The 142341-nt window shown below is 39.7% G+C and overlaps 11 protein-coding genes across 14 annotated transcripts; 9 read left to right on the forward strand and 2 right to left on the reverse strand.

Annotated features, from left to right (window-relative positions):
* The first annotated feature begins 19178 nt into the window (after nucleotides 1-19178).
* Nucleotides 19179-46695, forward strand: nptna (neuroplastin a). Of its 3 annotated transcripts, XM_073471257.1 has the most exons (9): nucleotides 19179-19447; nucleotides 25895-26242; nucleotides 28022-28190; nucleotides 28285-28379; nucleotides 29302-29435; nucleotides 30765-31038; nucleotides 32557-32578; nucleotides 34386-34462; nucleotides 34592-35561. In XM_073471257.1, the coding sequence occupies exons 1-8, from the start codon at nucleotides 19360-19362 to the stop codon at nucleotides 34444-34446; spliced, it is 1191 nt and encodes a 396-aa protein (XP_073327358.1). In that variant the 5' UTR covers nucleotides 19179-19359; the 3' UTR covers nucleotides 34447-34462; nucleotides 34592-35561. The 3 variants fall into 3 exon arrangements, with proteins under 3 accessions (XP_073327358.1, XP_073327360.1, XP_073327359.1); XM_073471259.1 differs by lacking the exon at nucleotides 25895-26242; XM_073471258.1 differs by lacking the exons at nucleotides 32557-32578; nucleotides 34386-34462; nucleotides 34592-35561 and adding an exon at nucleotides 46596-46695.
* LOC141000537 (potassium/sodium hyperpolarization-activated cyclic nucleotide-gated channel 4-like) lies at nucleotides 40189-57034 on the forward strand. The gene is made up of 8 exons (XM_073471255.1): nucleotides 40189-40844; nucleotides 46596-47019; nucleotides 48854-49015; nucleotides 50127-50345; nucleotides 51844-51990; nucleotides 52672-52912; nucleotides 54121-54285; nucleotides 55430-57034. The coding sequence occupies exons 1-8, from the start codon at nucleotides 40189-40191 to the stop codon at nucleotides 56986-56988; spliced, it is 3573 nt and encodes a 1190-aa protein (XP_073327356.1). The 3' UTR covers nucleotides 56989-57034.
* A 2503-nt stretch (nucleotides 57035-59537) lies between these two features.
* On the reverse strand, nucleotides 59538-66992 carry pkmb (pyruvate kinase M1/2b). Its single transcript, XM_073471424.1, has 11 exons — nucleotides 66966-66992; nucleotides 65489-65667; nucleotides 65251-65342; nucleotides 63508-63639; nucleotides 63229-63415; nucleotides 62856-63126; nucleotides 62621-62771; nucleotides 62376-62528; nucleotides 61153-61319; nucleotides 60188-60369; nucleotides 59538-60053 (listed from the first exon to the last, which is right to left on the reverse strand). The coding sequence occupies exons 2-11, from the start codon at nucleotides 65637-65639 to the stop codon at nucleotides 59947-59949; spliced, it is 1593 nt and encodes a 530-aa protein (XP_073327525.1). The 5' UTR covers nucleotides 65640-65667; nucleotides 66966-66992; the 3' UTR covers nucleotides 59538-59946.
* A 4514-nt stretch (nucleotides 66993-71506) lies between these two features.
* LOC141000936 (protein mono-ADP-ribosyltransferase PARP6-like) lies at nucleotides 71507-79377 on the forward strand. The gene is made up of 22 exons (XM_073471823.1): nucleotides 71507-71572; nucleotides 72834-72932; nucleotides 73833-73927; nucleotides 74020-74080; nucleotides 74187-74277; nucleotides 74365-74431; nucleotides 74542-74691; nucleotides 74778-74919; nucleotides 75610-75741; nucleotides 76091-76186; nucleotides 76290-76382; nucleotides 76462-76587; nucleotides 76692-76757; nucleotides 76902-76969; nucleotides 77099-77147; nucleotides 77309-77421; nucleotides 77528-77600; nucleotides 78565-78634; nucleotides 78759-78838; nucleotides 78925-78988; nucleotides 79092-79176; nucleotides 79281-79377. The coding sequence occupies exons 1-22, from the start codon at nucleotides 71507-71509 to the stop codon at nucleotides 79375-79377; spliced, it is 1983 nt and encodes a 660-aa protein (XP_073327924.1).
* A 2789-nt stretch (nucleotides 79378-82166) lies between these two features.
* LOC141000937 (ribonuclease P protein subunit p25-like protein) lies at nucleotides 82167-82853 on the forward strand. The gene has a single exon (XM_073471824.1). The coding sequence runs from the start codon at nucleotides 82167-82169 to the stop codon at nucleotides 82851-82853; it is 687 nt and encodes a 228-aa protein (XP_073327925.1).
* Nucleotides 82854-84151: 1298 nt separating this feature from the next.
* Nucleotides 84152-87467, forward strand: cox5aa (cytochrome c oxidase subunit 5Aa). The gene is made up of 5 exons (XM_073472524.1): nucleotides 84152-84300; nucleotides 85200-85316; nucleotides 86578-86699; nucleotides 86824-86941; nucleotides 87034-87467. Exons 1-4 carry the CDS (start codon nucleotides 84228-84230, stop codon nucleotides 86935-86937), a joined length of 426 nt encoding a protein of 141 aa, XP_073328625.1. The 5' UTR covers nucleotides 84152-84227; the 3' UTR covers nucleotides 86938-86941; nucleotides 87034-87467.
* A 2525-nt stretch (nucleotides 87468-89992) lies between these two features.
* On the forward strand, nucleotides 89993-102641 carry LOC141001446 (AT-rich interactive domain-containing protein 3B-like). Its single transcript, XM_073472523.1, has 9 exons — nucleotides 89993-90231; nucleotides 90917-91522; nucleotides 96654-96728; nucleotides 96834-96906; nucleotides 98454-98637; nucleotides 99585-99835; nucleotides 100285-100566; nucleotides 100658-100747; nucleotides 101370-102641. The coding sequence occupies exons 1-9, from the start codon at nucleotides 90205-90207 to the stop codon at nucleotides 101507-101509; spliced, it is 1728 nt and encodes a 575-aa protein (XP_073328624.1). The 5' UTR covers nucleotides 89993-90204; the 3' UTR covers nucleotides 101510-102641.
* A 2386-nt stretch (nucleotides 102642-105027) lies between these two features.
* LOC141000938 (uncharacterized) lies at nucleotides 105028-108912 on the forward strand. The gene is made up of 5 exons (XM_073471825.1): nucleotides 105028-105172; nucleotides 105714-106732; nucleotides 107230-107386; nucleotides 108441-108601; nucleotides 108706-108912. The coding sequence occupies exons 1-5, from the start codon at nucleotides 105028-105030 to the stop codon at nucleotides 108910-108912; spliced, it is 1689 nt and encodes a 562-aa protein (XP_073327926.1).
* Nucleotides 108913-109975: 1063 nt separating this feature from the next.
* LOC141000939 (uncharacterized) lies at nucleotides 109976-116630 on the reverse strand. The gene is given in 23 exon segments (XM_073471826.1): nucleotides 109976-110163; nucleotides 110469-110529; nucleotides 111469-111621; nucleotides 111747-111869; nucleotides 112370-112468; nucleotides 112551-112633; nucleotides 112715-112790; nucleotides 112906-112990; nucleotides 113074-113147; nucleotides 113280-113349; nucleotides 113451-113490; nucleotides 113839-114018; nucleotides 114054-114301; nucleotides 114413-114639; nucleotides 114719-114778; nucleotides 114882-114983; nucleotides 115091-115216; nucleotides 115318-115443; nucleotides 115524-115644; nucleotides 115733-115830; nucleotides 116013-116295; nucleotides 116404-116468; nucleotides 116550-116630. Coding segments are annotated over 23 exon segments (2769 nt in total).
* Nucleotides 116631-117726: 1096 nt separating this feature from the next.
* Nucleotides 117727-121524, forward strand: edc3 (enhancer of mRNA decapping 3 homolog (S. cerevisiae)). Of its 2 annotated transcripts, none has more exons than XM_073472786.1 (7): nucleotides 117727-117906; nucleotides 118116-118281; nucleotides 118369-118595; nucleotides 118681-119019; nucleotides 119105-119258; nucleotides 119980-120197; nucleotides 120313-121524. In XM_073472786.1, the coding sequence occupies exons 2-7, from the start codon at nucleotides 118118-118120 to the stop codon at nucleotides 120645-120647; spliced, it is 1437 nt and encodes a 478-aa protein (XP_073328887.1). In that variant the 5' UTR covers nucleotides 117727-117906; nucleotides 118116-118117; the 3' UTR covers nucleotides 120648-121524. The 2 variants fall into 2 exon arrangements, with proteins under 2 accessions (XP_073328887.1, XP_073328888.1); XM_073472787.1 differs by having other exon boundaries at nucleotides 117798-117886; nucleotides 120313-120747.
* Nucleotides 121525-124174: 2650 nt separating this feature from the next.
* On the forward strand, nucleotides 124175-140666 carry LOC141001535 (tyrosine-protein kinase CSK-like). Its single transcript, XM_073472642.1, has 13 exons — nucleotides 124175-124642; nucleotides 131333-131428; nucleotides 132633-132746; nucleotides 132867-132979; nucleotides 135113-135332; nucleotides 137628-137721; nucleotides 137850-137915; nucleotides 138245-138344; nucleotides 138444-138534; nucleotides 138620-138693; nucleotides 138956-139151; nucleotides 139263-139349; nucleotides 139635-140666. Exons 2-13 carry the CDS (start codon nucleotides 131414-131416, stop codon nucleotides 139818-139820), a joined length of 1356 nt encoding a protein of 451 aa, XP_073328743.1. The 5' UTR covers nucleotides 124175-124642; nucleotides 131333-131413; the 3' UTR covers nucleotides 139821-140666.
* Nucleotides 140667-142341: the final 1675 nt, after the last annotated feature.

Raw genomic sequence — 142341 nt, forward strand, 5'->3', positions numbered from 1 at the left:
ATTTCTGACTCTTGTTCAGTGCATCTGATGAGGTTTTGTTGGCTGGTTCGCACCATTTCTGAGGAGCAGCTTCAGGAACAGTTACAAACTTCCCCGACCAGTTTGTCATTGCACAGACAAGGTAGTTACCATCCATGAAGACCAGGGTGAGCCATATCATTGCAGTGCCACTGCTGATGAGCAGATTTTTACAACACTCTTCTGAACACTCCACACTCTGCCATCTTTGAATTTTTGTCATCAGCAGAAAGGCCAGGAGTGCAGGAACAGCAACAAAACCAGCTGCAAGTAGACCATTCCATGTGGGATTACAAGGACATACAAACTCATATTCCACTAACTTCTCCAAGCCAATAAGGATGAGGCTAGAAACCACATTTGTCGCAAGAGGACTCTTGAGAAATTCCCTCTTCACTTCGGAGAACCAGGCTTTTTTCAGTGACATCTCCATTTCTGCATAAAAGAAAAAATAAATAAGAAAAGTCATATAACATGTGAATTCATGACAATGCAAGGCTCTTTATTGTGTTGTTTAGAAGACACATTTGTGATGGATCGCAGTTAGTGTGAGGCTTGGGTCATAAAGGCACTCTTTAAGCCTCATTGCTGAGCATGGTTAGGGCAGTATATAGCTGGAAATGAATGACATTTCCCAGAACTAAGAAAAGTTTTGGCAAACATAATAAAAACAAACTATTATTAATTATATTTTATTCTACATTCATTATCCTCTGAAACGGATGCTTCAACTGAAAATCAGGCAACAGTTAGCAGAAAGGACAACTCTCTTTGAATAAAACATGCTTATACAATAATCATCAGATGATCAGGTTTCTATAGGAAACTAAAAAAATATTTTCAGCAGTGTCGGTATGTTAGGGAATCTCATCTCTGCTGATGTGTTGAAAACAAAAACAATCATGTGAGGCATTATAATGAGAAACTTTATTGAAATAATGACTTAATATCTCAAAATAATAACTTAATATCTCAAAAAATGACTTACTTTTGCTGAGTAATTACTTTGTATCTCATTTTTTTTACTCATTTTAAGGAAACTATTTATTTTTCCTGAATGTGAGATTTGATCTGATTTGTCTGATTTTGAAGGTTTAGTCTAGTCTGTGAAGAGAAGATATTCTGTGTGGAGACTAAATAGCCCACATCTTATTAATGTAGTTAGGGAGGGACAGGTCTGCTCAGATGATTTATGAACAGCAGCAAACTGATATGAAGCTGATTTACATGAAAATGTATGTAAAATGGAGGTTGATCCGTGAACAGATGGCCTGTGTAGAGTTTTAATGGTGTCATAATTAACAACAACTGAAGACTGTTTACAGACTGATAAATGTGTCTGACAACATTGATATCAATCAAAATGAGAACTAACAGGATGTGAGTGTTTCTGTGACTTCCTGTACTGACTCCAAGCTGCTGGAAAACTGTCTGACTTGATGTCAGCCTCTTGCCTCTGAACCTGCTGCTGCTGCTGCTGCCTGATCTCATCCACTTTCCAGCCGAGGCACAGTTCATTAGGAATGAGCCTATAACTATGTTGTGTATGTTATCTGATCACATCTTGAGTGTGAAATAAAAATAGTTCCTTGACTGAGACATTCTTGATTTGCCATGAAAACTATTTGTTTAAAGCTGTTTTTCTTTTAACTGTGTTACAACCGTACAGTTACAATCAAGACCTACTTGTAACGTCAGAGAGCGTCCACTTTTGATTTAATTCCTCACCACTCGTTTTCGCTTATGAAAAACTTTAAGTGGTTTGTGATGGCAGACACGTAGGTCGTTTGCCTAAAAATATTAGCCGATATATTTAGGCAAAAAAATGTCTGAGTAAAAGAGTGAAAAGTGAAAAACTTAACAATTGTGGCAAATCTCGCCTAAACACAATGTAATACATAATCAAAAGACTTGATAAAACCTGAAACCAATGCACTCAAACTGTCTCCTAGTATGTCTCTGTACAACAAAATCAAAGTTTTACCAACCTTAAAATGACCCTGAGAATCTTGAGAAACATGCTCTTCTTGAGACTGCTTTGAAAAAGTGAAACTCTTTTAGCTATCCATTTCATGAGCGTTTACTTTTGATACTTAACCACTAACCACTAAAGGTAGACTATACCACAGTCACTGTCACGTAAAATGTACTTGTATGTGAACACAGTGAGTGGTTATAACTTAAATATACCAATATAATTGCAATGAACAACAAAGAGCTTCTGTTCTGTGTCAAATCCTTTTTAGGATCACCTCTGCAAAATAAGATGTTACAGTAGATATGTATTTATCATTTTGGTTTGTTGAATTAATGATGTATGAATTGCTTTTCTCATTCTAATAAAACACACTCAAAAATATCTTATCCTGCCATTTTAATGCATCCCAGATAGAGACTACATGGGAAATAGTCGTATTGGCTAAATGTATGCTGACAAAGGCTCTAACTACAACATGATAACTTAGTCTTGCAGGGTGTGTGATAAGACATTTTCTGTTACCATTGTGTTAAAACAACATCAGGAACAGCACAAAAATATATGAGAGGCCGTGTAGGCTAAAATGGCATACTTCACTGGTACTAAGCGCTTGCACATATATGCATATTCTCATGCATATAGGCTTGCACATATATACATAGAATAATCTGTATTTGATCACATATCATATCAGATATTTGATCTGATTTTGCAGGTTTGGCCTAGTCTGTGAACAGAAGATATGCTGTGTGGAGACTAAATAGTCCACATCTTATTAATGTAGTTAGAGAGGGACAGGTCTGCTAAGATTATTTAATTCTAGCAACAAACTGATATGAAGCTGATTTACGTGAAAATGTATGTAAAATGGAGGTTGATCCATGAACAGATGGCCTGTGTAGAGTTTTGATAGTTTCATAATTAACAACAACTGAAGACTGTTTACAGACTGATAAATGTGTCTGATAACATTTATATCAATCAAAATGAGATCTAACAGGATGTGAGTGTTTCTGTGACTTCCTGTACTGACTCCAAGCTGCTGGAAAACTGTCCGACTTGATGTCAGCCTCTTGTCTACAACCCTGCTGCTGCTGCCTGATCTCATCCACTTTCCAGCCGAGGCACAGTTCATTGCGAATGAGCCTTTAACTATGTTGTGTATGTTATCTGATCACATCTTCAATATGAAATAAAAATAGTTCCTTGACTGAGAGATTCTTGATTTGCCATGAAAACCATAGCTCACGCTGTTACAATTAAGACCTACTTGTAACGTCAGAGAGCGTCCACTTTTGATTTAATTCCTCACCACTCGTTTTCTATTTTGAAGAACTTTAAGTGGTTTGTGATGGCAGACACATGTAGGTCGTTTGCCTAAAAATATTAGCCTACATATATAGACAAAGACATATCTGAGTTAAAGAGTAAAAAGTGAAAAACTTAACAATTGTTGCGACTCTCCGCTACACACAATGTAATATAAACCTGAAAGACTTGATAAAACCTGAAACCAATGCACTCAAATTGTCTCCCAGTATGTCTCTATACAACAAAATCAAAGTTTTACCAACCTTAAGATTGACCCTGAGAATCTTGAGAAACGTGCTCTTCTTGGGACTGCTTTGAAAAAGTAAAACTCTTTCATCTATCCATTTTATGAGCGTTTACTTTTGATACTTAACCACTAACCACTAAAGGAAGTCTATAGCACTGTTACTGTCACGTAAAATGTACTTGTATGTGAACACAATGAGTGGTTATAACTTCAATATACCAATACAATTGCAATGAACAACAAAGAGCAACTGTTCTGTGTCAGATCATTTTTAGGATCACCTCTGCAAAATAAGATGTTACAGTAGATATGTATTTATCATTTTGGTTTGTTGAATTAATGATGTATGAATTGCTTTTCTCATTCTAATAAAACACACACAAAAATATCTTATCCTGCCATTTTAATGCATCCTTGATAGAGACTACATGGGAAATAGTCTTATTGGATAAATGTATGCTGACAAAGGCTCTAACTACAACATGACAACTTAGTCTTGCAGGGTGTGTGATAAGACATTTTCTGTCACCACTGTGTTAACCCAACATCAGGAACAGCACAAAACATTTGAGAAGCCGTCAGGCCAAAAGGGCATACTTCACTGGTACTAAGCGCTTGCACATACATGCCTACTCTCATGCATATAGGCTTGCACATACATACATAGAAGAATCTGTATTTGATCACATATCATACAATGTACACAGTGAAATAGTGAAACTGGTACTCTGCATTTAGTTGCAAAGCAAGTTGCCACATCACCAGCTACAAGCTTGTAGGTGACAAAAGATATCTGTGTCATGCAACAGTATGATACATGATACTGTTCGTGTGAGAAACAGATCCAACAATTTAAAAATTGCACTAAAAAGAATTATTGTGTTTTCCATAATAATAGCAGAATATTACAAAACAATGCTATGTAGCCTTTCTGACAGATAACTTGTATTTACCTTTACTTTTCCTTTCATGTCTTATACATGCATTCATGCATACATACATACATACATATCCTCCATGCTGTTGAACTCATTCAATAAGTGAAAGTTCTTTGTAAAAATGGAGAATAGACCAGAATTTTCTTAACAGAGCATAAATTAGGAATGTTTGTGTCGGCTAATATATGACTTATAGGTGTAGATAATGTAAACATGATCTGAATATGATACTTTTAGATATATAGGCTCTCGAGGCTGCACAGAGATCAGCCCATGAAACCACTGGACCAGGCCGTGTTTTGGATAGAATATGTGATCAGACATAAAGGAGCCTGTCATCTGCAGACACAGTCCCACAAAATGTCCTGGTTTGTTTACAAGTCCTTGGATGTCATCGCTGCTTTGTTGACAGTTGTACTTATTATGACATTCACCTGCATTTCCATTGTAAGGTTACTGTGGAGGATGATGTTTGTGGGGAGAAAAGTTAAACATGAATGACATTAAAATAAAATGTTGGTTTTGTGTGTGAAATCTGAGCATTACCAAACATTAAGTCAGCTGTTATCTCTGTGTGTGATGTTGCTAAATTTGACAGCATTTGGAAAAATATTGTATAAATTGTAAAACATATTTCTTTGACATGATTTAAGCTTATAACTCTAACATGCCAACAGTATTTCTAACAACTCAAAAGAAAGAAGATTAAATTTATATATAATTAATGTAAATCAATCTTGGTGTTGTGTTGTGTTGTTATTTGTTATGTTATGTCCGAGTGTTCGGATAGATGCTTTGGCAACATTGTTGTTTAACTTTATGCCAATAAAGCCCCTTTGAATCGAATTGAATTGAATTGTGTCTGTAACAAATACTCAAGTGCAATATGTATTAGTGAGCTAACTCTGATACATTCAACAGTGTTATTGATTTAAAATACATTTTTAGTTCAGGCTTTTTCTACCTCGTTTTGATTTCACATTTTTGTGGGATTTACTAAAAGAGATCACTCATTAAACAAGTGTAAGTTCTCTGTAAAAAAGGCCAGAATTTTCTTTAAAAATCATAAATAAGGAATGTGTTAGCTTATATCTGACTTACAGATGTGGAAAATGTAAACATGATCTGAACATGATGATTAAAATATGTTTTTAAGGTGTAGCATCTGGAACTAATTGTAGATTCCCAGTAAAAACTGAAAGAGATCAAATAATGTATTAATCAGAAACAATTCCTTCAGTTATTAAAGACAAAAAGCAAAGTAACTGTCATTTAAAAATGTTTATTTATTCATGATACAATAAATGCATATATAGAAAGGAAGTACATATTACATATTATTATTATTTCACTTTCTTTGTTTTGATTAGACATTTTAAATCTAAAAAGGATCAAATTATCACATAAAAGATGCACTGAGACTGGTTACAGGAAATGTGGAATATTGTGATACACAAAATGAGAAAAACAAAAAGCATTTGCCACAGAAGTTTAGTCAAGACGTTTGTTTATCTTATATATAAATGTTTTATTAATTTCATCACCTCTTTTTCTCTCTTATTTTACTTTAATATATTTATGAACGTAGATAATTTGGTTCTTGATTTATGAGCTGATGAATTTGATATAAGGTAACATAGACAATGTATATTTGATGTTTCAACACTACGTATCAATGTTCCTTTTTCTATTTACTGATTATTTAATTGTTTTGTATGTTTGGATGGTTCACCACACCTGCCATCATAGAGCTTGTCAACCTATTGGTGTCCCTGATGTATAAATATGCGTGGTTTCCATTTTTCAGATAGTCCTGATGAAGATCCAAATGGGATCAAAACATCTTTATTAAACTTATGTGATGTGCATAAACTCTTCATCAACAGACAATAAGCATTAGCATTACCTTTTCAACTCTTATATTTACAGCCTTGCTTTATTTAGGAACTTGTAAAACCTTGACACGACAAAAAAACCCCAAACAAAATAAGATTGAATTCCTTATATACTTATTAAAATCACAATGAATAGTTCAGGAGCAAACTAGGATTATCAAAATGTATTCCAGTTTTATTTCTTTTATATAATTGTGACTGGGAAAGTCTTTGTTCATAAACTTATGTTAAAAAAAAATCTTTATTAAAGTAAAATATCTCCTGTTGATAGTTTTAATAGCCTCATGTCTCATGTAGTTGTTGTGTTTCTCAATGACTTATTTATTTACAAGATATTTGACATGACACAACAAACCCGTCCCCACTTCCAAGATTTTTACATCATGTGTCCTCCCAGATGAATTAGTTGGAATCAGAAATGTTTTGGGAAAAGAGTCCAGTCACAAATCTCTTGATGCAGATCAAACTATATTTAGTTTTGCCAAAATGACACAGTCGATTTGCTTCTATCAATAAAGCAATGTGATGATGCCAATCAAAGGTTTTTCTAAGCTTTACCCAAGATTTGTACTTTTAGTAAATGATATAATTATATATTTATATATAATTCTATGATCTTCAAAGCCTTGTTGGTGCGTGTGTGTGCATATGTGTGTGTGCGTGTGTGTGTGTGTGTGTGTGTGTGTGTGTGTGTGTGTGTGTGTGTGTGTGTGTGTTACATTTAATGTTACACAGTGCTTCAGTGTCATGGCTTGTTATCCCATTGCAAGATTCTCTCTAGTTTAAATTGTTTCTGTTTTCTTTTTAAACATTTGTGTCCTGGTCGTTTTTTTGCAGACACGGAACAGATGCTGCCTGATCCAGATTCTTTTACAACTCTCTCATAGCTTGACCAGATGATTGATATCCTCCTTCGTCTGGATCTTCTTTCTCTCCGCAGCAACATGAAATTATAGTACACAGCGAATATACAACAGCGAGGACTGTGATGAACACCAATCCAATGCCCTAAACGACAGGTCAAAGAATAAACAAAGAAAAGACAAGTGAAAATAAAACAGCTTATTAAACTGTTGAAGGATGAATCCTACTGACTTTGGTTCCCCCAACTTTTCCCCTGGTGCCCCAAGTGGGTCAAAGTTTTTACCTATCCTGTCAAAGTTTTCAACATCTAATAGACACAGACATTCATGGTTCCAAGACGATAATGACTGGTGATCCTCTGTGTTCCCCTCTAGCTACACCTTGAGGTTGACATTTGTGTTTTTTGTTAACTGTTGCATGCACATTGAGATCTCCTCAGGGTGAATTGTAATTAGTATCTACTGCCATCATCAGGTCAAAATGTGTTTTTGTTTAATATAGTGCTAAATAAATAATGTTAGCATTCTTAAAGGCTAAACTAAGGTGGTGCACATGGTAAAAATTATGCATGCAAATCAAAAGTATGTTAGCATTTTCTCTCTTAGCATGTTAGCATGCTTAGTCTTATCATCTTGTTTGCAGATCAGTTCCTGAAAAATGCCAAACAAAGAATTTTTAGAGACATCACATTTTTCCTTACCTGTGACAAAGTAAACCATTCCTGACTTAGTAAACTCAGTGCATCTGATGAGGTTGTGTTGGCTGGTTTGCACCATTTCCGAGGAGCAGCTTCAGGAACAGTTACATACGTCCCTGACCAGTTTGTCATTGCACAGACAAGGTAGTTACCATCCATGAAGACCAGGGTGAACCATATCATTGTAGCGACACTGCTGATGAGCCCTGACCACACCACATCCTGGCATCCTCGAATGTTTATTATCAGCATAGAGACCAGAAGTGCAGGAAGAACAAAAAAAACGGATGCAAATGGACCATTCCATGTGGGATCACAAGGACATACAAACTCATATTCCACAAACTTCTCCAAGCCAGTAAGGAAGAGGCCAAATAACACATTTGACGCAAGAGGACTCTTGACAAATTCACTCTTCACTTCGGAGAACCAGGCTTTTTTCTGTGACATCTCCAATTCTGCATAAAAGAAAAAATAAATAAGAAAAGTCATATAACATGTGAATTCATGACAATGCAAGGCTCTTTATCGTGTTGTTTAGAAGTAACATTTTTGATGGATCGCAGTTAGGGTGAGGCTTGGGTCATAAAGGCACTCTTTAAGCCTCATTGCTGAGCATGGTTAGGGCAGGATATAGCTGGAAATGAATGACATTTCCCAGAACTAAGAAAAGTTTTGGCAAACATAATAAAAACAAACTATTATTAAGTATATTTGAATCTACATTTATTATCCTCTTAAACAGATGCTTCAACTGAAAATCAGGCAACAGTTAGCAGAAAGGACAACTCTCTTTGAATAAAACATGCTTATACAATAATCATCAGATGATCAGGTATCTATAGGAAACTAAAAACGATTTTCAGCAGGGTTGGTATGTTAGGGAATCTCATCTCTGCTAATGTGTTCAAAACAACAACAAAAACAATCCTGTGAGTCATTATAATGAGAAACTTTATTGAAACAATGACTAAATATCTCAAAATAATAACTTAGTATCTCAAAAAATGACTTACTTTTGCTAAGCAATTACTTTGTATCTTCTCAAAAAGTGTCTAATTTTTATGAGGTACTGGCATTATTTTGAAATACTGAAACATTTTATTATGTGTCTCATAATAATGAACTACAGGATATTTTTTTCACCACCCAGGCAGAAATGGGTTTCCAAAGAATTCAGTTATTGAGCTGCATAATATTTGTTTGTTGTGATGGAAAACACAATAACACATTTCAGCACAATGTTATTGCTCATTGTAATTAGGTGACAGCAGCAGCACCGACTGGTAATGTTTTCCTATATGAGTCTGTGTATCATGATGGTCTGTCGTCTGATCTTACAGCTGATGGGTTTAGATGTTGACTCAACTATATGACATTTTGTGGAAACTATTTATTTTTGCTGAATGAGAGATTTGATCTGATTGGTCTGATTTTTAAAGTTTAGTCTAGTCTGTTAACAGAAGACATGCTGTGTGGCCGGTGTGGAGACTAAATAGCCCACATCTTATTAATGTAGTCAGAGAGGGACAGGTCTGCTCAGATGATTTATGAACAGCAGCAAACTGATATAAAGCTGATTTATGTGAAAATGTATGTAAAATGGAGGTTGATCCATGAACAGATGGCCTGTGCAGAGTTGTAATAGTGTCATAATTAACAACAACTGAAGAATGTTTACAGACTGATAAATGTGTCTGACAACATTTATATCAATCAGAATGAGATCTAATAGGATGTGAGTGTTTCTGTGACTTCCTGTACTGACTCCAAGCTGCTGGAAAACTGTCTGACTTGATGTCAGCCTCTTGCCTCTGAACCTGCTGCTGCTGCTGCTGCTGCCTGATCTCATCCACTTTCCAGTCGAAGCACAGTTCATCTTGAATGAGCCTATAACTATGTTGTGTACGTTATCTGATCACATCTTGAGTAAGAAATAAAAATAGTTCCTTGACTGAGAGATTCTTGATTTGCCATGAAAGCTATTTGTTTAAAGCTGTTTTTCTTTTAACTGTGTTACAACCGTACAGTTAAAATCAAGACTAATTTGTACCATCAGAGAGCGTCCACTTTTGATTTAATTCCTCACCACTTGTTTTCTCTTATGAAAAACTTTAAGTGGTTTGTGATGGCAGACACATGTAGGTCGTTTGCCTAAAAATATTAGCCGATATATTTAGGCAAAAATATGTCTGAGTAAAAGAGTCAAAAGTGTAAAAGAGTCAAAAGTGAAAAGTGAAAAACTTTACAATTGTGGCGACTCTCCCCTACACACAATGTAATATAAATTCGAAAGACTTAATAAAACTTGAAACCAATGCACTCCCAGTATGTCTCTGTACAGCAAGATCAAAGTTTTACCAACCTTAAGATTGACCCTGAGAATCTTGAGAAACGTGCTCCTCTTGAGACTGTTTTGAAGAAGTGAAACTCTTTTAGCTATCCATATCAAAGGTGTTCCCTTTTGATGCTTAATCATTAACCACTAAAGGAAGAATGTATTTTTATGTGAACACAATGAGTGGTTATAACTTCAATATAATTGCAATAAACAACAAAGAGCGACTGTTCCGTGTCAAATCATTTTAGGATCACCTCTGTAAAATAAGATGTTACAGTAGATATGTATTTATCATTTTGGTTTGTTGAATTAATGATGTATGAATTGCTTTTCTCATTCTAATAAAACACACACAAAAATATCTTATCCTGCCATTTTAATGCATGCCTGATAGAGACTACATGGGAAATAGTCATATTGGATAAATTTATGCTGACAAAGGCTCTAACTACAACATGATATCTTAGTCTTGCAGGGTGTGTGATAAGACATTTTCTGTCACCATTGTGTTAACCCAACATCAGGAACAGCACAAAACATTTGGAAATGGCATACATCACTGGTACTAAGCACTTGCACATACATGCATACTCTCATGCATATAGGCTTGCACATATACATAGAAGAATCTGTATTTGATCACATATCATACAATGTACACAGTGGCGGTTCTAGCTTGCATGACGCCCTGGGCGGACCTCTCCTTCAGCGCCACTTTTCCTTTCATGTCTTATTTTTGGTAGCTACTAAGAGTGCTAACCACTGCGCCACCGTGCTATACATACATACATACATACATACATACATATGCATGCATACATACATACATATCCCCCAGCAGTTGTTAGCAAACTGGGTCCACTGGGTCTGAGTCCCCCCATGTGCAACTGGATACTGGACTCTCACTGACAGGTCCCAGTCCATACCTGTGGGAACAACTCCAACACCATCCTGCTGAGCACTGGCTCACCACAGGGCTGCGTGCTGAGCCCACTACTCTTTATCCTGATGACCCAGGATTGTTGTGTGAGGTTCGATACAAATCACATCTTTAAGTATGCAGACAACACAACAGTGGAGAGCCTCATCCGCGACAAAGAGGAGCTGGCGTACAGGGAGGAGGTGAAACATCTGGTGAACTGGTGTAACCGCAACAATCTGGATCTTAATGTCGGCAAAACAAAGAAGATCACAGTCGACTTCAGGAGGAAGCAGGCCACCCACACTCCTCTCTACATAGACTCGTTGCTGTGGAGATCGTCTAGAGACCCAAGTTCCTGGAAGGGGAACATTACCAACAACCTGACCTGGTCCCAGCACACATCTGCTTTGATCATGAAAGTCACCAGCGGCTCCACTTCCTGCAATGGCTCAGAAGAGCACATCTTCCTCCTCCCATCCTCATCACTTTCCACAGGGGCACTGCGGAGAGCATAATGACCAGCTACATCTCCATATGGTATGAGAACGGTAATGCCTCAGACCAGAAGGCCCTGCAGAAGGTGGTGAGGGCTGCCGGTAGGATCACCGGTACTCCTACACTCCCAGCCATTGAGGTGTGTGATTCAATGTCCTTCCTTTAACCATATGAAATAGGCCAATAATATGCAAACAGTATTTTTTAAAATCTGAATATATGGATGGGATGTAAGTGGCCTTAAGTCCTGCCAATGGTAAATACCTAACCCAGTGTTTACTGATACTGTACTGTAAAGTGGATTGGAGCTGTGTTTTTTATCCTAGTGGTCAGGGCCCCTAAAATTTAGTCCCAAGATAAATCTTAGGGGTTGTGAGTTCATTAATAGGACAGAAAACACAAAATAATATATTTCTAACACAAAATTATGTTTATATTTTATACATTTTTATTCTATGGTTTTTGCATTTAAATGTTAACTGTATTCTTGAAGTCCCTGACAAGTATTCAAATAAAATACTCTGGGAGTGAAAAAAAATCTTTCTATGACCTGGTCATCACCTGTAGATATACAGTATATCAATGACGAGAGGTAGAGAGTGTATACAAAGTGTTGAGTTTGCTGTGAAAGCTACTGATCAATCAACAACCTGTTTAGTGTTGTTTTCTCCCATCTTTGTGTCATAAATAATTGGCAGGTTATGAATGTGAAGGTTTCTAAAAAGGATAATGTTATATGCAGTGTAATGTAATGTTAAAAAAACAACAACACTATACCAGGTATGGTTTTTATGGCTCTGTTTTTTTCATTTTTTGGAAAATTGAGTCTTATTTTAGGACAAGGCTGCCGCTGTTATGAAAAATGTACTGCTCTGTTCAGGTTACCCACCTAGATCAACTTAATGTTAATTGCACTCACTTGACACTAGATGGCACCACAGATAAATGTGTTCTGCCTACAACTACTCTGGACTCTTCTGTAGCATTACCATGTGAAGTTTACACAATTTCCTGTAGCAGTGGATTCAGGTAAGTACCAAAAGTGATAAAAAAAGCTCTGATATGTGTGTGCTCATGTAGTAGTATAGTATAGAGTATAGAAAGGTTCATTGTGCTGAAGCAACTGTAACAACAAACTGAAACTGAAAAAAACAAGGTTACAAAGTTGGTGAACCAGCAGTGAAAAGAAAACCCTGTCTGATACAAAATAACAAGATGGGTTGTGTTGTGTTGAGAGGATATTGTGAACTGCAATGAACTGAGAGTTTGATAGATGACATTTGTCACTAATGGTCAGGTCACATAAATCCTATGCATATCTAGCCGCAACACCAGTTTACCATTTTTCGGACTGGATCAGCAGCTTTTCTGTTAAGGTTTTGTTGTCTGGTTTGCACCATGTCTTAGGAGCACCTTCAGCATCAGTCATGAACTCCCCTGACCAGGTTGTCAGTAAAGGTGCATTTTGCCTCATTGCTGAGGATGTAGGCTGAAATTAATAACATTTCCCAGCGCTTGCAAAGGATCTGGCAGAACTGTTTTTTGTGTTAAAAAAATCATATCATTATAATATATTTTAATTTACAGTCAATAAACTGATGCTCAACTGAAAACCAGGCAAAAATAAACAGAAAGGACAATTCTCTTTTGATTAAAGATGAAAATACAGTAACGAACTTCCAGAAATGATCCGATATGGGAATCTAAAAATGCTGTTGATGTTATAGTGACCTGTAATGGCATGTCACCAGTAATTATTTTTAGAAAGTGTCTCAATTTTTTGAGGCACTGACATTATTTTTAGGTTTTTAGTTTTTTTTTCCAATCTTCTATAAGATACAGAAGTTTAGGCTACACAGCAGTTGTTTGTAATACTGTAATGGAAATAACAATTACAGATTGTAGCATAATTAAATTGCTTGATTTATGTAATGTTTTCACTTTGCAAGTCCGTGTGATTGTGTGTGTGAACATGGCAAAATGTTGTACTAGACAACTACTGTAGCAGAGACTAGTGTTTACACATCTGCTCGTCTGTATCACTGTGCACGATGCAGTTACAAATCTTCATTACTTATCACCCACCTAAAATAAAAAATACCTTAATGTTGTACTGAACTAGCTAATTCTTAGGATGGATATTCACCATGCATTTGATCGAACTTAAGTATATGTTCAACGCACTTCATTAACTCAAGTCGAAAGGACAGCAAGTGAGGACACAGCTGGACACAGTCAAGCTGTTCCACACACCACTCAACAATACAGGAAGGGAAAACAGGAGAGGGAGCTCACAGGAAATGTCAAAAGAAAATATATAAAGAAGACAGATGTGATCCCTTGCAGAAAATGCAAGAAAGACAGAAAGCCCCATCACATCATCAGTACTTTGATAACTGGTACCGTGAGGACTGTGAGTCCCATGATGAGTGGAGGGCTGAGCTAGAGAAGCAAAGTTACAGCCCTCCAGCTTCTTAAACCTTTTGCTTGGATGTATTATGTGGTTTGGCTCCACAGTCACAGTTATTGTTTTTCTTGTAACTTTATTACAAATCAACATATGCAAAATACACCACAAATGAAATAACACTGTGAACATGCACTATACACTTAAAGGGGTGAGACAAAGAGATTGGGGTTGGGTCTGTATTGTTGATGGTTGGAGAGCAAAGATACAAACATACAAAAATCAACTAGAGGCTGAAAGGTATGATCTACCACGTAGTAGAGTCGAAAACTCCAGCCCTCCAGGAAAGCCACATCCAGCCTCTGTTGCACCTCTGAAACACACACAGGCAAAAGCAAAACACACCAAGCACAGAAAATCCACACAAAAACTGCAAATCATGACACAGTGTGTATCACTCTCCCTCGTCACCTTCTTTGGGTTCCATTTCTTTTGCAGTGTAGAGTTGCAAATTTATACTTCTAATCCAATACATCTGTGGGAAATGTTCACAGTCTAGTTCTTAAACTAAACAAGCTTTTTAAAAACCCTCTTATTACCTGGAAAATACGTTGTCACAAGTCTGTAAACAGCTTGTTTTTCTTTGTGCATGTGCGTGTGGCCTAATTATATACTTTGGAGCACCTCTAGCAAGTGCAAAGTGACAATTATTAGACGCAGATACACTTTTATTTTGCTGTAAAATCATCAAATGTAAAAAGTGGCTCATCTTACCCTGTTCCCCCCCAGCAGAGGTTTGTTCGGTGTCAAGCACCACCCAGTGGACGATGCCTAGATTTTCATTAAGCTCAAAGCAACCTAAGAAAAGCCTCACAGAGCTATTAGCATGAGTGTAGACCCCTCGTCTTGTTTACAGATCAGTTCTTGACAAATGCTGAACAAACTATTTTAAGAAAAAGATTTTTCCCGACCTAAGACAGAAAAAAACCCAAAACATTGCTGAGTCTTGATCCTTAACAACACAACTATGTTGTTGCATGACCCAATGTTATTGGACACATTTACAACCTAGAGGATGGAGCATGAACAAAATCATGATTTGTTAATTTTTTGTTAATCTCAACTTCTTTAAACAATACAAACATAAAAAAAACAAAAGAAACAAATGTGTGGTCCTGTTATAAACTTTTATTTCAGAGGAATGCAAATTGTGTTGCATATCAATTAATGTATAAAGTGTAACTTAAGTATAACACCATTCCCTAATTGATAGTACTTTCAAAACCCTAAAAAGTGGACAAGTGATGCAGATTTCAGTAAGAGAAAGACCGTCTGTTCTGTCCTGTGTGAAAGATCGAGTGGTTCTTCTGGAGAGTAAGCTGTCGTGTTGCTTGGCGTACACCATTTCAGTTTTGTCAGCAGCTACATGTATGCCTGGCCAGTCTGACTTTGCACAGACCATGTGTTTGGTGTTGTCCAAACTCGTTCATGAGTTTGGACAACACCCTGTACATGGTCACAGTCCCCTGTAGGAGGCCAAGCATCAGCCACAGTGACACATCCTGGCCAGCAGAGGGGGAGCATGTAACAGAGGGATCCAGGAACATAGAGTGTAATCAATAAGTAGCTCATAATGACAACACCAGGTTGGATTTAACCTGAACTGTGATGGTTCGGCTCCACTGACTGATTCTGTGGTCAATTTGGGACAGGAAATTATTAAAAGTTAATATATATAATATAATAACAACATAAAAACATGCTTTACTAGAGTTTTCATGTAGAAACCCCTTATGCATCCATGTGTCAGATCTTCAATCTGGCTCAAATCTGGTTTTAATATGCTTTGTATCTGTATGTTTGTGCATTTAATTTGATATTGACACAAAAAAATGGACTTTTCTTTGACCCAGCAGCATAAGTGAAAACATATTCTGCATTATTAATTTGTGTTAACTGTGTTAAATTCTACCTGCTGATGGCACTCGAGGAAAAGCCAGAATCACTCATGTCTAAGAATGTATCCTTGAGGGACCTTGAATGTCCAAATTCATCCAATAAGTGTAGAGATATTTCACTCTGAACCATAACCATCAACCTCAGGGTGGATTATATATATGGGTTATATTCGCCCTTTTAATGAAATAATTACAGAAACCTCAAAAAGATCTAAACTGTGCATGATTTAAGAAGAATTTCTATTGATATATGTGGTGACAATAAAACATCCTATAGGTAAAAATGTTACACAATCTAAGATTTAATCAAACTTGGAACCGAATCTGCAGTAACTGTCTCCCAATTTGTACAGTAAGATTAAAGAACGTGCTCTTCTTGAGGAATGCTTTGAGAAGGTTTCCTTTCATGACCTTTTGTTAACCTCAAACACTTGTGCTGTCCTGATCAAGTTGTTATATCATCCTGTTTATCCCAATCCCAGTAAAGGAATGTATCAAGGTGAAACAAAACATTAGTTAATCCTGGCATTTTAGTGCACCTGAGAGACTTTATGAGAAATAGTTAGTCGCTGGCAAAGGCTTTAACTATAACACAATGTCTGTGTCTAGTGGAGTGGATGGTAAGACATTCCCTGTAGCCTCTGTGTTTACGTGACATTAGAAACATTTGTGCATCTGCATGGCTGAAAAACCACCAACACAAAACATTTACTGAGACTGTTTAAAGAAGCAAATGAAGACAGTTTACATTTGCAGAGACAACTTACAAATGAATGACTTCTCAATTATTTCTTTCCCTTCCAGTCTCACTGTAAAGATTTTAAAGTAAAGTTTGACTTACTGTTTTCTTACTTTTCCAGAAGATACAAAAGGAAAGAGTCAGAGACTCCCCCCCCCCCCCCAGTTGTATGTGATAATGCCAAATATATGCTAATTTACATTTTATCAGAAACTTCCAATAAATGACTATTTACTACTAGAGTCCTAATGATTACATAAAATAATTTCTAATATTCATACAATATTGTTTTAAACTTTTTCTATTTGGTTAAGGCCCTTATAACTGGCAGAGTCCAGAAGTCCCACATCAATGAGCATATGACCAGTGCCAGACCCGGCCAGGGTCGGGAGGGGGGAAATGAAAGACGAAAAAACAAATGAAGTCGTCAGCACTCTAGATACACTCAGATAAGTAGATAATACTGTTAATAATGCACAGCAGCAGAAAGAAACCAGGCAAGTTTCATCCGTATCCCCTCTTCAGCTTTGAAGGTTGTTATTTTGTGATTTTTTTGGGTCAGCACAGATTAAACTTAGAAGACTTTTGCGTCGAGCTTGCCATTTCTTTTTGTTTGAAAGACATAAAAAGGGCACAAGCTGATGTGGCGGATCACCAGCAGGCAGAAAGCCCTTTCTTGCACATTGGGCCACGCTGATCATCAACATTGGTATATAAACAGAGAATCTTTGTGGGAATCTTGGGTTTTCTTTCTCCAAAGATCAATTCCAGACAGATAAATACATTTTGAAACATCCTATTGTTCCTTACCTGAGAGAGGCAACAGTGACATACATTCAAACCATCAGAGAACAACAGGTTGTGTAACCTGTGGCTTGTTAGTTTAGGCCACTCCATTTAGTTGAGGGACAAGGTTACACTGTGTAGTAGGCGTGAGGTGGCCATTACCCTTCATTAGTTCAAAGAGAAATAGGATTAAAAGTCTACTTAAAGCTTAGGCAGCCTGACAAACGGCTTGACCTACAGCACAGTTTAAAGCCCAGCAGAGGTCTTTTTTTCAGTCCTGGACACCAATGCTTTACAGGGGGATGATTCTGCATCAATACCTGAGAAATACTTGTGTCTGACTGGTTGGCAGGTGTCTGTTAAAACCAGTCAAACATCATTGGTGGATTCTAACTCAGTACTTTTATTCAAGTAATGCACTTCAGTTCAATTTTCAAGAGGAAAGGTTCTCAGAGGAAAATAAGGTTTCTAGCTGTTTGAAGCTAGAAAGGTGGCAGGGTCCGCCACATATAAACAAAGTAAAACATATGAAATTGTGTTGTCCTTTAAAGGTGCACTACGTAATTTTGGGGAAGTAGAGAAAGATCTTCATTGACTGATTTTTTTATGCCTAAACAAATCAAAGAAACAAACAGGGTTCTGCGGACCTTATTTTCCTCTGAGAACAGCTTGTTTAGTCATTTAAGAATTGTATAATTTATAAACAAACTTATCTTAAATCAGAATTTTAATTTTTACAACATTAATGAGGTAAGAATACAAACTCAGAAATATTTATTTTTTCCTTAACTGAATAAATAAGGAAAATAAGGTCCCCAAAACACTGTTTGAGGCTAGAAAGGTGGCAGGGTCCGCCAAATATAAACAAAGTGTGTGTGTTGTCCTTTAAGGTCAGTTTGTTTATTCAGTCATGAAATGAAGAGAGTTTGTTTATTCAGTTTGTTTAGGCAGATAAAAAAAAATCTGTCAATGAAGATCTTTCTCCTTTAATTAAACATAGTGCACCTTTAAATTAGGCCTGTTTAACATCAATATTTGATCTTTATACTATTTTAACCCTGGAATAATCTGGCTACAAACTATCTACACAAGTAGTTGTCCTTGTTAAAAGTCTCTGGGTAAAACCTGGCGCACAAACTAGCAGCGTCCATCTTGTTTATTGTTGACTATAAAACTGATTTCTGCTCCACTTCATGACGGGACGTTGTGAGATCATGGATATATAATACATCCATGCTGCGCATGCTCTATGGGCCCCATAACGCGGAAGTAAACCCGGAAGTCAGAAACTTTTTCGGCGTATGCGCCAGGCAGGCAACTCCGTTGAAATCATGGATGTATTATATAACTTATAATAGATCCATGGTTGAAATCAACGGCCCGCCATTTTCCGGTCCGGTATCCAGTTATATAATACATCCATGTGTGAGATGTGCCGGGCTCGTCTCTTCGCGCCTTACAAGATCTCGCGGGATTTGAGATTACACGGGGTGGTTTAAAAAAAGGTGGTTCCCTCCCTCGCCCCCTCCCTCCCTCCTCCCTCCTCCTCGCTGCACCGGGCTGACAGACGGCAGAGGGCTGCACAGGTAGCGGCAGTGGTGCTGAAGCCTCCCGCTGGTCTACCTAGCGACACTTCCCTCTCTGCGTGACACGACTGGAGAGTGCGGAGGTTGCGGTGCGAGTCCTCCCCGCATCATCATCATACCCCGCTCAGGTCACCTTAGCGCTCGCCTACCGGCATTTTCCATCTCCCGTCTCCGAAGATGATACCTGGCAGAAGAGCTGCAGTCATGTCCTTCTCGGCGGCGATAGTCGGAGCCCTGCTGCTGCAGTCCGTCTCTTCCCAGAACGGTAGGAAATGAAACCAGCTCAGTGAGAAAATGCGGGTTTTTTTTTTGTTTTTTTGAGGAGGGGTATCGCCTGTTTTTCTGCATCGGGGTTTTTTTTTTCTTCTTCTCTAAAATGAATAATTACAAGACGTGTGTTATCAATGAACGCTGTCCATCACGAATATCTCTCCAGCAGCCAAGTCTCGTTAGATAACCCCGATAAGAAACGCGAATTAATCGAATACAGCTCTGTTTCTGCTTCACGAGCGATTTGCACTGAAGGGTCAATCAATCATTAATAGGCTACAGTGTCGGGCTGAAGTGGGCCAAGCGGAGGCCTGCCGACGTCCCTAAAATGTCCTTTTGAAGTGAATACACGAGGACGTTCAGTCAGCAAGGACGAGTCCTGCTCATCCGGCTGGCCGAGGGGGGAGGAGGAGGATAAGGGACATGGTGCCACACTGAAGTTAAAGACTCTGCTGCCAGGCCTGGCTCTGCTCAGGTATGTGAGGATGTGGTGTCCAGCAGCAGCAGCAGCAGCAGCAGCAGCTCCTCTCCTCCTGGCTGAGATGACCCCTCTGCATCAGTCCAGCCTTGTACCAGCACACAACAGGGATGTGATTCAGATGTAGGACCTGCTGGAAGTGCGGCTCTGTAAATAGCATCAGTCCATTTTGCTGCATGCTTCTATTTTTAGAGCAGAGATGCTGCACTGGGAACAGTGGCTTTAATGTCCTCTTGTTAACTCTTTGCTGAGATGTGCTGCACTGCAGAATGGCATTGATTTCTCAGCACGGTGCTTCTTATTCTAGGCGACCCCTCTCCGCTCATAAATCTCATCCCCACCACACAGTTGAGAGCGGTGGAGAACCCGTCTCAGCTGCAAGTGTATGCTGTGAGTGTCCGAGTGCAGCGAGCATTGCAATGCGAGAGTGAGTGAGAATTTATTCAGCCTCGGCCCTCCCTGGAGTTGACCATGTGTAGGAATGCATTACACATCTCCTCCTATACTGCACACCCACTCGTAACATCTCTCCTTCAATCAGCGCTCCAGTGGATGGAGCTCAGAAGGCTGCTCTAATGAAACAGCCTTTTACCTGACACATAACTGGGAAGTGTGATGTCTTCTTATCTTTCTTGCTTGTTTTCAGAGAATATTATCAATATCTAAATCTCAGTAGCTGCAGTTTTTTTTTGGTAAAGGTAAAATGTGTGAAGAAACAGCGTTATATTAAAGCACTGTAGTGCTGCAGAGATGTTCTGGCCTACAAATCTTCTCCGGATGTAAGAAAACGCCTTTCTTTGGTACGGATTAGGGTCGAACGATACGCCTTTTTCAGGGCCGATACCTCTACAGATTATTAGAAATCAAGACTGAAACCTGATATTTGTGACCGATATTCATCTGCAGTAAAAATTATATAATTGGTGCTAAAATTTCAACCAACGATGGAATAAAGCTAAGTACGATCTACTCAAGTACTGTTCTAAAGTACAATTTTGAGGTACTTTACTTGAGTATTTCCATTTTCTGCTACTTGTTGATAGGCTGTTAATTGTGACGTGTAACCAGTCAGACAGTGTTGTGGGTGGGACACTGTGTGAGAAGATGCTGCATCTGAGCCAAAGTAGCACATTTTTGAATTAGTTTATTTTATCGGCAGTCTGACAGAAAAATCACCGATACCGTTAATTGAAAAATGACAGCATATGCTTTTTTCTTCATTTTTAATCGCAGCACACGCAACAAGAAATGCAGATAACCTCAATTGTTACAAAATAAACGGATAAATTTCAGACGCAACGGTGCGACAAATGAAAATGTTTAGTTGCACTTGACATATTTTTGGGTGCAAGTGTGACCATAAGAGTCTCACCCCGGAGCTCATCATGACTTTGAACGTATAAGGTCCTATGTGTGTAATTTGCAGTAGGGCTACAAATATTAATTATTTTCCTTATTGATTAATCCAACGATACTTTTCTTCAACAAAGTGTCTGAAAATAGTCAAAATAAAAGCAGAAACAAGGAGATGTTTGGTTACGTCAACCATTTAAATCACAACTGGTGCAGACTTTTAGTTATGATTTGCATTCAGTGGAGTGTTAAAGACTTTCTTTTCAGCTCAGCTATCTCGGATGCAAAATATCAAAAGTCGGCTTCTAGATGGCTTCAGAGTATCCTAATCTTAGTATTTTCAATTGAAATCATGTTTATATTAATCCAGACAGCTGCTCGTATCTTCTGTAAACATCACTGCTGAAGGCGAATAATGTCACCCAAGGAAAATTTCTGTACTTTCACTTTAAAATCTTTTGATTATTAAAAAGCATTTTTCAGTGTCTAACAATACTGTAATGACACAGAGAAATGTGTACAATATGCTTTCTGTTGCTTGACTTCCCTCATCTCTTGTTGTCTCTGTCGATCAGGACTCACTTCTGTTCTGACAGAATATTCATTTAGCGTCCGATTAGCTGCTCAATATGTGTGGCAACAGTTTTTTTGGTACATTAACTGGGACAGTGGCCAGAATTGCTTCATATTACACTGGTTTAAATGGATTCCCCGAGCAGTACAGAGAAGACATCTGCAAGGAAACGCTCATCACAATTCGAGGCCATGTGTTGTCAGGTTGTGTTGTTTGATTGGAATAATGAATCAGAAATTAGCATCTATTTAAACTCATGGCGTGATAAGGGTTTAAACTGTATGTCATATTAATAATGTTGTCAATTTGCTGACAGGACTTTTAATTGGTCCTGACTGAAGCGTCTCTTTGGTGTGTGATTGGATGGAGGCGCTATATAACCTTAAAATGCTAATTTTCTCCAGATAGAGCTTTTTGTCTTGCTCAATACAGTATGTGCTTCCCAAAAGGCTTTTATATAAACAACACTACAACATGAAGTCACATTTAGAGCTGAAGAGACTAGCAGATTAATTGATTAGTGGGTCAGCAGAAAGGTTATTATTAACTTTGTTTGATAGAGAAATGTAGTTATCAAGTTCAGACTCCAGCTAGGCTCTGGTTTCAGCTACCAGTGTTGAGATTCTTTGCTTTTTTCTGTATTAGATCATCGTAAACAATTTGTTTTTCATTTTTCTGACTGTTGGTCGGTCAAAAACAAGACATTTGATGTCACTTTGGGCTCTGGGAACATGTGACAGACTTGTATCATCATTTTTAAGATCAAATGATCTTGCTCTGTGTCATAGTTTGTTAATTTTACTGATGTGTACGTCCCTGTGGACTTCCTCAAGAGCGTTTCAAACTATTCTCACAACAGTGGTCTTAAATAGACAATGCTCATCCCATTCATTGTGCACAGGTGTGGGTCAATTATTCTGTGGGAGTGTCTCTCATTAATTACCTGTGGCATGTGTGTTCAATCTGTCACATTATACCTCTCTCGAAAGAAAAAGGGCATGAGGCAGAAGACTAAACATGAACAAGTGAAATACCCCAACACATAATCAAGTCCATTTACAGAACTAATAAATGAAAACATTGTTTGTTAAGTCATTCAAAGTTATGTAATTATATGAACAGGTTACCTCTTGAGTGTAAGACCAAACCATTAAAAGATTCAAAATCTTAAAACCTCCCACATATAAACACCTTTTCACACACTAGTCGCCAAGAAAACAAACAAAAGCACAGAGATTCATTCCAACATGGAAAGACAAAATGAACAAGATAAATGTAATGAAAATAAAGGTGTCTACAGACATTTAAACTTTTAAGGAACTGGAAACAAACTGGAAACCAAAAGACTGGCTAAATGAAAGTGTGACTGTTTGCAATGTCTTCGAAGCAAAAATGATGTAAAAAATTAACAAAACAGCATCGTAAGGCAGCAGAAAATATTAGGTTTTTAAACCTGCTTTTACAGCCGGTCAGAGTCAATCCAGAATGGACAGAAAAAGAGATTATCAAAAAATTACAAATATCTTTTGATTTGCACAAAACCTCCTCTTGAATTCATACTCCAAACAGCTAGGGGGGCAGCATATCACCAGCATGCGTTAGCTGGTGTTAGCTAGTTGGCTAGTTGGAGTATATAAGAAAAACATTAATACATTAATAATAATGACAATAATTAACATGTTGCAGCCTTTAAAACTCTAAAAATCACCTCTAAAAATTAAGAATATAAAGTTAACTCTAGATTCGACTCAGGTAAGGAAAAACTCGCCCCCAGAAACTCTTGTAGTGGAGAAACAAAGGGAACGGACGAACCACAGAGGAGACGTCCCACTCTGAGGGAATAAAATCTAATCTAATCTGTACAGATTATAAACACAAAGTGTCCGATACAAGTAGATTATCAACACACAAAGTGTCCGATACAAGTAGATTATCAAATACATGTGTAGAGAGTGGATCCAGGAGGACGACTGAGCGAGCCGAGGCGTCTCCAAGTGATGCCTGAGCCACACGACCTCCTCTCCACCATGCTGACCTGGAAGAGAACGAACCACACAAGATAATCAACAACAAAAATATCATAAAATATACAGATTTTGATTTTTAAAAAGTACAAATTTAAGAAGATTGTAAAACAGGAGTGAGCACTGATCCATGAGGGTACGATGATCCAGATCAGGATGATCTCAAATGAAACTAAACCAGAACAAACTACAGTGCAGCCTGTGGAGCCTGTATAAACACATAACCACATGCTAAAAGTAAACTAACATCAGCTTGACATGAGTGACGTCATTCAGACATGTACGGTACAGCAGCACAGCGCTACTGGATCAGCACTTTCTACGCATCTACACTATCCGAGGTGGCAGGATCCATCTCTCAGCACTTCTGTGCACCGAGGTGTTGCTTTTATCTTCAGTCATATTATTTGCCGGTACTTATATACACTCAGTTGCCAGTTTATTAGATTTGCCTAGCTCAAACTAATGCAGTCTTACAATGAATCCTACATTCATGGAGGTGATAATGTTTCAGAGAGGAGTTGATTCAGCTGTATGATCCTTTTGGAGGATGTTTCTATTATTTTGTTCACTCCATTTGTAGCAAAGAGGGTACAATTCAACAGGACCACAAACTGCAGCCTGTAAAACAAGTGATTATAGCCATCGTGAAGGAAGAATTTACTGGCAGCTGAGTGCATATAGAAATCTATATGTGCCGACTGGTCTTGATGAAGCAGTTGTGGGCTGTACAGCAGGATGATGATGACAAAAAAAAAAAAAAAAGAAGGAAAACACATGATTGTCTGTCCTGCGATGATCCGCCTGGTCTGGTTGGCTGTCTCGTCCTCTTCCTGTTTTGTTGCTGTAGAGTGCTTCTATGGAAACAAAGGGGGTCTTTCACCATGCGCCCACGCATTCCCCTGAGACCCGAGCTGCAGCTTCTATAAATCTCCTCTCAATCTCATGTGCTCTCCACAGTGCCTATAGACTATGCTTATGACTACAGCCCCCCCGTCTTCCTCCTCCTCCTCCTCCTCTCTGCGCAGCAGCCATGATCAATTGTTTCACTTTTATTGCATTCAATACAGACACAGCGATATTTCACTCCAGTTAAATTAACAGCAGTTTGCCCGGTGTCTGTGTTCTTTCCCGAAGCTTTTCAGAGCGCTAATGATGTTTTCATCAAACAGACGAGATGTACTGAAAATGACAAGGTCACTTGGAGGACTTTTCGGATGTGAGCGCCGTGCGAGCCAGACACAAATTTAAATGATATCATTAATTGGACAGAACCAAGTGAGAGCAGCTCTGCAAGGACGTCCCAGCAGAATTGAATTAAGGCTTCCCAGGAATAGCAGCAATAATGGCTTAGGCAGATCTGAGGTCGCTGCTTTCTTTCTGTCTCTATCCAAATATGTTCACATTTTGGTGTTGATTTCAGCGTTTTGTTTCACGATTTTATGTTGGATATTACAGCAAAACATTTTCTGTTTCCACCTTTTCATTTTGGATCATCGCCTGTTTTCTTAGGTCCCATATTCTAGGTGCTGCAGCAATGGGCAGTATGAGAAAAATAAAGTGTATTTTAAACATTAAAGTATGTGAACATTTTTAGTAGACACCCAAAATAAATATAATATGAGACCTTTAAATATCTCAAATATCGCAATATGAGTCGTCAACTTGGGCTCTGGATACATTGTGATGGACATTTTACACTATTTTCAAACATTTTAAAGATCCCAAAATGAATCAATGAATCGAAAAAATGAGTTAATAAATAATTCAATAATGAATTATTGTTAGCTTTTCAGCTGCATATTTGACATTTTCTGCTCTTTTTACTTAAAATCATCTTTGTTTTCATTATTTGTTCATCAGTGTCTTTTTCATTATTGCATGTTATGTTTTTTCTTGATGTTTTTCTTTTTCTGGTTCCATTTTAATTTACCTTGTTATTTTCTTGTCTTGCCATCCTACACCTATTTTCCTTTTTTCTTATGGCGCCCCCTAAACCTCCACCTCCTCCAGCGGGCTTTGTGAAATCACCTCTGTCTGAGACAAAGCTCACGGGCGACACCTTCGAGCTGTACTGTGACGTGGTGGGAAACCCCACCCCAGAAATCCAGTGGTGGTACGCTGAGATCAACCGAGCTGATTCCTTCAGGCAGCTGTGGGACGGCGCCCGTAAGCGTAGAGTCTCCATCGACACGGCCTACGGTTTGAACGCTGTAAGTGTGCTGGGCGTCTCTCGTCTGATGCTGGACGATTCTGGGACCTACGAGTGCAGAGCCAGCAATGACCCGCGACGTAACGACCTGCACCAAAATCCAGCCACCACCTGGATCCGTGCTCAGGCCACTATAACGGTGCTGCAGAGTGAGTGGTCAGTGTAGAAGAAACACCCCCACCGCCCCCCACATTAGCAACCAAATGTAATAGTTCCTGTGTGATTCAGCCTCCCTCAAACCTCTCCAGAGGACCGCTAGCTTCCTCCGTAGGTGCCATACTCCCCTGCAGACTCGAAAAATGGAGAAAAACACCATCCACTAGTCTTTTTCCAGCAGAGTTGAGTAGTATTTTACATGAAGCTCATCCCTCGGTTTTATTGCTTCCTTCAGCCTACACTCTGTAGAGCCTCACCTCCCAGTCTCCATTTCCTCGTTACTTCATTTTTCTTTCCATTAAGCTCTCATTTACTCATTTCCCTGAACTGATTTTAATTATATTCAATTATTGTGATTGTTTAAACTTGTTATATTTCTGTGTTTAATATGTCAAATTTTGTTGACCGTCGATACTTTGACACACAAAATTGTCCATTATTTGGTGAGGTTGATCATAACCATGCGACATTAAACAGTTAAATCTGGCTCTTATGCACGATAACATTTGTTTTTGTTTGCCTACCAGCAGCAAATAATCGTTCCAGAGTTAAAAGCAAAATTTAGCCATTTTAAGATAATTTTATCTCAACAAGTAGTAGTTGGGTTAGACCAGTGTTTGTCAATCCTGGTCCTGGTGTCCCACTCCCCGGTTTTTAGATGTTTCCCTGTTCCAACACATCTGATTCAAATGATCAGTTCGTCATCAGGCAAATGACTGTTTCAGCAGATTGAGAGGCTCACTAATGTCTACATGCACAAACAAGATGTGGATAATCAGGATTAGGCAGAACCCGACGTTCCAATTAGGGTCTTCATGCTTTAAAAGCTAAACCAAGTGAGGATTTTGTAGCTGGTTTAATGTCAACTAGTTACAAATGTATATTATAATTTCTGTGTTTTTTATGGAATTCCTTCAGAGCTATTTAATCCTTAAATTAAAGCCAAGAGAGTTGCTGAACGGACCTTTCTCACCTTCAGTCATCCTAACTGGCTCCCAGCATGAGGGCTTCTTTTATGAAAGGCGACTCTTTTGTGATAAGCTTTGCTGTAAAACCGCAAGTTGAAAATGAGGCCATATTTTTAGCCTTTCTTGAGTTTATTTTAGTATAAAAATTTGGAAAACTTCAAGGTTGGTCCTGCCTGTGATCCACTAGTGTAGCAGAAATATATGCATTTCAGGTGCATCCTGAACAGAAACTCATTCTACAGGTATGTTTCTCCACCTGATGATGTAATGATACAACAGATTTATGTCATGAGTTTTAATAAATTGCACCTTTTTCTGGGCTGTAATATTCATCACTGCATTCATTCAGCTGCAGAAAAATGTAATCTTTCGCTTCCATTCATCGTGAGTTATGCATGTAACAGAAATGTAAGCTCTGCGATTGGATGCTTCTTACTGCAGTGCACCTTGGGAGCTATAGATGACTTCTCGACTTCCATTTTTTATGTGTGCAGGCTTGTACCTTAACTTTTTATTAAAGAACAAGATGTTGTTTGATACAGTTGGTCATCTGATGATTCAACCGAGAGAGTTACATATCCAGATGAGGCTTGGAAGCGCTCCCACTTCAGCTAACAGTGCAGAAAATGACTTCTACTTAAGGAACCTTGGATGCCCGAAATAATTCCTCCCACTTTGCAGCTCTATTCCTGGGTTATATTGTATAAAGTGTGTTTGGCAGAGGTGTCTGTCTGAACCCTTGTTGTTTACATCTTCCAACACAAGCATCACTTCTGTCGTAGCTGATCTGTGCCTCTCTTATAGAGCCGTCAATCAGCTCCTCCGAACACACCACACTTCCTGTGGAAGGAGACGCTTACACACTGCAGTGCAACCTGACCAACGCCCACAATCCCCACCAGGAGAGCTACTGGATGAAGAACGGCGAGGAGATCCCGGAAACGCGCACCCCAAATAGGAACACCGAGTACAGGTAGGAGTGATGTGAGAGGGAGTGTTAGACAGACAGTCAGACAGAGTTAAGCAGTCTGCTGTGGGTTCATGTGAGGTTTGTTTCTGCGCCGCAGGCTGAACAAACCTAGAGGAGACGACGCCGGAGTGTACATGTGTGTCTACACCTTCGAGATGAGTCCTCCAGCCAACGCCACCATCGAAGTTAAATGTAGGTGTTGATTTGCGAGCTACAAGGCATTTCAAGGCCACATTAGAGATGTCACCAATAAAAATGGCCCGAGTGGCCTTGAGCACCAGCCGCCCTGTCATGTGAGGACCTGTGATTTCAAACAGCTCTGCTGGCTGCTCAGGGCCAGCCGGCGCCCTTGACACCTCCATCTAACCAATGCCCGGCTCAGTGGCAGCAGATGGTGTCTTGTTTGTCTGATGGCAAGGGATTATGTCTCAACGGTAAAATCTGGTCAGCCTTTTCTACGTTCACGCGCAACACTATGGAGGCAAATTGGATTTTAAAACAGTTTGCTCTTATTTTATGGGGCATAGAAAAAAAAAACATTTAAAACGAGGCAGATTTATAATCCAGATACACAGAATAATAACAGACATTTTATGTTAGATTGGCTCACTTGTTCCTGATAGAACAAATGTTGTGAATGAAATATATGAGATCAGTTAAACTTCCTCATGTTTTACTCCTTGATCACGGTACAAGATATTTCAGTGGAATCACAGCAACATGGTTTCATTTTTTTATCATTAGTTTTACATTTTTATATTTCTGTACTTGTTCCCATCTTGTTTGCTGCATTATTTACGTCCTGCAGCTGATTTAATGCCAATTATATTTTCTTTTATCTTCCTTACCCCCTTTTTTTTTACTCCTAATTTGTGCATCTAGCTTGAAAAGTGCTCAATAAATAAGAATATATTGTTGTTATCATTATGATGATGATCTGAAATCTATAAAGCAGATGATCATCGCCTGAAGAAAGAATATTGTTGCATTGCATCAGTTTCTACTTGAATAAAAAACGACCAAAAGCCCAATTTAGTGATCCATTTATTATTTTAATGCATTTACATTTACATTTAAAACAGCTGATCTTTCTTGTTTCTTTGTTTTGTTTCAGGTGCTCCTGAGATTACAGGCCACAAGCGCAGTGAGAATAAGAACGAGGGCCAGAATGCTCTTCTCTACTGTAAGTCTGTCGGTTATCCTCACCCCGTCTGGACCTGGCGCAAGTTCGAGAACGGCATTTTCAGGGTATGTCATGTGAATATACAATCTGTGGCCACTTTACTCTGTACACTCATGCAATTTAATTTAACAGATCTGCCAAAAACTCTGCATTCAGGCAGATTATATTATATTGTATTAACTCAACTCTGTTTTTATTATTGATGATCTGAAAAAAACTTGAGCCACTGAGTGCACATTATATTGATATATTTCTATAATTGTAAATGGTTTGCAAAATCCACAGGTGATTTCTAGATCCATTGATGAAGCAAGCTACATTTACTTTACGCCTGAACAAACAAAACTGTATATTAACTGTTAATGTGGTTATTCAAATATCCTGGTTTATGATGACGGATGAAAACATAATTGAGTTAAAATGACTTCAGATGATGCTTTAATAACAAGAAACAACATAAAAAGTCTGATATGTAACTGATTGCTGCAGCATGTAAGCTTTATTTTTCTTGTATCTGCACAAACCACATTTACAAGCTTCCTAAGCGGAGCAGAAACATTGAGGTTAAGAGGTTAAAATCTGGCTAACATGTTTTTCTACACCTACATTCTCCTGTTTGTTCCCAGGATTCTTTGCAGTTTGTTTGTTAAGATACCCATTAGCTTTTGCATAGCTGCTGTTCCTCCCTCACATCCACACAGTTTACATGTGGGCAATACTGAAACACACATTTACAGTAATAATCACAACACAAACGTTTCACGTTGTAATGCAAGTCCAGAATTCAGACCTTTTCCCAGTTCATTATGTGGAACAAATAAAAAAAAAAAGAAAGTTAAAAGTAGAAAAATAAGCTAAAATAGCATAAAAAATGCAGACATACATAATTAAAAGATGTTAAATTTCAAGAAAATCTATGACATAAACTAGGAGTTGGTACAGAATTGAATTAAAATAACAATGAACACATACACTGTAAATATTCAAGCTTATTTATCACGATTTCACCAAATGGAAGGTCATGCATGTATAGTAAATAGTTATTTAACAATAATAATAATAATACACTTTATGTATACAAAGCCTTTCAAAACAAAGTTACAAAGTTCTTTACACGGAACAAATAAGATACCGAATCAACATTACAGTTAAAATCAACTGGCACATAGAAGCAGAGAAAATGAAATAGAAAACCCCACAACAAGAGAAAATAAATTAAAAGGGGTAAAATAAGTAAATAAAACACATATAAAGATAAAATATAGGAACTGGTCCATGAAGTGCTTTATATATTTAAATACTGTATAATGTTTGAAAACCTCATCACGTTAACTAGAATATAATGTCAAACCCTAAAGTTTATTAAGCGCGTTTCTTTTTTTCTCCCTCGGCAGGAAATCGACAACTCAACTGGACGCTTCTTCATCAGCAGCAGAGACAACTACACCGAGCTCCACATCGCCAACCTGGACATCGGGTTAGATCCCGGCGAGTACCAGTGCAACGCCACCAACATGATCGGCAGCCGCGAGGAGAAGTCTGTGCTGAGGGTCCGCAGCCACTTGGCCCCCTTGTGGCCTCTCCTGGGCGTTCTGGCTGAGATCATCATCCTGGTCATCATCATCGTTGTTTATGAGAAGCGTAAGAAGCCAGAGGATTTACAAGACGGTGAGTCACCAGCGGCGGTGCTGAGGATTGTTTTATTATTCCACAGTGTTGTAATATATCAGAGGAAAAAGTTGTTCATTTTGTATCTGAAAAACCGTGTCAGTGTCAGGCACACTTTCTTTTCAAGTGTCCGCTGAAGTTGTTCCTTCGCCAGAGACACCAACAGAGTTACCCGACACTGCGTGGTGCCTGCATTCGATAATTCAGTCTGGTGAGGTCGACCGAACAGGCAGACACAGTTGCAGGAGGTGGCACCTTGTCAGGACAATTTCATGGATTTAATATTCATGAGAAATATGATACTGCAGTGTTGCGGAGGTGGACAGTTTCAATTATTAATGGCTTTCCAGGGACCTTGCGATGTCCCCAAGCTGCTGCGAGCTTCACCACGAGACACTCATTTAGCCACACAACCTGCGTGTGGCATCCTGGTATCGTCTCAGAGTACTGAGTACTTCCAGAGTCGAGCTATATAATAAATTATGCATTAATGGTATTTGGGTGACCTTTTTACTCTCAAACAGCATTTTGATTTTGGCACATGCTGATTAGATGCAACGTGCAGGAAATGACTGACAGCTCAGACTGTACAGGAACACACTGTCAGGATGGTTCATAGAAAATGGATGACGATTGAGTCATACAGCAAATTCCTGCGTGAAATGTTAATAACTCACATATTTCCTGCATTTCTTTAAATAAGGTTAGCTGTAGTCGTTGAGTATTTTAACAGATTGTTGTAATATCTCCCCTCCCACCCCCTTCCCAAACTGCATAACCTAAACCATGTTTGTGGTAAGTGTGAGACTTTGCATGCTTCATGAATTTTTAATAAGCATTCAGCCTCATCTTATTCCAGTCCACGGCACAGTACACACTTTTGTTTAGCCTCCTCATTAGTGTCAAGTGCTGTTCAAAGTTTTCAGTTTTTATCGTTTTGTTTAACAGACTTCACATTCTTGCATCAAGCAGTGAAAAGGCATGCAAGTCACTGCAAAGCACTGAAGATATTTTGTGTTTGTGAATCATTTCGACTGTTTGACTCAGTGATTTCAATCGAGGGGCTGATATTTGACGGAGCTGCTTTTCACTAATCTCTTGGAGTGAACAGCTGCTCTTTGTGAGCGCTGCTCGTCCATGCATGAGAACAGTATTTTTTCAAATGTGAATTTTTTGCCTGTATGCAGTCATCCTCACTTGATCATGCGTGTGAATGTGCTGTTGTGTTGGATTTGACTGCGATCTGAGTGTTTTTGTGAGTGACCTCATGAGGTGGTTTTCCTGCGGCATGACAGAATATTGTTTACTATTCTGTTACTTCACTTTCATCCCATTACACACAGTCTGATCATGCAGCATAGTTGAAACCAAAAAATCCTCAAAAACCTCAGGTCAAAGTGCAGTCACTGCTACAGCTACATTTCTAGATGAAATGTCTCTTCATCAACGTGTGCAACTTCCTTGCGATTGTTCTATTTTCTGGTCTTCATTTCTCCATATTTTCCCTTGTTGCTTCAGATGATGACCCAGCAGGACCAGTGTAAGTATCAAACATTTTACCTTCAATAGCTTGTTCCTGTCTAGCCTGGTAATGTGTGTGTTATTGTAGCTTATCATGATGTCTTGCACTCCTGACTGTCTTTAGAGCTCAGTACGCAGTACACCTCAAAATCTGGGTCACAAATAACTGGAAGCATCCTGTTATGGTGCTTTGCTGCATTCATTTAAATCACTAAGACTTAAAAAGGCCAAACTGTACTTTACGTCCCTCTATGATCAGTCATGAGCAGAATGTAAACGTTTAATAAGAAGGTGTAAAACAGACTATAATGCAGTTGTAAGCAGATAGAAGTTTTTATTAATAGTTATGTCAACCAGTGTCACTCCTCCTGTGAGCACCCAATAGGAGACTGATAATGAATGACAATGTAGTAAAACAGTTGTAATAATATAAAGAGAAATGCTAAATTTTGACACTTAAAATGCCCTTATAGCTGCTTAAAACTACATTATAGTGTGTAGTAATAGATTACATGTTAAGATGTTACTATTTTTTATGGATAAAAATATTAAGATAAGTTTGTATTGACCCCCAGCAGTGTTGAGCAGCACAGGGACAGAAACTAATTGCAGATACATTAAATAAAATTTGAAAACCAAAATGAAAAAAATGAAAAATATATGTAAGAATATAAATAAAACTATACAAGGGCAAGTTTCTATTCTTAGAAATAACTGGACTGGGCTCTGGTACACTTGAATTTGTGTTCATTCACTCAAAAAAATATTTTTTTTATTTCAATTGCATATAAAATTTCCATCTAATTCTGTCACATTACTTCAATGTAAAGGATCACATCTAATGCAAAGCTTTTCTATCATGTTGAGTCAGTGCGTATAATTATAAATAACTATGAGTTTGATTTATTACAGACAGAATAACCGATTTGAAATACATTACTTTTATGTATAATAACTGATTATTACCTAACTGATTGCATTATTGATTAAAGGAGCATTCCACCAATTACCCTAATGATATCATCAAGGTCATTTTGTTGTTGGACTTTGGGAAACTTCTTTCACAGCCGCAGAAGACATTATACAACTTTTTTTTGTATAGTGCCCTAATATAACCTTCATCATCATGATTACGTCTTCAAATTGTCAGAAAATGTTGTGAAATTCCCATCACAAGTTGGTGACACCCAAAAAGATAACTTATGATTGGATATTTTTTCTAATGACGACCAAAAGTATCTAATTCATAAAGATTTGGATCAATAATTAAACAGTTATGAGAACTGGACTCAAATTATTATCGTTAATCAACTAATCAGTCATTCTTGTGATTTGGATATTGCGCATGGACATATTGTGATTTGATAATATTTTTAATGAATTTTGCAACCCTAATTTAATAGATTAAAGGTGCATTACACCGATGACCCTGATGATATCATCATGGTCATTTTGTCAGATATTTAAAAAGATCCTTTCACCACCACAGAAGACACTTAAACAACTGTGTTTTACAGGATGAGTAGTGATAGTAGTGTCTAAAGTCAGTGAACTGCCCTTTTAATCTTCCGCTTTAAGTTTTTTTTCCAAATTCAATAAGTATTCAGTCTTTAAATGTTCAGAAATTTTGCTTTATTCCCATCGCAGGTTGGCTGCACTCAAAAACAAAGACTTGAAAGAGTTTGTTAATTTAAAAAGATGTGTGACAGAGAAATTAGAATTTTGGTTGCCGATTAGAAAAACGGTTATTAGATCAAATTATTATCTGTCAATCAACTAATCATCCTTCAGTCTGAACTGATTGTGTTTTTTACTTCTTTCTGAAGGAAAACTAATTCAACCAACAACCACAAAGACAAGAACCTCCGCCAGAGGAACACAAACTGAGCAGCCTGTCTGCTGAGTAAGTACTGAATTATTTAGACATGGCCTGATTAATTATATGTGTCACATGCTTGTGGCCACAAATTACAAGATGAGCCGCCTTTATGAAATACGTGGCTAACGAATTGAATTTTCTCTTTGTTTGCAGGCTGCATCACACATGTATTGACCATATGAAGGTAAACAAGAAGAGAATCCATACCAGTTGTTAATAGGATTTATCTGCCATTTAAAAGTATGGTTGTGGAGGGGTTAAGTGAGGCATGCCTTATGATTTTGTTATGTGAGCGTGCGAATCAGGAGGTACTCAAACCATTATGGGATTGTAAACATTATAACCATTGTTGCTGCATGCAGTTGTTGACATTATTAATTTTTCCCTCTTATCCACTAATTTAAAATATTTTTACTTCTTCTGAAATAATGCATGCAAGATGTTGACCTTCTGTTTGAAGGATGAAATGTTTTTCTTTCGCTGTTCTTTTCTCTGAGAGTGGCTTCATGTAGATAACCTGTGTGTACTAGAGGAAAAACAAAAACAAAAATGCCACCATAATCTGGTATGACAGTTGTGTATAGTTTTATCATTCTGCTGCATACCGTTTTCTAAGTTTAGTCATGTTATCAGACTATATCTATTACATTTTAAGGGCTTTGCAATGTCCCTCTAAATTTGATTAAGGTTTACTTTACTGTATGTATGTACTGTATGTGTTAAATCACTATAACTATGTATCAGATCAGCATTATTATAAAGACTATTCATATTATATGATGCACTTAAATGTTGACAATAATGAAAATCTGTATAAACCTACTTTAGGAGATCTGTACTAATCATTCTAACATATTGTTTTATAATTATGTGTATTGTACAGCATGGCTATTATCCTATGCAATTATTATCCATATCAGTATATTGCAAATCATTGCAGCTTTTGATTTCTCTGTGACAAAGCTTTAAACTAGTAGGATCACCGTAGAGCGTTGATGGCATACTACACAGCTGCATGAATTCTCTACAGCTGACGTGGGAGGCGGCGAAAAAGAAGCCCACGTCAGGACTGACACATGTGAAGCAAACTGCAAGATCTTGACTCATTTTTAAGAATAAATATCTATAAAAAAGAAAAAGGAAAGTGTGTCTTTTGAGTGGATTTCTTTATAAACATCATGCCAGACATTCAGCTGCACTGTTAATGATGCACCCAGCTGTCCCGGGGGATGCAGACAGATAAAAGCATGTGGGGAAACAGCACCATCTTGCGAGGTTTACAGTGACTCACAGCAGACGTGTTGAACCTGATGATGAACCATGGACATCAGAGGCAAGGCAATGTTATTTCTATAGCACATGTCATACATCAAAGCAATTCAGTGTGCTTTACAGGATAACAATACAGCAGAAATGGAAAGATTTATAATTCAAAGATGCAGAAGAACTACTGCAGTTTAGATCAAGGGATAAAAAAGATAAAAGAATACAGTTCATGAACTTATCAAATTAAAATCAATTAGAAACAAATTCAATAATTAGAAACATTTTTTTTTTAATTAAGGCAATTTCAAAGCTGAGCTAGGAGGATTTAGTTTTTATCTCTTACTGATTTAAATGTGATCAGAGTCGGGGCTTGTCAGAGGAACAAGAAACAACAAACCTAAATTGAAAAATAGTTCACAGAAATCCCTGAACTGTCAGACGAAAAAACACTTTTGATATATGGCCATGGATGATAGATGAAAACAATGTCCGAGGCAAACTTCGGCTCATTTCCAGACTTTTTATCCCCCTAGGTGTATGACCATTGTCTCTGTCAAATAAACTACACTACTCAAAATGTATTTAGGGATTTTGGGATATTTTATTATTTTTTATTATTATTTTATGCCCTGTTGTTATTTCTTTGAATTGTAGACCACTCAGTTCCTGCAATTTATTCATGCAGAAATAAAGGTCTGCAATGAACGTCCACTTCATCCTCGATCGGATGCTCGTGCTGAGCTGTAAATAACTGTGGATCAAATTTCTGTAATTTCTGTAATTCTCCTCTGAAATTATGTTCCTGTAGAGAGGGGAAGGCATTGAAGAAGCTTTTGGAAAAGCATGTATTGAAATAAAAGTTGTACATAAGTATTATGAATTACCAGTTAAGTCCCCAACCCCAGGTTTCACAGGGGGTGGTGAACAAACCACTGTACGATGTTAGTGTTGCTATTATCGTATATGTAGCCCAATTTATTGAGGTAACTGATATAAACACACTGTAATATTTATATTGTTATGTCACTTTTCTACCAAGCAGTGGCAGTATTGTTACTTACTTACACCGGAGCTTAAACTAATGCAGTCTAATCCAACAGTCCTGCAATAAATTCCACCTTAATAAAGGTTATAATGTTCAGTTTTTGTTGAAACTGGTGCACTTCATCAACACATTATTTGGGAAGTTACAGCAGTGCAACAAAAAGGGGGCACTATTTTAGGAGCCAGGTGTCATTGTTGTGCTTTTGGGAACATTTCCTGGAGAGTTATGGATAAATAGTATGTGTTTTTATACCTTTTAAACTGGTCTCTTAACTGTCTGGACCTGATTCCCACCAGGTAAAGTCATGTCCTAGATTTATGTGTCGCAGTAATAAAACCTCCCATTTCTAGAGCAAAGAGACATCTGCGACTTTGTGAACCCTGAAAAAAAAAACGGAACACAACTTTTGCCAAAAATGATTTGTAGTTGTGTCTGCGGGTGGATTAATCTCTCGTACAGGTAGTTACATGTCAGGAGCAGTTTAAATAATACGCTGATGGACTATTTCCTAAGCAGGCCACTGGATTGTATTTAAGGCATATAGTTTTTATTTTTATATATTCACACGGTAGCCATCCTTTGGACTAACCTCGAGCAGTGACCAGACTGAGTGTACTTAAAAAGATCCTCCCTAGACATGTTTTACAACGTATAAAAATAATCTGCTTTGCACTGGTGGGTGGATGATCGGTTCCTGTCAAACAACAGGAACAGCGACCCAGTATCCAACACTGTGCAGAGTGCAGGCTGGTACCAGGTTGCAGTCTATTGAGAATCTCTGCAGTGAAACAGTTTCCCATTTGATATTATGTGAATGGATATTATGTGAAACTTTACGTTTCTTTATATTCAATTTCTACTTTTTTCTCGTGACGACACTGTGCTTATGCCATGGCTGTGTTTAGGCATGAATACCACTTGGTTAGGGTTTGGAAAAGATCATGTTTTGGCTTAAAATAGCTGTTTTGGTTGCCACAAACATGGCTGGAGATTGTCCAAAGGTCCCCCTAATATATCCACTGGTTTCACACTTACGCCTGCAACTACACCACCATCCCTCCACCTACCACCTACCAGTCAGATCTTAATCATTGGTTTGAAGAAACTGCATGTAGTTCACCACATCAAGAAAATTATACATGTGAAGCTCCATGTGATAACCACAAAGCACACGGACAGTATGATAATAATAATTTTAACATGAGATGTAACATGTACACACTGTTTAGGCACATTAACCTAAAAACTAATGTGTGGGCTTCCCTCACTGATTTAAAGTTGGTGGACAAAATATTAGAAACACCACCTTCTGTTTCTTCTCTTGTGTCTCTGTGTGTTAGTCCAAAATGGCATGGCGTGTCTCTTGTCAAGTGTCAAGAGTAATAAAACTCATTTTCTTCTCACTAAATTCAGAGAAACCTAACATAACACAGTATTTCTCCATCAAAGTTACAGGGGACTTAAATAACAAGAAATCTTCGAGGTTTTGCCGCCTGCAAACGTGGCGGAAAGTGATGACACGGAGTGAACTAAAATAAGGCGCAGAGTGTGAAATCCTAATCTGGGCAGTTCATGATCAGGAGACTTCAAACTTTCGGTGCTGACGCCACGACACAGATTGTTGTTGGGCGCTGGAGGATGATTACTGATGGAAAGAGCCACAAATAACAAGCAGCAATAGAGGAAACAGGGAATTCTATTTATTTGTGACATTTTACAGCCACTGACTGGGAAATTAAAAGAAATTAATTAGGTGAAAGAAAAGTGGTCTTGCAGCCGATAGAGATGCCAATTTCATTAAAAATTGATAGTGGGCTGCCTCAACAATCGATTATCAGTTAATCATTAATAAAATATGATATACGTTGGACATTTTTCCAAACTGTTTTAACCACTGACGTGATCTATGTATGCTACAAAATCAGAGGCCACGTTAGGAGTTAAAAGAGCAGTAGAGTAAACGAGGTTACATCTGTTTATCATTTAACAACGCCAAGGTTGCCAAACGCAAGTGAGTTTAAATGCTTTCTTTTAAAGCTACATCACAGAAGAAGAAACAAAAAAAGAAACAAGCTATTTTATATGGTGGAGTGTGACAACGCTGCGCTTGTGCTCTGGTTAGGTTTAGGCACAAAAAACAGGTTAGGGTTCGGAAAAGATCAGGGTTTGGCTTAAAAGTAACTGTTTTAGTCGCCACAAACACGGCTGGAAATTGTCACGAGGTCTCTTTAAAAGTATCCGGCGGTGTCACACTTACAAATGTTGAAACGCCTGTAACCCCACCACCAACGCCTCCACCTCTCCACCTTCCAATATGACAGTCAGGTCATGAACATGTAATGTGGACATGATATGAGACGTTTTGTAGAAAAGTCAGCCTATGACAGGAACAAATGTGAGAGACGTTCACTGCCAACATTTAATTCTGGTGGCTGGGCTGGATTTCCCCCTATAGTTGGACTTTATTATTTCTTTAAACTGGTACATTTATCCTGTCAAACCCATATTTCTGCTGTCCTGTCAGTGCACTCTGTGACTTTACTTGAAGTTTTCAATGAGCTGTCACACTTTTAACACCTTTTATGCAAAATCAAACATTGATTAACCCACATGTTGCCCTCTGACTGTTGTTTTTACATCATAATATGTCTTAAAAGCCAACAGATAAAGCAATCATGCTTAAATATATCACGCAGGGATCTCAAATGAATAAAGCGAGGCTGCAGATGAAATGTCAGTATCAGCTGGCCGAGCGGACTGCGGCACAATCACGACAAAGACTTGTATCCACGATGAGATTCTTTCACCAAACTCATCAACTCCAAGGCTGGATCGCATCCTTGAATCATCCTCTCCTCATCTTGTCCTGACTGGGCGGGGTGAGCGCATGTGCCATCCTGGCTCCTATGGCAACCCGATAAATCAGCTCCATCAATATTCACGTTATTGGAAAGCGGGAGGCTGATGGATCAGTGATGTCAGGATGCAGCTGCCAGCCGCGTGCACGCGTGTCATCACCTTGCACTGACAGAGAGCTCAGATATTTTGGGGAGGTGGAGATCATGCTTTGTCATTGAGGCGCTCAGCAGCAGCAGCAGCAGCAGCAGCAGTCTCCCACTCCGGCACGTCCGACGCTCAGCATGCTGCATCCTGATGCGCTCTCGTCTGCACGCTCTGGGGTTACCTGGATTTACACGCATTTGCCGTTCATCGCCTTCACACGGCCGTCGGAGTGATTGCCACGTATTGCTGGCGCATCTCAATGTTTGAACCGGGGGAGAGAGGCACGTCCCAAGTGTCAGAGAAGATACAACCTGTCCTGCGGATGCGCCGTCACTGTTTTGCCTCCAGTGGCACCCCAAGTGTGTGAGATTCATGATTCATCCCTCTGTTTTCTATCCTTAGAGCGCATCTCTTCTCCTTCTTGACAAAAAAAAAAATGGAAAGATTCCAGTCTTCCATGCGCAAACGGCTCTACAGCCTGCCGCAAAACATTGGGCAAAAACCCTTCGTGATTGACGAAGGAGACGGCGGCGACAAGGACACCAAGAGGAAAAGTATCCGGCTAAAACATTTGTCCTCTCCGTCTCCTGCGAGCAGTTGCAGGAGCATCGAGGAGGCCAGGAGCGAAGACTTGGACAGGGACGTTGTTGTGAAGACCAACTTGAACGGGGACTGTCGCTTATTCAGGGGCAGCATCTCCTCCATCACCGGGCGGCATCCTCCCGGGTCGGACCCGGCGGAGCAGCGGCGCCTCATCCCCGAGGCTGACGCGGGAGTCTGCGAGACTTTCCCCGGTGAGCACGGCCCCGGGGCCCAGCAGCGGGCAGCGGGGGGGCTGAGCGGCGCAAGTGAGCAAGGATCTGTGTTTGACCAGTCAAGTTTCATCAAGTTGGAGGGCAGCGAGCAGATAATACCTGAGGACGACCGTCTGTACCAAGCCGGCTTCATGCACCGGCAGTTTGGAGCGATGCTCCAGCCGGGAGTCAACAAGTTCTCCCTGCGGATGTTGGGCAGTGAGAGGGCCGTGGAGCATGAGAGGGAGCGAGTAAAGTCTGCTGGCTTCTGGATAATCCACCCCTACAGTGATTTTAGGTAATTTGTGAGCAGAAAACCTTTCCAGAAAACCATTTGTAGCCTGATGTTGATGTAAAAAAAATGCCATCAAACATGATAATATCACTAGGCCTATATAAAATTAATATAACAGACACAGGTTAATCCTCTTTGTACCTGGAGTGTTTATTGTTTGATCACTTTAATGATATCATGAGCTGAATGTGCCTCAGTAATCCACACACACCTCGAACAGATAAATGGCTTCATTTCTGATGTTTTTGTCTAAATTTCAACACTCTGCACGGGCCCTTTTCTCACAGAGGAGTATGTGATGTATCACAAAGGAGCTGGCTGGCATTCAAAATGCTCTTATATCATCCATATGTAGGATGTAAGTGTGTGTGAGCCCCTGTTTTGTTTGGCCTGGAGAAAGTGTGCTTCCTTAACACAGCGAGAAGGGGCCGTGTGGTAATCTAACCGACCAATTTTCTGTACGATTTCATAAATTCAATTTGTGCAGCAAACTAAGCCAACCTGTAATTCCCTAATTTACCAGCCATGCATACGTGCACACTCTGCATTTCATCGCTGGCTGCATACAAACCAGCATTCTGTTCAATCACCGCCATCAAGGGATTTTCATGACATTTAACCTTGAGGCTCACTGTCACCATCACATTTTCACCGGCCAGTTGTACGCCCGATGTGTGTCACTGCAGTTTTTTTCCACTCATCTGAATTACACTTTTTTTTTTTTTTATATCATTTAGCGAGGGCAATGGATTACAGAGAGTGCAGCAGGGGCTTGGAAATGGGGTAATCAAAATAGGGTAACATGACCATTCAAGATATTAGAAGCACACATCAGTGGAGATTATTACAGTACAATTAGTCTAATGGAGCAGAGATGGTGTGGACGGGGAGGGGGACACGCCACAAAACACTGGAGAGAGAGAGGGAGAGAGAGATTGAAATGAAAATGATGTTGCCGAGGAGGAATCAGGACATCCAGCTGTTTACTCTGTGTATAAGGCACGAGGTGTCATGACTTCGTGCTCGGTTTGGGTCACACTCGGAGCAGGAGCAGGTGCCTGTGGGCCTCTTGAGGTGAACGCTTGATCCTGCAGATCCCATTTCCAGCTACAGGTGTAAACCTTTGCACCGTTAAAGGGTATTTGGGTCATTTTTGGCTTACTGATGAATCCAATCCTAATCCTGCAAACACTCAACTTCACCCTCTGATATCTGCAACAGTTGTGTGCTTCCATACTTCTGTGTGTCCATGACCGCTCCTCTCCTTGTGTCTCTCTGTCTTTTGAAGTAACTGCTGTCTTTTATTAAAGCTTTCCACGGACGCAGCAGCAGACATACTGAACTGGCACGCTGCGTAAATATGGTTAATATGATTGCTGGTGGGCCTGAGCCACAGTACAGGTGTGTGTTAAGCCACTGAGCTGCATGCAGGCTGTTGTGCTTCAGCTGCGCTCTGGCAGCAAGAGATAAGTATCTCTAGTACAAATGTGATCCCTTTTTCAGCTGTCCTGATTGATCTAAGCTCCTTTCACCATTTTAAGCCTTTTTGTGTTCACTTTGCTTGTAACTCCCCTCTCTCTTTGTGCGCTCATGCTCTTAAACGTAGTTGCACTCTGACCCAAATAGTGCAAGACTCCACTCTGGGACCAGTAAAGGTCCAGAGACCCCAGAACTGCCGGCTGCCTTTTTGATGGCAACACCAGATTACACCAGCAAGTTGTCTGGCCGAGCGCTGCGTGCACAGTCAGCGGGATGGTCTGCAGGGGACGGCAGTAATGCACTGTCCCCTGCAGACCTTTTTTTTTTTTTTGTGGTCCAGCTGTTCCAGTGTTCTGCAGCAGCAGCACGGTGACGTGTGCAGAGCAGTAATGCTAACTACTCAACATCTGGCTGATGGGAGCTGACTTCTGGAGATGACATGGATTCCCAGGAGATAACGGTGGATTTAGCTGGAGAGGGGAAGTGCAATTAGGACCAGTGTGTCACCGCAGAGACAACAGGCAGATGAGGAGAGGAATGCAAATGCTTTGTTTGGCAGAGAACAGCAGAAAGCTGATTAGAACAAATGGCCAACCTGCCCCCTTACTGGGTCCCTCTTTTTGTGATGTTCTCCTGTGAAGGTTCGTTGTGAGTAAAGTTTGTAGGCTGTGGTCACATCTCTGCTGCTGAGCACCTCAGCACATTGTCAGGAACACAACAGCCAGATGTTCCAGAAGTGGGTTTTCTGTGAAAGACATATCAGTTATTCATGATTCAAGATGTTTATTGTCACTCCAGTTGTGCAAGTGCACTTTTGTGTACAAGAACAGTAAATAAGTAAATATAATATATAGAACAAAAAATAAAAATAAAATAAAAACAGATTATGTCAATTTTCCCCATAGTATCCATACTGGTATTGAATAATCAATATTTTTCAACGTATTGTATCAAAGTTAGAAATTCTAGTATAGTGACAACATGGACACTAAATAAAGTGATCCGATTAGATGTGTTTACATGCCTCAAAGCATTTTATCAGAATATAACCTTTTTGACATGCACAGCTGGTTCCACCAGCTGTGAAGCATCTTATCTGCCGTAAGAAGAAGTTTTCTTTCCAACTTTATTGAGAAAATGTATTTTATTCATTCACTCTGCCTGTTAATACAATTTTCAAGATCGTGTCCTGGGAAACGTTCGACCATCAAGGCTTTCAGCAATCCTTCAATCTTGTACAATCTCCAGTAGGGCTGTCACAATATCAGATTTGCACTACATGATTATCGTGGACAAAAGAATTCACGCTAATGATTTTATCTCATTTCATCTCCCACGACATGATTGTGTGCAGCAGTAGGAGCCGCACACTGTGCTAGTAGCTAGTTACTGCATCTTCTTCTTCTCTTTTCCATTTTCTTGCGGGTGTCAACCAGCGTTAATGTGCATTAAGGAAGGAATGTAAATGATCTAAGAGGTGCTGGAATACTTACACGATATTATCATATGTGTATTATTAACACAAGATCAATATTCCATTTTTAAATATCATGATTATCACCAATATCGGTATATCGCCAACAAAAACTTGCATCAGCCATAGACCAGTTCTGTTTTACAATATCCATGTTTCTTTGATGAACAGATGAAGCGTTTACATGGTTATAAGGCACTCTTATTTCCCTATTGAACAGATTAGATAACATAAGATAATCCTTTATTAGTCCCACAACGGGGAAAGGGGGTAGCAAAAATAGAGCATCGGTTTAAACAGTAGTAATACATAAGTAAGAAATATAAACAAATATAAGTAAAAATGCAGTAGAAACAATTTAAACAATATAAATGAGAAACAAAAACAAAAATATTTACACTATTGCACACTGAGACGCAGAAAGGTCAAAGGTTTACACCACCTCTCACCCTCTTCTAATTGCGGAGTCATTTTATTCTGATGAGTAGCAGAATATTAGGTCCATGTTAAATGCAGCAAATAATGGATTCAAGTTTTGAATTATACCTGTTGACATGACTGTGAGGCGCTTTGAGAAATGTCCTCTGATTTACTTTCAGCTCTCTTGCATGCAACAGTCGTTTGGCTCACACAGTGTGGTGACTGTATGGTGCCTCACATGCCCTGAGTACCTTTAAGTGGTGTAATGCATGCGCCCTCGTAGGTGTGACGACCCCCCTGCAGTTGTGCTGGCCCTGCAGGTGTGTCAGGTTCCTGTTGGATCGATCAGTGGTTAATTAGGTCTCTGAAATGGATCGGACATGCAATCACATGCATGCATGCGTTCTCATCTCGAACACACTCAGGATGGTAATTGGTAAACAAACACTCTCCATATCTCGGCTGGTGCTTGTGTGTGTGTTACTGTACGTGAGCATGTTTCCTGTGAATTGTAAAGTGCTCTGATAACGTCCTCTGTTATGCACCAGTAGTGCAATGATCATTCAAAAGCAGTGGAATAAAAAGAAACAAAGGCAACTGAGAACGAACAATATCCAATCTCATGATAGTAAACAAAGAGAAACAGAGACTTTTTTTTATATTTAGCCCGTAACTGTTGGTTATAATTTACTAGATGTTTTTAATAAAGCTCTGAAATTTAATGAAAATGTTTTGGAATATCTTGAAATGCAATTTTGAGACGTTACCGTGAGAACAACTAAGAGCAGCCCTGTTTTCATGCAATTATAGGTGAAATTGAAGCCTCTGCTGCTGATACTTGAGGATGTAGTTAGTTGTGAAAATCAATATTTCCTCATGAGCAATTCAGATGAATTCCAATAACGCATTTTCCTCTCCGTCCCCGTGGCCAGAAGCCCAGTATTGAACTGAATTAGAGAACCATTGTTGTTTCATCATTGTGTTGCTTTGTTTATTTTCAGTGGCGGCAGTTTGTTTGCACAGTTTGTTTCTTCTCAGTTGAACATGAATCTGCTGGGTTTCGAGTCACAGTGTGCGAATGCAATTTGCCCAGAGATTAATTTCTATTTGAAGTTCCTTCACGTCCAGAGCTGCTCTGAATATGCAGCACATCTTCAGCATGCACATAGACACTCACACTCAGGCTTCTTGCTTTAAAAGTCTTCTGTGTGAACTGAACAGCAACTATTGATACAAATTATGTATTTTCATCATCTGTTCAAGTTCCTCTCGGATTTTTCCTACTGTTTTGATGAAAGAAAACAGACTAAAAAGTTCAGACTTCTGATATTCAGTCCTCGCATTAGGGCTGTAATTAATGATCATTTTTATTACCAGAACAGGGCTGTCCAAACTTTTTCCCAAGGACGGAAAACTCAAACTTTATGGTTTTAAAAAGTAAGATGCAAAATAGTACTAAACAGACGCCCCGAGGGACAAGTGAGGGAAAAAAAATTCTGATGATCCATTTTCTGATCAGTTTTTTCTCTTGTACTTCTGACTTAATAAATGTGAAAAAAAACAAAAAAGGATGGATAATCTTTTAAAGTTTTTTTCACTTGCCTCTCCTCAGGGCTTCTGTAGTAAGAGGATTCCAAGTTCCCTAAATTGACAAATCAAACCTTATGGCGGACCAGCTTTGGCCCACTGGCTCCACTTTGGGCAACCCTGATCTCGATTAATCAAATAAAGCGTACCAAACTGGTGAAAAATACCTTTTATAATTCCCTAGATCCCAACGTAACATACTGTATTCAAATTACTTGTTTTAGACCAAAACTCAAAGATATTTACGATCAAATATGATGAAGAAGAGCATCAAGTCCACATGTTAGAGAAGCTGTAACTAGCGAATGTTTGCATTATGCTTTGAAAATGACTAAAATGATTAATTAATTACAACACCAGTTTCAAAGAGGTTGGGACGCTGTGTAAAACATTAACTAAATGGATAATTTGCTAATCCTTTTTTACACAAATGAAAATGCTCAAAATGCACCTTTTTGGAACATTTTATTTAAGTTTTATGCAGCGTCCCAGTTTTTGTGAGTCGGGGTTGCATCACAATAGTTGCTGATTGGGTGCTCTGGTCACTTTTGCGTTTCTAGTGCGGGTCCATCTGGGGATCTTTGTTGCATGTTGTTCCCCATTTCTCTCCCTTTATTTTCTGTCATCTCATCGCTCTTAGGTGTGAAATAAAAACCTCACTTTTGCATCCTGACATAAAATGTTCAGCTCAGTTATTCTCTGATAGTCTGAGAGAAGTTTGTGATGGTTTATCCAAAAGGATTTAAATGACTTTTGGCTGCTGTTACCAACAATATGAGTTATCTGTGTTTCAGGTTCTACTGGGATCTGACTATGCTGCTGCTGATGGTGGGAAACCTCATCATCATCCCCGTGGGCATCACCTTCTTCAAGGACGAGCACACGCCGCCCTGGATCGTCTTCAACGTGGTCTCGGACACCTTCTTCCTCATGGACCTGGTCCTCAACTTCCGCACGGGCATTGTCAAGGAGGACAACACAGAGATCATCCTGGACCCGCAGCAGATCAAGATCAAGTACCTGAAGAGCTGGTTTGTGGTGGATTTCATCTCCTCCATACCCGTGGACTACATCTTTCTCATCGTAGAGACACGCATCAACTCGGACTTTTACAAGACGGCGCGAGCCCTGAGGATCGTCCGCTTCACCAAGATCCTCAGTCTGCTGCGGCTGCTGCGCCTCTCCAGACTCATCCGCTACATCCACCAGTGGGAAGAGGTAGATCCTGCAGGGGCTTCACACTAGCTACCAGAGTGCTGTAGGGATGACCTATTTTTGTAGGCTAACCTGGAAGTTAGCATCGCCCTGGTTCTGGATTTTATGAATTGGATTATTGCAGTGTGAGAAATACAAGCATAAGTCACTTACACGTTTTGATCAGCAAGTAATCTAAAGAAGATGAACATCACTTTATTGATTTTTGAAGTGTAAATCAGGGCTGGGCAATGTATCAATGTCATATCATGATATAAGACTATATATCGTCTTAGATTTTGGATATTGTTATATCATGATCTGACATAAGTGTTGTTTTTTCCTGGTTTTTAAAGGCTGCATTACAGTAAAGTGATGTAATTGTGGGAACTTGTTCCTGTTCTACTTGCTCCAATACTTGCCTTAACCCACTTAGTCATTATATCCACATTACTTAAGATTATTCTTTAAAAAACCTCATTGTGTTAATTATTGTGAAAGTAGTCATCCCTACAGTGTTGTCTCAATATTAATTTCAAAGTATTTAGTCTCAAATATTGAGATTTTATCGTTCTAGCTTTTATGATGTACTTTTCAGGAGATTTCAAAAGAGTTATAAAAGCAGAGCAGTGAGCAGATGAGTTTCCGTGTTTGGCGTGTTGACGTTTAATGTCCCCGACAACCTCTGTAGTTTCACTCAGCCACTACACAACAGCTGCCTTTTTTAAGACAAGTAAAAACTTTAAAATTCAGGAGTGGGATGTGTACCGACCTATTTTTTGTTGTAGAACAAAACATAATACATTTTTAGTACTTGTCTTAGAAAGGTAAATGAGTTGCTTCTATATTCTGCTTTGCTCGTATCACTGATCACTCAAAGCTCTTTACAATACAAACCAGCTCTGCCTTTTGGAGTAATTTGGGGCTCGGTGCCTTGCCCAAGGACGCTTTGACTCGCAGACTGCAGGGATTGAACCACCGACCTTCCAATCAGCCATCTAACCAGAAAGTAATTCATAAAACTCATATGACTTTGAGACGAGGGAACCGGAAGTGCAAAAATGTTAACTCATTTCTGGGTTTCAGGACTTAATCCTGCAGCCTCAAAGTCAGCTGACTATTTGTCAATTACTCAACAGAAAATGAATCAGCAACAATTCTGAGAGTTGCTTTAGTCATTTTTAGGAAAATATCCCAGAATTTCTCTGCTTCCAGCTTTACAGTGACAGTAAATTGAATAGCTTTCAGTTTTGAACTGCTGGCTGGACAAAACAAGTACGCCACCTTGCTTTGAGAACATGTGGGAGGAATTATTCACAGTTTTCTGACATTTTATAGAACAAACAGATTTATTAATTATGAAAGTATGATGAACATAGTGAGATGTGCATTGCATCAGTAGAAAACGTGAAACCTTGAACGTTGTCTGATTACCACATTTCTTTCAGGGAAAATACACGATGCTGCTTATTGTAAAAAACAAAAGTCCATAATCTTAAAGCTGTAGAGTTAATTTGTCGGATCCCCTCTGAGACTCACACACAATCAACTTACTTAACAGATACTTTCCTGCATTATCTTATTTCTATAATTCCAACTGAGGCTGCTCTCCCCACAGGCCATTAACGTTGCTTGCAGATGGTTACGCAACACTGAAACAGCCTCCGCTGGTCTGTAGAAGATTAAGAACAATGCTGTCTGGTATAGGAACCCTGCGTCCATCGGACCGCACGGGACCTGCTGTATATTTCAAATCCTCTGATTGCATGAGAGCAAATTGAAATTGTATAGATCTATTTACAAAGAGTTGTGTGTTTGTTTGTTTCAGTTCCATTAATGCTGATAATCTGCGTCGCAGGTTTTCCATATGACCTATGATCTGGCCAGTGCCATGGTGCGCATCATGAACCTGATTGGTATGATGCTGCTGCTGTGCCACTGGGATGGCTGTCTGCAGTTCCTGGTTCCCATGCTGCAGGACTTCCCTCCTGACTGCTGGGTCACCAGAAACAAGATGGTGGTAAGTGGATTATTTATGAGTCAGACAGCATCCTAATGTGTTGCTCCTGAAGGCCACCCAACATCACTTTCTCACTATGAGTCCTGCATGAACACGATATTATTTCACATGAGAGATTTCCTGTTTTTTTTATTTTGTCTGTCAGGGCTTTTTTCACTGGTTTCACAAAGGTGATGTCATCTAGTTCTGTGCACCAATCAGACTTTAGTAACATTCGATCTGATGACAGTTTGGTGGATGTTTGGTCACTGTCAGTCAAATCAGATCAAAACAGTCCTGATGAAGCAGCTTAGCTGAGGTTTTGAATGTTAAACGCTCAATAAATAATACTAAAAGGGCAACTTCAGTAATTTTCAAATTGTAACCTAATTTCCTGTGTTTCCCCTTCAAAGTACACCCACTTAAAGTGACAGGCTCAGATTGTTATTCTAAGTGTCTGACAACGCTATAGAAAGGATCCTACAGAGATAGAACTTTTTGTTAAAGAGTAAGATCATTTTTAGTTTAACCAGAAACAGCTGCCAAATGACTCTCACCAAAGCCACCAGACTCCATTTGCAGAAACAGTAATTTTATTTGATTGATTGATAAACATAAATTTCAGTGGCAACTATTTTAATAACCGATTAATCATTGTATACATTTTATAAACAAAACTGACAGAAACTCCTTTTCTGCCTCTTAAATGTGAGGGTTTGAATGTTTAATTTTTCATACATGATTGTAAACTAAATATCTTTGGATTTAAGACCATTGGTAAAATAAAACAAGCTTTATTTTTCAGTAGATTATAACAGACAATTTTCTGACATTTTAATAATAATAAACGGAGCGTCAATGTTAATTGCAGCCATAAAAACTGTCAAGGATTCGTAGATAAACTTTATTAATTATCTGTATGAGTGCAGATTATATTAACAGAGCAAATTATCCTACATAAAACCAGGACAGTAATGCAGGTGCATAAGTCGTCCCATGTTTAAAGGGATGTTTTATGGCAGTCTGAGCATCATCACCTCTTGATCTTAAAGTCTGAATGGGCTCACACAGATGTGCACCAGCTATGTGGATATTGATAAACTTTCTCTTTCCTACTCTTTGTGCCTCACAGAACGACACCTGGGGTCAGCAGTACTCCTACGCCCTGTTCAAAGCCATGAGTCACATGCTGTGCATCGGGTACGGCCTGTACCCCCCCATCGGCATGGCTGACGTGTGGCTCACCATCCTCAGCATGATCGTAGGCGCTACCTGCTTCGCCATGTTTGTGGGTCATGCAACTGCACTCATTCAGTCTCTGGACTCCTCCAGGAGGCAGTACCAAGAAAAGGTGGGTGTTTGGCTCTGCATGGCTGATTTTTGTCCCAAAAAAAGAATCCATTTTCTTTCAGCCTAAGAGAGCTGAAATCAGTGGTGGAGTGTAACAAAATACCTTTTTTACAATCTTAAAAAGAAATGTAAAATTACAGGTACATCCCATTTTGATATGACAAACAAGAGGAGTGTGTGTGGACATAATAATACTTTGGTGATTGTAGTGTGTATGAATATTTCAAATATATAAGCATACAAGGATCACAGATAAGTAGATAAAGAGTGCAAATTTAAATTAAAATGAATAAGATGAGGAGTAAAGTAAAATAATAAATGAATAAAAGAAAAAAAATACATAACTAGAATGACACTCAGTCGAGTGCATACCTCTGCCAAGGCCCGACAGTCCCTTATAATTCAATCAGGCCAAATCCAATATCAAATTAAACATATTTAAATTCTCTAGATCCAGATTTTTGTTTTGATCTGCATCAGCTCGTATTCCCTCATAGATACCAGACACCTAAATACATGCCAGATGTGTTAAAATCAAGATCTCGTAATGTTAAAGGGACACTATGTAGTTTTGGGTTTATTTAGTTTTAAAGGTTTATTTATCCAGGAAAATGTCTCATCGAGATTAAAAATCTCTTTTTAAGAGTCCTGGCCAAGACAGGCAGCAGCACAGTTACTCAGCTGCAGGCATACAGCGAACGCATAATAATAAGCAATGATGAAATAATGAAATAATGACAAGATTTTAAATGACTTTTGCTTGTATCTTACTTTGCTTCAGTAAAGGTGTTGAATACACTGAAATGCAGTTAAAGTGGTGATGATGATAATAAGTGAGAAAGTATTTCATCCAGTAATGATGTGAAGACTTGTTAAGGTAATTTATTTGTCATTATACAACCAAGGGTGACTTGAAATTAAGGTTGTAGTTCCTTCATGCTACACACACAAATACATTTAGGATAAAAACATAAAATGAATACATAATAACCGCCTGGCAAAGTAAGAAAGAAAAGTAAGAAAATGGCCCACAGATAGAAGAAATTGGGCTTTTTGAGTTACTCTTGTGTCTGTTTTTAACTCAGAAATAAAAAAAAAAGAGAGGTGACTTACAGCGAGTAACATACACAGAGATTTGGTACAGGGACGGTTCATATGTGCTTTGCTGGCAGAGTACACGGCTGAAGGACACACCAGTTAATGTTATTAGCTGCAGCCTGCAGAGCACAACTGTATCTGTCAGATGGGACAGAGGCACAGCATCGCTTTGTGGGCAGGTTTCACAGATGGCCTGACAGTTGACTGTTAACATAATGAGACACATTATAGTCCACCTCTGAGCCAACACATCAATCAGTTTAATATATTCATTCTGACATGACTTTGCATTTTGTCTTTGCACTTACACCGCAGTTACAGTTATTTCTGTTGCGACCGCTCACTTGACACTTTTATTGAATTTATCATTTTGCTAAGTGGACATGTGTCTGTCGTTACAGTATAAGCAGGTGGAGCAGTACATGTCCTTCCACAAGCTCCCTGCCGACATGCGCCAGAGGATCCACGACTACTACGAGCACCGTTATCAGGGCAAGATGTTCGACGAGGAGAGCATCTTGGAGGAGCTGAACGAGCCGCTGCGAGAGGTCAGAAGTCATTGACCTCGATAATACTTCTGAGTCATCATAATGTTGGCTAAAAAATACACTTTAATTCCTCCTCTTTAGCATTCTTATCGCAAACTATTATATTGTTGTCAGCAACTATAAGTGTTTATTTATGCATTTGCCAACAATTAGGACCCCTGTGGCTGCTGTATATACAGATAATAAGTAATAATATAGTAAAACACAACTGTAATAATAGAAAAAACTATTTTTCATCGTAGAATTTAGGATGTGCATTATTAACCACTTCAAAATGCCCTTATATCTGCTTACAAGAACATTATTGTGTGTTATAACCCATTTATTAAATGTTCATACAGTAGGTGAATAGGGGATTAACATCTCACAGAAAATGTTTTACATTTAATTTATTTTTTCAATTGTTTTATGGTTCTGAGCATCAAATATGTGAATTAATCAAGTGTTCTAAATGGTTTACAGTTAATTATTTGTCTAATCTAATATGGCTCTCTTACTTTGCGCGATAATGTTAATAGTCGTGTAATCTGATTAGTAATGACTGGAGACTGTATGAGGACAGAGAGCCTCATTAACAGAGCACTAAGCCACCGCTAACCACCCTGCTTTTATAATGATTGGAAATGTACACACTGACATGTGTTGCCTTAAATCTAAAACACTTTTTTCTGCCTCCCGCAGGAGATCATCAACTTTAACTGTCGTAAGCTGGTGGCCTCCATGCCTCTGTTCGCCAACGCCGATCCAAACTTTGTCACCTCCATGTTGACCAAGCTGCGCTTCGAGGTCTTCCAGCCGGGCGACTACATCATCCGAGAGGGAACCATCGGCAAGAAGATGTACTTCATCCAGCATGGCGTCGTCAGCGTCCTGACCAAGAGCAGCAAAGACACCAAACTGTCCGACGGCTCTTATTTTGGAGGTAACATCTGCACGCAGCCTGCTGTGTGTACCGCATGCTAATATATTCTGTAGCTGGCAGCGAGTCAGTTTGAATGTATGTGAAGGAGCAGGGATAGTATGATTTGTTTTGATTTATTTTTTTCTCCGGCACTCAGCAGATTAACTTCCCTGACTATTACAGCTGGGAAAAATTGTCCACATCATCTCCTTAAAAGGGCTCGGGACTAAGAGGAGCAAAGCTTTGTGATCTTTGATTCCATCTGTGGGGGTTTTCCCTTTTGTTAGCACCATATTTAAAGCTGAAATCCAAAACTTACCATTTGTTGTACCCTTTGTTACGTTGTCTCAGCCATGTCACTGTCCAGCTGTGAATGTGATCATCAAATGCAAACCAGGAAATGTCGATATTTAATTTACTTAACTTGCATTTTCAGATGAAAGCGGTGTAAGCTGGCAACCCAAGCAACCCGAGATTATTTCGAACCATATTTGAATGTTCAGCCATAATCCAGCATACATTTTTTAAACAAGAATGATATGTTAATCACAAAATGCTTTATATATTGTGGCTTACAGCTGCTCTAAGAAGAACAAACAGATTTAAGAATGATAAACGAGGACAGAAAATGTGTGTCTCAATCCAACACATGGCAAAATAAATATGTCACAAATCCCATGTTGTCATGTGTAATAAATAGATTAAATTGATAAACAGGACAGGAAGAGAGAGGGGTGTGTGTGTGTGTGTGAGTCTCTCTGTGTGTGTGTGTGTGTGTGTGTATGTGTGAGTGTGTGTGTGTGTGGGTTTGTATATCCTCAATATGTCTGTCCTGAAAAATATGTCTACTTTTTTTTTTAAATGGCGCATTATTTTATCTTTCTGATCTGGCACGACACACGAGGTCAGGACAAACTGTAAGCTGCAGAAATTGCATTAAGTGCTCCATCTGTGGGGTTCAGAGGCATCGGTCTTTTCATATTTTATCGTCTCACATGAATAAAACTATTTTTTGCCTTTTCCTTTTATGAATGGATCTAAAAAAACAGAAATGTGGTTGTGATGTATCGCACAAATTGTGTAAGAAAAGTGGAACATCATCAAGGAACGATTAATATGAGGTACCTTTTTTAAATGCTTGATGTGAAAATGCTGAGTTGCATTCTGCAGGACGTGTTTTAAAGAAACGGTTCAAATAATCTTTTTTCTTTTCTCCCCTCCTCTTGCAGAGATCTGCCTGCTGACACGAGGCAGGAGGACAGCCAGCGTGCGAGCAGATAACTACTGTCGGCTTTACTCTCTGTCGGTGGACAACTTCAACGAGGTGCTGGAGGAGTATCCGATGATGAGGAGGGCCTTTGAGACTGTGGCTCTCGACCGCCTGGACCGCATTGGTGAGTCCTAAATCCTCTCTATGAGTTTTATTGTGAAATATAGTTATTTATATGCTGATATTTCATTTTGTCTGCTTCTATTCTTCAAATATGATTGCTTGTGTGGTAGCATGATATTTATTTTTTTATGTGCTGCTGGTTCTACACAGCCGTGTTGGTGGTGGCATTGGCTGACAGGATGTGCGATATGTGGGCTGCACATTCAAACACAGGATTAGGATTAGCCTGTCACGATAACGATACGTTTAGTCGGACAATTTATTGTCTCAGAAGTGATTGCGATAAAAAATATCATTGTCATTATAAAGACCATTATGTGCCTCTGATAATGAAAGCTTAACAATGCAAATGCACAAGCTTTTTTTCTAAATATTCAGACATTGAAACTGTGATGTGAAAAAAAATATTAAAGGGGCACTGAGTAGTTGTAGAGAAGAAATGTAAACTCAGAATCTCAATATTTACAATATTATTGAGGTAATAATACAAACGGAAATAGTTATTTTTCCATAACTGAATAAACAAGCTGTTCTAAGGGCAAAATAAGGTCCAGAACACTGTTTGAAGCTAGAAAGGTGGCAGGGTCCGCCAAATATAAACAAAGTAAAACAGAAATTGTGTTGTCCTTTAAGGTCAGTTTGTTTATTCATTTTATTCAGTCATGAATACAAAGAGACTTTGTCTATTTAGTCCGCAGAAATGATCAAGGTAATGTACATGTATTGATAAGCTGATAGGATATGAATGATGTTATTATCATGACAGGCCTACACAGGATCCAACGAAGCCGTTCAAACTTATTAAATACAGTTGAGGCTGTATGAGGGAACATTTGGATGATTGTTTCAATACACAAAAAGGAAATATTACAAATCACAACACTCGCATTAAACAATGGATTCAATTTGAAGAATAAAGTAAATTCGGTCAGTAGTATTCTCTAACTCATCAATAATGATAATATTTTGGATCTTCTTCAGGTTTTACTGACCATGAAATATGAACCAAATTAAATAAGACTTAAGATTTAATTTAATTTAATTTTAGGCTATGTTGTTGAGAACTTGTCCTGATTATATGTACTATGTGCTCATTAATGAGAACAAAAAAAGAAAGCATGGCCTTATTTGTGTTTTCTCAACAGGGAAGAGGAACTCTGTTCTTCAGCATAAAGTCCAGCATCACCAAAGTTCTGGCACTCTGAACTTCCAAGAGAGTGAAATCATCCAAAGAATAGTGCAACATGACCGCGACATGGCCCAGTGCACGCATCTGATCCAGACCAGCCTAAACCCTCCCCCTGCTCCCCCATCACCCACCCCGGTCATCTGGGCCCCGTTGGTTCAGGCCCCGCTCCAGGCTGCTGCTGCCACCACCCCACTGGCTCTGGCCTTAGCCCACCAATCCCAGCTGCCTCCGATCCTCTTCCACCACCCTCTGATACCAGGCTCCCTGAAGGAGCCCATCACCTCAAGCCATCCAAAGAAAGTCCATGTTGGAGCGACAATGTCGGGCAGCTGTGGTTCAGGGCCTGGTTCTCCTGCCAGCGCCACCGAATTCAGATCTGGGGTTGAGACTCCCACCCTGACGTCCCTCAGGACACACCATCTCTCCGCTGGGCCCGTGTCACCCACCATGATGTCCCAGCCCATCTTCACCAGCAGTCTGCAGCCTCTGGGGCCACTGCCCTCACACCAGCCCCCGCACCATCTTCCACCCTCCAGCATGGCCTCAGTCTTCCCCATCAGCCAGGCCACTGTGTCCTACACCTGCTCCGCTCAGCTCCACTCTCAGCCCTTCCACGGTGCTATGACCACCCCACCACACCCGATAGGTTTACTCCAGCAGGGGGTGCCAGGGAGGCTAGTAGGGAGATTCCCAGCCCCCTCCGCCTCCGCCATAAGCCCTCTGATCTCCAGCTCAGTCGGCCCCATACTAAGCCAGCTGCAGCAGACCTCTCACGCCACTATGCAGCAGCAGATGGGGTTCAGTCATGACAGAGCAGGCAGGACAATCGGTGGTCTGAACCTCCCACATTTTCCCTTCATCACCAGCACCCAGTCGTCCAGTGGATGTACTCAGCCGGGCTCTGCAGTCGGAGCTGGGGCCGCAGCCTCCCTGGCGCAGCACAGTCTTGCAGGTCTCCACTCTGTTTTCCTCCCCCAGGTCCTCCCCGAGCACTCGGCCCTGGCCTCTCTGGCCCAATATGGCTCCGCCGAGGGCTCGCCCTGCTACACGCCTCCAGTTCACAGTCCCAGCAAACAGAGCCCTGTGAGGGGAAGAACAGTTTACCACAGTGAGCTCCCCTGCACCGTGGGCTCTCACAGCCCTCTAATCCCCCAGACTTCGTGCCCCACCAGGGTGACATGTACCCTCAAAGAGAGGACCGAGTCCTCGCTGGATCTCTTTACCCAGGAAATAAAGACTATCTCAGGCTCGCACAGCTCTATACACCGTGAACGGCCTTTGGCCATGAGCGGCTCCTCAGAGGGGGCAGCGGGGGCATCAAGCCCCTTCTCCTCCCCCATGGCTGTCAGTAAACCCTACAGCCCGATCCTGGGTCAAGCCACCCCTGTCAATCGAACACATTCAGGGCCCGAACCTCAGAACCAGTCTGTAGGTGTCCGCTCTCCCCACGCTAGATCACCTGCTAAGATGTTAGAGACCGAACACAAACAGTCCAAACTTCCATCCAACTTGTGAGGTTCAGACACACCCTCCTTCAGCGCCTGAACAAACGAGAGATCATCTCCTTGTTGGCATCGTGTAAACCACTATCAAATTTTAAAGTAGGAGGGTGTGTTACTCTAATCAGATTGGAGATCAGTGGTTTCATTTTTAATCAATGAATGGATTGTGGATAAAAATGGACAATGATGGATATTTTTTCTACAGGATGTTGCATCTTTGAATATAGTAATAAAATCCAAAACCTATTGATGGGTATATATAGCACCTCATAAAAATATCAATCGTTCTATGTATTGTATTATAACCACACTCTGTGATTTGTTATCAGTATTTGTTTGAACCCCATTGTCCAGGCAGTTTTATGTAACTTTTTAGCGACACCCGTTTAGTTTGAGATTCGTCCACGAGGTATGATTGAAACCAAAAACCATCGTCCTTTTTCGGTAAATCCTTCCCCCCCACTTGAGTGTGTCGTGTGAATGCAAGGTTACCCCTGAAGAGATTAGAGGAGAGACAGACTGTGCACTTTGCTCGTTTCAGAGATCACCTGACCGAATGGTTTGATGACGCCATGTCTTCCAAGATAGCGTTTCAGCAATATTGCACGCCCGAATGGGTCACACAAATCAGATCACATTTAAAAAAAAAAACTGAAGTAATGAATGTAATGTAATGTTTGTCCGTCTGAGTTGGAGGAGTGGGATTAATTTTTGGAATGTGCAGAACTTGAGGGCGATGTTGGTTTTTCTGGAAAGTGTAATCAGTTTCAGAGACAACGCACACATTTCCTGCTCGGGCGCATGGCGAAGCGCACAACCTGATGCCAACACATTTCAGTCTGACTCTGGTACAGAACAAACACCTGAGCCATGGTTTGTGTGCCATCAGAACAGTATGCAATAATCTGTGTTTTTTTAAAAAAGGTACTGTGAATCGAAGCACTTGAGTTTTTAGTTAGAGCAGATTAAAAACAAGGGAATTAAATGGAATAAAAAAGCAACTGTGGATAATCAAACATCCTGAAACCAGCAATGCACTAAGACTGATCTGAATGTTTCTTGCACCAGTCAAAGGGCTAAAAGCAGTTACTTGGACGCACGGTTAATAAGGAACCCTGATGGGTCATATTGCTGCATATTTACCTCCTTCATTTTACATCATCTGATTGTAAAATTTGGCATCTGTTGTTGAACGATTGCTGCTTTGTGATGCTATGCTGAATCAATAAGATGTGTATCACTGACTGCTTTTTTAAAAATCCTTCTACTTGTTAATAAGTTCATGTGTTTAGATGATACTTCTCTCTCTCTCTCTCTCTGTGGACCTGCGGCCGGCGAGGAACTGTGAGCAGCGAGCCGGTCAGCAGGTCAGACCATGGGAGAATCCTGTCCAGTGGCTTTAGCTGCCTGGTTACTGAACCTGAGGTGTGCTGTGACCCACCCACCCCCCCTCCGAGGGAATAGAGATACTATCAGTCACTAGCCAGTCACTGCCAATGGGCTCGATCAATCTCTCATTACTATTCTCCTCCGACCCTGCACCACTACACCACCTGCCAGAGGCGTCAGCTCGGCTTGAGAGCGAGGTTACTTTGAGTGCATTCAACTTAAGTGTGTGTGCAGGAGGAGAGGAGGTGTCAGTCATTCATGTATTTATATATTTATATCTCATTTCGCTGCCTTTTATCTGAAGAATCCATCACCTATGTATGTTAGGCATATTTTATTTTAGCTACTGAATTCAATGCAATAAAATAACATATGGTCAATGATGCTCGTCCGAGCTGTTGATTTCTCTTCAAGAGCAGAAGGAGCAGAATCTGATAAAACGCTGGTAAAGTTTCAGGCTTTAAGCCGGATTATGAATTGAGAACTGCCTGATGTTGTTTGGTGCCAACATCAAAATAGCCCAGATTATAATCTGCCAAATATTCGACTCGTCAGTACAAAGAAAATTATGTGCCGTGTTCATGGAGTGATGGCTGTTGGATTAGTACGTAGACATAGATATTTAATTCAGTGTTCCTGCAAGGTTTGGATGAAGCTGGCAGGTCGATCTGAAGCAGAAACAACTAGGTGAGCTCGTTTTATGACGATAACAGTATTATATAACAGTCTCATGTCATTTTTTCCTTTGAAGTATTGCTGCTTTTACTAAGTACAAAACTTAAAAAAATGAATGGATTGTTTCACATCACGATGGTTGTATTCTGTCTGTATTCATTCATATGATTTTTATCGAACAGTGTACGTGTCCTTTGATTTGAGCAGACTTGAGTGCTACATGAACTCTCTGGGAAAATTAGAATCTTGTTAAGAAATAATCTAAACTGGCGAGGTTGGCATCGTAGGTGACATTTACACTAAGGACACTAGGACATGTCCCCACAACTTTTGGAAATGGTAGATTTAGTCCCCGTCACTTTTAAACGCCACGTCTGCGGTTTGAATCAGCCCTGGAGCTTTGTTGCATCTACAGTATCTATCTCCTTAGCATGGAAAATAATGATTTAAAAATATGACTCTCAGTTTAGTGTGACAACAAGAAGAAGACAAACACAGTTGACCCCAGATTTCTTTTTAATGGAAACCAGTCATGCCAAATGACTTCACAGTCACATTTTGTACCAACTGGAGAAGAAAATAACAGTACATTTTCATGTTTATCCCTGGAAATTTAAAGAACCAACATAACGTGTACTTGCACTCTATTCACCATGCAAACCGAGTCTGCACACACATGACAGGAGAGTTTCCACTAAAAGGTTTTGAGTTCAGTCTCTGGCAACAGGATTTAGACAATAAATTACAGATATGGATGAAAAGTGTTACTGTGACACCATTGAAAGTCCTTTGAAGGAGTTGGCCTGGTTTTTGAGTTGCTTTTGGAAAAGAAAAGTCCGACACAGGGGTGGGGGGCAGGTTACAGGAGAGGGGAAGGGGGGTGGTTACTAATGTCCTTTAATGAAGTTCAAGGAACCAGCACAACTCTCATAGTGTTGGTGTAACCGGCACCGGGGCGCCAACCGGTAACAACAATGGCCACATCCCCAGACTTGAAGAATTTGCGGTGCTTGCCTACGGAAAGAAACAAGAGACGTGTTAATGGAAAATAAAGGATTAAGTTAAATACAGCCTTGTGACTACAGGCAATACTAATTTTACTTTTATCCTATTTGAGAATAAGTTAAACAAAACACATAAACACGCACCATATTCCAGGGCAAAGTTCACACGCAGGTCAACGTCCTCAGCCCAGACGTCGTTGGCGGCCTTGGTGTACATCACGGGGTAGACACCGCGGTACAGGTGGGCCTGGCGGGCGGTCTGGCCACAGCGGGTCACGGCAATGATGGGGGCACGGGGCCTGTACCTTGACAGCATGTGAGCAGACCTGCAGGTAACAGGAACAAATTATTAGAAGGATGCATAATGGAAAATATTTCAATTTCAACGGCAATTAGGGAAACTTGAGCCCAAACCTAGACCTGTAATAACTGATTCTCTGGAAACAAACTGTAATTCACAACGTCATCTTTCATGTTTATGTGGTGAACTTGTCAGGAAACAGTTAAGGAGCAACATTAGTCCAATATTCACTCTCTTATAGCTCCGTTTTTGGTCTCTACCAACTCCTGAGGGCTCTTTAGCTGCTAAATGCTCTGCTACGTTCACCAGCTAGTTGCTACGTGTCTGTTTGCTGTTTGGTGCTGAGCAGGTAGTGTACAGTGGGTTTGAAGAGTGTTTTCGCTGCTGTATGGGAGCCGTAAGTGTGAACTGAAAAAGATTATTCCACAGAGTTTAGAGGAACAGCAGAGTCGTGACATAATGTTAATACAGCTGCTTTAATTATGCCATTATCTTTAGGAAATCCATCCAGCTGACAGTAGAACGTCCTCTGTATCATGTGTTGAGAGGAATGAACAGGGAGTTAAAATTAACTCATAAAATGTCAGGGTTCGGATCTCAAAAGGTCACAAGTGGAGCACAGATTGTGTGCCGTGAAAGTTGGCACACTTCATATGAGCCGAGGGCTCACGTGGGGGAGGGAGTGGAGGCGGAGGGAGAGAGAGATATTATAATACACCAGTTTTCTTCGCCCACAGTGGGCGACGTGGAAGACATTATGACTAAGAGCAGTGCAGAGGAGTCTTACAGAAAGGACTTTAAGTCTCACCTGCCAGTCTTGGTGAGCACGATGATGGCGCTGGCGCAGCACTTGAAGGAAGCCTCAACGGCACCGATAGCGACGGACTCTGTGGGGTCACGGGTCAGATGAGAGGTGCGGCGAAGCTCCTCGAACATCTGCCTGTGGAACATGGCTGCCTCGGCCTCACGGGCGATCTGAATGTGCGAGAACAAAAACAGACAGATGAGAGTCGTGTCAGGCTGCAGTCACACGGCCAGTTTTAACTGCAGGAGTTAGTTTGTATTTTAAAGGACAAAACAAAAGGGGCAGGGCAGTGCAGAGGGCTTCATACCTGAAAGTACACTGAGACATGAAGCTAAACAACAGCGGCGGCCATGATGTCCAGGGACTGTTGCTGTGCACGGCAGATCCTCAGACACATGCTATTTGAGTAATATGATCACACAGTTAAAGCACAATGCAAGAAGACAAGAAGATGTTTGGTAGCAGATGGACGGAGGGAGGGGAGGGGTGGAGGAGGCAGGGATACACAAAGCAAGTCGAACAAATGCCAAACAAGCTGTTAGTAAAACTCAAGCTGATACCAACGATGTGCACATGATGTAAAAGCACAAAATATATCTTACACCACAAAGCAAACATCATCTTAAGGTTAATTTCAGTCATTTTAGTAATGTGTTGTGTATGATGTCACAAAGCTATGCAATAAAGGTGCCACTACTGACGAAGGGAAAAAATGAAAAAACATAATAGGTCTCCTTTAATAATTAGAAAACAACCCAGCATCTTTTTCAGTACATGTTGGAAAATATACATGCTGATGCCGATTTATCTGCGATAAGCCAATAACAGGCAGTAATATCGGCCGACTGATATATCAGTTGGGCTCCAATTTCGTGATTGATCAGAAGATGACATGAAATTACCTCTTGATGGCTAGAATCACGCTAAAACATGGATTATTGTATGTTTTTCATGGTCAACGCATGACAAAGTGAGACTAACATGACAATTACAAGAGCAGGACAACAAACAGCTTCAGGCTCCCATAAAACAGTGAAGCTATGTATATAAAGCCCGAGCAGATAATAAGAGAGCATCAGTGCCTTGCTAGATCAAGTGAATTTGGTAACTTTGGTCATTAAAAACAATTCAACAACAAAATTTTGTTATATTGTTATGAAAGATGCACACTCACACTGAACACGATATAACACTTAATCAGTGGGATCAGTCTGAGGTGCTCTTACCATGTGCTGTGTGCGCACAGCCTCCAGGGGGTAGTCACCCTTGGCGGTCTCACCGCTCAGCATGATGCAGTCATTGCCGTCCAGCACGGCGTTGGCGACATCACTGGCCTCAGCGCGAGTAGGGCGGGGTTTCTTGGTCATGCTCTCCAGCATCTGAGGAGAGACAACGACATAACTCTCTGATACACATTTCTTTTTTTTAAATATTTTTTTCACAAAACAGTCGTCCTACTGAGGTAACAGACCTGTGTGGCGCAGATGATGGGCTTTCCGATCCTGTTGCACCTGCCGGTCATCATCTTCTGGGCGAGGAAGACCTTCTCTGTTGGGATTTCAATGCCCAGGTCTCCACGGGCAACCATGATGCCGTCACTAGCCTCCAGGATCTCATCGAATCTATCAGGCAAAAGAAAGAAAATCAGTTTCAGAAATTCTCCAAAGATTCAGATCTGTGCAGATTCATGTGAGGAATCCACTCACCTGCGCACACCCTCGTGGTTCTCCAGCTTGCTGATGATCCTGATGTCCTTGCCCTTCTCGCCCAGCGCTTTCCTGACAGCATGAACGTCAGCAGCCTTACGGATGAAGGAGGCGAAGACCATGTCAACACCCTGCTCCACGCCGAACTTCAGGTCGCTAATGTCCTTCTCAGAGAGAGCGGGCAGGTCGACAGCAGCTCCAGGCAGGTTCACGCCCTTCTTGCTGCCCAGCATACCGCCATTCTCAATGGTACACATCAAGAAGTCACTGCCTTGAGACACACAGAAAGAGAAGATAATTTACTTCCACAAGAAAGATAAGGGAACTCTTCATTAAGGATGAGCCTCACAGGTGATTGTTTTTGAGCACTTACCGATTTCTTTAACCATGAGGGAAATCAGACCATCATCAACGTAGATGTGGCTTCCTTTCTGCACGACCTTGGTGATGTTCTTGTAGTCGAGCCACAGAACTTTCTCATCACATTTCTCTATGTACTGGTCGTCGAGTGTGAGCTTGATGGTTTCACCCTTCTTGAGCTCAACCTCAGCAGTGCCACTCTAAACAAGACCAGGGAGACAGAGCTTGTTCATTCTCTGCTTAAAACCTTCTTACAATTATTTGTGCAATAAATCAAGACATGGTGACTCACGCCCTTGATAAGTCCGGTCCTGATTTCTGGTCCCTTGGTGTCCAGAGCGATGGCCACTGGTCTGTACTCTAAAGATCCTGGCACGAAGCTCTCAGTTGCCTCACGGACATTCTTGATGGTCTCGGCATGGTACTGTATGGGTGTTAAATGAATATTATCACATTGAAAACCTAAATAAAACTACCATAGCTTAAAAAGTTACACTAGTTTTTTATTACTAATTACTAATTAACTAATTACATGTCTTCCTCTCTGTCTCGTTCTGTCTTGTGACGTCTTTTACATCACTTCGCCTCGCCACGTCTGTCGTGCTTGATACGCACTGACATCAGTCTTGAGATTGGCGACGTGCAATGACGCAAAATAAAAATAATCGATAATTCCCTTCAAAGGCATTGAAACTACAGTAACAAGCCTGTTTTGAAAATGTAAGGAGCAGAAAGTACAGATATTTGTGTTGAAATGTACAGAGTAAAAGTGAAAAGAAAAATAAATACTCAAGTACAGTACAGATACCTGAAACATCTACTTAAGTACAGTCATAAAGCATTTGTACTACATTACTTCCCACCTCTGATACTACGTCATAATACCTTTTTTTTATTTTGGCGGGGAAAAGATTGACGAAACGTAAAATAAACAAAGAACAACATAAGGAGGACAAACTTGGACACGCGGTCACACGGACAGCACCGTACTGGTTACAGTAAATCTTGTCTAACAGCTGCAAGTCATTTTTAGCATGTGACATTGTTCAGCTTGTTCACACACTGTCAGGTCTTATAAGAATAGTTTCCAAAATATTTGAGCAATTGGGTGTTTGACAACTTAAATGAAACCAAATACTTCTGTCTGGCTCAGAATTGCAGATTCAAAGTCTAATCTGTACACTGTCTTCTGTCCTCAGTCGATAATGAACGCTGGTTTCACTACATGCCTTCTACTCGCACTGTTGCTGCCGGCTGACTCTCAGACAACTCCTATTTTTAGCCGGACGGGCAACTGACACGGCAATGACACAAAAGTCAAATCTATTTTGCCCGTCTCAAAACAAAATCAAATCTCCACTTTGTTTTCTGGATATATGATAATCAATTTGATCATGTTTTTATTTAGCAGTGCTGAGCCGATACCTCAAGAGCCACTCTGAGAGTTGAGTTACATAAAAAAAAAAAACCCTGCTGTTAACCTTTAAACATCCAAATATCAACTGGGTGGTCATGCTAAAGCTGATGATGGAAACGACCTCTCATCCACTCAGGTGACAGTGAAAAAGGTAAAGAGGCATGACTTTTAAAGGCGAGAGGTTACGAGTATAAGGTGGGCCAAAGAGTTGGCTGTGACTCAATTCGCTCGCCAGATCACAAGCTACAACTCAGACCCGCCACTGAGGGGGCAAGTACAAGCTCGTAGATCACATTACAGCCACAGACAGTTACCGGGCCACAAGAGTAATGTCACACTGACGGCTGCAGCTGTAAAGGGTAAATCCACACTGAGTCACTTGCAGTGGGTAAAGAAAGTACGGCTGTGCTGATCTGTCTGGGTACATGCTGCACTTCTGCGCAAACTTAAATCAGTGAGGTCACAGCAGGTTTTTTTCCAATTCGACAGCCACTTGTAAATCACCTGCTGTGATGTCACCGTTTGGGATCGTGTAATGCAAAATGGCCGGAAAGTTAAAAAGAAGTTTTGGAGATGCTAACAGTTATTTGTTATATTTGCTGAATGTTTCTGACTCACTTCATGTGTTCCATGGGAGAAGTTCATTCTTGCAACGTTCATCCCAGCCTTGATCATTTCCTTGGCCATGTCCACAGATCTGGAGACAGGTCCTGCATTGAGACAGGTGGATGATGGGATTTTACAGAAAACCACAGCGCTAAATATGAACTTTAGGAGGTCATATGGATGTTTTCAACAATGAGATAAAATATATAACATGACATGTTTCGACAGGGTTTTTATTCATGAGGCTGACCAATTGTGCAGACAATGCCAGTGTTGCGAGACACGGCGGGTTCAGAGTCGATGTCCAGCAGACACATGTGCTCGATGAAAGTATCGGCCATGGCAGCATGCAGCTGCTGGGTGTGGATGATGGCAGAGCCTGTATCCTTTGACTTCGACATGACTGGATCCGTGTTTGCAGGAAATATCCTGTGGAGACGAGAAGGTAACAAGTGCAATGATCATTAGTACCTGACACCTCTATTATAATTATAGATTATTTGGAGATTCTTTCTTTCATGGGCCACAGACAGAAAACTATATCCGTAGAATATTTAGAGTTGTGGTCCAAACGGTGACACAGAGGCTCCTGACGCAAGAACTTGTCATAGAAGCTGCATTACGGTAACAAATTATCACATAAACATGACCACGTTAGTAGTCAGAGTATGAAAAATGAATCAGAAACTACAGAAAGATTCTATTAATGGAAGAGTACACACTTATAATAAGGTGTGACCTCCACCAGTGGAGAGTGACTGTGCTAGCTGACCGAACAGCCGGTGCATAAAGCAACAACGACAGTATCTGCCTGCCTGACTGCACTCTCCCACATTCCAGCGGGAGTTTATGTGCAGCTGAAGAAGAGGAGCTGGTCACTCCTCACAGAGGCTGAAGGTACCTCACACACACAAAGAATAACTCCGGTACTCGATAAATAAATAGATGAAAAACATTATTAGTGCTGCCCGGAGTGCAGCAATAGAGGTATGCAACATGCATGGCGGATGTGTATTGTCAACCAGTGCATGGAAACATAGTGTGTGTGTATGTGCGTGTGTTTGTGTGCTGCCCACAGCCCTTACCCAAAATAACATGGTCAGCTGAGAGTATTTATGGACTGTAGAAACGTATTAGAAAAAAATGTCCCAAAAATGAGAAAAAAAGGCCTGTATCTTTCTACAAAGTAATTAATGTAACACCTTCTAAAAATGAATCATTATGTAATATTGATAATATTGATTGGAATAATACTTTTCTATCGTTATTCCAAGGAGGAAGCAGCACTAGTATGAGTATGAGGTAAATAAATGAAATATACACAATTAACAAATAAATCAAAGTGAGAGAACTTTATGTGACTTTACTGCACCTTAGTACAGTGTGCATAAAGGAGCTGTAAGTGCAAAACAAGCACACAAAAACACAAAAATAAAAATAGTGCACTCTCCTGATAGTCCAGATCAAAGTGACATTTTTTAAATACAGTACATTAGAGAATCTAAAATAGATGTTAGCCTATAGAAATAAGATCTATGCACAATTTCGTTTACAAAACTGTGAATGTTACATTAATAAGTGAAAGTCTGCAAGGATTTCCAAAAGAAAAAGTTAGTCTGGTGGTTGAAAAGGCGTTTTAAAAACATGATAATTGAAACATTATTAGAAACAGTACAGAATGTCCTCTCCTCTCTGTCATACAGTTGAATCTACTCGCAGTTACTCACCTACTGGGTAAACTTTGCAGGGACGAGGGCGCCACTGGTCAGGCTGCAGGCCACAGCTTTTATCCCCCTCACTAACCGGAACTACTTCCCTGTGTGAACCGCACACGGTGAGACAGGATCTAGGGCGCGGCAGTTAAGGCGAGATTTTCCGTTTGCACGACGAGCTGAACGTGTGTTCTTCACATGGAAGATGTTTTCTATAGGTAAATATCACATTTCGGGCCATAAGCACAAAAGTTTGACAATATTGAGGGAGGATACAGCGCAGGTGGCAGTGTTGTCCGGCTGATCACAAAACTATCCGCGGGAACTTGACATGGTCCTCGGTCAGGGCAGGGCAGGAGGTTGACCTTCTGACAGTAAACTACACTTCTTTCTTTAAATATCTTTTTCTGCTGTAGCTTGGTCAGTGTAGTTCTGTTCCTTAATGACTACTACTAATCTTTTTATGACTTTTATTTTATTTTATTTATATTATTTACCTCAAGGACCGAGCTGTTGGGCAAAAGTTACATTATTTACTCATGCACTATTAGATGTTTTATGGTTGTAAATGCTTGTACCTTAATAACTCTGTTCTTTCTGAGAATGGCATTAAAAATATGTTTTAAAAAGCTTTAACAGGCAAAATCATAATATCTGTATCTGCCCTCATTTGAACACAAACTATAAATCTGCCAAAGCTGTTAAGATAAGTGTTTTGGAAAATGCTTTGACTTTGAGAGATCTCATTTTTCTTGTTCCTGTGAGGACATTTGGCAAGTATGGAAATACAAAATCACACACGCTTTTCATTTTGTCCCTTTCGCTTCATTTTCAGGATATTTATAATCAACACCAGGCAGGAGCTATTCAGAAATGTTGTTCATTCGTCCAGATGCCACATCGCTTCAGGTGCACACCTGATCACGACTATGTCAGGACTTACATGCATCTTTTTTTCTTTTTCTTATTACAGATTTTATATTCAACGTTGGATAAGATAAGATAGAACTTTACTAATCCAGAAGGAAATTCTTAGATAATGCTACAACAATTTACAGTACAATCGACAAACCAGTAGCCACCAGTAGGCTCCCCAGGTCAGGGTCACACACTGGGCCCAGTTTAAGATACTTCTATCTGCCCCCTCCTTTTAAGGTTGCACTATGATCTCTCATTCTGAAGCTGTCAGATCATCTTTTACTGACTTCACGTCTTTGCATGTTAGACTTCATGCCACACTGTCGGACGGGCGGGGCTGCATCATTGTTTATCTTGTTGAGTTCAGCAGGGGTGGAACTGTGTCTACGTTCCTGCAGCATGATATGAAGATCTGTCCAAATGCATTCACTTAGAGCTGATATACATTAATGGACTTTGAAGAAATGTGCAGCCAGGCTAAAAATGACGACTGAAGAGTCAGAATCAGATTTATTGCAAAGTAGGTTTCAAATACTCTGAGCTTGCTTTGGTATTTGGTGCTTAACAATGAACAAAAAGTAAGTCAAGAAACATAAATAAAACATTGAAACATATGTGAATATGTGGAATGTACTGTATGTGCATGAATGTCTGAGGCAACAGTTGATGCTTGCAGGCATGCAAACCTGCTAACTTGTTAGACAGATGCACAGATGAATGCTATAAGTCATTCATGTACAGGATAGCAACACATGACTTATTTTTACCAAAGATAGGCGCGAAACCCAAACAAATATCCGGATGTCGCTTTGGTAAAGTATGCTATGGTAATGTGTACATATATATATATATAGATGTGCCCTGTTGGGCACATGTTACACGAGGTACATACTGTACCACGACATAAAACAAGATCTACCCAGTGTCATGTTCAACATGTATGTGCACTCTCCTCAGTGTTATTTAATACAAGCTACATGCACTGTCTCAGCCCTCCTCAGTAATAAAATCATTTCTATCTACTGATAGGGGAACCCCATTTTTTGTCAGCCATATTATTCCAATAATTGAAAAAAGGAACAAATATTTCTCCAAAATATGTGAAACTATGGTAAAATTGGATGGGAAGGCTCAGGCTTGCTCATCCACTGTTGTTGTTGAGGGGGAAAAACAGCTGGAGTCTTAATTTTCTGACTTGGCAGCTAATTAACCTGAACTCACAAATGCCTTACGGCAAACTTAAAAAACAACCTTAACTGGACCAGAAATATTTAGTGAGCTGAAGAGCTGAGCTCTAAAACAACTAAAGAATTTGTGAGAATTAAAATCATGTCTTTAAATGGTTATGCCTTATAGCTGTATAACAAGAAAACACAAATTATAAAGTATTTCATCCGTACCTTTGTGTCATTTATTAGCCCTAAATGTTCTCGGAACGTGTGGTTGTTGTGATCCAGCAAGAAATCTGACTCCAAACTGACTTTCACCCACCTCCTGTCCTTTTAAGGACAAATGGATGGAAGCCAGTGGAGCCGCTGGCTGCAGGGATAATGCCTGCAGTACTGACTTCCAGTTTAAAGACTAATAAATTATTCCTTTAAAATAACATCCAATGAATTGCTCTCTCAGTTTTTTACACATTCATAACATCACAGCAACACACAAGTAACTGTGCTCTGCATCAAAGTATATGAGTCGTCTGATCCTACTGTACATATTCTAAAACATAGTGCAAAATGTATGTAGTAATACAGGTTTTACATTATTTTCTTTTACAAAATTACTTATAATATCTATCTAGGTTTGTATGTTAAGTTAATTTCCCTGTATGGTAATTACATACCCTTGTTATGTCCTAAACCCACTAATACTAATTCAAATAAGGTTTGAATCTTTCTATAGCATGCATACTAAATCTGTTTCATTTTTTTATATTGTTCTTTATGGACCCATGATGCACTGCACAAAAGAAAAGGTGGTGTTACTCAGTTGCAAAACAAATTCTAGCTGTAAGTTAAAACAATGATTTTTGAATAGATTTTCATGAAGTTTCATTGCCAGTGACATTCCAACATCACAGTTTGATTTTTAATTTCTAAGACATTCAGTAAATATTATGAATTGGAGCCAGTGTTGTTAAAAGTATCCAAAATTCCTACTTGTATAAAAGTAAAGATATTGTGTTCAAATATTTCTTTGGTAAACATTAAAGTCCCCCAAATAAACACTACCCTGAGTAAAAGTCTTGAAGTATCTGATATTAAATGTACCTAAGTATTTTACGTACTTGTTAAATATAAATATCAAAAGCTCAATTAAAAGTTAACTATACATTTATTTACATGTGTACTGTATACTATGGGTCGACCAACCACCGACCTGACTGATTTAAAAAGCTTTATTGGACTCAATGTCTTTTTTATTGTTTTGGTTTTTTTTATCTGATTACTGATAAAAATTAGTTAATTTAAAAATGTGCAACAGCATGTAATCTGCAAAGTAACTAGTAACCAGGGGTGGTCCTAGCTCTCTGTCTCTCTCTCTCTGTGTCTCTCTCTGTGTCTCTCTGTCTCTCTCTCAACAACAGCTCTCTCTTGTGGACAACCAGTTGAACTGTCTTGACCTTCTGTCTGAGTGTCAACCTGCAAACCCACTGAAGTGTGTTGAATTGTGCAATAGATATTAAGTTATTTATTGTATGTCAAACAACCTACACCTGTAAATTGCCTCACCACTTCTGCTCTTTGCTCCCACAGTCATTCATTACAATCTCAGTCACAAGACTTTTTTTCAACTTAAGCTGCATCACATGTTCAAAACAGCTTTAGGCTTGGTGCTTTGTACATACTTGTAATCCTTTTCTTTGCTGTAATGTGAAGCTAATATGGACGTTGTTTTAATTGTGCTGTTTGTCTATATGACGTCGTGCTGTTATGTAAAAAAAAAAAAAAAAAAATCCAACTCACTGGGGTGTCTTGGCCATTAAGCCACATATAACCATACAACTGCAATGTCTTTGGTTCTAATCCAGTTTGCATTTGTTGCTTTTCATAACACCCTATACTCTGTGCTAATTTCCTGTCTGTGTCTCTGAAAAATATAAGAGAGATCTTGATCTCAATTAAAGATGCCTCTATTTACCAACTTCTATCTATTTCAGTTAACTTCCTGACAAGTCACGATTTTGACAGTCTGTCACCAACAACAGATGCAGGAGATATTGTGTAAAGTGAGTTGCTGTATAAATCTGATCCCTGTATATCATTGACTGTGAACCTGTTGTTCATTTATCTTGTGGCTCTGACAGATGATATAACAGTAGGTGTACAAAATGACAAGGGGGCGGATACAACAACACAAAGACTGCACAATACGATATAAATCAATATCTCTGAAACTAACACTGGCTTTGAGAAGCTCATAATGTTGCTCACTGTGATTGAGACGTGTTGACTCACTGCAGAAATTGCTTTATATAAATTTTTTTTTTCATGCACGGCCTTGAAAATGGCAGCGTACAGTATAGGGGGTTCATGATACTGTGCCCACCCACTATAAATAAACATCGCCACAAACACCCACTCATGTCTAAGTGGATTACTCTGAGAAAAGCACTTGTTGAGAGAAGACTTGCACAGATGTATGCACTCCTAGAAGTGTCTAATCTGGCCAGACTGCAGAGCAGCAGGCGACGGCTAACAAGGGTAACTGCCGATTAAGGTCAGGCTGCAGCACAGCAGGCAGACAGGAAGACTAATAAATGCCAAACATCACCCGTATCACCATCCTTCAGCTCTGCCACCAGGGAACTTTGTTATCATCACAGTCTTAAAACTGATTCATGAAGCTGACTTTTCGAGAGTCTGGAGGATAGTGTGATACATGGGTTTGTTTTTCTCCTCTGTCACCGAGGAATAAACCACACTGTGGAAAGGATGGCATATTGGAAACTGTAAGTGTGCATGAAAAGCTCTCGAGCTGCAGGTCTCATCCTCAGCCGCTCTCCTCTCTCTGGACCAGGTTCAGCTGATCTGAGCAGTCAGTATCTGCAGCCAATCATGTGACACTGAAGTCCAGGACTGAACATGTGTGACTTCCTGCTGTTCAAACCAGAGGGGGAGAGGACGGCCAAGCACACAAGCGCCAGCCAAACAAACAGACAGGAATATTCACTGATTTTGTTGTTTCAGGATCACATATGGACATGAGACTCTCATTTTTGTTGTTGTCTTTTTTATATCATTGCATTGTTTGTCAAACGGGAATATGTGGAAACTCATGAAGGATAGGTAAGGACTGTTTGTTGTTACCAGACATTTTCCTGTCTTTTGAATCATTTTCAATAATATCCTTGACAATATTTACATAATGGTAGGCAAATATTCTTGATGATGAAAGTATAGTTTAAATTGTGAAGAAGATACTGAGAGTAATATGTTCATAGATGTAACATGTTGAGGTAGCTGAACTGATTAAGCCACATATTTTTCCAGCACGTGTTTAATTGTGTCAGCCACAGTGGAAGAGGCAGACTGTTGATCGTTGCTGAAGAAGTGCCAAAAAACTCAACACATGGTGAGTTTATAAGCTGCAGATATCCCTCTTCCATTCATATTTTACTCTTAATATCACACAGTCTGGATATGATTTTAAGGTAGTAAGTTGGGTCCATTTTCTGACATTTTATGGACCAAATAGTTAGTTGATTAATCAAGAACATAATTGGCACATAAATTGACAGTAATTGTTTTGTTTTGCAACCAGATATAACACAGGGAGGACATTAGATACATACATACATGACTCCTGTATTAAAATGTTCATTGTCTACAGTAAATGTTGTAATATATCCTCGAAAGTATGTTGAGATCAGAGGCAATCTCAGCAGAGTGGTTAGCTGACTTTATCTGGATGGACAGAAGGAACAAATTAGCAGAGTAAATAAGAGGATTTTTTCATTCACAGCTCTTCTCTTTAACCCGACAGGAGACTGAGTGTGAGCAATGGGCAGAGAGCCAAACTGATGAGGACAGTGACACAGAAGAGATCATGTATGGAATCCATGTAAGCATTATTTACTATATTATTCCAAATTATCATTACACATTTGAGTAAAGTCAACGACGTACAGAAGCTTTTGCAAAGGCTACTGAGTTGTGATTAAAAAGACATCATATTGTCACTGGAGGTTGAAATGGCAATGGCATAAAGTTTGGAGTTGATAGACACACTTTATAAATAGTTTGTAACCGTATCATGTAGCTGTTATACATGATGCGGTTACCAAAAATTACCAAAATAAGAACATTTTGAAATACAATTATAATTCCTCCTTTGAAGCATCCATCCACAGTTGTATTGACAAGTTTAACTACACACTGTAGCATATTTATTAGATGTGATTTACACATACAAACAACTCCTTTAGCTGTTAAAACACATGCAGATAAAGAAATAGTTGTTCGCCAAAGAAATATTAACTCAACGTCCCCTTACTAGATTTCTTTGGGAACTTTCAGCAGCATGCTGTGGCCTTCATCAGCTAAAGCAGTTCATGGGAGTATCCATAAATGAATAAACAAATATGTAGTTATTTCTTAAAAGAAAATAATTATAATAAACAGTTGGTCACTATTACATAAATATGTCATTTAATTAGTCAGTATGCTTCACAGGAGGAGTTATGCAAATACAGTCGATTAATAATCAATAAACACTTTAAAAATGTCCTTATATCCACTTATAGCTACAGTATGTTGTGCTATACTTAGTTATAAACCACTCATTTATTGTTTATATACTATTTATAAATGCTAAATAGAAAATTACCCCCGTTCTTTATCATAAGATACGTCTTCTTATCAGCCATTGTTGTAAAAACCGTGAGTGGTTTAATCCCTCAGCCCCCTGTGGTGCTGAGCTGTTTGGACCATAAGGTAAGTGTGTTAGTGTTTGTCTCCATAGGAGAGCTGTGCCACTGACCTGTACCACCACCCCCAGCTGGACACTGACATTGAGGCAGTCAGGACTTTGTATTCAGACGCTGCAGTCTCCATCAGGTCAGAACATCTTTTATATTCATATTCTGGCCTTAAAGGAAACCTTCTCTGCTGCTTTTACATCAAATCTCTCTTTCATTTTCCTGTGTTAGGGAGTTTGGGTCAATTGATGATGTGGATATTGACCTAAAAATAAATGCCAACCTTTTGGAGGTAAGTTATACGTACAGAAGCTCAAATCAAGTACAGTATAGTGACATGTTTGCTGTTGGTGGTATGTTGATCTGTTTAAGATGATTACACTGTTTGGTGTCCACAGGAGGAAGTGGCTGAGGCCTGGAGGATTAATCCATTAGAGCCCATCGTGATCCGTCTGCACTTCTCTCTGTCTCAGTATCTGGACGGACCTGGTGAGCATCAACAACACTGCTGCAAGCAAAATTCACTGAATATTTCAAATTACTATAAGTCAATGTGACACATGTTTCTCACCACAGCACCCTCAGTTGAAGTCTTTCAACCATCCAACAAAGATAACTTCAGCTTCGGGAAACAACTGCAGAAGTGAGCGTTTGTATAGTTTTCTCAGCTTTTCTCAGTGCATGTTGCAAAAGGTACATTATAACAGATGTCACTTGGATATGAATGGCGAACCCTTCATTTCTGTCTGCCAGTATTCTCACAGTCTTCTTATCTCGGGAGTGGAAACATCTCACCAATGAGGGCGTCACAGTCCGACAGAAGAGGAGACAAAGCTGGTTCAGGCCGAGTGGAACCATTAAGAAAGTTCGTGCGAGACTTAACATCTGGCTCCCACCATCAAAGTATGTGACAATTCAGCAGTTTTATCACTGAATCAATCTGTCCTTGAAGTCTCTATTGACTTGGCTTCATCACTCTCGGTGGGCAGGTCCCACGACCTCCAGGAACCTTCTGTGAAAGAAAGGATCATTTTACCAGCGATAAAACTGAGCCGCTTCACTAATCACACAACCTCCTACACCATCAAGAATCCCACAGGAGAGCTCTTCACGTACACACCCAGTGGAAAGGTGAGTACTCTTCAGTTAATTAAAGTCAAAACACACGTTTGTGTCATTCCAACCCAATTGCCATAGTAAATGTTGGCAATGTACATCTCCGCAAACCATGCATATGCCAAAACTGTACATTTCTTTAGGTTCAAATTAAAATTTCATGTTGTGACAATGCTGTACTCAAGATCTGGTTAGGTTTAGGCACAAAAAACACTTGGTTTGGGTTTGGAAAAGATCAAGATTTGAATTATGTGGTTCAGTCGGCACAAACAGAACAAAATTGTACCAACGTCTAAAAGTCTAAAGTATAGTTGTTGGCACTAACTCAACTGCGAATTGACCTGAGGTATCGTTCAAAAAATCCAGTGGTTTCATACTTACAACCTTTTTAAATGCTGCCTTGAACAGAGGTCTCTTGCTCAGCTGTCATGCCACCACCACCACCACCACCCCCACCACCCCACCTTCTGACATGAAAGTCAGCTCGTATACATGGAATATGAACGTGATATGACACACATTGCAGAAATGTTAATATGAAACATATGAAATGTACAAATTTGAACGTATTTGTGGTTTGCAGAAAAGTCGAATGCCAAGATGTAATTCTTGTGACTGGGCTAGACATCCACCTGAGTATTCTGACAATCTTTCCAGGTTTTTGTCTGCACTATTACTTAAGTGTTTGTGCCTGTTCGTCCACAGAGGGTGGTGGTGTCAGCAGTCAAGTCATCAGCACAGCTTAGTACCAAACAGCTGATAGAGCTGCTGTTCTCTTCCCAGGCCATCGGGCACTGTAGGAGCACCCCATCTCTGCAGCATGGCTTCTTAGTACAGGTAAAACATAAGTCAGAAAGTCTTTGTCAGAAAGGGAATTTAAAGAGTAACTGCACCCAGTCTCATTATCCAGTTTGCTGACACCTGATAACTTGTGGTGACCACATGCTCCTCCCACACAATGTGCAGCGCATAGACAACCTGGGTTCAATGCATTTTACCATAGCTTTAAAATGAGTTAGTGGTATAATATTCTTAAGTCTAAGATCAGTCTGTAGATTGTTCCATGCAGTCAGTTCAGAAATCTTAGAAACTTTTGAGTTTTGGGAACAACAAATAGTAAAATGTCCACAGTGAAGATTTGATCACTACGTGCAAACAACATGCATGTTTTTCACTGTGTTCACAGGTACTTAGGTATGCTGAGCAGAGAATCCCCACGCTGAATGAATACTGTGTCGCCTGTGATGAGCGACATGTGTTTCAAAACGGCCCAATGTTAAAGGTTCGCTGCTACACAGAAATTAGCTAACGTTTCAGTGGCTAAACTACTGGAGCAAGTTGACTGCTAACATGTTGTCCCTGTTCTGCTTTTTGTTTGTCTGCAGCCAGCAGTTTGCACCAGAGAGCTATGTGTGTTTTCCTTTTATACATTGGGGGTTATGTCAGGAGCTACAGAGGAGGTTGCCACCGGTGCAGAGGTTGGTAACACACATACACACTTTTATCTGGGTGATCATAATATTAGATTACTGTGTTGAAATACCATCTCTTCTACAGGTAGTTGACCTGCTGGTGGCCATGTGCAGAGCTGCCCTTCAGTCTTCACGCAAGAACATCATATTTGAGCCGTACCCCTCCGTGGTTGATCCGTACAACCCCAAGACTCTGGCCTTCAGTCCTAAGGTATCAGACGAACTGATCTAATTTATGTGATTTTTAATGGGCTAATGATTATGTTAATCATGTGATCATGTAATCATTAACACATCATTGTGTTGTTGTGGCAGAGAAAGAGCTATGAGAGGCTGCAAAAGGCTCTGGACAGTATCTTGTTAATCAGGAGGATGGCACAGGTGATCTTAAAATGAATCCTTCACACATGAAACCATTTTTTTAGGATTTACATTTTCATCTGAGAATGATCTGAAAGCTGGTGAATGTCTCCTCGACAGCTGCGTTAATGTTAGAGGGATTAAAGTGTATTATATCATCTCCAGGGTCCATATTCTGAAATAAAGAAGCAGATGGACAAGATAGACCCCCTCGCTCATCCTTTACTACAATGGTGAGTGACACAATCTAAACTGGCTTTTTCACTCATACTTTTATTCGATTTCATAAACTTGATATGTCATAAAATCTGAATGTGTATTAGAGTCATACCCAGCTGTGTGTTTTGTATGTTTGACAACAGGATTTTAGCCAGCAACAGATCACACATTGTCAAGCTTCCACTGAACAGGGTACGATAGAGGCGTTCACAGTTAGAGTCTGATACAGTAGCTGCAGTTTCACAGCAGTAGTGGTTAATAATTGCCCAGATATTGTGTGTTTTCTACTTTACATACATTTTATTCTGTTGTCTCTCTCTCATGTATTCTTTTAACCCCTTGGTGCACAACAGCAACTTAAGTTCATGCACACGCCGCATCAGTTCCTGTTGATCAGCAGCCCTCCATTCAAAGAGGCTCGTTTTCAAGCTGCCAGGAAACTTCACGGCAGCACCTTTGCTTTCCAGTAAGTAAAATCAAAGCGGTGCCACTAATAGAAAACCCTCATATCAACACTGTACAAAGCATGATTCCTGCTTCATATACTCAAACCCTATTTTCTCTTCTTTCAGTGGTTCCCACATTGAAAACTGGCACTCGATTTTGAGAAATGGCCTAATTAATGCCTCTTATACAAAATTACAGGTAGAGTATGATAATAACGAATGGTTATGTTCTCTTTGAGCTTTGTCGATTTAATCTCTTAGAGCAGGGGTTGCTTAGATTGTAGAAACCAGCAAGAGAAATACATACATTTTGAAAATATCCCACTGGCTCAGTGGCTGTGTAGCCACATCCAACTCCCTCATGTCTCATTAATATAGAAGAAAACACACCTGGCATTATCATGATGAATGTAAACAGTGAACATGGCTATATTTAGACTCACTGCTGTCAAGCTACAACAAGTTAGTATCGGGAAATTTCGCTGCACTTTCTCTTCTATTCTTGTATGACTAGCTCGCTAATAGCTTTAAATAAATATATCCATGTCCACCATGCCCAGCATTAAGGATATTTCAACGTTTGTTTTAAGAGATTTCAACAGACTTTTAAAGTCCCCCTCCAGTCAGAAATGTGTTTTTTGTCTTCTTCTTACAGTTGCATGTTTGAGCTCCACTGTGCAGAATGATTTATGTGCAGTTTGACACTAGAAGGCTTTTTTCACATTCATTGTCGAAAGTGAAAATGACCTCTGTACTCACTGAAAATCTGATTATGAGAGGGGCGCCATAAGAGCCTTATTTGTGGCATCACAAATAGTTTAGAAGCTAATCCTGGTTCAAATATTAGCATAAATAAGTGTGATGTGGAAACTTGACCTCCATTGCTCACACAGTGAGAACTGACTTTACAGTGAAGTTGGATACATATTGTGTCCAACAGTCAAACTTCTGTAATGAAAATATTTACATATTCATATATTCTCAGATTTATTATGAGGAAGAAATACAGGGTGCCATTTTTTTTAAAACATTTTTAAAAAATCATGTCGAACATACATTAAAGAATTTGTATGTACTGTATGCCTTAATACATGTGCAGAGGGGATCTTTAAGTTTTCATCTGAGTGTTAATCTCGTGTTTTTTGTCCTGTTTCCTATTTAAGCTTCACGGAGCTGCATATGGGAAAGGCATTTACCTGAGTCCTATCTCAAGCATATCATTTGGATATTCTGGTACGAATGCACACTATAATTATTTTCATAATACTCTGAATACAAAATGTCCTATTTATACAAAGATTGTCATTACTTAATGATTCTAACAGGCTTTTTAAACTTGTGCTTCCTCTTCGTACAGAGATGGGCAAAGGGCAACACCACATACCCAACAAAAAAGACTTCATAAAGAACTACAACTACATAAACAAAATCAAACAGGTGGATTATCATTCACAATTTGCTAAGATTCACATCTCCTTTCTCTCCGTTTTTGTATCTCATCCTGTATTCTCTCCTTGTCTTAGGAGGAGCCGGGGCAAGCCAGGTTTCTGCAAAACAGGAACCTAAACTGCATTGCTCTCTGCGAAGGTAAAACTGAGAATTATATGTACGTGTTATGAGCCTTTATTTGATAATACAAGGACTGATTTTGTGACATTGTTTTATAAAAGCTTTCTGTATGACTTGACAGTGATAACTTCAAAGCACCTTCAAAAACATGGGAACATTTGGGTCTGTCCGATATCTGACCATGTGTGCACACGTTTCCTCTTTGTGTGAGTACAACACGAAGCAGCAGCGACCTGCCTCGCAGTGTAATAAGAAATTCACGGACTACATTTCAGATTTATTCAATGTTCTGCTTATTTCGCTTTCTCAGGTATGAGAACGGCCAGGTGGGAGACGTCCACATCAACACTCAAGAAGCCAGGATCCACAGGGAAATTTTACAAGTAATTGCTTCAAAGCCGTGCTGAGCCTCCGAAGCAAGAAAAAACAGTGACTGGGAATATGTGCTAGTTTCTTTGTGGCTGAATTCATTACACTTTTATTGGTTTGACAAGTGAACATACAACAATGAGCTGCCTGATATTACATTTTTCAGCTTTTGTGTAAAAAAAACGTCAACTGAAAGGCAGGAAAATACCACAACATATCCTAATAGTAGATGGATGAAACTATAACGCTTAATAACCGCTATTAATAAATGGTAAATTTATAGTTGATTAAACAAAATGAGCTGCTTTATAAACCATTATTAAGCAAGTTGCAACTTAACAATAAACATTTGCTTGGTAAATGGTTTATAAAGAATTGTTGTTGTTGTTGTTGTTGTTTGTTAACAACATAATAACTACTAACTACAGTTTAATTAACTATAAATGTACCATTCATTAATGATGGTTATTATAAAGAGCTGCTGTTGAAACTAGTTTGTTGTCACACACCTTTAAAAGCTTTTTTTTGCCTTATATCTTAATTTACAGTCTGGTGAAGTTTAAAATCTGTGTCATGGTCAAAACAATTTACTGTAAACACATATTTTGTACATTTTTTAAATAAAGTTTTTTGATAATTTGTTCAAATGATGAAATGATTTCCTTACACATGTTAATGCAGATTGCCCACAGCTTGAGGACACACTGTTATTAATGCAATATGTTCGTTCTACCACAAGGTGGAAGTGTAACCAATGGCAATTACTCTGAAGCTGTTTTCATTGTTAACACAGAGCCAATGAATAGTTAAACTCTAAATGTATGTCAGTGGAGACTGCTACAGATGTTTAAATTGGATAGCATGGTGAGCACATTCAAAACTCAGACGTTGACATGAGCCTGTTATATTCTACGACACTTGTTAACTGCACATAACAAACCAGACGTGTCACAGGGGTCATACACCAAAACACAAAGTTTTTTATAAGAAAAACAAAAAACTCATACAAAGAATAACTTGAGAGGTTTTGCGGCGCATGCAGTAACTTAAGTGGACCACAGCCATAATCCAGATGTACCAATATTCTCATCAGTTTTGTAGTCAAGATCCAACCTAAACCAATACCAGTGTGAGTCAACAATGCATGACAAACAATAAAATGTGGAACATGGAAACGATAGACACTCCTAAAATGTATCTGATCTACATTTGCATAAAAGATCCACATTTGCATAAAAACAGAGACAGAAGACACATGAAATAGCTCTTCATTCACCTCTTTCATTGCCATGTATGTTTATGTGTGTATGTATAAGTGTGCCATAAGAAATGTTGATAAAATAATCAAAAAGCATTGCAGAAGTGAATTTAATGTGTGGGAATTTTACTTTGTTTTCTAAGAGCAATAAATACAAACACAAAGGAGCTGAAATCAACATAACCATCTATTCAACACTCCTTTTCCATGTTTTACTGTCGTCCTAACACTACACAATTTTTTGTGCAAGGGAAGGGTTTTCTATGAGACAAGACTCTTCCCTGCAGTTGTGGCTTTGACTGGTCTTGAAATAAAATCCTGAGCCCTCTTTGTCTGAGAGGAAGACGAGACCTAGACGAGACCGAGTAAAAGAGGTCTTGAGACACATGTAACAATGTGCTTTGAATTGACATTCATGGTCAGTGGATTATTCTCCCGGGAACCAATTGTAATATGCTCTGAACTGTACAGACACCACTGAGAACCACGTATCTGTGCTCATTGTTCAAGTCAGTGAATATCATGGGGTGCATGTCATCCTGTCAGGCAGAAATGCACCATTTTAACAGTATACTGGTTCCATATGAGACCCGCAGCTGCCTCCTGACCTCCTCCTCCTGTTTGCATCTGGATACAGATCATTTCTAGAAGTTTTGGTTTTATGGTTTCAGCAGCTTCAAGGTATGATTGTCCTCATAAATGTCATTGATTCGAAGAAGGCACATTCATGTAGGCCTGGCAAGGTTTTTCTGGGTCAGCCCAGCGGGCGCTGGACTAAAGGGAGGAGAACTGTGAAGTTGCTGTAATAGCCCAAAGGAAGACACTTCTTGAAGACCATATGGCTCTCTGATGATAGTGCAGAGGGGAAGCTGTCTTGAAAACCATGATATGTTGCCTTAGCTATTATCTTTTTCTAAATATTTATCTACTCTAGTTAAATTGTAGATTGGTGCAGTATCTGCAAAAAGGCACATCGAGAATGTCAACAATCAGAACCAATTCAGTTGAAACAAAGGATTGTTTCAACTGCATGCCTTGTTAAATCTCATTAACTCGTGTTTATTCATCCATATAATTCAAGCAACCACATGGACAAATAAAATCTCTGAGCCCTCGAGGGTTTAACAAAAGCTTCCCTCCAAAACCAACAAACTAGAATGTGACAGACATTATTAAATGTTGCATGTGCCTTTAAGAGCACTATGTCCCACTCTACATGTCTCTCTCTGAGCCTCATATGTGTTTGTTGGCATCAGCTGTCCTCAGTGCTGAATAGAGCAAGGACATCTTTTCCTTCACATCAATGGGATTAGAGGAAGAAATACCCTCTTCATACTGCTGGCTGTCATCTCAGTGCTCAGAAGACAAAATGGAAATGCAGTATGGGCAGAGGACAGGAAGAAGATCACAATAAGTCACAAGTTTGGATTACAGCGCTGATCAGTTTTTAGTTTCTTATACTAAATGGACAAGAAACGTGTTTCCGATGTCAAGGGAGATATGGAAATAATCCGAAACAGCAGGCTCAGAAACATCATCCTGCACTGTTATTTCACTGCCTTCTAAACAATGACTGAACCCAGGGGTCAGGTGAAGAGTTCAAATGGGGCAAGCAGCTCTGTGATGGCACTGCAGTCTGCCTCCTTCAACCCTGACGTCCCATCTTCATCTTTGCCTCCAAAACTTGGCCGGAGTCACTTCAGGAGAGTCAGCCGCACAGAGGACAGCAGCCCCTACCCGATCCCTGGCTTGGCAGCAGACATCCTGCACATGCGAGTGAAAGAAGGAAGCAAAATCCGCAATTTGCTCCGGTTTGCAACAGCCCGTATGCAGGGGGAGGGAAAAGACGGCAAAGGGACATCGCTGAGACAGGTGGTCTTCAGTGGCTCAGGGAGAGGAGTCACCAAGACCATCACCTGTGTGGAGATTCTGAAACGTAAAGTGAGAGGGCTCCACCAGGTGTCCAAGCTCCACTACAAGACAGTGAATGAGGTCTGGGAGAGTCCACAGCAGGGAGAAGCAGGTGTGACCATGCAGAGGACAGTCCCTGCTATCTGTATCCTGCTTTCTAAAGACCCTCTGGATCCACAGGAACCTGGATACCAACCCCCCCAAACCCCGAGTGTTCCCACAGAGGATGTAGAGAGACGCAGAGCTCTGCAGAGGCCAGCCCCCAGTCCCTCCTCACAGCACACAGCCAAGAGAGTCTGTCTGCATGACTGGAGTGAATGTTCTCCACAAATGTCCAAAATCTGAATGAGAAATACTTGAAAATGAATATGTGTAGTAGGCTTGATCAGAGGGCTGTTTTATCATGCCTTTTTTGGCAGCATCAAGTTTGCCTAAAATATGACATGACATCAATTTGAACTTTTATTAAGTGTCTTCTTAAGTGAACAACTGCCTCTGCCGCCAGTCGCCAAAATGGAGGATACTCTCAGTTCTGAGCTTCACTTAGAATTGATTCAGGCAATGATACTCTGAATGATTAGTAGCAATAAGTGCATGTTGAAATTTAAATCTTTTTTGCAACACTTAACTTCATGAAAAGTAATGTATATGTTTATATGAGTATGAGCAATAATACAAATAGCCATATTAGTATTTACATATTATTAATTTCAGATTCAAACTCTAGACAGAGCACTGTAAAAGTACACAAAGTAGGTCACAGCCATTGTAAATATAAACATCAAGGTTTGGGTCAGTAGTCATTACTGTTTTTTACTTTTGGAGGGAAATTCATGTACATTACAATAGATCGTAGCACCACTTTGTTTTGGTTAAAAGTTGATTTTCATAATAATGCTGTCTGTTTTAATGTATGTAACAATAAATGAACTACCTACCTCTGACATGGAGGTTATGTTTTCACCCTTGTCCCATTCTTTGTTTGTTTGTTGGATGGTTGGTTGGTTTGTCAGCAGGATCACACAAAAACTACAGAACAGATTTCCCTGAAATTTGGATGGAGGATGAGTCTCTGCCCAGAATAGACCCCAACAACTTTTGGTCCAGAACCAGAGAAAGGGACGGATCCAGGATTCCCCCCCCCCCCCCCCCCCCCCCCCCCCCCCCCCCTTTTTAGACATTTTCATTAATTTTTCAGGGAATAATGCATGGATGTTGATGGTAAAATCAGGTGTATTTAGGTGGCTTTTTGTGTGTGTGTGTGTGTGTGTGTGTGTGTGTGTGTGTGTGTGTGTGTGTGTGTGTGTGTGTGTTTTAATGCCATCAACCTGCCAGGGACTGTCGTTGAAAATTAGCTTGTATGGGCACATTTACTGGTATAAATCTGGCACATTTACATGATAGACTCTGGTGCTCGTGTTAATTAATGTGCATCCTCCCTTTTTTAAATAAAATAAACAAAATAAACCAATATCCCATGCTTATTGGACCTCTCTGTCAGAACAATGACGTGTGCAGGAAGATCTACCTGGCCACTCCACGGTGTGATTTCTAGGTCAGAACCAGCAGGTCAACAATACAGCAAACAGCACAACGAGCTGCGATCTGCGCATGCGCACGACGGGGATGCTTACGTGACGGGCGAACGCGTTAGCGCAGCGCTAGCTTCCGTTTGAGAAACCTCGCCGGTCCGGTCTGTGTAACTGGCTGTCCCGCATCATGTTCAGAGCCGCCGTCCGACTCTCGGTCTCCGGTGTCCGGAGTTTAACCCGAACGCAACCACGGTGCCAAGGTATTTGTTCATTCGGCTATCACGTCTGCGTGTTGTTTAGTCATTTGCTAGCGTGTAGACCTGCCCGGGCGAAGTTCTAACGGAAGTCAAGTGTGGCTGTCTTCACATTGCAGTGCCCGCGCGGCTAAGCTAGCTAGCTGAAATTAGCTTGGCCAGTGTAACTGTCGCTTGTAATGCACGCCGCGGTGTTAAACATATCAAGGTGTCACTCAAATGATGTAGACTTTCGTTCATTACTCCCATTACCCACAAAACCTGGGTGTGTGCAGCTCTAAAACCGCCCCGGTGTTCAGCTCGGCGGTGTCTGTGTCCTTGTCATGACCCACTTGGAAGGCTGGATGCGGGGCCCTGTTGTCCTGCTGCTTATGCTAGTTGCTAACGTGCTAACTAGGTTAGTTGTCTAACGGCTAGCTAGTTGTGTTTAGACAACTAGTTGGAGGGATTGTTTACATCGAGGTATGATGTGGTGCAGACAGTAACAGCTAGGAAACACAGTATTCGGATGTTGTCGTGATGGTTTGGCTGAAACGTTACTACAATAGCTTGACCTCTCAGGGAAGTTAAACATGTATCTTAATTGTCTAATGATCATTGTCTGAGTACCACACTCCCTTATGGATATATATCGTATGAGCCATAATGTGCAAAGAAATCTCCTGTGTGTTTGTCAAGGTGCTCCCAGCCTTGTAGGTGCAGTAGTGGGCAGGTCATGTCAGGACGCTGGCGATGATCCAGCTGCATTACATTACTCGACAGCATTTGTCGTCTTGCCACTTCACTCGGTGTATATTCCCTTGACCGTGTTTGCCCTTCTGCAATACCAGACTCTAGACGCCACTGTAAACAGCTTTATTTCATTGGTGATAAGATGTCTAACTACAAGTGTTTTCATTGTGCAGCTGTTTTGGCCTCAAGGTGTTACTCACATGGGAAGCAGGAGACAGATGAGGAGTTTGATGCCCGCTGGGTCACCTATTTTAACAAGCAAGACATTGATGCATGGGAGCTGAGAAAAGGTAAGTTTATGGATGACTGAATGAATATTGCCCAACTTTTATTGCAGGGTTTTGCATAAGGAAGTGGTTTAGCAAGTCTAAGCAAAGATAATTCAGTGTATACTGTGAGTCAACAGAGAGTTCGACTGTTAAATGACAATATTTAATTTCCAGGATGACTGTGATTAAATGTTTTGATTTTTCATTTCTTTGCTGGATATTACTAAAAACATTCACAGTATGCTGTAGTGCAATAGACACTCCTAAAATGTAAACAACAAATGCACATTTTGTTTACAATCAATCAGTGCTTATGTTTGAATGAGGATCATTACTGATATGTCGGTAATCAGTGCTGCAATGATTTTTTAAGATTCGTTGTCAACTTTTAAATTAAATTCCCACTATTTTAATCATCTGTGAGGCAGACTCTCTGATTCCAGCTTCTTAAATGAGAATATTTTCTTTTCTTTTTTTTACTCTTCTCGCTGTCATCGAATATTCTGAATTGGAATACATAATCAAATTGTAAAAAGATGGACATTTGTTTGTGAAAATGAATCTTCAACTGTGGGGAGAAAAGACAGCAGTACTGCAGTTGTCTGTCTCGCTGCACTAATATCACTGTCGGAAAAACAGGAGTCAACCACACAATACCATAATCATGTATGCATCAACATGATGATCTGTTTGTGATTCGGGGCTACTTGTCTTAAAATAAAAAAATATAAAAATGATGGGGGCATTACAGTATTATTTCTCAGTCAAAGTCTGATCCAGTAGGTCAAAAATACACAAAACATATCAGTGCATTATCATCCACTAAGGTGCTGAATTAGCACTCTGATCACTTTCCAGAGTGATAAAGTCCTTTCTCTGAGACTCATACACAGCTGTGTAGTGTTTTGCCATCTAATAAGCTGTGAGATGCACTCATCCACTTAACTTCTTGGATTGTATTTCATCATCTCAGTGGTACCCGATACAATGGCAGGAAGAAAGGGAAAGGTCCATTATCAGGTGAGAAAAGATCAGACCAGAAATTGAAAGAAATGGCTCAGTTGGCAGTCTTAATGCTTGGATATTAGACAATACTTTTGAGTGGGACCAGTTCATTAATAGTTTTGGCCACTTTGTGGGTTTTATTCACATAAGACAAATGTAGGAAGTTGCCCTTCTTACAATTTTAAGAAACTGAAGAGATAAAATAAATTTGGCATATAGTAAAAGTGATGATTTCTCTCTCTGATCTCCAAATGAAAAATGTAATTCTTTCTTCCAGGGATGAACACATTGATTGGGTACGATCTGGTACCTGAGCCAAAGATTCTTGAGGCAGCACTGAGAGCCTGTCGGAGGTTAAATGACTTGGCCAGCGCTATCCGAATTCTGGAAGCTGTGAAGGTGAGAGAAAAACCTAGTGTGTTAGCATGGTATTAATTCAAGGAACATTGCCAACCAGCATCTTTGCAGTTGGTAGTCATTAGTTATTGATTAACTTGGGTGTTACTATTTCTTATTTCCTCAGGACAAAGCCGGCCCTAATAAAGACATCTACCCGTATGTGATCCAAGAGCTGAAGCCAACATTAGACGAGCTCGGCATCTCTACACCCGAAGAGCTCGGCATCGACAAAGTGTAGACAAGTAGGTGTTCAGATTCTCCAAACAGTCCCCCCTATGTGACTATGTTTGTAATAAGATGTCAATCTAACAGAAATTCTGTTTGTTTGTTTCAGATCGAACAACGGTGGATATCCTCTGGACACAGAGACATTGTACTTAAATGTTTGCCTCATATAATACGTGCTATATTTAATTTGACCTTTATTAAGTTCTGTTGCTTGTAAAATATTGATGAACCTAATAAAGGAAAATGTATCTTTATTGAGTGTCACTCACAAGTGAGTTTGGGATATTTCAAAAAGTGTGAGTACTTATTGAAGCAATACATTTATTACAAGTGGTTCTAATAGAGAGCAGAGCGTCGCTTTAAGGTGCATGTTGTCTGAGTGTGTCGAGACGCTTTTTGTGAAAGTCACATTTTGCCACCAGGGAGCAGCGTTTTCACACGAATGTAACAATCATTTTACTGTATTCAGTCTATATTACATCTGTTTTCATTTCAGGGAAAATTAACATGCTGGTTTAATAAACGTGTTCAAATGGCAAATGGTGTAGTGTTATTATCAACGCATAACTGGAATATTGCCAAAGGGAAACTAAATATTGAGAGATTATTTTAAATTATTTTTGACCTTTTATTTTATTTTTTTAACTTATTTTAAGAGTTGGATTTAGAAAAATGATTTTATACATTGATTGTTCTACATGCTTAAATTTGATTATTTAAATATTGGCATTCCTTACGGTGCATTCACATATTTTTTAAAAATCAATTATAATATAGAAAAAGAAATTACAATCAGTTGGAGGTGCAAAGTATGCATATATACACACTACTCAAAATTAGTTAGGGATGTAGAAATGATGAGTGCATATATACATGTACGTGAATATGAAATAGAAGTCAAATAAAATGTTGCATTATTTTTGGCCACCAAAACACAATAAGAATCCAGATATGTCAGAATAAACAATCAAGTGAAACACTAAAATATCATTTGCCATTTCCTATAAACAATAAGACAACACGATAGCAGCTGAGGTATAGCACTTCTGTATATTTCATGTTCAGTGTATAGTGCACATTTTCTGAAATTGCATCAGCCCTATAAGCAAGTATAATAATATTGCCAAGATGTGCTTACAATGAATATGAGTGTTACCTTCACTGGGATGAGCAGAAAACCCCTCCAAGGTGTATCAGTGAAACACTAAAGGATTAAGTCAGCGGGCCTTTGGAGTCAAACTTAATTGTTGTCATACCATTTTGTAATATGTGCAGTCATTCAGTTTTATTCTCTTAAACATGATGTACGTCATGGTAAGATACTCTTACCTGAGTTGAGTAAAATACTTCAGAGCTTTATTCACTGCAGTGTTGGCCATTATTTAAATTAAACTGTAACTCCACCAATTTTACACATTAATGAGCGTTTACGGGTCTTAATACTGCATATGTGAAAAAAGTTGTATAAAACCTTTTGTGGCTCCAGGGGAAGCTGCATGTAATCTCATAATATGCCTGCAGTGATGTCACTCTACACTAAATTGGACTAAGTAGTCAAGTGGTTGAGCATTGTACTCCTATAACATTGTTTTACTCATTATGGACATTATGGAGGCAATATATCAGATTACATACAGCTTCCTCTGGAGCCACAAAAGGTTTTATACCAGTGTTTTCATAAATGCAGACCTGTAAACACACTTTAATTTGTAAAATTGGTGCAGTTACCCTTTAAGTAAACCACTGTTTTATGAGGCACAATAGGAGTAACTGCTTGTACTAGTTCTACATCTACATGGAGTTGACTGAATCTATATGAGATAAATATATTTCAGAGTTTAGGTATTTGGGAGGAATGACTTAGTTTAGGTTTTGTACGCTTGCAATGTCCCTTTTCAAGTCTATGAATGCAACATTTGACTGCTAGATCATGTAAAACAAAATTTGTGGTTTCAATTTAAAGAGTAGTATAAAGCCTCTTGTGGTTGTAGAAGAAGCTGAATGTAATCTGATGGTGGCTGAGTTGCATTGTGGGTAATGTAGGCACCAGGTTTTAAAAAGGAAGAAGAATGCGTGGAGTAAAAAAAAGGATATCTCTGGTTCTGCTGTAACGATTTTCCTCATTTGTTTTTAAAATGTCCAACAGTGTTACAAAAGTGCAATTCTTGACCACTGCTTTTCAAAACCTGATGCCTACGTTACCCACAATGCAACTCAGCAACAACGTGACATCACCGGGGGCTATTTATTAGATTACAGGCAGCTTCCTCTGGAGCCACAAAAGGCTTTATACTGCTTCTTTCACTAATTTAGTGGGACTTCACAAGACCTGTAAACGCATATTAATGTGTAAATTAGGGGAAGTTGCCCTTTAAGAAATGTTTCTGCCTAAAACTCTCAGAAAAAAAAGACTTCTTAATCCTAATGAAAGCATATTTTTTACCCTGTAATCGATCAAGTCAGCAGCATCTGCCTTGGGGTTGTAGCAGTCACCATAACCATTAATTGCCTTGAAAGCAAGATTCCCAACATTGTGATATATGGATTTTGGGGCTGCACATTAAATAGTTAGTTAACCAATGCGCCTAATTGCAGTTAAAATTGCTTTTGTATTTAAAAGAGCCTTACAACGCATACATTAATTTGTTAATGCCACCATGAATATAGGAATTAAAGATGGTGAAATGAGAATTTTAGCCAGCCTCTGAAACATTTTCTTTTCGGGCACACTTTCTCTCACTCCAAAGGGGAAAAAAACATGACATTGACTAATGACGGATTATATGAGCAGGGTGAATGTCCGTGCATAGTTTTGGGTGTAGAGGTCACACACATTTTGCAGTGTGGATGAAGCAGCTCCGGACTAAAATATGTTTTGCTGTATTTTTAGTAGAGGTCGTGTTCCCTGAAGGCAGTGGGTGGGATCTCCCTGTGAAGTGGGTGGGTGTAGTTCCACAGAGACGCAGGAAAAGAAAACCCACTTTACGAGCTTTACGCACGGGGCGGGCCTTTCATTCATCCAAGTTGGGGGTGTAGCTCACTCAGCCAAAGACAATCAAAGATGTTTGAGTTTCCATGCGCAGTGACCAGGGAGGTAAAGCGCACAGCATTATTACCCCTCCTCCTCCAGTTCCGATCACCCCGGCCTCCGCTCTGCAGGGATTTTTAAATCACATTTGATCAGAAGAACCTTTTTTCTGTCTGATAAAACTGGTCACGCGATGCGATTTGTGTCTGCCGGAGGAAAGACGAGAAAACTAGATAAGACCTGTTGGTGATGATGGATTACTCAAAGGCGCAAATGGTGAGTGTCGACGACAAACGCTTCCACTCGTGTTTGTTACTGTAACAAAGCAAATGAGGATTCATGTAGACCTTTACAGGAACATTTACACTTCGTCGATTAAGTTTTCGTTTCAGCTATCGGTTAAATCAACGTGTTTTTCCTTTTAATGACTAATTTAGACATCATTCGCTTTTATCTGCGCTCGGAAATAAAGTCCAATCATTCCGTTCAGTTTTCTTATAAAACTGAAGAAATATGAAAGATGGTTCTGTCATGTTTAGTTAACTTTTAACATTTAGATCAGCAAACAGATCATGTTGGTGAGAAACATCTGCATCCTATTACTAATTTATTCTTAACTGTATTAATGTATTTTCTGTTAATAATTGTCTCAAGCCATCAACCTTTGTTTCACTTTAAACCACCGGTGTTGTGCCTTGAGGCCTGAAACGTTGTCTCACTTTAACTTGGATATTTCTCAGGATCCAAAAACATTTTTTTTTTAACTTTATTTAAACAGTATGCCTTGTATTTAAACAGTTTAGTTTAAGTTTTATTTGCCTCCTTTGGGCTTTTTGCCCTTGTTGAATGTAGTTTCCATTATTTCTAACTTTGGATAATTAACTGCAGTATATGAAAGCAAAAACACCTACTCAAATTAAACTTCCTCAATGAAGTCAGTGATTTACATTTTTGTCCATAGTCAAGCTTTTCTGAGGAGGGCAGTTCAGCCGGGTGTCCACAGTTCAGTCCTGCTGGGGTGAAGCTGGAGGCGGTGATGGAGCATCTGCAGAGACAACAAGGAGCCAAACTGGAGATGAACCTGCAGGAGAAACATCTTCTTCAAGCCCAGTTTCTGTTCGCTCAACATGCTGCTGCAGCAGCTGCAGCCAGAGCTCCCGGCTCCAGATTAGACTCTGCATTATTTGGCAAAGCAGATGGGCCGACTTATCAAGCAGCTCAACAAGCTTTGAACAGCCATCTCAGCAGACTAGATCCAGATGAGGAAGATTCAGATGAGGAGGAGCAGGAAATGGTGGAGCCTGAAGAGAATGATGAGGTGGAGGACGACGAGGATGAGGAGGAGGAGGATGGGCCTCATCAGCAGGCGAAGAAGCCTCGAATCCCCTTCCCCTTCCCTCCTTATTCCACACCTCAGTCGTCTACTGTGAAGCATATGTCTGAATCTCCAACTTCAGCCATAAAACAGGAGCAAGAGGAGAAAGAGCTGCTGTCTCCTGCAGGCCAGCAAGCCTTCACATCACCCAATGGCTTCGCTGACTGGGGCTGTGATGAGTCATTTAAACAAGTAAGTTATCTTTGATTTGACTGGCCAAATCCTGCAATGTTGTTTTTCTTTGTTGTTTTGTTTACCATCTTTTAAAGTGGATCTTTTGAAACATTTTCTCCCACAAACAACCACATCATTTTTACTCTATTCTGAAGTAGCTTGTGCCTCAGTTCATCTTAATTGAAAGGGAATGAACATCTGTAAGTTTGTTTTCTAGCTTGTGTGTGTTCCAGCTTGTGTTAATTGTTGACTTCTTCCTGCTGAGAGTCAGGCTCGTGTCCTTTTTGGCAAGATCCCCAACTTGATAGTGTTTTAATTACTGGCCAGGGCAAAGATTCTGCTATACTTCACCTCATGTCTGGCACTCTTGAGAACACATTCTGGCCACCAACTGAGCTAATTGGTGTTGGCCGAGGTCCAATCCTAACTGTTTAAAGCAGGCGGGTCAGGCCTGACGGAGATGGAGTTAAAATGAGACGGAGGATTAATGAAATAGCCTTAAGTATGTATTTATGTACATGGCTGGCTTTAATGGTTAACTGTAAGGAACTGCTGGGTAAGAGGGTGGACTTTTCTCTCATTGAATCAGCAAGATCTCCATTAAATAATAATAAAAAAAAAACTATGAAACATGATTATCCAAAGCCAGTATTTACATATTTTCCAACAGATATGTTTGACTACTCAGAGTAAACAGAGGTTGCCCTCATGGATTTTGTTCCTTCTCCAACCTGATTGGTTCTTCTGTGTGTATGTTTCCCTTGAAAAGGCCCCACTTCAATACAATACATTATGATTAATGAGGCCTGTAGGCAGAGGGACAGCTGGGTTAGAGCCTTTCAGCATACCAGGAAGCAACTACCCAGAAAGTTTACTTACAGTAGTTTCAGTGGAGCAGAATGGCTTTTGCTATTTGTTATCAGAGCTTTTACAACCCTTTTGTTCATTATGTAGGGTTTTTCTCGTGCTTTTCTCCTCCCTCTGTTGCTTGTGTTCTCGTAAAGTTAGCCTGCATATGATTTTTCAAAAAGTTATGTGATCATTAGCCCCCTTTAAAACCTCGACAGGCTCAGAAAACTCGCTGCTGACGTAGCTGTAGCTCAGTGGATAGCTTTGCATAATTTAGCTGTCGCTTGGCAACGCTAAATGGCAGCTTAATTCATCTGCAAGCAATCAATACATTATATAGCTACTGCAGTGAGAACGCATTTCCTTTTCTCAGACAGGCACACAACAGGCGCAGCCATGAAGAACATTTCTAGTGTTTTAGCTAAAACGCAATAATCAGCTGTGTGGGGCTGTTGTTAAGACAACTTAACTGCATGTGTGTGTGAAATGGTTTGGATTCTGTTTTCCTATGCTTAACACACAAATTAGATCAAATGCATGTGAGACAGATGCTGTAACCCATTTGTGTCAAAATTTGTGACCATCTTTGTATGTTGTCAGTTTTACTTACCAGCTTACAAGTAGGAGGAATTGCTTGTGATATTTAATTCCATCCTGTTTAATTATATGTTAAGTTAAGGTAAACGGCACTTAAAGGTTTTTTATCGCAGCCTACTGATTTGTAAAGAACATTATTGAGCTTGTCAAGCTCTAGCAAAATGTAATGCAGCCTATAACCAGACACGAAGTTAAAGATGCTCTCTACTTTGCCTAAAATATAGATATGTCGCTGTTTTATTAGCAATGAGTGATGATGATTTTCCAAAACAGGACTCTTTTCCTGTAGTTCACAATGTGTCTTATGTGAGATGTATGAACATAAGTTTGCATTATTACGAATAGTTCAACATGTTGAGGTATTTTGCAAGTTAGTTGCATTCCTCTTCAATACTTCTTTAGCTTTTCCTTCTATCAAATTTCTTTAAAATTGTGAACAATGCTGTACAAGCCTCACCATGCTGGACAGTCATTGTTTAGTCCTGGCATGACGTCTCACTGTACACCCTTAAATACAGCATGGGCGGGGGGAAAACAGCCCCTGTTCGCTCTCAGTTTCAGCTAACAGCACAGCAAGGGGGCGGATAAATCATCTTGACTTATTCGGGTGACTAAAGGCCTAATAATTTGATTTGGATTAAAAATTTGGCCCCCCCTGTGGTTAAATTGACTTTGGAGAGGGTTAAGTTTTCACTGTGGCTCTGGTAGAGCAGCTGAATGGTTCTAATAAAGCTCATTATAAGAGTCCCGGTCAGCGTTGATGTTTGATTATCTTAATGGGATATTTCAAATGAAGTGTAATTTATTTATCTGTATCTTGAACTGTTCAACAGACATACTTTTACAGAGCTACTTCAAGTATAGTAATATGCAATAGCCTCATAATTTGCTATTTAAATACATAAAATCATTTAAAAGGCTAATAAAACTAGCCAACAAAAGAAACCTGTTACTGACCTACATACTGAATACTATCAGCATTCTCCCAGGGCTGGATGTGTGAAAACTCTGTGAGCAATTAACTGAAAGCTCTTTGTTAATAGATCCACAGTAGGTCTCACTTGCTCATCAATAAGGGGGGAAGGGTTTTATTTCCACTGGATGGTGAAAAGACTGGGATGTTTATCTACCTTCACATCAATAAGCTCTCTGGTGGGGGAGTGAGTTAGAAGTCCTTTTATTAGAAATTCTCAGCTGTGAAGCCACTGGATGTGCCAACAGCTCTGCCACCACAGGGCCAGAGTTTTATGTGTAAAGTAGATACATACAGTTGCAATGTTACTGTTTAACCAGTTTAACTACTAAAAACAGAGCAAAAAAAAAATGTTCAGGGAAAGGTTAATGTAAACAGTTGCCTGTTACAAAACCAGGGATACTCATACCACAATGGATAACTTACTTCTGCAATTAAGGGTAACCTAACCCTAACCCTAACCAAAGTAATTAAAAAATAGTCAGCTGTATCACCTTTTGTTGCGATGAAGATTGTGTGAAAGTTTGCAAACAAGTGGAGAACATGAAATGGTTAGCTCATAGTAATAAATCAGTGGTTGAATTAAATGGTAAATGGACTGCATTTTACAGCTCTTTCCTCACCGCTCAAAGCACTTTAGGCTACAACACATGTTACACTCACTGACCTGCTCATCAGGAGTGGGAGGCATAAGTTACAGCACTTTTTATCTCTGCCTCGCTAACTTACAAATCCTGCTACGGCCAAGTCATAACCTGGCCTACTCTGTCTCTGGGTAAATAAAAATTTACAAATTTATGAATCTTACTATGCTTTCGTCACAGAAGTATTCTAGATTGACCTCTTCCTCTGAACTAAAAGCTATCTGAAAGTAGGTTAATGGACAAATGGTTGAAATAGCCTCGCTAAAAGTAATGGATTAATGACTAAAACAGCTAAAAGTGATGGACAGTTGAAATAGCTAAATGCAATCGATGAATAGTTGAGATAGTAGGCTCATAGCTGAAAGTGATGGATAATTAGTTAGAAATTATTAGGTCAGTTGGTCTTGAAATAGTTAGCTAAAAGTAATGGATAAACAGTTCAGGTAAGTTAAAAGTGGATCAGTGGTTGAAATAGTTAACTAAAAGTAAAAATGGTTAAGAAAGTTAGCTTAAATTAGGAATAAATAGTTCAGATATGATAAAAGTTGAAATAGATCAAGCTAGCTGAAAGTCATGGATAAATAGTTGAAATAGTTCACTAAAATGACCAAAGAGGTTGAATTGTTAGCTAAAAGTAATGTATAAAAATTTAGAATATGAAAAATCTTTAAATGGATAACATTAGCTAAAAGTAATGGGTACATAGACTTTGGTATATGGTTAAAATAGTTAAGTAAAGTAATGGAAACATGTTTAAAATGTCCTGCTTTTGCCACTACACATGCAAACTTTACCTATCTAACCTAAACATTTAGAGTTAAATAGCATAGAGAGACAATGTCCACTTTTATGCAGTTATTAGGGTTAACGTCCAGTTTAAAGTCAGCTCTGGTAGGGCTGTCAGGGTACCTCTAACAGTGTTAGGGAACCTACACTGCCTTACAATACCATGCAGCTGTTTGTGTGTCAGCATGCTGTTTTTACTGTAAACATGAGGAGAGTTACAGTTGGACTTAAAGCCAACAGGTTATTGGTCACATCAGGTTACCATGCCAGACATTTAGTTAATGGGATAATGTGTTTAAAGTCTAAAATTAAACATTAAAATGCAAGTATCAAGTAGAATTGTTATTAGGTAAGGCAAGGAAAACCAAGAACAATCCATTAGTTTGATCAACTACCAGCATGGTAGTTGAAGATTTTGATCCTATCAAATACAAAAACATGTTGATGCCAAAAATAGAAATGTTTGTTTTAATGTAAAACATGTTCACATAAAACAAGTATGCACTGAATGGAATGTGAACAATGCCCCTCATGAGCCTCAGAAGGCAAACCAATAATAGATAACCAAGAAAAACAGTGTTACATTTCATTAGCTGCAATTAAATCAACAATGATCCTGGAATTAATTAATTGTTTGGTGAAGTTTTTTTAATAAAGATGGAAGGGATAATAGCAAAGAAACATCATCCACTTCAAGTAATTGTAATGACAACCACTCTTAAGACAAGCATCATCATGCATCGCTCTGTGTGCGTTAGCAGGACAATAACCTCTCAGCAGGCTTTTCCACACAGTTGCACACACACTGCCCTCAACTCACATTTTTAACCTTTAACTGTCATGGTAAGGGGAGGGGTGATGGAGGAATAACATGTCATATTAAACTACCAAATGGGCATGGGGCCTTTCATTAATCCCCCTTTTACTGTGGTGAGCTTTAAACAGGGAGTCCCTTTGAAAAAATATGCATTAATATACACACAGCACAGCAGCACATGCAGCCAGATGCTTACAGTGGCCAGCTGTCTGAATAAAGCAGGTTCGGACACAGGAGGTGGGAGCATATTCCATTTTAAATAGGGATGGGTATATACATCCTAGTAGTTGTTTAATTTTAATGATCTGTGTCTATATACTGTACGTTTGGTCGTCAGTTTATAAAGTAACACCTTCTATAACACCGTACCATATGTAAATCAATTTTTAGTCTTAAATAACCAACTTGAAATTAACTTCTACACTAAAGAGGGCAATCTGGAGGACAAACTGTTTCCTGATGTTTCTCTGTTTGGGTGTATAGAGAGGAAGTGCCATCTGGGCTGAGGAGAATGATGGAGGGAAAGTAAGAGGCGAACCATCCAGGGACTTTGCCAAGGTCAGTAGATTCGATAGATGTATATTAACAAGAAAATGCCCAAAACAATCAGAGTAACAGTTGATTAGCTTGTTGCTAATGGTTATTTTTTCCTATTTTGAACAGCTTTATGAGCTGGATAATGATCCACAACGGAAGGAGTTTCTTGATGATCTCTTTGTCTTTATGCAGAAACGAGGTAAGGTTTCATTAATCTTTTTGTTTTTGAGGGGAGCTATGGGAGCTCTTATAAATGCACCGCTCTTATTTTGTCAACTGCAGTCTTTGTGGAGCATCAAATAAAGATAGTAGTGCTGCTTTCAAGGCACTGGTGATGCAATAACAGAAATTCAAAATGCTCATTAAAAACAAATGGCATTTTAACTGCAAGTCAATTCCACAACACACTTTAACTAGTGTTAAACCCACAGTCATCAGCTGCTGCTCAAAGTTAAGGATTGAATGGTATTGAATGCCATTAAAAATGAGCTGCCCTTTTGTTTGTTTTGTGTGGAATAAAAATTATTTTAAACATCTACCCCTGGAGTTCAACAAAACAATCAGAGAATATAGTCTAAATACAATTAATTGTTGCCAAAATGTGTTCAATGTACGAATATTAGAAAAACAAATGCAAAAAATAACAGTATATCAGGTAATGAATGAAAATAGTTTGTCAATTCTTATTTTAAAGCAGGGGACACAGGTTGTATTATCAAGCATGGTATTAAAGTAGAAGATCTACTAAAGCTGCTTTTCCACAGAAGTACTTTCAGTATAGTTCCCTTTGAACCCTACTTGACTCATGCTAACTGTACCTAAATGGCAGATCTGCTACTACTCCACTACTCTTGCCAGCAACAACGCCACTTACATTTAAGTTAATACTGTCCAGAGTGTAAAACACAAAGCAGATCTGGCGTTTAGGTACGGGGTTAGGTAGAGTTCAGAGGGTACTATACCGAAAAGTACTTACGTGGAAATGCATTTATTTAAGTGTTTGGGTTCTGATAATAAAATTCATGGTAATTTGTGCACTTAAAATTTCATTTCATTTCTTAATTGGCTATAAACAGCACATTTTAAACATGAACAAGAATCCGCAATAGAAATGTATATGTACAGTATACCTTTGTCTCTACCCTCAATCCTCTGTCTAGCACGTAAAGTACTGTATGTTGCAGACAAATCCGAGTCAAACACAAATAGAAGCAGTGGGTCACTGTCCGCAATCTTCACTTTATAAGTGCAAAGGTCACACTCATGGCGCAAGTGTGTGTATGTGTGTGTCTGTCTGTGTTTGTGTTTGTCTTAAGTACAAAGTAATCTTATTCCTAAGACTGCTTTTTAGCCTACTTCATTAATTAGCTTTACTCCAAATCGGGATTCCAACGGTTAGCTGTCAACCCGGTGATTGGCAGGCACTGCTGTCTCTGAAATTACCCCTCCCCCTGCGCTCAAATCAATGCAGCAACAGAGCTGCTGTTGTGGAATTGTCCCCACCCCCATCCATCTGAAATAAGCTTCATTAGAGAGGTCTATCCACACAGATAATGCTTGCTAAGCCAAATTACCGAACATTAACCTCCTGCCCTCAAGTAGTTAAGTCAGACTTTATGTTCTCTTCCTTCTCTGCCTTTACCTGTCCTTCATAGTGTGTTTATCTTGTTCTCTGTCATCTTTCCAGGAGTATAACTAAAAAAAAAATAAATGCATTTAATTTAATTTATCCTCTTATTCATTCAGGGACTCCTGTGAACCGCATTCCCATCATGGCCAAGCAGGTGCTGGACCTGTACAGGCTTTATAAGCTTGTGACAGAGAAGGGAGGTCTGGTCGAGGTTATAAACAAGAAGATTTGGAGGGAGATCACCAAAGGTCTCAACCTCCCGACGTCCATCACCAGTGCAGCCTTCACCCTCCGCACACAGTAGGTAGCGCTATCATTTGTGACAGAAAACCTCCAAAAAGATGTTCTATTGACAGACAATTGGAGAAACAAAATATGCATTAGTATGAAGAAGTAGCATAGCTGATAATTTTAAGGGGTATGGTGATTTAATAGCTTGTCCAAGTCTCTATAAATGGGTTGATATATAATGTTGTGGAATTATTGCTATTAATACTTTATATTGTGTCTAATATTTTCAACCAATGTATAGTTATAACAATAATTTGAATAATAATGACAAATAAATGAATTATGAAATACTGTTTTCCCTTTATGGAAAAAATGATTGGATTACAGTTTCACATTAATAAATATCATTCTATTTTCAACATTATTGGCGAGATATTGATTAAATTTGGAGAATCTTGTAGTTATTACATTATCATTTGCTATTAAAGGGCAACTCCACCAATTTTTCACATTAAAGTTTGTTTACAGGTCTTGGGGAGTACTGCTGCATGTGAAAAAAGTAGTATAAAGCCTTCTGTGGCTCCAGAGGAAGCTGCATGTAATCTGATAAAATGCTTCCAGTGATGTCACTAAGTGACTGTTGCATTGTGGGTAATGTAGGTGCCATGTTTTAAAAAGCAGTCCACTGGTGTAACATGACATACAACATGACACGCAATTTATCACGAAAGGCTTTATACTACGTTTTCACACATGCAGTAGACCTGTAAACACACTTTAATGAGTAAATCTCGTGGAGCTACCCTTTAAGTTTGCAAAAAAGTTTTTTATATCTTATAAGGCAGTTATGTCATCTACTGAATGATGAGAAACGACCAAATAGCAATAAATAACAATGGGAACCCATTTGACCCATTGCATCAACTGTTTTATCTGTTACATCCTGATTGTCTTTATTTTAAAATAGTTCACATTTGCACCAGAAAATGTGACTCCTATTAAATGTTTCCTTGCAGGTATATGAAATATTTGTACCCGTTTGAGTGTGAGAAAAAGGGCCTGAGCTCTCCAGGTGAGCTGCAGGCTGCCATCGATAGTAATCGCAGAGAAGGCAGACGTCCGAGCTACACCAACAGCCTGTACCGCTACTCTCCCTCCCCGAGCTCTGCTCCACATGCCCTTCTCTCTTCATCTACGATGCAAACCATTCCGACCGGACACAACGGCCTGAATATATCCGCTAGTCCAAATCTAAAGAGGAAGACAGGTACGATATGATGTGTGTGCTGTTTTACATTTATACTTCCTGGTTTGATATATGAGCAATATGATCCAGCATGGATTCCATATTGTTTTATTCCAATCCATAAAGGGACTCCTACTTGCTTCTTCGATCAGGTTTCAATGACTGTAACAATTTTACTATTAAACTACTTTCCTCATCATATTACACCAGAAATAGATTGTAACCTCCATGAACTGTGGCTGCCTTGTGGTGAACCCGGGAGGATTTAAGATACTTGTGTCCTCTAGAGGCTTAAATCTTCCCTCACATTAGTTTTTTTCAGTAGACTATTAATCCAGGTGACACTGAGAGGATCATTTTTAGGCACACTATGAACTTTCTCATTTAAAGGGAAATAACTGTTACCCTTTCCCTTTCTTAGTTCTGATTTCATGAAACATTTCTTATCACTTTGTTTGTTTTCCAATCAGATGAGATGTCAACCCCTGTAATACCAAGCCAGCTGCCCATGGCTCTGGCACTGGGGCAGCAGCAGCAGCAGCAGCAGCAGCTGGCACAAGCTGCCACATTGGAGCATCTGAGAGAGAGGCTGGAGCGAGGAGCAGGAGGAGCTGCCGCCGACGGTCCAGAGAAAAAAATGATGCAGCTGGCGGAGGAGCAGCAGCGCCTCATGCAGCAGGCCCTCCAACAAAACCTCCTGGCCATCGCCTCTCATTTCAACCCCATGAATCACAAACTTAACAATGGACATGGTGAGTTGCATGTGCTGTTATGAAACAGGTCTTATCATTTCTTTATCTTAGGTAAGTCCATTAGTATGAGTATTTTCTTTTTCTCCCACAGAAAGCAAACAGGACATGTCTCTGAAAATCTCCACTAATGGAGCAGCGAGTATCAGTGTGTCTGTGGACGTCAATGGCACCGTTTATTCAGGTGAGTAATTTCAAAGGAAAAAAACTTGGCTTTCTTTGTTTTTCTTTGAAATTCCTGAATAGGAAAAGAAGAAATCACATTAACTAAACTTTGAAAAGAATAAGATACCAATGAGGATTTTCTTTCATCATAAGTACGGATATTGAAACATTTTAATTGGATAATACTCTATAAAGAGTACATTATCTGTACTGGATAATTGTTTCAGCCAACTACTCGCTCAACTCTTCAAGTATAACATGTTAAGTGGTCTTTTGAGGTGGTGGAAGCTGAATTTGTTACCCTCAGACTGAGCCAGGCTAGCTCTTTCCCTCCGCTTACAGTCTGAATGCTAAGCTAAGATAGGCTGTTGGCTCTACAGTTTATATGTAGTGTATAGCCACAGGAGTGGTATCGATATTCTTATATAATCCTAACAAGAAAGCAATTAAGGATCTTTTCCCAAAATGTCAAACTATTCCTTTAAAAACTACTGTAACTTACTGTCCTTTATACCTGTTATTTTTTATGTACAGTAAGTTGATCTTGAAATTTGTCATTTCTGCAAGTATGACAAACTATACATGCTTTTGAAGCTCCAATGATTTTAATAGTAATCTTCTCTCTGATCTCTGCATTACAGGAATGCTGTTTGCCCAGAAGTCAACTTCTCCAGTGGTGTCACAGACTGTAACTATGGCAGGAACAAGTGGTTTCAGTGCCCTCAGCTCCTCACACAGTCCCTCCTCTTCATCTTCCACCTCCTCAAAGGGACCCAATTAAGGGCTCACTGGCTTTTAAACCTGTTCTGGGAAAAATGATTACTCAATATACCTCTCTTGTCAGACAAGAACTTTGTGAATTCCAGGGAAAATCAGCTGCAACATATGAAGCAATTCCATTTTTTTCTAGCATTTTTTTCCGGTACGTTGAGTGTGCTTTAAATGGCTTCCAAAACAACTCTAATGTAGATTCAGATCACAGTTTACCTTAGTGCCTGAAGCAAAGTAAATGTAGTTGGACTCATGTCGAAAGGGCTTTACAAGGTTTGTTCAGAAGTGTCTTTAGAGCAGAAAAGTGCACGATGAGAACTGATGCAAAGTCTCTTTATGTGTCGCTCATTATCCAACAGTTCTGTAGCTGCCTTTTTCCAGAGTAGAACAATGTGCTGCTGATGAAGACCAAAAAGCCTTAGCTTAATGTCATAGCTCCTATTTTGTAGAAGCTTATAGTTAATACTTTTCACAGCAGACCACTGGTTTCCACAGAAATGTTGCGTCCTAAAAAAAAAAAAAAATCAAGTGGAATTTAAAAGAAATCGGTTGCAGTTTGGTTTAATTTTTTTATGTTTTTCATTGTGTGTTATTCTACTTTTTTATTTTTTATTTAATCGTTTGGTTCTGCCTCTCCCTCAAAACATTTATTTCATGTCAGCTGTGAATCAAAGGCAAGATATGAGAGACGAGGTTTGTGTAGGATGGAGGGGTACAAATTTACCTCAATTGACTTCCCTCGTTGGTAAGTTTCTCTAGAATTTCTTCTGGACTCAGGAATGTCCTCTGGACTCAAGGCATTTATACTGTATCTCATAATATATTGCTGTGTCGTATTTGTATAAATACAGAGAATGTATCATTATTGACCTCAAGCTTTTGACAAGTGAACACTGAAACAGTGCTACCTCACTCTTCTAGAGAAATATGCAATACTTAATGCAGCATGTGTTGATTTACCCATCTGCTGAACTCTCCTGTATGTGGACAATCAAGTAGACATATCATTGCAAACAAATGTCACTGTGAACTTGACAACTGTAAAGAAAATCAAGGTTGATGTTTAGCTCTAAGGTTTTGGTCTTTGATTAATGTATTTCTTGGACATGTGGCCATGAGGAATAAAACAATCTTGGCTGCTGTAAAAAGACTGTGTTCCTTTTTTATTTCACACAAAGTCTGTGCTATTTTGTGAACTCGTGTTCTTCAACTTTCCTATAACAGTCCTCAAAATGTGAGCTATTCTAACATTTCATGTTGAATGCAAACAATTGTGTTCATTTTCTTTTTATGCGATGTGTGACAAAATGATTTCAACACAAAACTTTTTTGAGCTTTCAACTGTATCTGTCTTCATCAGTAAGTGAGTTGAAATTATTTGTCACAAGTTCTGATCCCGATGTTGACTAGAATGGCACCAATACATACCTCCGCCAAGGCCCAACAGTCCCTTGTAATTAAATCAAGCCAAATCCAGTATCAAAATTGATAACCCTGCTACACTCTCTTCTTTAATTCTAAAGCACCCATAACTGCTTAACCATAATTTAAACTCACCAGAGCTGCATCAAATTGTACTCGCCCGTGTCCATTTGTTTGTTGGTTGGTTGGTTTGTCAGCAGGATCACACAAAAACTACTGAACAGGTTTCCATGAAACTTGGATGGAGGGTGGGTCTCGACCCAGCATACACCCCATTAACTTTTGATCCTTGTCAAGGGACAGAACCAGGATTGTTTTATTACTTTTGTTAATATTGCACGATAGGGTTTTTTTTTCAACACTTTTGTTAATTCCTGAGGCAGTCAGGCATGAATCTTGATGAAAAATCAGGCATATTCAGTTGGCTGATATCTACAGTATGAGTGAGTACAAAAGGGGACTGTTGTGCCTTGGTGGTGGTATGTGCTCTACTGAGTGCCATCCTTGTTCCCTGAGAATTTAGCGAAAAATTTCAAAAAATGCCCTACATGTATGTCGCAATGTCAAAGAAAGGGAGAAAAAATTCCTGGATCTGTCCCTTTATCCAGATCAGCAGTAATGGGATCTATTCTGGGCCGAGACTCAACCTCCATCAAAGTTTTATAGAAATCTGCTTGGTAGTTTTTGTGTAATCCTGTCGCAAACCAACCAACCAATGGACACTACCTTATATTTATACTGCACAACAGTTTTTCAAAGTTACTTGTTTCTGTACAGTTACATGTAAAGCACAAGCACAACATCAGTTTATAAATATAATGAGAATTTGATACATTACACTACTTCCACATCCTTATGTCAGTGATAACAATCTAATAATATGTTGTACTGTAACACTCACAGGGGCCATTTTTCTGCATCATAAGTACTTTTACCTGTGATATTTGATGTACATTTAGTTAATAATACCTGCACACTTTTAGTTAAGTGATATTTGCAGGACTATTACTTATAAAGGAGTATTTTTATGTTGAAGTTCTTACTCAAGTAAAGGATCTGAATACCTCCTCCACTTAAGGCAAAAGAAGTGGCCAGATGGGGGTAGTATTTCCTCCTCTATACAAGACACACACCATTTAAAGTTCACCGGTATTAGGATCCATAAACACATTTATCAGTATTTCCACTTGATCATCACTCTGAAAAATCTGCTTTTACTATCTTTGATCAGGAACCTGAAGCAGTGAATAATTAAGATGTTTTTCAACAATTCTTGTTCTGGTTTTTTTTTTTGTCAATTTCGTTTTGTTCTCATCTGCTTCATCAATGACAACCATTTTTTTGCACATTGGTTCTTTATCTTTATGTCAAGGTGAAATCTACACTTTGTGTTTATGGAAGAGGAAGTACAGAAAGAGTGTGTGTAGAGAGGTAATTCCTGAACTCTGCAGCAGAACTATGACAGAGGTTACACTAATGGAGATGATAGCTCATGGGTCAGAGGATGAGGTCGGGGGATGGGTTGCAGGATTTACTGCCTGGTTATTCTATAGTGACACTGCTGTACTGGCATCTGGAGCACTGTAGAAGAAAGATGCTACAGGCACAACTGAGAGGCATTATGAGATGGATATCTCCGCCCACAGCCCCCGCCCGCCAGGGAGGAATAATACCAGTCAAGCCTGTCTGCGGATGAGGAGATCACTGCCCTTGGACGAAGACTGGAATATAATGCATGTTACATGTCAGGACAGCAGGATGATTTTTCAACTTTGAACAATAACTTCTGGAAGGAGGTCCACCCTTTATTAGAAATTCTTTCTGGAGATATCATGTAATGTGAAGGTTTTGTTGCTCAAGCCTGAAACTTGTGATTCTACACACCCCAGATGTTTTAATGGGATACAGATGTTTTTTGTGCCTCTGTGACTTTGACACTCCAACACAATGGCTTTGATTGATCCTCTGGAGCAGAGTTCGTGGGGCGACATCTCCAGGACTGAATGCCAGCATGTGTAAATGATCTTCTTTACCTGGACCTCTGGGCTTCTACTTGTGAATGTTGTGAAATAGTCTCTGGCAAACCTTCAGCACACTCTTGGCACCATGCCTTACCAGGATGAGGAGTACCCAGGTCAGCCTCTGTGGCAGTCTGTGCTGCTGTTCTGCTGTAAAGGGATGATTGAGGGCATCATGGTCATACTCTTCTTCTGGCTTCTGGTGCAGGTGCTTTTCACCAAACAACTAGAAGGTATGGTTTTACAGGATGTGTTCACATTTATTCAAGTCTAAAGCAATACTCACATGCTCATATTTGCATTTATAGAGTTACAGGTTGCTTTAATCATTCATCTAAGTCGAATCAATTGGGTATCTTGCAAAGTTACTGTGTTTTTTAATCGAATATTCCCTCTTTGTGTTACTATCCGTCCTCTATAGCTCAACAAGGAAGCTCCCAAGAAAAAGGAGGGGATGCTGCAATAAAAGGCTGTAACTTTAGAAGATAATCTCTCATTATGGCTAAATCAGGCTGATGAAGCCTTATTTTAAAATGCATTTTTTCACACATCTAGGACTGTAGATTTTGTTGACCATCTTTCCATTGGAATCACATCAGGAAGGGAAAGGATTATCACTTGAAAAAATGTGAACCAGCCCTTTAACAGTACTCTAATATGAAGCACAGGTGTCTGTGTAGTGCATGTTGTGTAATCCAGGGGGTTGCATGAGGGTAAATAACAACTGGACTGCTCCAATCTGATGGACGTTATAATTCTGTCTTCTGTCTACAGTTCACCTCCAAGTTCTTCTTTTGGTTGGACTGATCGTCTTTTGTCTGTGTTTGGTCCTCGGATGTTTTATCTGCTGGAGGAACAGTCAGATTTGTCCCCTGAAAGACAAAGATCCTGTGACGTCAGCACCAGCTCCTGCTGAACCTGTGACCTTTGCCCAGGCTCCACCTCCCTCAGCAGCGACAACATTGTCCAGGCAGAATTACGTGGAGCTGGATGGAGATATACATGATTACCCTTCCACTTTCACCAGCCCTGCCACTTCGGACGGTGAATTCACCTCTCTGCCATCCTCTACTCGATCTACAGCTGCCTCTGAGCGGAAGGAGCAGCAAAAGTCTTATTTTTCCCTGCGCCGCCTCAGCACACCACCACTAACATCACCCCTTTATAAACCTATAGAACCCACTCGTGTTTCCCTGCCAGCATTTCCCAAACTGGGACTTTTGTCTAAAACATGTAAGGCTCTGCAGAGGCGCCGCACAGTCACTGGGGGTAGTATATCTTACAATGAACACAGCAGGCTCACCAGCCCCAGTGCTGCATGTCCTTTTATGCCTGAAGAACCAATCCCACTGGCCCCACTGAGCTATGGCTCCAGTGCCAGCTGCCAACAGCCAATATCACCAAAACCATGCCTCCATTTCACTATGGCCTTCTCTCAAGAGCAGCAAACCCTGGCAGTCACTGTCCTCAGCCTCACTGGGACGCCCTACAGACTGGAGGATGTGTCTGTGCTGGGCAGCCTGCCGCCTCTGTACCCCTGTCCCATACAAGCCATAGCCCAGAGCAGCCTCAGCCCTGAGACCCACAGCCTGGTGTTGCTTTTGAAGGTGATCTCTGTGAAGGAGCTCCAAAGGTGTGCACTGAGAATAGCCGTGCACACTCAGGAAACTCCCGGTCCACGAGGCACCGCAGTGGGTGAACTGGAGGTCGAATGCAGAGGACGAGACTGGAGAGCAGAGAATTCATTTCACTTCACAAAAGAGCTTTACCCACACAAGTGGAAGCTGAAAAAGGTAGTTGTACATTGAATGAATATCTGTTATCTGTGGTTTTGACACAGAGGAATGGCCATATGAACCTGTGAAGAGCCCCATAGCAAAAATTTGTTGCCAGGCCATGTTTGACTCACTTTTAGTGTATTTTTAAGACCACAGACTGCAGTTTCCAAGGTCAAGAATGAACATTCAAGCTCTACATTAAATTATAATACAGTGACATGCAGTGAATCTGAGGGTTTGGGGGCAGATAGCCTCATGTTGTGCCCAGTTGGTCTTCCAGCCTTGCATGGAGGATAAAATATCTGCTGAAACAGAAACAAAAGCGGTATTAAGTATTTTGTTTCATATTGTTTTGTTTGATTTTTGTTTGGCTGCGTTGCATATGGACTTGTAATCTCTATGGTTCGTACAGTTTTCTTCATTTTTGTTTGCTACAAAGCATAAACCTCATGCTGCCTTTCCTGATTGAGGTTTCTCTCTCTGCTCTGTGAACTTTTGCCCTTTGACTGCAGGGTCTGATCTCACAGGACGCAGCGATGTGTAAGGGGCTTAGCTGTCCTCCACAGATCTTCATTCTGCTTCAGTATCAGACTCTGGCACACCGCATCAAGGCCACAGCCCTCAGAGCAGATAACCTAGACAACCTCGTCCACACGATGTCAGCAACAGGTAAAACCAGCGTTTAATGTCACTTGAATTTGATTCAGAGATCCCATAAGGACATCATGCATAGGGCATTATGTAAACACGCGTGGGCAGAACTAACTTTCGCCTTACAGGGGCAGAGGTAAAGTAATTCCCTATGTTTGCTTTTAATGTTGAGGGGATTAAACGATGTCTTACAGGGTCTGAATGTAGCAGGAGATCATCCTTTTTTTAATGACATTGTGGTTTTAATCCCTCACTATTCACAATCCTCAGGAAAATGTTCCAATCTCCTCTGGATCTCTGATCTGACAGATCTAATCTTTGTTTGCATTATCCTGTCTGGGCCTTATTTTTTATTGCACACAAGCAGATCTCATGCTCAGAGCCATTAGGTTTTATGATATCTGTTCCATGTACAGTATGTCTCATAAATCTGACGCGGATAATCTGTTTTTGTTCCATATCAGATTCTGAATGTATTTGCCAGACAGGGCAACATAAGTAGAAAAGACTGGGAAAATATATTTATTTTATATACTTATACTGTATTTACAGGAAAAATTATTTGGTCTCAATTTTCTTTTTGAATTCATGTTTGTCCAGTTTTCAACAGTGTGCTTAAATGTTCTTGTCAAATGTTATTTTTCGACAGTTCACACTTATCACAGGTTTTGATAAGTGTGTTATAGATCGAATGTCAGGAAGTCATGGACATAGAGGCGGGACTACTGACGAGGCATTTCAGGAGCAGTGTTTTCTGTGGGAGAGGGGAGCTTCTGTTGGTGCCGACTTTGACCTTTTTAACTTTCAAGATATTTCACATGCAGGAGGATATAAAACAGGAAAGAAAAAGCATAATAGGTCTCCTTTAACACAGAAAACACACAAAAAACATATTTTTGACTTTGTGGTACGTCACTTCAAGCCAGGACTACATTAGACGTGGTGCCTGTCTTATGATTACACAGTATTGTGTTGTCCTGCCAGTTACAGTTTCTAATTTTATTCATTTGTTCATTCTACAATTGATTTTTTTTTCACACTTCACAGTAAACGTTTGTGTACCTGTGTACAGAATACCAGGTGGTGATCAATTTGCATCATGAGGGAGTTGTGATCAGCAGCAGACAATCTAAAGGAGGGTCCTGTACTGTGTGGAACACTTCTTTTTTGTTTGACCTGCCTGCAGGAGACATCAGTAAACTGCCACTAATGCTCGAGTTCATCATCATGCAGGTAAATGATCGTTTTGTGAGCCCACAGTCACAGAGGAAAACACATTTATTTGTATTGTGACAACTCTTTGAATTGTATATCCCTGCTTCTCTCTTATGTGACAGAATCAGGTCTTCTCAGAAGGTAAGGTTCTTGGTCGAGTCCGAATCGGTGCAGATGCTGCAGATGCAGGACGCGCTCACTGGAGGGACATGTGCAGCCTGCAGGTGGAGCAGGCACGCTGGCATACTATACAACCTGCTTCAGTGGACCTGACACACTGTATGAACTCATCCAAAATAAGCCTTTACCACGAGAGTGCACACAGCTAATGTTTCACTTTGTGTTACTAACACTTCAGTTCTAATGGATGAACTGATATATGGGCACTCAGCAATAAAAATGCCTTATTTTGATGTATCATTAACCTATGAGAAAGTGCTGTAGATGTGCACAACCTTTGGGAACAAGAGTTTGTTGGCGTAGAACAAGGTATTTGTGAAACATTACCGAGAACAAACCTTCTATTTAACTTCTCAGTGATCTCTTGTAACCATCCAACATCTCTCTCAGTAAACAAACGGAAATGTGACAGTGATGAACTCAGCAACATGGTGTTTATCTATAAATAAACAAGTATTAACTCCTTCAGTCATTCATTTGATGTATGTAATTTCACAGTCCTTTTGAGATAAGTTTGACATGTCTTTTTGGTTGTAGGATCTTCTGAATGTAAATATGATGTGAGGAGTCATATCATGTCATATAAATAAAACACACTTTTGCCTGAGGTACCGTGGTGACTTTTAATAACACTATTCTCTGGGGTAAAAATGTTGTCTTGTTGTCAAATGTCTTGTCTTTGCTGATCACCATTCAATGATTTTCTGTTAGACTGACATTCAAAAATATCTCAATCCTCAGCCCAATCACCAGAATAAATATTGGCATTGTGATATCTCTGCAAACCACAGATGTTTTTATACATTTCAATTTTCTGTTTAATGTTGTGACAACACTTTGCTTAATGTCTGGTTAGGTTTAATCGCAACAACAACCTGGTCAGGATTAGAACAGTGGTCTCTCACTTGGCAGCTCTCTGACAGTAATATAGTAATAAAAACATTACATGACACATTATATGATACTTCTAATAGAAAAGTTGATATGGTAGGTATGGAGTGTACACATTTAACGTATCTGTGTATCACCTTAGCAAAATATTGTCTTTAAATTCTTGCAGTGAATTCATTCTTATGTTTCATTTAATTAAAAAAAACATACAGCATAAGCTATAAGGCACAAAGTTGGCTGGTGCAGCTAACTGGGAAGACTCGTCTATGTAGACCGGTTTATAGCAAGTTTTTCACAATGCAAGAGTCTCGACAAAACACCTCATTTGTCCTCTCCCTCCTCTTCATCTTCATCAGGGCTACAGATATCTACAGGCTCAGCCAGGAATATTCCATCAGGATAGAGGGAGGGTGCCCTCTTTTGCTGCACATCAAGAGTGGGAGACTTCTCTGATAGTTTTACTGCAGTGAGGGGGCAGTCCTGGTTTGGCTGCTCGCACCTTAGTGTGGCTAAATCAGGAAAAAGGAGGAAATAATTGCACAGAGATTAGTATCTAAAAATGTTACACATTAATTTTCTATTTTTACACACACACAGAAGATCATAGGCCAAGGAAGGAAAATGGATCAGGGACTTCCCCTGGATCACATGTAACTTATATTAAACATTATTTAGTCCAGTTACACATTTGTGGATTTGTCCTTGTCTGAGATAAAGACACAAATCCAATGGTCCTCCAAAAGACGAAACACAGCACAGATCACAGCACACGTCTACACTAATGATTATCACACTGATTCATGCACAACTTCACCTTGCAGCAGATTCTCATTTTTTGCCTTCAGACGACTGATTTCTGCACTCATAGTTGACATCTGGCAGAGGAGAGAATGGGTTCAAATCTCTCATTTCATCTTTATATCGGGGGCTGAAGGCCTCCTTTGCAGATACTTTCTGTATTTATTATTATATCAGCAGATAAATCAATATTTTAATTTTTTTTAACTCCCTAATATTAATATTTTTGAAATTTGAATTTGTTATCTGTAAAAAATAGCAGCCACAAAAACTTGTGTAAGTTCCTGTTTAACATTTAAAATATTTTGTTACACATTGTCATTTACTTTGTAGTTTTTAAAGATGGAATTAGCAATTTCTCACGAAAAATCAAATGCTTAACGTATCAGCACTCGACACCACTGTGATGACTGTGAGACAGACTTTTGTCATATGTCCTATGTCTGGATGTTACTGACTGGTTCTCCATTGTCATACAGTCAGCGGCCTTCAGTTACTCTTTCTCTTCCTCTTACGGTCGAGTCAGATGTGTTCCAGCCGAGCGGTTCACTCCTTAGTTTCAAATCCGATTATTTACCGAGAAGGGGGAGTCATGTGTGTGATTATATATAAACTATGTTTCACATTGACTTTAAGTGGTAATGCAGCCAGGCTGACACCCCTCCCCCTTGTGCTGTACGCTCTTTGATTAAAGCAGAAGCTGGGATTAGTGCTGTCTGCACATATGTGTCTGTATACATAATAATGAATGTGCAGGCTGTTAATTTTATGATATAATCTGTGTGCCATTAATGATATTAATTTGCATCGGTTGCAGATGTTCCTCTATCATTTATGAATCATCCTAGCATGCAAACATCTTTCTTTTGCTTGATGTGGTGGATGGAGGCTTTATGTTGATGCCTTAGTCATTTAGCTGTTTTTCTTAACATATGGATATATGCACACTGTCTGTTTAGGCTGATTGTTTATGGATTTTTGACTTGGTTACCATAGTCTAGGCTAATTTAACCAACCTGTTGGTTTTGGTTGTGGACATTTTCTTCAGTATGAGCCTCCTCTGCTGGCTGTCCCTCCTCCTCTCCTGTCCAGTCACAGCTCTCCTCATCCTCTTCAAACACTGGCATCAAACCTGAGCCGTGTGGCCAGGTCCTCCTGTCCGCTGCACCCTGAATGAAGAAAGAAAAATGTTCTTTTTGCACATCTCCTGTAAAGAATCCACTTAAAAGTCATCATTGTTTGTTGGTCAGGATTTTGATAATTTCTTCAGTTTTGATTTTCTGAGGCTTCTCACCCTCATCACTTTAGAGGTTGGAGTCCGGTCTTGTAGTGAGGAGGCTCCAGTCTGAGCTGCTGCTGGTCTGTTGTCAACCTTTCCCGCCTCCTTTCCTTCTCGCTTCTTAAACAGACTCTTTAACTACAAATATGGTAAGATAGAGTATTTGTCTTCTGAGGCTTCTTGTCATTTACAACAGGTATAAAAGAAGACTGGCCTCACCAGCAGCCTTGCAAGGCTGAGGTCATCTTATTAGCATGCTCGTGATGATAATGCTAACATGAGGATGTTTACCTTTGTAACCTTGTTATTTTAGCAAGTTAGCATGCTAACATTTGTACAGTAATTGAGTACATGTACTTAGTTACCTTCCTACTTTCCATCACTGCTTATGAGCACTGAACAAGCAGTATAGTTGAGGTTGATTGGGATTTCATTAGTTTTTGCAGGGATTTGGTGACATGTCAGACATGTCGGAAAAAGTAAAAAAGAATAACTGAAGTAATTAGAGTTTATCCTCTGGGGATATGAATGTCAGTATAAAATTTCATCCAATCCATCCAAAGTAGTGAGTAGTAATCTGATCCAAAGTAGTGGGCCGGCATCCTGAGAGCCTCGCTCCTGGATCATATAGTACATACCTGCTCAGTGACCATCCTCCTCTGCTGCTCCGTGTCGAGGTTAACTGGACAGACGGTTTTATCCTTCCTGTCTTCAACAGATGGTTTCTCATCTTTAACCTGTAGAAAAGGACTTTGTCATTTATTATATTCATCACCACCACAGGAGGCCATCTTTAGATGTGTTGTTTAGGGACGTTACCGGGTAAGGCTGTCTCAATGATTGAAGCTTCTGGACTGCCAGTGTTTTCTCCTGGCGCAGCTGGTCCGCCCTCCTCCTGCTCTCTGGAAACAGCCAGAGGAAGAAGTTTCAGAGCAGAAATCATCACACTATCCTCTGCAGCTGTTGCAAAAACAGGCTCATACCTTCCAGCTGGGCCATCGTTGATTCTGTGGTTGAGACATTTGCTTGGCTGCCATCATCTTGAGCCTCTTCTAAGGCCTTTTTCATGACGATCATGAGACACAAAGATGACAGGGAAAGAAGAGATGTGTCCGTTAAATCTCCACTCAACACACCTGCATGATCCATACACTGTATATGAGACCATATGCACCTTGAGCTCCAGAGTAGAAATCTTGAGTTGAGCCTCATTTATCTCCGCCTCCCTCAGCCTTTCTAGACTCCTCAGAGCTTCTTCCCTATCACAGTAAGGATTAAAAGCTGTTTTATACTCAATTCCCAGTCAATTAGCCATTCACCAATCTTTCACAGCAAAGCTTACTTTTCCCTCAGTTTCATCTCTCTTTCAGCCAGTTTTTGCTTCAGCCTCTGAACCTCGCTGCTCTGCTCACACACCTATTGATCACCAAATTGAAACCTCAGTATTCTGCACACAAAAAAATTCACTCTAAATACATAAATTTACATAAATAATACACCACTGTGTGTCATATGTAATTGCATCGCGAGGGAGGAACATCCTGTTACCTGAGGGGGTTTGTTTCGGCTGCTGTGGGACTCTGACGGTGGCTCCCATGACAAAGAGGATTGTGATAAGCTGATAAACAGACAGAGTTCGTGATAAAGACACAGATCACACAATTCCATTTTGATTTGCGGATGCATTTGGAAAATGAAAATCTAATCAAAACCACTCACTCTGTAACTGTCTCTTGGTCCTGTGTTTCAACTGCACCACCTGGAAGTACACAAGGTCACAGCAGTTTAACACCTCCTTGTGTTTAAACAATAAAAAAACATTGATTATCTGGAGTTTGACCCTTCCTATACTATAACAGTAATCTTGATGTGAGTATTTGCATTGCACATTCACATATTTTTAATTTACTGACATATTCGCATTAATAATCTGAATCTGCAAAGTAACTAGTAATTAATGTTGTCAAATAAATGTAATAGAGCAAAAACTACAATATTGACTCCCAAAATGTAGTGGAGTGGAAATATTAAGGAGCACAAAATGAAAATACTCATGTAAAATATGTAAATTAACTCAAAATTGTACTTTTTCCAGCACTGCCTTTACTTTTATCTTTATATCTGTGAAGCAGCGCCCGACTCCTGCTCCTCTCCAGCTCCAGCTCTTGTTTGCAAGCGTCGAGCTCAACCTTTAGCAACGATTCAGATTCCCTCTGTTATTAAAAAGCACATAGTTAAATAACCAGTATAACAACAGCATCTTTAACAATTAAATCTTAAGGGAGTGATAAAGAGATAGTCTTACTTCATTTCTGGAGTTGTTCTTTTTGAGCTCCTCTAACTCCTCCTGTGTGGACTGCAGGGTCAAAGCCACCTTTTGCCATTTCTCAGTCCAGTGCTTTGCCACTGCTTTCAGCTCCATGGTGCTCTGGACTCTCACGGCATCTTGTTTCTGATACTCTTCCTCCTGCAGGTTTAACTTCTCCTCCTTCTCAAGGACCTCAGCCTCCAAACACAGGCACCGATCCTGCAAATTCAGTTTTTCCGATTCCAAAACTTCCAAAGACTCCCTGGGAAAAAAAAGTTCAGAGAGACTAGAGAGAGGGCAATAATACTTTGCATCACTTATGTAAAAAGTTAATCTTCAAATATTGAAGAATAAAGCTTGACCACTATCTCACCTGAGCTGGCTGCATTTTTCTGTCATCTCCTTCAGCTCCTCATGTCGACCTTCATTAATTTTGCGCACATCCTCTTTTTCTCTGATCAGCTGGGAGCATTCAGCCTGCAGATCTGTGATCTGTTCGGGGTTGATGACCCTCTCTGCAGTTGCCTCCTGTAGCTGAGACTGTGATGTGCTCAGTTCCTGCTTCATCATTTCAAGCTCAGATTTCAGCTTTTCATTTACCTGGAGCAAAGACAACAGAGTTCATTTAATAAATAATTTAGAAAAATGAAACTTAACTAGTAAAGATTAAGCTTCCAACCTCTTTAAGAGTCTTTAATTCTTCTTTCATCAGAACAGTCTGGTCCAGACCTGCTTTATCCTATAAGACACATACGCATACACCTAGTCATAATTCTGTAACATAATGTCAACATAATATTTTGATCTTAGATGCTTCAGATATTGTAGTAAAAGATTGACACCTGGGTCAGGTGACCTTCGTCAGACAGCCTTGTCTGTTTAGCCTTCAGTTCTTTTATATCATCTTCCAGCTTTAGCACTTGAGTTGACAAGATGGCTTTTTCCTGAAAAGTATTATAGATAATTTTCAAGGTGTAATTCCAAATATGAAACTTTGAAATCCAGCTTAAGTTAATATCGATATTAATATTAATATTGAATATTGACAGACCAGGCATGCTTGGCTGATCTTGTTGTTCGCTTCACTCAGCTGTTCCTGCACTTCAGAGTGATTCTGTTTCATGTGGGTAAACCTCTGGCTCATCTCCTCTATTTGATTCAACAGCGCCCTCTGTCTCTGGGTAGGTGAAGGTGTAAATATGGAAGGAAAAGACAATGGCAGTGAAACAGTCCGCTGCAGTAAACTTTTAAATTTCCTTTAAATATTTTTAAACTTACCTCTGTAGAAGTCTGCAGCTTCTGGAGTGCCTGGTTTCGTTCTTCTTCTTGTTTCTTTGCCCTCGCTTCAGCATCTCTCAGAGACTCCCTCAGCTTGCACGGCTCTGTGTCAACCTCCTGCTGCTCCTGAATTAAAGTCATGTGTAAAAGCAAAGTTTGGCAGAAACAATAATTATCTGTTTTCATAATACAAAAAGCTTACACACCTGTCTGTTTAAGTCTTCCTGACTCATTGGTAATGTTCTGCCAAGTGAGCCAGGAGTTCTTCCATTCTCTCTGTCCAAAGTGGACCTCATTTGCAGCAGCTCCTTCTCCAGCTGTAGGACCCTTGTGAGTAAATTTAACATGAGGAATCTCAATCTTTGCTGAAGTCATTCAAGAAATCTTTCTTTGTATTTTCCTTTGCTGCACTCACTTTTCATGAAGCTCTCCACGTTGCCGGCTCTTTTCAAATTGGGATAATTCAGCTGCCCCCTTCTCCTGCTCAAGCGTGGCCATCACTTCTGACAGCTTCTGTGAAACACATCAAGATAACAGGATGCTGTGTGCCACTGAAACACATACAACACACTTATCCAAAGTAGAAAAACTGTAAATCCACCCCAACAATCAGTGGCAAGAACAGAAAAAAATGCAAAAAAAGGGGGAGATATTAGAATTTGTTTCCATGCAGATTTAGATATATTTTAACTCACTTTGTGTTTCATGTCAAGCAGTTGTGCTGTAGTTCTGTTGTAGCTCAGCTGTGAATTTCTGCTCGTCAGGCGGTCCAGCTGAGTGTCTACGTGCTCGTGAGAATCCTGCAGCCATTGTCCCACTTCTGCTTGTCTGAAGCTTGCACCTCGCGCGGCCCTTAATTCGGCCCCTGGAGATGGAGAAAAGGATCGTGGAGGACCCTCAGGCGGCAGATGGGACAATGACTGCCACTTCCTTAGACCTGGGTCTGTCTGTCTGAAGCTACCGGTGCTCCCAGATGTGCTGGAACACATAAAACATTTTTGCTAGAAGACATTACACCACCATGACTAGAAATTTAGCATTACCTTTGTATTTCACATTTAAAAACTGTATAAATCCTCTCCTCACCTTGTGCTAACTTTGGACATAAACCCTGTCCCAGACACGGCTGCCATACCACACCATGCTGAGGTCTAAGAAAGTAAAACACATTTTTAAACAACTACATTTTGATCAACCTGTTCTACCACAAAAAGTGAATATCTGGGTCTTACCTGGGCTGTAAAGCGAGACTTGGTGTCCCACATGTCGAGGTCCGTGAGAGAAAATGGACTTGTGCATGAGGGTCTAAACATTTTGGACTGTAGATCGAAGCTATGACTTCCCTTTGTATGGGAGAGGCTACAGTCCTCATCTCTTCACGTCTGCCCAAGCTACAGGGATAGATTTTCACACAAAGGTGGCAGCTTGAGGTGTGTGACTATTCATGGATCATGTGTCTTGATATTTCCACTGCTTGCTTGATGGTCAACAGCTAGTTTTAACACAGCATGACAATTGCAGTCATTTAGCCTTAATATAAATTTGTTAATGACACCCTTCTCCATATCTAACTACAAGAATGCATGATTAAATGTAGAAAAATTTGATTGATAAGAAAAGAAACACAACATAACTGGAGTCTGCACAAAATGGCATTTCCTCTTACGCTACCTTTCTGCAGGGACCCTCCCCTTTACACTGACAACGCTCATGTAATCTGCTTGTGAGCTTCACACAGCTTTGATTGCAAGCTGTTCAGTAGTCCTTGAACTGAGTATCCATGGTAACCTATGTACACAGGACGCAGTGGGGTGGGTGTGTCGCGTGCTAAGGCTTCTGGGATAGTTTCCACATGATCTCACTCAGTCAGCTGTTTGTTGACATGGGTTGTTAAGAACATCTCCCCAACAGTGATCATAATGCACATAGCTTTCCTATGATTCATTATTTATTACTGTGAGTGTTTCAGGATCGAATATGATTGCCTTTAGACACATACAGGGAAAAAATGGTTTAGAGTATTGTTCGTATAGGGATTTTTAAATGATTTCATTTAAGCTCCACATAAGCAAGCATGTGATGAACTGTCAGATGTATCATGGCTATATTAGTATGCTAATACTCTACAGCTCAGTGTGAAATATTGCATACCACTGACTAAATGGTCTGACTAAATATGCCAGTCAGACCATTATTCAGCTCTAACTTTCAAAAATATTTTTGAAAACCTTCAAGGCATACATGTTGCTCGGCATCCAAAATAAAACAAAACAAAAATGTACAAAAACTTTAACTTTTGATGAGCATAAAAAATCTCATTATGTCAGATTATGGCCATTTTCATTTAGGTAAAAAAAAGGGGTCACGATTGTGCTCTTATTTTGAAAAGTGCTTTATACCGGAAGCCGGAAGTCGTAATGAAGAAGCTAACAGAAGTAGCATCTTTTGACCGTTCAAGAAGCTAAAAGCTAACAGTTTAAAGCAGCAACAGTTTTCTTTTCAGCGCTAAACTTGACACTTTAGTCATTTGTGTTCTTGAAGAGTGTGCTTCGATACAATTTTTTGGAAGGTAAATCACTTTAACCCAAGGTAAAATAAACTAAATTTCAGCGTTTGCGTCTTGAAATTAACGCTAGTTATCAGGCAGACGCTCGCGCTAGCCTGTTAGCATAACTGTTCGCTAACATCAAACAATCTGTCCCTCTGTAATAAATCGTATGAGTTGAATAGAAAGTTTTGGTTCTCTGTCACGTAACGTTAATGAGGAAGTCAAGCTTCTGCTCTTTATCGTTTTGCAGTCATGGCTGCGGATTGGTTGGGTAGTTTGGTGTCAATTAACTGTGGGCCAACACTTGGAGTCTATCAAGGAGAGGTGGTGTCTGTGGACCAGTCCAGCCAGACCATCTCCTTAAGACAACCTTTCCATAATGGAGTCAAGTGCCCTGTTCCCGAGGTCACATTCAGGTAAAGCTCAGCCACGAATTACTTGACAGTGGTTAGTTTGCCTTCTTGTCATTAAATATAGTATTTGTTATTTTTTCCCCCCCGCAGTGCCATTGACATAAAGGAACTAAAGATTTTAGATATCAGAAATGGCAATGGTAGGAACAGCTCTTCTGTATCTACAAAGATGAGCAGTGCTCCAGTTGCAGTCCCAAAGGGTGACCCCAGATCTGTAGAGAAGCTCAACTCACCTCAGCACTGCTCTAAAAGCTATGGAGAGCGACACCTGGATGTACCTGGTCAACCAAAGGCATTCCGTCGAAGACACAACTCCTGTAAGTGCAATGTAGTACAACTTCGTCAAGAAAAAAAAAAATACTGCTGGTGTTTGCTATGTTAAGCTTTATTCTCTCCTATCAGGGTCATCTAGTAGTCGAGGGGTAAACCAGGTGACGCCAAAAAAGAACGGGGTGAAGAACGGTCAGATGAAGCACCGAGATGATGAGTGTTTTGGAGATGGCATGGATGATGGGTTGGATACAGACTTTGATTTTGAAGGAAACTTGGCTCTTTTTGACAAAGCAGCAGTTTTCTCAGAAATTGACATATCAGAGCGCCGTAACGGTGCAAGGTCACGTGGGACACCTCAAGACCAGACGCCCTCTCGGTATCGTCATGATGAAAACATCCTGGAGGCCAAACCTATTGTGTACAGACAGATTACTGTCCCACAGCCGGGTGCCAAAGAGTACTGCACTGGTAAGTATTTACCTTTGTACTAAAACAAACAGTAGTTGTGCCAAATTATCTGAAGTCAACTGTTTTATACTTTTGTTCCATACAGACTCTGGGCTTGTTGTACCCAGTGTATCCTATGAGCTACACAAGCGTCTGCTGTCAGTCGCTGAGCGTTACGGTCTTTCATTGGAGCGAAGACTTGAGATGACTGGAGTGTGTGCCAGTCAGATGGCCCTTACATTGCTGGGTGGGCCCAACAGGTAAGTGTATTGAGTGTATTATTGTTAAAGATATACATTATCAGCTGTAAGAAAGTTATAAATTATGTGTCATTTCAGTGTTTTAAGACCCTAATTATTTGATATTGATTAGCCATTATTAAATAATCAAACAAGAAGTGGACTAGAGTAATGCGTCACAATATTAAGTTTTAATTTATTTTCATTTTTATTTTAGTTATGTGGTTGTACTACATATTTTGTCTTTATACGTCCTTGATGATTGTTGATTATTAATGATGATTATGATTATTAATTTGTTGTTTAATTCAATAGAATAATTAAATACTTTGCTTACTTGTAGGAGTGAAACAGTGCATGCATACAAAATTCTGTATGTACTTTGGTTATGGGGTCACAATTCAGTATGTTTTTGGTATAGCGGGGAAATGTAAAATATGTAGAAAGTAACATTTTTTTCAATTTTTTGCATAAATGTAAACATTCAAAGTTGGCTCATTGGCAATAATTCTTTCTGTAACAATTAGCTGGCGTATTGATGAATGTCCGCTATAAGTAATGCTCTGTTTTAAGACTCTGACCTATTGCAAACCAACCTGAAGGTCCTTTGTGCAACTGTTCGAGATGAATACATGCACCTTTAGAGAACCTCACTGCCACATTTAAATTTACTGGCAATAAGTGCCTGAACAGTACAAAATTCAGAAAAGCAACTTAGTTAAATTTTTTATGTTCCTTCCAGATTCACTCCAAAAAATCTACACCAGCGTCCTACAGTGGCTCTGCTGTGTGGCCCCCACGTTCAGGGAGCTCAGGGCATCAGCTGTGGTCGTCACCTGGCCAATCACGAAGTGGAGGTCATCCTGTTTCTGCCCAATTTCGTTAAGATGCTGGACTCAGTCACCAGCGAGCTCACACTCTTTAACAAGACTGGTGGCAAACAGGTGTCAAGTATCAAAGGTGGGCATATTTCTCTACTTTTATATTAACCTAATTTCCCCACATTTTGCATTCTAGCTGATCAGGTCAAGCCTTGCACTTTGAGATTTTTCATTTTTTCTTTCTGACTCCACAGACCTCCCAGACACCCCAGTAGACCTCATCATCAACTGCCTGGACTGCCACGAGAACACATTCCTGATGGATCAGCCCTGGTACCGAGCAGCCGCAGACTGGGCTAACCAGAACAGGGCGCCAGTGCTCAGCCTAGACCCCCCAGGTAGTGGACAGGGGCAGGCAGTGGAGGCCAAGTGGTCCCTTTCTCTTTGCTTACCCCTTTCCCTAGCTGAGGGGGCTGGCAGGGTTTACCTGTGTGACATAGGCATCCCTCGCCAGGTGTTCCAGGAAGTGGGAATCAAGTACCATTCTCCTTTTGGCTGCAAATTTGTCATTCCCTTGCACTCTGCATGACGGGACTAATGGTCAAAAGAATGAATCGTTCACCCTCCATGACCATTTGGGTTTTGGCGCCTTACCGTATATTCCAGAGCTTCAGCTCTTTTTCGGTTCATCCATTAAGCTTCTAACCCATCAACATGTGAACAGGACTTTTCCCTCATACTGAAGGACCACTGTTTGGTGCTTAAGTTCATCAAGGACTAGGCACATATGAGTAGGATAGGAAAGAGCTTTATTAAAAAAGTAAATGTGTTGACTATTCAAGGCTTCAGCAATATGTAGATACCTGTGTGATAATACAAGGTATTTGGAAGATAGATTTTTCAGAAGCACCGCTGAAGTGTCAAACAATACCACTTAGTGTTCAGTTTTAAATTGAATAGGACAATCTTTGACTTAAAGTGGACAATTTCTCACCGTCACTGTATTCTCACCTCATTCCAAAGCCATCTGGTGAATAAACTAATACATGCAAGTGCGATGTTATTACATAAATCTGGATGAGACAACAGAAATCCCACTTACTGTGAGTTGGTGTTACCATTGCTGTTGGCTTATCACCTGCCATGCTCTGCAGCACTCTGTTACTGTTGTCTAAAGTGTTATTAGTATAGAAATGACATCTAAGCAAATGTGAAGTGTTTGACATTTTTGTGAGTAATGCTGTGTTTTCATACTAAACCAGTGTTGAACAGGCAGCTACTGGAGAGAATCCAGATATCAGCTGTTGTATTTGCCCATGGTAAATCAGGCTGTGATGATAACGGCTGTGATACGATGACACAGCATGCCTGTAGTTTTTCGAGGGAACAGACACACTTGAGAACAGAAGTCACGACGTTGCATCCAGGCTAGTTACTGTAACTGAATTAAATGTCTTAATCAAGCATGTTCCTGCAGTTTACTGTCTGTATTATAAGACAATCGGCATCCACTACAGTAGTTGCTATAAGAAATTGAAACCTCGGTTAAAAACAAGTTAAACAATGATTACCTTGTTAACACAGACAAAACTACAGCTCACATAAAAAACTAGTAGTGTGGCAGCACAGGTGCTTGTGTCACGTAACTTTGTTTCGTCCATATCCATAAACCATATAAGGTTTAAGGGAAATTGTGTTCCTTAAGGGTTGCTAAAACCATAAATATTGTTTTTTTTTTTTCATTAAGTGAGCAACTCAACAAACTGTTAAGGAAGGCTGAGTTCCAAAACAGGTTTTTTTTGTTAATGTCAGTGAGATTATGAATGAGGTTTTCTGGTTTTCTAATTTCTGGCTTCGACTCTCTGTTGTATCAGTTAAAGGACCATACCAGCAAGGTTCAGCTCCTTAACTACAAATCACTTAACATGTGTGCTGATTTTTTATATATATATCTATATATACATATTTTTCTATCTGTTCTCAATAATTGCTGCACAGTATAGGACTCAATTATCAGACTTTGAGGAGTCTGTTGTGTTATGTAATCCATCGCAGTGAACAAAAAGTCTGTGGATATTTTGGTCAATGTCACATTATTGTTATATGGTAATACAGTTTGATCACAGATTTCTAAACACACAAAAACTACTACAAACTTGATGTTGACTGTGATGGAGTAAAGCTTCAAGACCGTCCTAGAAGATTTTTTTGTTAAATAGAAATGAGCCTTGAAGACAAAATGCATCCAAGTCTATTCCAGATGGTTAGTAGTGATGTAAAATGTAAGTGATTTGTTATAAATGAGCTTAAAACCACTGATATGGCCCTTTTTAAGTTTCAAACCAGTTGTGTTGGTTTACATAACCAGTAGCATCTTCCGAAGTATAAAAGCTTTGTATATGAGGGATTCAATGTAATATCCTGCATTAATACACAGTGCCCTCTTCCAATCGGATTAGGTCTTTGTGATGATAAATTGTTGATGGGTTGATCTGCCTGTTTATGTACTTCTCCATTTTGTTTTGAGCCTTTTGAGGAAGAAGGGTTGTAGGCATCTCTACTGCCAGATCTGTTTGACAATAAACTGTCAAACCATTTACACGTTCTTCAGAGGATAAGTTCACTCAAAGATTGGACTGCATATTGAACTCGACTGAATTGCCTGAATGCTGTCTAGTAACGAAAAAAGTCTTGTCATTCAATACCAAATTTTAATACCTAAGAAGTTAACATCATCAGCGTCAGTGAGCATGCAGGAAAAACACTAGGTTACGCTCAGAGACGAGGCTCATCACGTGTATGTTTAATGTAATCTTTTGTTAAAATGGATCTCGTAAAATTGGTATAGAAAAAAATATTGTTCAGGAACCGTATCGAAGTAAAGGTATTGCTATCTTTTTTCTTTTTCTTTTTTTAATGATATCCAGCCCTACCCAAAAATAAAAAATTCAGTAATTATCTACTCACCCTCATGCTGATGGAAAGTCAGATTGGTAGTCCACAACACATTTCTGGAGCTTCACAGCAAAACTGTAAAAATGACATTTTTTAGTTTTAAAACAAGTCCCCATCTTCAGTTGTTTAGAAGAAAGCTGCAGCACTGTTTTGCCGTGAAGCTCCAGAAATGTCTTGTGGACTACGAAACTTCACTTGAGCGCGAGTACATAAAGGTGGAACTTTCATATTTGGGTGAACTTATCCTTTAACAAGATCCCATTCATTTTGAAATGTGTCCAGGACAGAGCTCACCGATCTTCCGAAGACATGCATATTGTGCACATCGATAGTCCAGAAAAGGCTGACTTGAATTAGAAGCTACAGATCATCGTCTGTGATATGGTTTTATGGTGTCTCTACACATGAACTTATGTGCACTCAGGATGATTAAAGACACATATTTGTTTTCTCTCTGTGCACATTAACCTGCACAGTCTGCTGTGGTTCAGTGAAAATCACTGTTGTGCACAAAGGTTTTGTTCTTTCTCCAACATTCCTCTGACCTGATGTGGTCTGTCTCATCTGTTGAGACAAGTCTGGCTTTGAGACGGCAGCCAGCGTTACTGAATGTGAACTGAAAGATGACTTCTTGTCTGTCTTTGGCCGCCAGGGGGCTGCGGACCAACACTTTTGTTGGCTCTTCCTTGTTGTGGCTGTCATGTCACGGCAGCGTCACTTGCAGAATACTATTTCCTGAAACAACAGTGTTATTTCTCTGCGATGTGAGCAACTGATCTGGCTTTTGATGGGAAGGAATTAAACGCAGGTTTCTCAAGAATTAGTTTTACACGATCCACACTGGATGTTTAGTCCACTGAGATCAGTTTGCAGTTCATACAGCTCGTGGGAGGGTTTGTCTTTTGGGAGTTTGGTGTCATGCAAAAACACAATGCAGTCCTCTTGTGTCATGTCTGCAGAAATACAATTAAAAAAAAAAATCATCATCACTTTTTTTGTGGACTTATTTCTTAAAACATTCATGATCAAATTCCTTCACCAGCTTGACTCAAATAGACCCCAGTGATCCATTTTTAGTTTGTCATTAACGCGCATGTGCAATGCAAAATCAAGGTGGGGCAAAAAAAAAAACTTCAACGTCTGACGGGGAAAAGCGGAGGAGGCAGTCTGAAGTACACTCAAACTTGTCTGAATCGCGTTTACTTCATCGCTGCAGTTTATATCCAGTTGAGCTGTGACGTGTTTTTTTTTTTTTTGACTCATTCTGCTTTTTTTTCTCTTTCCACTGAAGGATCGTCAAGAGCAAAGTAATAAGTTGGGCAGAAAATTATTTATTTTATCCTAAAATAAGACTGGTTTTCCAAATGATGTTGACAGGAGACGCACCAACAACGATCGTGGCTGTTTTTATTTAGTGAGGTACTTCTGGACTGCTGAAGTGTAGGTCACCTGAGACAGACTTTACTTCCTCATCGGGACTTTATGTGTTTTTGCGCCTCGACGTAAACTGTCGGTTGTTTATTTCGTGAATGGGAGTCCGTGTGCAGGCGCTCAGATGAGAACAGACGTCGGGCAGTAGAGGAATCACCTGTTATTGAGTCAAATCTGTCGTTTTTTGCCTGCAAACAGGTAAGACATTTATTTTGAAATGGAGCTCGTAGATGTATTTGTGGTGTGAAATACGTTTTAGTGACTGACAGCTGGATGCATTGGGGTTTTAGAAGCTGTGCATAATAACTAGGCGTCAATCTGTACTTCTTGTTATGTGGTGAATGCAGCTCAAGGTGTTTTACACTAAAATGGAAACAGACTAAATGAATATGTGATGTGTTTCATGACCTTACATCCTCCTCTCTCAAACGTCTGCTACTTCCTTCTGGGGTGCTGCAGTTGCACCACGCAGCTCTCCCCACTGCACTGTCACAACATGGTAGATAATGCTCTTCCAATGATAATGAGCACATAGCCTGTGTGATGTTTGTTTGAAAGTGCACTTGCAGAAATGTGCATATAGCTTTCTCGCATCTGGTCTGTCGTTCTCAGGAAATCAAGATCTTGGAAAAAAAAACTATAGTCAAACAGAAAACAAAAGTTCAGTGAGAGCAGTATTTGTCAGATAGAGGAACTGAGGAGCACATGGGTCTGTTTCAGGGTGATGCCTCCCTGGCTGAGGCAGGAATTCCCTCAAAGGTCAGCAACTTTTCTGAAAAAGACTGAAGCCAGTCTGGTGCTTGCACGGCCTCAAAGCCTTTCTCATAGAGGATTCTTCTTTGAGAGTGTGACAAAACTGTAACGAAAGATTAAGCTGGTGAACACCAGAAGAAGAGAAACCCTTGAAACCACAGCAAAGCATATCTGCTACCCTGTAATGTGTCATGCATGGCTGCAGCAGCAGCAGCAGCAGCATTGCACTGCAGGCTGTGCAGAGCATGAAAGGGTCTGTCCACCGCACAACAAGGCAACTTTGCCCTGTGTGGTGTTTTTCGATGAGTTTACTTTATAAAATAATTCATTATCCGAAGTGTCAACACCTTTATTATGTTGTTGAACTTTGAATAGGAGTAAAATGCAAAGTTCACTGTTATTTCTGGATGCCAAATTAAGGGGGACTTTCCCCTGACTAACAATCATTGATTTTCCTCTTCCTGTTACTCTGAAACAGTTGAGGTTTGTTTACGATGACCAGGATGCTGCTTTACGTTTATATGATTTGCTTTCATGCACTGTGTGTGAGCCTCACAGGCAAAACTGGCAGTCATTAAAGTGATACAATGACGGCTTGTGCTGCAGTGCCTATCACTCGAGTAGTACTTCCGCCCTTACATCCTACAGACAGGCGTTTCAGTGAGCGGTGCTGCTGCACCAGAGTCCAGCTGTTGTCCCGGAGGCAGAGGTGATTTCCTCCTCTGAGGCGCCTCAAGAACATCTGCAGCCTGACGGACCCAGCTGGGTGAACTGTTGGCAATGAACTGTTTCGGTACATTTCTCACCGCTCGGTGTGTTGGGTTGTATATCTGCCAGATAAAAGCTCAGTGGACATGGACAGAAATCATTGTTCTCCTCTCTCTGCACTTGGCTGCTTCCCCGCTGCTGTAATGGGGATGATAACAGGGCAGCAGCATCAAAGCAGCAGCAGAGCATCCTGAGGCTGGAGGGTCAGGATGAAGGGCAGTTTGCCCCGGCCCCCTGCTGCACATAGAAGAGGGATGCGCACAGCTAAAAATAACAGGCATGATGCTCAATGAGATGTTCTTGCAACAGGATATCCAGTAGAGCAAGAGAAATCCTTCAAGGATAAGTTCACCCAAAAATGAAAATTCTGTCATTATCTGCTCAACCTCATGCTGATGAAAAGTCGGGTGAAGTTTCGTAGTCCACAAAACCTTTCTCTAGCTTCACAGCGAACAAAAACAACTGAAGTCGATCGGGACAAAAAAAACCCCCACCTGAATAAAAAACATAAAAAGGCTCCATACAGCTAAATTAATTTGAAAAGATATTGTTTACACCGTGGACGTGCAGTCAAGCTTGCGCACCCAATTCAGACGGAGTGAGTGCGAATCCTTTTAGCTCAGTGGCTACAGTAAAGATTCTGGCTTAACAAATGGTTAAAATAACTTCTTTTCAAATCAGTTTGGGATCTCTGCGCCTCCAGAGACTTGGATTACGCTGCAAACTGTATGGAGCCATTTTATTTCTTTATTTTGTTTCTTTTTGATATTCGTTTTTTATGTTTAAAACAAGTCCCCATCTAATTCAGTGTTTCAGGAGAATGCTATAACGCTGTTTTGCTGTGAAGAACCAGAAATCTTCTGTGGACTACGAAACTTGTCCTTGCCTTTCCATCTGCTTGGGGGTGACTGAATTTTTATTTTGGGTTAACTTATCCTTTAAGTCAAATTAGCAGTGCATTAATGTGAGAAAAGTTAACTACGAGTAAAATACCTGCATTCCAATTCCCACTCGCGTGAAAGCACAGAGGTATTATCTGTAAAATGCACATAGATAAATCGCCTCTGTGACTGATTAGAGATTATTACTTGTTAGATTGATGGTACCGATGCATGAATCTGTAAGCATCATCATGATGTCACAGAGGAGCTTGTTGTAACTACTTTATCCAGTGATTCCTAACCTGTGGGGTTAGACCTCTTCAAAAGGTCACAAGATAAATCTGAGATGATGTGAGATGATTACTGCAGAATGAAAGATGAAAAGCAAAAAGTAGAAAGTTCTGATGCACAGCATTTTGTGGCCTTATCTTTAATCTTCGCTGGGAAAATGTCACTTCGATGGAACAACTCTTAGACATCTTACATGTGACGAGCCCCACGCAGATGCTGATTTAATCTCTAACAATTTATTTTGTCATTATTTTTTCATTATGTAACTTATAACTTTAGCTGTCAAATGAATGTAGTTGAGTAAAAAGTATAATATTTCCCTCTTAAATGTAGTGGAATAGGAGTGTAAAGTAGCATAAAATAGAAAATACTGAAGTATATTACAAGTAGTAGAGCCCGACGAATTATTTTTGGGGCTGGTACCAAAATATCTGTGGTTGGCCAATATCAGCTAATAATATCAGCCCACAGATATATCAGTCGGGCTCTAACAAATACCTCAAAAATGCACTTGTACTTGAGTAAATGTACTTTGTTACTTCTCTCAACATTTCAAACACTAGTGCGTGATCCCGACCTCCAGCCCTTCTCACTTTCCTCTAGTATCATAGCAGCTCTTGCAGCACCTTGCAAATTCAGCATTTTCACTTCAGGTTTTGTCTTCCGAGAGACGAGGGAGTGGCAGATTCAAAGGCCAAAGAAGATATGTCTTACATTCCTGTCCTGTCTTGCTTCGTGCAGTCGGGCTAGCGCTGATTTGTACAGGCTAGACTGTGACTGACTTGCATAAGACAAGAGTCAAATGTTGATTAACCGGTTTGGTTTGAACAATAGGATTGTTATGGATGCTAAGAATATGCAAACTTGGACAGTAAAAGCTATATGTGCTCTGTTTGAAAAGATGTGTCACCTCTCACTCGTTTTATTTATTACTTGTTAAACACAGTGTAAGTTTGTGCCCTTTCTTGACAACGTTCAGCTTCAGTCTGTCACTGAGTTTGCCGGTTTCCTGTTGTTTTCAGTACATTATGTCATGCATTGCTTGTCTTGTCACAGACAGCATCTCAAAATCTGATATATTAATTCACTGATTTAGCCGCTATATATATTTAAATACTCTTGATAATAACAGAGCAGTAGACACATGTTGATTGTAACTGCAGAATCAAATATGAAGTCATATCTCCAGACTTGCAGAAATGAAGCATTGCTTCCCTTAAAGCTACTCGCTGGACAGACTGATGATGATGGACCTCTCAATGAGACAGGGGTCAGTCGAAACTTGACCGACTCACAATGACAGCCTTGTCCACTTCTTGAAATGAGCAAGCTGTGGTTCCATGTAGAGCTCTCTGGAAATGGCAATGTGACACCATGACAGACTGACTTCTGTCCCATTCACTCGGCTGCTGGTGGCCTGCTGCTGAGATGCATTCACTGTCCCAAAAGAGACGAATTATTAAGTGCTGTTGTGTGTCAGCCTTGGCTCCGTCGATCCATTCCTCACTCGGTGAGATCACTTTGCTCCTTCACTGAGAACTTTGCCCAGACATATTCTGTTGCAATTGACATATATAGCTTTGCTTTTCAGAGCATCATGTGCATGACTTCCTTCTTTAAGTTATAACTTATACTGAGGTTTTGTTTGAAGATTGGATTCCTCACCTACATTAGATGAGGGCGTTAGGGATGACCAACGCTTTGGTCCCGACTGACATATCTCAAAAACTGTTGGATGGACCATCATGACATTTTGTACCGACGTTCATGGTCCACAAAGGATGAATCATTCTGACTTTGGTGATCCCCTGAACTACCTGTAATGCCACCAGCCGGTTGGTATTAGTGTTTGAGAGTGAAATGTCTCAACAACTGTTGATTAGTTCACAATGTAATTTTGTGCTCGTTGTCCTTGTAAACTTCTGTCATTCTCTGACTTTTTTATTAATGGTAGGAGAAGAAGGCTATAACTGTAAGATAAAACGAACCAGTGAAAAAGAGTAGCAATACCACAATTTTAAAATACTCAGTTACAAGTTAAATTCTTTACTCAAAGTTCATGTATTATAAGAAATTATACTATGTACTATAAAAGTAAAAGTACTCACTTCATAGCTAAATGGGCTCTGTAGTTATTATATATTTAAACTATTATTTCTTATTATTGATGCAGTAACATCTAAGGGAAGCATAACCCTAGAGTAGTCGCTAACTGCTGCTAACTGTAGCTGCCCTTTGGTAGTTAGCTCAGTTAGCCACACAGCTAGCAGTCCGGAGTGGGGGAGTGTTGGTGTTAAGACCTGAACTGGCTGGGGCTAGCTGGTTAGCATGTTAACTTCTATCTTTGCGACACAATACGATACATGACATAACGTTAGAAAAGTTATTCACATTTTGTTGCAAATTTTAGTTTCGTAATTTTAAATTTTTGAATGTTTTCAACTAAAATTCTTACATATTGCACCTTCAACTACAGTTCTTGAGTAAATGTACATGTAGGGCTACACAATTAATCTAACTGCTGTCAAAATCGCGATATGGCCAACTGCAACATTCAGATTGCAGAAGTTGCAATTTTTTGATAAACTGTGTGACAGAACAGCATTAAAATGAAGTGCTATAGTGCTGCGAAGATGCCCCAGTCTACAAGTCTTGTTCTACAGATGTAAGAAAGCGTGTGATGAAAATGAAAATCTTGATACAAAAGTTTCAATTTCCAGTAATCATGAATCATATTGCAATCGTAATATCTGTCAAAATGATCACAATCTGATTTTCTTTTACCGTATCACGCAGCCCCTCTAACAGTCATGTTAAACCTGTGATGAAGGGTCACCTGGAGAAATTAGTTTGGTTTTCTTCACAATGAGAATTACCGCCTCAGAGAGCTGCTTGCATGCCCGTAGACTCGCTTCCTGTTATGGCCTTCTGCACAGTGTGAAATCTCAAAGTGTAACATAGGAAAGATGGGCTAGGATGACACGAGGCAAAACTGGGGTATCCTCTCTGGGTTGATGGGCTTGGGAAATGTGTCCAGATCGTTTTGTCCCTCGATACAGAATGACAGCTGCAGCACTCCATTGGGGACGACATCCGCCACATCCTCATCATGCTGATGATGACAGTCCTCTCTGGGACTCGACAGTTTTTAGTCTCACACTTAATGTTTATATCTATATATGTGACACAGAGGACATGTCAGAATGTGTTTTAAAGGAAGTAACATATTTTTAAAAGTATAGAGTGATATCCGCAGAGTATGTGTTATATTATTCATGTTTCTGGAAACCCCACCCTAATGTTAGAGTTACTAAATCTGGGCTCTCCTACAGGAAGTGGATGTCATAGTAATGGACATGTCAGAGGATGTGACCTAATGTAAAGTGACAGATCTATCTGAGCCAGGATTTTCCCTGAGCTTTGACCATTGAGCCCTGGGCTTCTCCATGGGAACTGATACAGGAAGACAGGAAGTGGGGGTTTGGGGGGAGGAGAGACATGAGTTAATCCACAGGCCATCATTTCACTATAACACCTCTGCTGTAATTTGTTGTGCATGTATGATGGTAAAACTGCCCTGGGTGACTCAGGCCTAAGGTTACTGTCACAGCGGCTGCTTTATTGACGTAAAGAAATGCCGAGCTGGATGAGTCGCTCAGGCCTGGTCAGATCTCACCACAAGTGTGCATTCCAGCATTGAAGAGAGTTATCTTGATTCCTACAAGACCTAGTCATTGAGGCTTAGCTGGAGAGTGTGTCTATTTTTGGTCAGGTTACCATATAGAAAATAAAGTACAAAGTTGATCAAGTTTTAGGCTTTTTATTCATAAGATAAGAAATAAATGTCATAGTGTATTTCTAAGTTTTTAAATTGTGTTATTGTTCCATCAGCACAGAAACTCTGTATTTATGCACATGCTGTTTTCCTGCGTCATGGAAACATTCTGCCCTAGTTGTGAAAGTGTGATTTAAAAAAAGAAGACTTGTGAGTTCTGCTTTCTGTATCAGCGAGTTATTTTTACCGACACTGTCTGATCAGACACCACTGTAGAGCCTTCTGACTTGTTCACTCTGAATTAACAAGCCCCCACTGCAAAACCACAAATTCACCGTGTTCCTGAGAAAGCTTGTGGCGAAGTGAATTATCTCTGAAGCAGGGGCGTAAATACTGATCAAATTCTGTTTCTCTTTATAGGTACTGTTGATGTGTGTGGTTACCAGCTCTAATGATAGCAGCTAGAAAGCATCTCCTGTGAGAGGATTGAACCGCCTCAACATGACAGAGGTCCAGGTGAGATAGGCCTCTAGAGTACAAAAACCCAGTCGGCAGTATATGTTGGCATCTGCAAACCATGTATAATTTAAAAACGATAACTATTTTTTTACATTTGAATTTTTACTTTTATGTTTTGACAACACGTTGATTGATGTCTGGTTAGGTTTAAGCACAAAAACCACCTTTTTAGGGGTTAGGAAAAGATCATGTTTTTGCCTTAAATACCTGTTTTTGTCACCACAAACACAGCTGGAAAATGTCCTGACATCTTGATAAATAAAATGTATTGGCAGAAAATAGAATGGGAACTTTATTGTAACTTTGTGAATGCTTTGGACTGGCCAAATCTTAATTTATCGAGTATTAACCACTAGATGACCCTGCGCTAGCTCAGAGTTTCAGATATACATATAAAGGGGTTTCATTCCCTTTGCATAGTCAGACATCCAGACAAAGATGATATTCTGCAAATCAATGACACAGTGGCAGATAGTCAGAGTTATATAATAAGCTATGCTGTCATTTGTGTCAGGAAGATTGATTGTCATCTGTACCTGTAACAGAAGGGGACTCCCCAAAAATGTGGTATTACGCCCGGGTGTGGCCTTTTGTTCTGCGTCAGTGTTGTGTGCTTCATGCGCTCTGTCGTCACTTGCATTGTCTCGTCTCTACAAACTTTAAACAGAGAAGATTTTTTATTTTTTGTGTGAAACAAAAAGTGAACATTGATTATTTCAGTCCAAACATGATCTTTTCCTAACTCTGACCAGGTAGTTTTGTTGTCTAAACCTAACAATTTATTTTTGTTGTGTAAACCTAACAATGTAGTTTTGTTGCCTAAACCTAAGAATTTAGTTTTGTTGTCTAAACCTAACAATTTAGTTTTGTTGTCTAAACCTAACAATTTAGTTTTGTTGCCTAAACCTAACCAGGTAGTTATGTTGCCTAAACCTAACCAGGTAGTTATGTTGCCTAAACCTAACCGAACTGCAACTGAAAACTATTAGAATATTATTTTTAAATATGTGAAAACAATGAAAAAGTGAAAAGTCAATAGAAAATTAATGTAATGTAATAAATGGTTTGCAGCAGCTTCATTCTGTTGATTGGGCTGTCTACAGTGGTGTATGTCAAAATTCAGACAGACAGCAAGACATGTCCGATGAGTAGTTGGCTAAAAATGTGTTTACTAATTAGTGATCTGTCCATGTTCCCGTAGACTCCATGGCCACAGGGCACAGAGTGTGTGGCCAGGTACAATTTCAAGGGCACATCAGAACAGGACCTGCCATTTAAGAAAGGAGATGTGTTGACTATTATCATAGTCACAAAGGTAATGTTTTCATAGGCTGCAATTCTGCTGAGTTATGCTTTTGATATGTGAATTTGACAATGACACTTACTGTCTATAGATATGAAAGAGTGCTACAATTTCTGACATTTTGTGTTTCAGGATCCAAACTGGTACAAAGCTAAAAATGCTTCAGGTTGCGAGGGAACAATTCCAGCCAACTACGTTCAGAAAAGGGAAGGTGTGAGAACTGAAGGCAAGCTGAGTCTAATGCCGTGAGTACACAGATTATCATCGTGCTTTTACATCCAATGCCGGATGTAATCTTTCACTTTCAAAGTAACCAGGTTTAGGTTTTCTGTATCTGGTGTCTTTATCTCAAAGGTTTCCACGACACCAGCTTTGTGCGTTGTCTGCAGCGATGGCTAAAATAGCTCGACTTTGCCCTCTTGCTATGGCTTTGTGGCTGCTGTGGGCAGATGGCCTATTTGTCGATGCAGTGACACTGTAGTTATGTGAATGGAGACCACAGCTGGGTCGGGTTCTGTTGTAATTGCAGTGCACTTGTGTCTGTTTCCAGCTCTGCACTGTTTCCTGTTGTTTCTTTTGTATCTCACACTGAAGTAATCTAAAAAATATCCCCATTTGTCCACATGAGCTTTCCGTGTGCATGCTTGTGCACATGTGTGAATGTCCGATGGTTTATTATAGAACAGGGGAAAAGGCATTATGTGTGTAAAATATTACAGAAAGGGAAACAGCTTCTCAGTGCGTCACACTGTTGTCTCAGCTTTCCAACAAGATCTTCTGTGTGATATTTAAATGCAACTTTCTCATGGAGCCAGACGCAAATGACCCTACTGTACAGTCTGTGACCGTCTTTATGCAAATCACTGTAATCTCCAGAACAGTATTTGTTTAATTTGCATTTAAGGCCCTTTGAAGGTTAATAATAACGTTATGAAGTGTTTTAAATAATAAAAGGGAACATTTCTCAAAGGCTAATGGAAAGTAGTCAGCAATGATGGTCCAAAATGAATCCCAACATTATTTCCTTATTAACCTGGGGGCTTACCTGCTTTGACACTGATGTTAGTCTGATTAATTGCTCTTATAACAGTTAGAGGATTACTTTCAAATGCCAACAGAGGATATACTTTGTAAAAATAAAGGCAAGACCAACTGTATCAAAGGCTTTTGATAAACCAATTATTATAAAGGTACAGTGTGTCTCTGTTGTCTAAATTGTTAACTAAATTGAGATGGTGTAACAATGGGAATTAAATCAGACTGATGTGGAGGATGTAAAATAATATCTTCAGCTGATTATTGACTCGTGATTCCAGGATTTATGACTAACAAGACAACCTGTTCAAGACAAAAAAAAATCATATCCTGCAAACTGTCAACAATTATGGTGAATTTATTCAACAGTTATTCAATCAGGTTATACTTATCTGGCATATTTACATACATACACAGAACAATCAGCTCAGATACTAGCACAACATAAAAGAAAACCTATAACCAAACATATTATTAAGCTGAAATCTCTTCAACTTACCCAATTTAAAAGCAATTATCAGATCGTGTGTAACAGGAAAAAATAAAAAAAAAAGTATTAAGTTCACAGAATAGAGGTTAGTAATCACTACACAACTGTAGAGTGAATTGAGAACCTCGTACATTTAATCAAAAGCCAGTAATTGATTACACCAAAACCCACAAAGTCTGTGCAGAAAACATGAATTCTGACAATAAATGGGGCAAAAATCCAGATTCAAACGTACGAAAAATAGAAAAGGTAGGAAGATGTTAAGATCACTGCTGTCTCCTCCTCCTCAAAATGTATTAGAAGTGAGTGTATATGTAATAACAGCTCTAATTACATATAAAGTTCTTTTTTAAAACAAAAGTTACAAAGTGTGTTACGGCGTGAAAACAGAAAAGTGACAACGAGTGAAATATGAAAATGAAAAATTAAACCAAATGAGAGAAGGGGACTCTCAGTTGGCAGTTTATTAGGCAGAACTGGCTTAAACAAACACAGTATGTCTTATACAACAATCCTGCTATAAATGCTACCTTCAATTTTCTGCTGAACGGTTTAAAAAAAGTGTTGATCCAACTTAAAGGAAAGTACTGTTGAACTGTACTGCATTATACAGACTGGTGTTTTTAATATTTAGCCCAGCCTCATTGATTAAAATGGAATGGGCAACATATTAGAAACATGTTTCAGTGTATTGCAGCATAATTAAACAGCCAACATAATTACAAAATTGAATCAAAACCTCTGTAAAACAATTTTAACAAAAAAACGAACATTATAAACTTCATGAAGGTAGGTTTTATTGTGATCATTCATTAGATTCACATTGATAACTCTCTGGTTCTTCCACTCCCAGATGGTTTCATGGGAAGATAACACGGGACCAAGCAGAGCTGCTGCTTCACCCGCCAGAAACCGGCCTGTACTTGGTGCGAGAGAGCACCAACTTCCCCGGTGACTACACCCTGTGTGTGAGCTGCGATGGCAAGGTGGAGCACTACCGTATCATCTACCACAACGGCAAGCTCACAATTGATGATGAGATGTACTTTGAAAACCTCATGCAGCTGGTTGAGGTGAGACATAAAATTAGGGTTTGTTTTTATAAATAAAAAGAGGCGTTTCTGGTGTTACCTCTGCTGCTATATAGGGCTTTCTTCTACTGTATGTATGTTGTATTTTCCTGTTATAGAGTCCCCGCGTCTCTGTACGACCACATAGACCACAGACAGTTCCTGGAACAAATAATGAACAGGAAGTGTCAAAGAGGAACAGTGAACACTATGCTGAGGTTCAGATTCTTACCTTAAAAAATGGCTTTTTACTCTTAAAATGACTCATTTTCCTGTGTAACATGATTATTTTGAACAGAAGCATACTTTGTATAGTACACAGTAAAAAAGAGGAGTATGAGTGAGTTCAGTATGAACTATTTAAAGTAAAACCTAGTCGTTCTTTATATCTATTGCTAATTTGACTCTACAGCCCTCTATTGGTCATTGTGGAGCACTGCTTGCTGAGTTTTACTGCTTCTGAAGAGAAATGTGTTTTTTTTTTTCAGATCTGTTTTATAATGGAGGGCTGTTAGTGTTCAGACAGTTGGTACAGCTGTTAAGTCTTCCATAAAATAACAAACAGATGACAGAACAATTTAGAACTACTAGTTAACATGGTGAAAAGCTGCACAAGCTGACAAAAACAACAGAAAATCAAAAGAGGAGAGGGAAATAAAGGGTTGTTCAACAGCCCTACCAGACCAGGGACTGGCCTTTGGGAGCACTAGGAGAACTCCCGGTGGCGAGCAATGTCAGATCAGGGTTAACTATGATCATTAAAATGTGTAGATCAAAGATGGGCAGCACAGGAAGGAGACAGGATGTGTGAAAGAGAAAAGGTGGAGCTGAGAGTGCATTTAAAGAACAAAAGCCTTAAAGGAAACTGATGCAAAATGCTGTAAAATTACAGATATCTTCACAAGCAAGTGACGTGGTTGGTCTTAAAAAAACCCACAAAGACAGACAAGCAGGGCCGCCCTCCAGCACATCACAAAGACCTTTTTTCTGGTTGACTATATGTTTTAAAAAACTTGTTTAAGTTTGATACGTAGGAAAGCCTATGCATGGAAATAATCTGGAAAATAAAGACCTGTCTTCTGTTCAGTTACTCAGAGATACATGATGATAAACATAATTCCAGTCAGAGCTCTGAGGAAATGCCATCTGCAAAAAAAGCCTCCAAAAGTGCACAAAAGGGACAATATTCATTCCTGTTCTGTCAGGGTAAGCAGTGCAGTTTACCAACTCTTGAAACTGGAGATACTCGGCTGTTAAAACTATTTTTGGATGTTTTTTTTATAACTTAAAGTAGAAAATATGTGACTGGTATAAACAGTAAACAGAACAAATATTTCAACTAAACACTGTGGGGTTGTCTGTTGTAAATGGACTGAATGAATGTGGAGATTGACCCGGACTGATTTAATAATTAAATTATTATCCCAGTCCGGCTCGGCAATCAGCCACTCTAGACAAACCTTACTCATCCGATGGAGTGTTCCTGTGCTCTAGTACAATTTTCTTTGAAGGCAACAAACAACATCTGGAGATCCTTTAAAAGACCAATGTGTCAGATTTAGTGGTACCTAGCAGTGAAGTCGCGGATTGCAACTGACACTTGTCTCACCTCCCCTGGCCGAAAACATGAAAAGGCCCTCTCTAGAGCCAGTGTTTGGTTTGTCTGTCCTGGGCTACTGTAGAAACATGGTGGTGCAACCTGGCAGACTCTGACCGACACTCGATATATAAAAGATTAATGATTCCTACTTTCAGGTGATTATACTCTAATGAAAACATTATTATGAATATTATATTCCATATCTGCCCCCATATCTCCTAAAATCCTGAAGGCTCGACGTTTGAATTCAATTCAAACCTTTATTAAAGCGCCCCCCCCAAAAAAATCATTGAGGTTTCCCTCATTTGAATGGTGTAGAGACACACAAAAATGTGCAGCATTAAAACATTTGAAAAGAACAATATGAAAACAATTTGAAAGCGGATTTGAACGTTCTATAGGTAACTAACTAAATATGTTAATTGATGCACAAAAACTAAGACCAGATTTTCCTTGTCATAATAAACCTGCAGGATTTAAAGCATAAGAGTAAGCATAAGCATAAGTTAGATGAGTGAGTTCGATAGTGTCCTGTGGTCTGGTCCAGTATGTAGATGTTATATAAGATGGTAAACATCCAAAAAGGGATTTGTATATGAAAAGATCAAACAACTTTGTTGTACAGAATACGATGGTGGTGTAATGCTGGTGTTTACACATTATTTTCATATGTTTTAACACATTTACGTTGTTTGCAGCACTACACCAAAGATGCAGACGGCCTGTGCACCAGACTAATAAAGCCAAAGCTGGAGGAGGGGACAGTGGCCGCTCAGGATGAGTTTTCCAGGAGTAAGTCTCAGTTTGTCACTTCTTTACAATCAATTCATCTACATCACTGTAGCCTTTTTGTGTATGAGAAGCATGTCGGGCCTGTTGTGTTTCAGCTGCGTGATGTTTCCTCTTTAAATGTCCAACAGGTGGCTGGTCGATGAACAGAAGGGACCTCACGCTGCAGCAGGTTATTGGAAAAGGAGAGTTTGGAGGCAAGTGGCTTCAGGTTGACATATATGACCTGGCTAATTTTATTTTATTGCGTACATGAGGCAGAGATGAGCCTGACTGGTTTGACCTACTTGGTTTTAAATGAAGGTTTGTGTTGTTTTAGTATGAGGAAGAAGGGTAGATAAAGGTAGATACTGTTAAATATGAGTAAACAGAATCTTAACAGGGCCAGCTGTTATTCATCCTCAAACAAAGTAACCATTAATGTGTTTTTCCTGACAAATCCGTGTCTATTTTTGGTCAGCTCGGGGTCATAAAAATGTGGCTTCACTGATCATGAACAGTTCATTATTGTGTGTGTTCATTCCAGATGTCATGGTGGGCGACTACAGAGGGACTAAAGTGGCCGTGAAGTGCATAAAAAATGATGCCACCGCGCAGGCCTTTATTGCAGAGGCTTCTGTCATGACGTAAGGAAAATTACATGTTTGTGTTCTTTCAGAAACGTGAATAAACAAGTTAACTTGTAAACCAAACAGCATGCCTGTGTGTGTCCTCGCCTTCCTCAGGCAACTACGTCACGATAACCTGGTGCAGCTGCTGGGGGTGATCGTAGAGGAGAACGGGAGTCTGTTTATAGTTACTGAGTACATGGCCAAGGTAGGTGGGACACCGTCTGATCATTTGTCAACCTCTGGAGTACTGTTATAAAGATGTCACATGTTTGTTTGTTTGTTTCTTTCAGGGATGTTTGGTTGACTACTTACGTTCCAGAGGTCGGACAGTACTTGGTGGAGATGCTCTCCTTAATTTTACACTGTGAGTATGATTGTGGTTGTCTAAAATATCTACATTTATGCTGTATAAAAGGTAGACCGTAGCTTGTGTGCCAGGTCTAACACACTGTAGATGAGAAACACTAACTGTAAATGAAAACAAGTTTATTTGTAAGGAAACATCCGAGTCTTCCCTTTAGGATTGTCCATTTTTTGTTGGGCTATCAGAAAATATGACCCTGAGACTGAGAGATTAAAGTAAACTGTCCTTCTCATATGAACTTTCTTTCCTTGTACGTTCACAGAGACGTCTGTGAAGCCATGGAGTACCTGGAAGTCAATAACTTTGTCCACCGAGACTTGGCAGCCCGCAACGTACTTGTGTCAGATGACAACATAGCCAAAGTGAGTGACTTCGGTCTGACCAAGGAGGCCTCCTCCACTCAGGATACTGCTAAGCTGCCTGTGAAGTGGACATCACCAGAGGCCCTCAGAGAAAAGGTACACTTTTGTTTACAAGGAACGTTACCATGTCGAGTAGTTTACTTAACCTCCTGAGTAAATTGAAACTGATGGATTTAAACTCATGTATGTTTTTCTATCAATCCATAGAAATTTTCCACCAAATCAGACGTTTGGAGCTATGGGATTTTGCTTTGGGAGATTTACTCTTTTGGCCGAGTGCCTTACCCGAGAATTGTAAGTACAAATATCTAGAAATACATAATACAGAATATATCATCCACGTACTAGGTTCTTTGACTTGAGATTGAGATTAATCTGCAATAAATTGACAGTATAGACTGTTGCAGTAATCAAAGAATTTAAAAAGCAGATTTTTTTTTGATGAAGAACAAGTACTGTATATACTGGGTAATTTACCATGCACATTTCTTGCACCAAATCGTCCTTCACGTAGTAATAACCTATAAAAAAAATAAGTGATGTTTTTCACCCAACAACTTTGTCTTTTCCTTTCTAAAGCCATTAAAAGACGTTGTGCCACGGGTGGAGAAGGGATACAAGATGGACTGTCCAGACGGCTGTCCTGAAGTGGTGTATAACATCATGAAACAGTGCTGGAACCTGGATCCTGCTGGTCGACCAAGCTTTCAGATGTTGAAGGAGTGGCTACAACATATCAGCCAAGGGATGGGGAAAAAACAATGAGAGATCTGACAGAGAAGTGACTTTCCAACTCCTTCATTTTGACCACTTGGACCATAACATGGGATGAAAAAAAATAAAATAATTTAAATTGTATTATTCGGTAGACGATGAAGTTTGTTTTCACAAATTTATATTTAGAGCATCATCCCTCACCTCAAGTTGTTCAGACTGCAGTTACTCTTCATTACTGGCTCAGTCGCTGTAGTAAGTCTTTTTGCGCTCGTTATCAAGAGTGAATCATTAACTGTCAAATCGATGTCTGCCTCAGTGCCACAGTGCCTTGACCTGTTTTCCCTTACATATTTTATGTCTTTTACTGGTTTAAAATGATGGCATCATTTCTTTTTATGTACATGTGCACACCACCATCATTTGAATAAGTTGACTGAATCCATTGTTTCCGTTCAAAGAGGAGAAAAGTAGGAATCTGACTTTGATGTCATTTACTCGCTGTATTATTTTTGACAGTTTCCAGGTACATCATTTTGCATGAATGTTGAATTGTTTTGTTAAAAGAACTAAGTTAAAAATAATAATTATGCAGCTTTATTTTTTCATTGTTATGTCATTTTAAATGTGTTATGCTTACTTTTGGATCCCTCTGTAAGTCAAAAAAGGAAGCAAAAGTTTGGACAAACTCACCTTTACTACTGATACAGTAACACCATTCAGCTCAGACATGATTCCATGTACAGAATTTTCCAGCTGACTTCATTTCTTTAATTTTTTGCAATCTTTGGATTTAACCAAATTATCAGGATTTTGTATGTTCTGAGAAAAGGAGAATGTTAATAAATGTACTGTGTTGCCATTTTCAACAATAAAAAAATATACATTTTGCAATAATTTTGAGGTTTCACATAATTTTCTTTTTTTAATTAAAATGTTGTAAAATTATATATATTAGTAGACAATGGTAGTTAAGACTCAGTGTCTACTCAGGTAATCCTTACCAGAACAATTTTGATATATTATTTTGGTGATAAAGATATTATTACCTTATACACTATATTATCTTATAAATTATGATGAACCTAGTAGCAAACAAAGTAGTTGTCACTTGCTCAGTATTTCCCTAATACACCATTTAAATGCTGCATAATAGATTGATTGATTGATTGATCAGTAATCATAAAAAAAATACATTTAACAATCATAAAATGGGCCATTCTGCATATTAACTTTTAAAGTATTTAAAGTAGGCTATATTTTGCTAGTAATACTTATTGTACCTTAAAGTAAAGGTTTACACGCGGGATTGGTTTTTTGTATGCTGGTACTTTTACTTAAGGAAAGGATGTGAATACTCCTTCGGCAACTGTTTTACAGTGTTGTCGTGTTTTGTATAAAAAATCGCCGATCAATGCAAAGTGACTAGAATAAATATAGTAATCTTAAATTTAATACAATAGCAACAGTGAAAATGCCAGTAATAAGAAGCTGTAGTTAGTGGTGGGCTTTACTTTTCTTTCCAACATTCCAACACTGATACGCCGATCAGGCATAACATTATGACCACCTGCCTAATATTGTTGCGCAGGTGGTCAACAAGGTTCCCCTTGTGCAGCCAAAACAGCTCTGACCTGTCAAGACATGGACTTAAGACCTCTGAGGGTGTCCTGTGGTGTCTGGCACCAGGGTGTTTTATAGTGGATCCTCTGGGTCCTGTATGTTGGGGGGTGGGGCCTCCATGGATCAGACCTGCTCCAGCACGTCTTACAGATGCTTGATCAGATTGGGATCTGGGGAATTTGGAGGCCCGGTCAACACCTTGGGCCCTTTATTGTGTTCCTCGAGCTGTTCCTGAGCAGTGTTTGTGGTGTGTCAGGGCACATTGTCCTGCTGGGGGCCACTGCCATCGGGTAGTGTTGTTGTGATGAGGGGGTGTACTTGGTCCACAACAGTGTTTGGATGGGTGGTGCGTGTCAAGTGGCATTCACATGAACGCCAGCATCCAAGGTTTCCCAGCAGAACATCGCATTGTGATGAGATGATCAATGTTATTCACGTCACCTGCCAGTGGTTTTAATGTTGTGGCTGATCGGTGTATAAAGGTGCACTATGTAGTTTTAGGGAAGAACAAACTGACCTTAAAGGACACCACAGTTTCATACTGTTTTACTTTGTTTATATGTGGCAGACCCTGCCACCTTTCTAAGTTCAAACAGTGTTCTGAGGACCTCTGAGAACAGCTTGTTTATTCACTTATGGAAAAAATAAATCTTTGCGTTTGTATTATTACCTCATTAATGTTGTACATATTAAAATTCTGAGTTTGAATTTCTACTCCAAAACTAAACGGTGCCCCTTTAATAAACTTTATGCTGAAATCAAGTGTCGTATGCAAACAGTGCAACAGTGCCATCAAGTGATGACATTACACAATCTTTTACGATTAAAAGAAGGGGGAGGCAATAACTATAAAGACGTGATAGATTTGAATGGTTTCAACAACAAGAGGGTGAGATAAAGGCTAAAGGCCTTTTCCGTCAGATACACAGCAAACAATGTTTCCATAAAA

This window comes from Pagrus major, chromosome 8, assembly GCF_040436345.1.
Source record: "Pagrus major chromosome 8, Pma_NU_1.0".
In the NCBI taxonomy this organism is placed as follows: domain Eukaryota; kingdom Metazoa; phylum Chordata; class Actinopteri; order Spariformes; family Sparidae; genus Pagrus; species Pagrus major.

What these genes read in the sequence shown, in the direction of transcription:
- LOC141000936 (XM_073471823.1), top strand. Translation starts at nt 71,507, where the DNA reads ATGTATGCACTCCTAGAAGTGTCTAATCTGGCCAGACTGCAGAGCAGC. An exon ending in TAAATGCCAACCTTTTGGAG is followed by an intron (nt 74,081 to 74,186) that starts GTAAGTTATACG and finishes TGGTGTCCACAG; the next exon opens with GAGGAAGTGGCTGAGGCCTG. An exon ending in AAAACGGCCCAATGTTAAAG is followed by an intron (nt 76,187 to 76,289) that starts GTTCGCTGCTAC and finishes GTTTGTCTGCAG; the next exon opens with CCAGCAGTTTGCACCAGAGA.
- edc3 (XM_073472786.1), top strand. Translation starts at nt 118,118, where the DNA reads ATGGCTGCGGATTGGTTGGGTAGTTTGGTGTCAATTAACTGTGGGCCA. An exon ending in GTTCCCGAGGTCACATTCAG is followed by an intron (nt 118,282 to 118,368) that starts GTAAAGCTCAGC and finishes TCCCCCCCGCAG; the next exon opens with TGCCATTGACATAAAGGAAC. An exon ending in ACAGGTGTCAAGTATCAAAG is followed by an intron (nt 120,198 to 120,312) that starts GTGGGCATATTT and finishes CTGACTCCACAG; the next exon opens with ACCTCCCAGACACCCCAGTA.
- LOC141000937 (XM_073471824.1), top strand. Translation starts at nt 82,167, where the DNA reads ATGACTGAACCCAGGGGTCAGGTGAAGAGTTCAAATGGGGCAAGCAGC.
- LOC141001446 (XM_073472523.1), top strand. Translation starts at nt 90,205, where the DNA reads ATGATGGATTACTCAAAGGCGCAAATG. An exon ending in ATTACTCAAAGGCGCAAATG is followed by an intron (nt 90,232 to 90,916) that starts GTGAGTGTCGAC and finishes TTTTGTCCATAG; the next exon opens with TCAAGCTTTTCTGAGGAGGG. An exon ending in CATCCAGGGACTTTGCCAAG is followed by an intron (nt 96,729 to 96,833) that starts GTCAGTAGATTC and finishes TATTTTGAACAG; the next exon opens with CTTTATGAGCTGGATAATGA.
- pkmb (XM_073471424.1), bottom strand. Translation starts at nt 65,639, where the DNA reads ATGTCGAAGTCAAAGGATACAGGCTCTGCCATCATCCACACCCAGCAG. An exon ending in TCTCCCATGGAACACATGAA is followed by an intron (nt 63,640 to 65,250) that starts GTGAGTCAGAAA and finishes ACACCCATACAG; the next exon opens with TACCATGCCGAGACCATCAA. An exon ending in CTGTGCGCACACAGCACATG is followed by an intron (nt 61,320 to 62,375) that starts GTAAGAGCACCT and finishes TCGCACATTCAG; the next exon opens with ATCGCCCGTGAGGCCGAGGC.
- LOC141000938 (XM_073471825.1), top strand. Translation starts at nt 105,028, where the DNA reads ATGCCTTACCAGGATGAGGAGTACCCAGGTCAGCCTCTGTGGCAGTCT. An exon ending in ACAAGTGGAAGCTGAAAAAG is followed by an intron (nt 106,733 to 107,229) that starts GTAGTTGTACAT and finishes CTTTGACTGCAG; the next exon opens with GGTCTGATCTCACAGGACGC. An exon ending in CCACACGATGTCAGCAACAG is followed by an intron (nt 107,387 to 108,440) that starts GTAAAACCAGCG and finishes ACCTGTGTACAG; the next exon opens with AATACCAGGTGGTGATCAAT.
- nptna (XM_073471257.1), top strand. Translation starts at nt 19,360, where the DNA reads ATGATACCTGGCAGAAGAGCTGCAGTCATGTCCTTCTCGGCGGCGATA. An exon ending in GTCCGTCTCTTCCCAGAACG is followed by an intron (nt 19,448 to 25,894) that starts GTAGGAAATGAA and finishes CACCTCCTCCAG; the next exon opens with CGGGCTTTGTGAAATCACCT. An exon ending in GCCAGAGGATTTACAAGACG is followed by an intron (nt 31,039 to 32,556) that starts GTGAGTCACCAG and finishes TTGTTGCTTCAG; the next exon opens with ATGATGACCCAGCAGGACCA.
- LOC141000537 (XM_073471255.1), top strand. Translation starts at nt 40,189, where the DNA reads ATGGAAAGATTCCAGTCTTCCATGCGCAAACGGCTCTACAGCCTGCCG. An exon ending in CACCCCTACAGTGATTTTAG is followed by an intron (nt 40,845 to 46,595) that starts GTAATTTGTGAG and finishes TCTGTGTTTCAG; the next exon opens with GTTCTACTGGGATCTGACTA. An exon ending in GGAGGCAGTACCAAGAAAAG is followed by an intron (nt 50,346 to 51,843) that starts GTGGGTGTTTGG and finishes CTGTCGTTACAG; the next exon opens with TATAAGCAGGTGGAGCAGTA.
- cox5aa (XM_073472524.1), top strand. Translation starts at nt 84,228, where the DNA reads ATGTTCAGAGCCGCCGTCCGACTCTCGGTCTCCGGTGTCCGGAGTTTA. An exon ending in AACGCAACCACGGTGCCAAG is followed by an intron (nt 84,301 to 85,199) that starts GTATTTGTTCAT and finishes TTCATTGTGCAG; the next exon opens with CTGTTTTGGCCTCAAGGTGT. An exon ending in GAATTCTGGAAGCTGTGAAG is followed by an intron (nt 86,700 to 86,823) that starts GTGAGAGAAAAA and finishes TTATTTCCTCAG; the next exon opens with GACAAAGCCGGCCCTAATAA.
- LOC141001535 (XM_073472642.1), top strand. An exon ending in ACCTCATGCAGCTGGTTGAG is followed by an intron (nt 135,333 to 137,627) that starts GTGAGACATAAA and finishes CGTTGTTTGCAG; the next exon opens with CACTACACCAAAGATGCAGA. An exon ending in GAGTGCCTTACCCGAGAATT is followed by an intron (nt 139,350 to 139,634) that starts GTAAGTACAAAT and finishes TCCTTTCTAAAG; the next exon opens with CCATTAAAAGACGTTGTGCC.